Here is a 144,179-nt window from a genome sequence, read left to right as displayed (position 1 = left end):
AGATAGCCTAGAAGATATTCAGAAAAGATCTGTTTCATCTGGGCAAAAGGGGAGCACAGCTCAGCACAGAGTGTATCTGAGCAAGCCAGCAAAAGGCTCTTAGTCACAGCACAGATCAGCAGCTGAGGACCCACGGTCCTAGCACAGTAAGCTCGTGGCACAGCAAGCTCGTTGTGAGGCCTCCAACCCCAAAGTAGAAGGCAATCTGCAAGCTGGAGTATCAACTACTCAACAGGCCCAACTAAGCTGGGCCACCCCATTTCAGTGAGAAACTGCAAGCTGCTGACCCCTCAGAACAGAAAGCTGGTGACTTGGCCCCTGGCCTCCAGCAAAAGAAGCTCCAGACAGTGCATACTGTACCCCAGGAGTAGAAATCAACCTTAAAAGGCACAAAAGAGACTAAAATAAAAATATGAATAAGAAGCAAAAAAGAACCCTCATCACTGACAGTTAATAAAATGAAAGGGAGGACCAAAACATAAACTCAGAGGAAGACAACAATGATAAAACTCCTACATATGAAGTCTTAAAGGGGAAGAAGAATTGGTCTTAAGATCAAAAAGCCCTCCTGGAAGAGGTCAGAAAGTATTTTATAAACAAAATAAGAAAGGTAGAAGACAAATTGAGTAAAGAATTAAGAGTTATGCAAGAGAAAGTCAATAGCTTTGAAAAAGAAAATGATGCCTTAAAAATACAATTGGAAAATTGGAAAAGGAGAAAAATTCCCTAAGAATAAGAATTGAGTAGATGGAAGCTAATGACACAATGAGACAACAGAAAGAAGTAAAGCAGAATCAAAAGAATATAAAAGTACAAGAAAACATAAAACACCTCTTCAGAAAAACAACAGACCTGGGAAATAGATCCGGGAGGGACAATATAAGAATAATCTGACTACCTGAAAACCATGATAAAAAATAGCCTACACAGCATATTTCATGATATTATTAAGGAGAACTGCCTCAGTGTCTTAAAACCAGAGGAAAAAGTAGTCATCGAAAGAATCCACCAATCACCTCATGAAAGAGACCCCAAAAAGAAAATGCCAAGGAATATTGTAGCTAAATTCCAGAACAATCAAATAAAGGATAAAAATACTGCAAGCAGACAGAAAGAAACAATTTAAATAACAACAAGAAGAATTACACATGACTTGACAGCTTCAAAATTAAGGGATCATTGGACTAGGAATATTATATCCTGTAAGGCAAAGGAACTGGGATTTCAACCAAAAATGTACTACCCAGGAAAATTAAACATAACCTTTCAGGGGAAAAGATGGACATTCAGGGAAATAGGAGACTTTAAAACTTTCCTGAGGCAGCTAGGTGGCAGAGTGAATAAAGCACCGGCCCAGGATTCAGGAGGACCTGAGTTAAAATACGACCTCAGACACTTGACACTTACAAGCTGTGTGACCCTGGGCATGTCATTTAACTCTCATTGACCTGAAAAAAACAAAACAACAACAACAACAATAAAAAACCCTTTTGTAATGAAAAGCCCAGAACTGAACAGAAAGTTTAATCTACAAATACAAGACTCAAGAGACACATGGAAATGTAAAAATAAGATTAAAATATTTGCATCCCTACATGGAAAGAAGATACTTGGAACTCTTGAGAATTGTATCTTTATTAAGGCAGATAGGAGTATATACAGATAGAAGGTGTGGGTAAAGGTGATTCTGATGTAATAATATTAAAAAAAAAAACACTTAAAGGGAAACAAAGGGAGGATCAGTGGAATAGGTTAGGCACGCAAAATGCAGCAATAAATGATTACGGGAAAAGAAGAATGGGAAGGCAGAATGGGATAAATCACATCACATGAAGAGGCATGGGGTAAACATACTTTTGACCTTACTCTCACCTGATTTGGCTCAGAGGGAATAACATAAAGAGTCAATTGGGTATAGAATTCTATCTTATCCTATAGGGAAGTTAAAGAGGAAAGGGGAAAAATGGTGGGGTGCTGATAGAAGGGAGGGGAAAACTAGGAGGGGAAAGGGGAAAGGACAAAAGGGAAGTAGGATTGATAGAAGGGAGGGAAAAATTAGGAATTGAAAGGGAAAAGGACAAAAGGGAGGGGTAGCCTGAGGTCATCGGAAACAAAGCACTACTGAGAAGGGACAGGGAAAAGAAAAGAGAAAAATACAAATAAGGGAAAAATAGGATGCAGGGAAATATAAAGTTAGTAATCATAACTGTGAATGGGAATGGGATGAACTCTCCACCAGAGTGGATTAAAATGCAGAATCCTACAATATGTTGTTTACAAGAAACACATTTGAAGCAGAGAGATGCACACAGAGTAAAGGTAAAGTCTGGGGTAGGGATCCTTATCTCAGACAAAGCAAAAGCAAAAATTGACCTAATTAAAAGAGATAAGGAAGGATACTACATCTTTTTTTATTTTATTTTATTTTGCGGGGCAATGGGGGTTAAGTGACTTGCCCAGGGTCACACAGCTAGTAAGTGTCAAGGGTCTGAGGCCGGATTTGAACTCAGGTACTCCTGAATCCAGGGCTGGTGCTTTATCCACTGCGCCACCTAGCCGCCCCAGGATACTACATCTTGCTAAAAGGTACTATAGACAATAAAGTATACACCAAGTGGAATAGCATCCAAATTCTTAGTGCAGAAGTTAAGTGAGTTATAGGAAGAAAGAGATAGCAAAACTATATTAGTTTGGGACCTCAACCTCCCCCTCTCAAAACTGGATAAGTCTAACCACAAAATTAATAAGAAAGAAGTTAAGGAGGTGAATAGAATTTTAGAAAAATTAAATATGATAGACCTCTGGAGAAAACTGAATGTGGATAGAAAAGAATGTATATTTTTCTCAGCAGTACATGGCACACAAAAATTGACCATATTTTAGGGCATAAAAACCTCACAGTCAGATTCAAAAAGGCAGAAATAGTAAATGCATCCTTTTCAGATCATGATGCAATAAAAATTATGTGTAATAAAGGGCCCTGGAAAGATTGACCAAAAATGAATTGGAAACTAAATAATCACATCCTAAAGAATGAAAGGGTCCAACAACAAATCATAGAAAGTATCAATAACTTCATCCAAGAGAATGACAATAATGAGACAACATACCAAAACTTATGGGATGCAGTGAAAGAAGTTCTTAGGGGAAATTTTATATCTCTCAATGCCTACATGAAAAAAAAAACTAGAGAAAGAGGAGATCAATGAATTGGGCATGCAATTTAAAAAGCTAGAGAAAGAACAAATTAAAAATCACCAATTAAACAACAAATAGGAAATTCTGATAATTCTCAGATTAATAAATAATTATTAATAATTATTTATTATATATAATATATTATATATATAATATAATAAATTAATTATTAATAAATTAATAAAGAGAGATTAATAAAATTGAAAGTAAGAAAACTATAGAATTAAGAAATAAAACTAAGAACTTTTTCTAAAAAAACATTAAAATAGATAAACCTTTGGTTAATTTGATTAAAAAAAAGAAGAAAACCAAATTATCAGCATCAAAAATGAAAAGGGTGAACACACCACCAATGAAAAGGAAATTAAAGCAATAATTAGAAGCTATTTTGCCCAACTGTATGCCAATAAATTTGAAATCCAAATTAAATGGCTGAATATTTACAAAAACATAAACTGCCCAGATTAACAGAAGAGGAAATGAAATCCTTAAATAAGCCCATTTTAGAAAAAGAAGTTGAACAAGCCATCAATGAAGTCTTTAAGAAAAAATCTCCAAGGCCAGATGGGCTTACAAGTGAATTCTATGAAACATTTCCAAAACAATTAATTCCAATACTACACAAACTATTTGGAAAAATAGGTGAAGGAGAAATCCTACCAAATTCCTTCTATGAGACAAATATGGTGTGGATATCCAAACCAGGAAGAATAAAACAGAGAAAGAAAATTATTGAGCAATCTCTGAAATGAATATTGATGCAAAAATTCTAAATAGAATAACTAAAAATCTACTGAAAACAATGAACAACTTTAGCAAAGTTGCAGGATATAAAATAAAGCCTCATAAATCATCAAAATTTCTATATATGTTTTGCCCTGAGGTAGGGGAGGGAGATAAGGGGGGGGGAAGAGGGGAAGGAGGGAAGGGCAGATTCTGGGAGAGAGTAGTAAAAAGCAAAATACTTTCAAGGAAGGTGAAGATGTTCTGCATAATGGCACAAGTATGAAATATTGAATTGCTTGATTTCATAGGGAGGGTTGAGGAGAGAGGGAGGAAGAAAATTTGGAACATAGAATTAGCTCAAAGACCTTAAACTCATCAGAGTTGGTTCATGGAGGGAATAACATTCACACCCAGTTGGGAGGAGTAATCTATTTAACCTTATAGGAAAGTATGAGGGGAAGAGGATAAGGAAGGAAGGGTGAAAAAAAAAGGGAGTGCAGAGTAGGGGAGGGGACAGTCAGAAGTAAAATACTTTTGAGGAGGAATAGTTTAAAAGAAGATAGAAAATAGAGTAAATATCATGGGAAGGGAATAGGATGGAGGGAAATAGTTATGATGACTTTGCTGGGCTAAAATGAAGAAAATTCTTTGTCAAGTTTAAGGTACATTATTTAGGTTATGATGAACAGGATACTATTAGAAAAACCTGGAAAGACCTACATGAACTGAAGCAGAGTGAAATGCACTGTATACAAAATAACAGCAATAGTGTAAAATGATCTGCTGGGAAGCATGTGGTTATTTTCAGCAAGGCAATGGTCCAATATAACCCTGAAGGACTTATGAAAATAGCAACCCATCTACAGAGAAAGAAGTGATAGTATCTGAAAATAGATGGAAACACATTTTTTTTCTTTTCTTTTTTTCTTCTTTTTTGGTGAGGCAATTGGGGTTGGGTGGCTTGCCCGGGGTCATGCGGCTGGTGGGTGTTGGGTGTCTGGGGCCGGATTTGGGCTCGGGTGCTCCTGGTTCCAGGGCCGGTGCTCTGTCCGCTGCGCTACCTAGCTGCCCCTGGAAACACATTTTTTTAAAAAATGTTTTTTCTCTTTGACAATTCCTCAGTCTAAAGTTTGGGGAGTTTTTTGACTGTTTTTTTCTCACAACCTAGCTAATATGGGAATGTTTTCCATGACTACTCATGTATAATTTATTTTGAAATGCTTGAGTTCTAGTGGGTGGGGGGTGGGAATAGAGGAGGAAGAGAAGTTGGAACAATTGTTTTTTAAAAATTGATGTTAAAATTTGTTTTTACATATATTTTGGAAAATAAAATTCTATTAAAAAAATAAATAAAATAGAATTGAGAAAGAAAAAAAATTTCTATATATGACCAACAAAGTCCAGCAGCAAGAGATAGAAAGAGAAATCCCATTTAAAATAAGTGCAAGCAATATAAAATACTTCAGAGTCTACCTTCCAAGGTAAACCTAGAAACTATATGAACAAAATTACAAAACAATTTTCACACAAATAAAACCACATCTAAACAAATGGAAAAAATATAAATTGCTCATGGATAGGCCATGCTAATATAATAAAAATGACAATTCTACCCAAATTAATTTACTTATTCAGTCCCATACCAATCAAACTTTCAAAAAATATTTCATAGACCTTTAAAAACCCAACAAAATTTATATGGAAGAAGAAAAGTTGAACAATATCAAGGGAATTAATGAAAAAAGAATGCAAAGGAAGGTGGCCTAGCTGTACCAGATCTAAAAGATATTATAAAGAAGCAATCATCAAAACTATTTGGTACTGGCTAAAAATGGAGTGGTGGGTCAGTGGAATAGATTAGGCACACAAAACACAACAGTAAATGAATATAGCAATCTCTTGTTTGATAAACCAAAGACTCTATCCTCCAAGATAAGAACTCACTATTTGACAAAAACTGCTTGGAAAACTGGAAAACAGTATGGCAGAAACTAGGTGTAGATCAACATTTTACACCATACAAACTAAATTTAAAATGGGTACAATATTTAGAAAGAAAGGGTGATCCCATAGGCAAATTAGAAAAGGGAGGAATAGTTTACTTGTCAGAATTATGGACAGGGTAAGAACTTATGACAAAAGATGAGATGGAGGACACTATGAAATGCACAGTGGATCATTTTGACTACATGAAATTGAAAAGATTTTGCACAAACAAAACCAATGCAAACAAGATTAGAATGAAAGCAGAAAGCTGGGAAACAATTTTTATAGCCAGTTGTTCTGATAAAGGCCTCATTTCTAAAATATATAGGGAATATATTTGTATTCATAAGAATACAAATCATTCCCCAATTGAGAAGTGGTCAAAGGATATGAACAGGCAATTTTCAGATTATGAAATTAAACCTATCTACAGCCACATGAAAAATTGTTCTCGGTCACTAATGATTAAAGAAATACAGATTAAAACTACTCTGAGGTACCACCTCACATCTATCAGATTGGATAAAATGACAAAAAAAGAAAATGATAAATGGTAGAGAAAATGTGGGAAAATTGAAACACTAATGAAGTGTTGGTGGAGCTGTAAACTTATCCAACCATTTTGGAAAGCAATTTGGAATCATGCCCCAAAGACTTTAAAACTGTGCGTACCCTTTGACATAACAATACCACTACTAGGTCTATATCCCAAAGATATAAAAAAGTGAAAAGGACCAAAAACCTGATAAGACTTACATGAATTGATTCTGAGTGAAATGAGCAGAACCAAGAAAACATTGTACACAGTATCAACAGCATTGTGTGATGATCAACTGTGATAGACTTAACTCATTTCAGCAATACAATGATCAAAGACACTGCCAATGTGGCATGTGAAAAATTCTCTCCACATATAGAAAAAGAACTATGGAGTCTGAATACAGACTTAAGCATACCACTTTCACTTTTGTTGTTCTTTTTTTGTTATTTTTCTTTATTCTTTTTTGCTTCCCCCCTTTTGTTAACATGGAAATATGTTTAACATGGCAGTTATATATAGCCTATAGCAAACTGCTTAGTAATGAGACAGATGAGAGGGTGGGAGAAAAAATGGAACTCAGGAAATATCTTTACATGTAATTGAGAAAAATTAAAAATAAAAAGTTTTGTGGCAGAGGAGTCAATCAGCAGGACCTGCTCAGCCCCTTTCCACTTGGGCTGCAGATGTGCTAGATGTGCTTTCCAATAGACATAATCTCTGGGTTCCAGCTTCAGGGTAGACTGATTCAGGATGAGTTCCTAGAAAATTACTGAGATACAAGGTAGTTAAGGTCTGAAAAGTTTCAAGTGAGTCCCAGCAGTAGGAAGAATAGAAGGGAAATCTTGGTGGTGAGGCATTGCTGGAAGGAGAAAGAGGGGCATAGGACAATTGGTGATGATTCCAAAGGGTGAAAGAATTTTTACTAAAAGTGAGTGCTCTAAGGTTCAGAAGGGCTTTTGGTCATGACAGACCCAAATCATACATAAATTTAGCAACCTGAATTTTAATGTATCCACTGATACATTATGCCAGAGGATTGTGGGTGCTAGGCTAGGTGTGTTACAGTGGTTGGCTTGTAAGGGAAAGCTTCAACCCAATGGGGAAATATGCAAATTGTTACTAACTTTTAAGTAGAAGAAAGTGTGAGTTGAATAAAAATCAATCTTCCCAACTTGAAAGGGGTCATCCGCTGGGCAGGAAGTAGGGTGGGGTTCGAGGCAGGGGGAGGTCTTAGGGGCTTGTTACATTATATTTGGGACAGATTTCACATTGTAGATAAATGTCATATGCAGCTCATATCCTTTTTCTCCACCAATATTTGCAGCCCAAACTAAGCAACCTGTCAGGGCTCCAGTGACTTAAAGAGTTCAGGGATTACATCATAGGTCAATACAGAGAGTCAAGGAGGACTGGACATCCCCATAGTTTTTATCTTCTTTATATCTTTCCCATCTTAGTCTGTATGGGACAAGACACAGTCTCTTGGGCAGCTTAGGGTCAGTGTTAATTTGAGGACAGGCCCAGCAGATGTAATGGAAGACCGCCTAATAGGGATGGAGAGGGGGTTTGAGCAGCCTGGTTAATATGCAGATTATTGAGGGCATTACCTCCAACAAGGAGAGAGACTTCATGGGAGTGTCTTGGACCACTTGACCTGTGCCTCATTCTTAATGGGAGAGACAGAGGATGTGAGGAACCTTCAATATTTCTATAACATCCAGAAATTGTGTGCTACCCCAAAAACATACCTGCTATCATCACTAGTTTTCCTTTTGGTAACTCACAAACTTGAATCACGGCTTTAGGAACTCAAGAGTAAAGGACAGGAGTTCTGAATTTGAGAGACTCCTACCCAGGCTGAGCCTTTGAGTTAAAGTCCAGAGTGGAACACAAAAAATGCCTGTAAAGTTGTAGTTTTTCGGTTAATGGTTCCCTTTTAATCTCACCTATAATCTTATACAATTAAGATTATCCATTGTAAAAAAAAAGATTATCCATTGTATGCCTTGTCATCCTATTTATTGTTTGATTAGACATGAACTCTTGCCCTCTTCATAGATCCGAAAAGCAATTTATTCCCAATTCCTGGGTGGGGAGGGGGTGTTCATTATGATGTTGTTGTGGTTGGAGCTCCATTTCGTGGGCAGAGAATGGGATCTGGATGGGGGGGAATTGGCAGGCTCACAGCAAATGTTCAATAGAGGGATTTATTAGGAGAGAGAATTACTTGGGTAGGAGACAGCAGAGTCATTTTGGTGCTACATGCCTGCGAGACAGTAACATAGAGACTGTTTCCCTGGGTGGAAGGAGAGTTGACCTTTTATACATTTCAGATGAAGAAGGTTCTGTGCCAAGTAAGGAGATCACAAAATAACTGGGAAGGGGATGTTTTGGGGGTTGATAGATGAGCTATCAGTCACACATCTTGTTGATATACCAAAATTCTATATCTAGAATGTATGGAACTTGCATATTTTTGTCCTTGAAGAAACTTGATATGCTTATTGGTGTTTACAACATAAATAGAAATGTCTCTAAATATCCAAGGGTCTTCATGACCCCTGGTCCATGTTTCCTGGCAACATCACATTCCTAAGGTGGGAAACAGGGATTGTTTTTTTTTTTCTTAAATCTATCGTTTCAGTGTCTAAAGTTTAAGGAATGTTTTTCACTTCTGCCAAAGTTTAGGGTTTCAGTTTCTTTTTTTTTAATAATTTATTCTTTTTTTTGGACATATACCATATAGTTTGTTTTTTTTGTTTTTGTTTTTGTTTTTTAGTGAGGCAATTGGGGTTAAGTGACTTGCCCAGGGTCACACAGCTACTAAGTGTCAAGTGTCTGAGGCCGGATTTGAACTCAGGTACTCCTGACTCCAGAGCTGGTGCTCTATCCATTGCACCACCTAGCTGCCCCGTGGGTTTCAGTTTCTTAGGGTCTTTGTCCCACCACAAAGTGACCTTTTATATCAGGGTCATTTATCCATTTGGAGCTTATGTTGGTACATCATATGAGGAGTTCAGTTAAGTCTAATTTCTAACAAATTTTTGTCTACTTTTCTTAGCACTTTTTGGATAATTGTCTTTACCCTGTAACTGCAGTCAAATATTATAGCATTGTGATTGTTTTCTGCTGCATTTTATATCTACTTTGTTTGATGGACTGACCTTTCAATTTCTTCACCAGCACTAAGTTATTTTAGTTATTACTGCTTCGAAGTATAGTTTGAGAACTGGTGCTGGTGCTGATAGAGTCCCTTCTTGGCTATTTTATTTTCATTATTAAACTTGAGATTCTTGACTTTTGTTCTTCCATATGAAACATTACCATTTTTCCATTGGTAGTATGAATGTTGCAGCACTAAATCAGTAAATTAATTTAGGTAGTCTTGTCATTTTTGTTATAATGGCTGAACCTACTCATGAGCAATTATTGTTTCAACCATTATATGGTAGTATTTTAAATATAATTTAAATATTTTATATGGGTTGTCTCCCATAGAGAGGGAAAAAGAAGACATATTGGGAGATATTTTGGTCATTTAAAAAGATATCCATATATTTATATTTTTAAAAAATGTTAGTGTCTTTTCAGAGATTGGATTGATGGAGTTCATTGCAGTTCAGAAGCCTTGAACCTAAGTGATCCACTAGCCTCAACTTCCTCTACAGCAAGGATCACAGGGGTGGTGGACCACCAAGCCTGAGCAACTTTATAAAATTACTGTGACAGTTCAATATAACAAAATGGATGATATTTTAAAAAAAAAACACCTTTTTAAGGGAAAGGAAAGAAATAGTATGTTATAGTTGAAAGAGTGATAGATATGTATATGAAGTCTGAAGAAACATGGGTTCAAATCCCATCTCAGATACTTATCAGCTCAGATACTTAACCAGCTAAAACTTTCTGGACCTGATTTTCCTCATCTTAAAACTAGAGATCATAATCCATCCCAGGGAGGTTGTGAGGGCCAAGTGACTTATCCTTGAGTAATCCAGACTTGAAGCTGTTAACCCAACCCTCACTCACACTGGGGCACGGAAGGTCCTTTTATCTCCCCTTCAGTGTACTACACACAATCCTGAGGGCTTGTAGCACTGTCATGACTCATGACCTTCCACTAATGCCTTTCACCATGAACATCAGCACACATCATTTAGCCTTTAGCCATTTAGTCTTAATGTTTAGGAATGTGTTTTCAATATAGTATCAGAGTTGGCACAAAATGAGCTCCTATCCCCAGAGTCACCCTGTAGTGACAGGAGAAAGGGGGCTCAAGAGTAGAGAACACAGGTGGCTTGGCAAAGGGTTAACTCCCAGTTCCTTGAAGTCTTTTTGCTGGAATCCTGAAGATATTGTCATTACTTAGTGTGTAGCTTTCCCACTGGGTTCCTTGTAGGGCCTTACCTCTGTCCTCCTTGTGTGGAATCTGCCCTCTTCTCCTGATGCAGACACTCACTGCTGCCTTCTGGGACACTGTAGGGAAATTGATGAATGTAAGTTGGGGCAAGGAACACAGGATTCTCAAGCCAAGTCCAGTGTCCTGGGAAAGTGGTCTAACCCTGCGGTCATCTGCTTCTTTTTCTGGGTTACTTGGAGATCAATTTGTTGCTCCTGTCTTCAGGTGAGAGACGTATGCAGTTTGTTGGGGGGACTTGTGACCTGGATTGGCAGGCTAGCTCACCCAAAGAATTGGATTCTCATTGTGAATCTTGTAAAATAAAAAGAGATTTATTAGGAGAGAGGAATATATTTCAGGGCAACAGAATCACTACGGAGACTGTCCCACTGGACTATGAAAGGACCTGGTCTTTTGTATGTTTCCAAACAAAAAAAGAAGAGAAAATTACAAAGGAAGCTGAAATGCAAAAACTGGGAATGGAAAGAAAACTGGGATGGGATCTTTGAATAATGGGATGTCAGTAGGATATGCAGCATCCATCTGTTATGGAGTTAGGAGTATTAAAGTTTAACCTGGCCAGCTGACTAGAGTCTTCTCCTTGAAACAGAGACATAAGCCCATTAAGCATGGCTGCTGTCTAGTGATGCCAGGTGGGTAGAGATAGCTTGAGAGATCAGAGCTCCCTCTATCCCAACTTCCTAGCCACCACCAGTGGGGGATGGTTCTCCCTCAGATGATCACCTCCAATAAGGAAACTTTCCACAGTCATATAATCACCCCATCAGTCCCTCCACCCTCAGTCCCCTATCAAAGTATTTGCTTTTCTCATGTCCGAGGAGATAGGTATCTCAGAGAACCAACTCTCTGGAACTATCTCCCCTTGAGACTTGTCTCAAGGTTTTCCCTTCTCTAGCACCCAAATAAAATATTATTTGATTCTAATTGTATTTGTGTGTGAGAGGTTGTAATTCTTTAAAGAATTCCTAAGGACCCCAACACTCCCAGACCGACCATTTCCCCCATAACACATCCATATACTGCATATCATCTTTAAGACCTTGGTATTGTTTATCAGTGTACCATGGTTGAGCTCCACAACACTCATTCCTGAGGTCAGGGGAAGAGCCCTTGGAAAAGTTGAAGGATTCCCACAATAGAGCTGTCAACTTCACTTAAATTTTGAGGCAGTGTTATGGGAATGAAGTGGGACCCCAAGAAACCTAAAGATCCCAACCCCCCAAGACTGAGGGCAAAGCAGCTCTCTTTCCCACCTCAGGTATGAGGTGTGGCAGGACATGATCCCAGTATGCTGATAAATAATACTAAGGTCTACAAGAGGATATGCTGCTGCATATCCTACTGATACCCTGTTACCCTCTTAGTTATCTGGCCCCAGTCTTTGCATTTCCCCTAACTTTGTAATTCCCTTCCCTATCTTTGTTTTGTAAAAATACAAAAGACAGTTCTTCTCTTACTCTAGAAGGACAGTCACTACAGTGATCTGTTCTTTGGCCATATTTCTGTCTCCTAATAAATCTCTTTTTATATTACAAGATTCGTGATGAGCCTCCAATTCTTTGGGTGAGCTAGCCTGCCAATCCAGGTTGCAAGTCCCCCCAAATATTTCTGGTGCTGAAACTCAGGAAAAGTCATCAGACAGGTAAAAAAGGGGGCTGCTCATTTGATTCTTGGATTCACTGGGTGGAGTGTACACTGTGCTATCTGGAGCCTCATTTGAGTTGGTTGAGCCCCCAAGATCTGAGGTCAGAATTGCCAGGCTTCTTCTGGATTCTTGTTTCTCTTAGTTGGGAGGCATCCTGACTTAGAAAAATGCTCCTCTGGTTTTTGTCATGTAAAAATATTTTAACGAGTTGGGCCCTAATCTGTTGAGTTTTGACTGGCTGGCTATCTGCTATTAATTGTCTAAGCCAGTCTGTTAGGGCCATTTAAAAAATTTCCACACTGCTGCTCCTCCCAAATTGATAAGCAAATGCCTCTGTAAATAACAGCACAAGGATTTATTTAGATGAATAAACTTAGGGTTAGATGTAGAAACAAAGTGAACAAAATTAAAATACGACCTGTCAGTTTTTTAAACTTTCTGCCACCTCTCCCCTAGGGGTGTGCTGGCCACTGCCATTGTGGCCTGCAGCCATGCCTTGCTTGGACAGGTTCACCTTCAGTCCTCTCCAACCTTCTCAGTCTTCTCCCTTTCACTCTTTAACTTCTCTCTACCTTCAAATTGAAAAGCCCCCTGCTTCACTGCTCTGCTCCTTTCTTCTAACTCCAAGCCCCTTTCACTTTGTGGACCCCACTGAAAAACCCCTTAGCATCCTCATTCCTCTGACGTCTCTCTACCTTCTCGCTAGCTCTTTCTTCATCCTCTCTCTGTCTGTACCATAGTCTCAGTCTCCTTAGTGAACCCCCTTTCTGTACTGTCGCGACGACCCCCTCAAGCACTTCTTCTCTCCCCAACCTCCCAGTGTCTCTTTTTATTAACCTTCTCTCTCAGGTGAAACTCAGACAAGCCCCATGTTGCCCTTGCCAAGAACTGGGGGCTGGGCGAAGCAAACCCTGGTGTCTCTCCAGTTTTTCGTGTGCCTCTCTGCTGTGCGCATGGGCCATGCCATGCCTTGCCCGAGGCTTTTTGTCAGAGCAGCTTAGCCCGGCTCAAAGGAAACCCCCCCACCACAGCTGAAGCAGAGGAGGAGGGGCAGCTCTGCTCAGGGAGCCTGAGCCTAATTTTAACTATGGAATTAATTTTTAAAACTGAGAGCTGGTTTTATGAAAAGAAAAATAAAATAGACAAACTATTGGTTAATTTGATTTAAAAAAAAAAGAAAGAAGAAAACCAAATTACCAGTATCAAAAATGAAAGGGGTGATTTTACCACCAAAGAAGTAGAAATTAAAGCAATAATTAGGAACTATTTTGCCCAAACGTATGCCAATAAATTTGACAATCTAAATGTAATGGACAAATATTTACAAAAATACAAGCTTCCCAGGTTAACTTAAGAGGAAATAAAATCCTTAAATAAGCCCATATTAGAAAAAGAAATTGAGCAAGCCATTAATGAACTTCCTAAGAAAAAATCCCCAGGGCGAGATGGGTTTACAGGTGAATTCTACTAAACATTTAAAGAAGAATTAATTCCAATATTATACAAATTATTTGGAAAAATAGGTGAGGAAGGAGTTCTATCAAATTCATTTTATGATACAAATATGGTGGTGATACCAAAACCAGGCAAAGCAAAAACAGAGAAAGAAAATTATAGACCAATTTCCTTAATGAATATTGATGCAAAAATCTTAAATAAGACATTAGCAAGGAGATTACAGCAAGTGATCACCAGGATAATACACTATGACCAGGTGGGATTTATACCAGGAATGCAGGGCTGGTTCAACATTAGGAAAACTATTAACATAATTAACCACATCAATAAGAAAACCAACCAAAATCATATGATTATCTCAGTAGATGCAGAGAAAGCTTTTGACAAAATACAGCACCCATTCCTAATAAAAACACTAGAGAGTTTAGGAATAGGGGGAGCTTTCCTTAAAATAATAAGCAGTATCTATCTAAAACCATCAGCAAGCATTATATGTAATGGAGATCAGGGATGAAACAGGGATGTCCATTATCACCTCTATTATTTAGAATTGTACTAGAAATGTTAGCTTTAGCAATCAGAGAAGGAAAAGGAATTAAAAGCAAGGAGGAAAGAAAACTATCACTCTTTGCAGATGATATGATGGTATACTTAGAGAATCCTAGAGAATCAACTCAAAAATTGTTTGAAGCAATTAAGAAGTTTAGTAAAGTAGCAGGATATAAAATACATTCACATAAATCCTCAGAATTTCTATACATGACCAAGAAAGTCCAGCAGCAAGAGATAGAAAGAGAAATTCCATTTAAAGTAATGGTAGATAATATAAAATACTTGGGAGTCTACTTACCAAGACAAACCCAGGAACTCTATGAACTCAATTACAAAACACTTTTCACACAAATCAAATCAGATCTAAATAATTGGAAAGATATCAATTGCTCATGGATAGGCCAAGCTAATATAATAAAAATGACAGTTCTACCTAAATTAATTTACTTATTCAGTGCCATACCAATCAGATTACCTAAAAATTATTTTATAGAGCTAGAAAAAAATAATAACAAAATTCATCTGGAAAAACAAAAAGTCAAGAATATCGAGGGAAATAATGAAAAAAATGCACAGTAAGTTGGGTTAGCTGTACTGAATCTGGAGCTCTACTAGAAAGCGGTAGTCATCTGTAATATTGGAATGATGCCACCAGCTGGAGACTTACTGTGGAAAAGCTCCGCGATGAAGTGAAGGTCTTTGAGGGCAAGACCAGGAGTCTTTTCTTTGGCGTCAGGAAGTGACATCTGCTTGTGGGAGAAAGAAGGGAGGAACCTCGCACTCTGACTGGGGCTCTTTCATTTGGACTCTGGTGGAGAGCAGAGCAAGAAATGTGCTCTCCCTTTAATAGATGAATCTAGGCCTTTCTCTCTCTCTCTTTACCAAATTCTTATTCTCCTTAATAAATGCTTAAAAGTCTAACTCTTGCTAAAGCTTATAATTTATTGGCAACCCCTTATTAGATATTTTAGCTAGAATTTTAGCCCTTAATACATCAAAACTATCTGGTACTGGCTAAGAAATAGAGTGGAGGATCAATGTGTCATGGGGTGCAGAGCACCCCAGAAGTTCTCTGGGGCACACCGAGGAATCTTCTCCTTGAGAAACTAAACCAGAGGACAGATAATGCCTAGAGAGATAAGATGAACCAAATTGGACTGAGCTAGGTTGGGATTCCTACCCTTCATTCTGGTCTCCCTTACCCTGGGGAGATAAATTTGGGTGTGGCTGCGGCCTTTGTGTTCTGAAGAGGGATTTGTAGCCACCCCTCACCCAATTCCTTTAGTCACTACCAGTGGGGGATGGTCCTCCACTCCTCACCCAATTCCCCGAGCTACCACCAGTGGGGGATGGTCCACCTTCACTAAAGGAACTTTCCACAGGCGGATGGTCCATCCCCATCAGTCCTCTATAAAAGTACTTTCCAGTCTCCTGTTCGAGGAGATTTGGTACCTCTGAGCCATGTGCTTTATGCCAAATCTCCCCATGAGAAGTCCAAGGATTTCTTTCATGGTTTCCCTCCCCTCACCCTTCTCTTCCCTTACTCCTAAATAAACTATCACCTTATTCTAACTACGTTTTGTGTGCAAGAGGGTGTAATTCTTTAAAGAGGAATTCCCAAGAACCCCAACTCCCAACAAACCCCGTACCCCATTTCCCACCATTACATTTGGCACTCGAACGTTGTAGGGACGCGGGATTTTCCTCTTCCCTCTTAGCACACAAAACTGGGGGGTGGGAACCTCCCTTCTGGGTTTCCTTTCTCCCTCTCCCGCCTGACTCAACCTCCCGTTTGAGTCACAGAGAGGTAGAGAGAGGGTCAGCTTTCCCACGCAACAGTGGAGGGCAGCCTGAGTCTCCCTCCCTCGCGGAAAGCTCAAACAGACGTCTGGACCACGCTTGGCACACAACCTGGAGGTAAGACTCTACCTTCTGGGTTTCCTTTCTCCCTCTCCCACTTGACTCAACCTCCGGTTTGAGTCACAGAGAGATAGAGATGGGTTGGCGTCTGCACGACAGCAGAGAGCAGCCTGGGACTCCTAGATGTCCGAACCACGCTAGGACCCTCAGACTACACGTTTCTGGGTAAGAACATTTATACTTAATGTGTCTATCCCTTACCAGCTCTCTGCTCTTGGTTCAGACTATTCTCCTTAGACAGTAGTTATGGGACAGAAAGGGAGTGTTCCAAAAAATTCACCTCTGAGGTGCATCCTAAGAGGTTGGACTAAATTGGAACTTAAAAACCTGAGAAAGAGGTGTATGATATATTTTTGTAACAATTTATGGCCACATTATCCTCTAGGAAGTGAAGGAAATTGGCCTGTACACGGCACCCTTAATTATAATACCATTTTGCAATTGGGCAAGTTTTGCAAGCATGAAGGGAGATGGACAGAGATTCCATACATATCGGCTTTTATGAGTTTAAGCCAGAAGTCAAAGGGAAAGGATGAGGTCCCCTTTCAGGTGCAAGTCCAAGCAATTAGCTAAACCTTCAGGCACCTACTCTGAGACCTCAGCCTCCCCTCCTCCTCAAACTCATTCCCTACCTGTTTCTCGTTCCACTCCTTCTCCGCCTGCTTCCGTACCTATGGGTCATCCACAGTCATATCACTTTATGACTGAGACCTCTCCTTGCCCACCGGCTGATCTCAGAACCAATTCCCTGTGCCACATGGGGAGTGGATATCAGTCTCCTTCTATCCTGCTCTACCCCATTTACAATCTGGGGGAACTCCAATATGTTCCCATTTCTCCTGTTTTTTCCATTCAGCCTACCCCATCTGCTTTACCTAATCTGCAGTCACCTACAGCTATCTCCCTTTCCCCATCTCCACCCATGCTGCAGCCAAAGACTGTTTCCCCTCCCCCACCTACTCCACAGCCAAAGGCTGTCACCCCTCCCCCACTGGCCCCTGCGCCCAATCCTCTGTTTCCACCTGAGCTATCTCCCCAACCCAGGTCCTTACCAGTGTATCCCACTGCTTCCCTGCTTCCATTAAGGGAATTTCCCATTGGGAAGGGCACAACATTAAGGCATGCCCCTTTTTCTATAAGCAGGCTATCTCAGATTAAAGAGAAATTGGGGAACTCAGAGAACCCCACAAAGTTCATAGATGGCTTTAAGTCTGTGACACTGGAGTTTGACCTTTCCTGGACCGATTTGCAAATTATTCTTGCCAGCTGTTGTACCCCTGATGAGAAAAAGCAGATTTGGGACCTGGCGGTTCAAGTTGGGGATGAACACTCGCAGGTTGGAAGTTGGGTTGGGGTCCCTGGATTTATAGCTGTCCTAGTTGTAGAACCGAGATGGAACTATGATAACAGGGAAGACAGAGCTCGTAGAAATCACATGGTCACCTGCCTGGTTGAGGGAATGAGAAGGGGGGTTAAGAAACAAGTCAATTATGGAAAGGTGAGGGAGGTAACACAGGGGTCTGATGAAAATCCTGCTGTCTTCATGAGCCGCTTAGCACACTCTCTGAAGAAATATACTAACCTAGACCCCCAAAGAGATGTAGGAATAACTGTCCTCAATATTCATTTTATCAGCCAGTCTGCTCCTGACATTAGGAGAGAGCTCCAGAAGTTAGATTGGGGTCCCCAGATCCCATCCTCACAACTCCTTGACATTGCTTTTAAGATTTTTAATAACAGGGACCTTGCCGTAGCCAAAGAGAGAGAAAAGATGGCTCATGCCCACTCCATAGACCAAGCAGCAGCCATCACCCCATCTGCTACCAGCAGAACTCCCACTGGCTGAGATTCTGGCAGCTGCAGTAAACCAGGACACAGAAGTGGGGGACGCCGCACGAAGGTGAGGTCAACTCTCCTACCTCTTTGTCCTCAGGGCAGCACCCAAGAGATCGGCTCTGCAGCTTGCTCTCCCGACCAGCATCGTGTCAGGCCTATGGCCAAGCTGGACATAGGAGGCAAGCCTAGGAATGGTTTGGGGGCGACATCTGTCTTACTCTCTGGTTCAGGTCCTAGCATGCAATCAAGGCACAAAGTGGGGATGGGATAAAGGGACCATAAATGTAGACAGACACTGCCTATCACAGAATTAGGCTTGAACTCCCTCCTGTAAAGCAGGCCACACCCTGTCCTGCAAAAAAAGGTCCCACTTGACTCCTGATCTGATGAAGTCCCTTTTCGTTTTTTTGCTCTGGTAAGTTTTAATTTTTTTGTTTAAGTCTGTTCCATCTAGGCTCAAGGATTCATTTTGTGTGCAAGAGGGTGTAATTCTTTAAGGAGGAATTCCTAAGAACCCCAACCCCTAACCCAAACTTTACCCCATTTCCCACCATTACATTATCTTTTGCTGCTGAACTTTGTTGGTCATGTATAGAAATGCTGATGATTTATGTGGATTTATTTCATATCCTGCTACTTTGCTAAAGTTGTTAATTGTTTCAAGTAATTTTTGAGTTGATTCTCTAGGATTCTCTAAGTATACCATCATATCATCTGCAAAGAGTGATAGTTTTGTTTCCTTCTTGCCTATTCTAATTCCTTTAATTCCTTTTTCTTCTCTGATTGCTAAAGCTAACATTTCTAGTACAATATTAAATGAAAGAGGTGATAATGGACATCCCTGTTTCACCCCCGATCTTATTGTGAAGGCCTCTAACTTATCTCCATTGCATATAATGCTTACTGATGGCTTTAGGTAGATACTGCTTATTATTTTAAGCAATGCTCCAAGTACTCCTAAGCTCTCTAGTGTTTTTATTAGGAATGGGTGCTGTATTTTGTCAAAAGCTTTCTCTACATCTATTGAGATAATCATATGATTTTGGTTAGTTTTCTTATTGATGTGGTTGATTATGTTAATAGTTTTTCTAATGTTGAACCAGCCCTGCAATCCTGGTATAAATCCCACCTGTTCATAGTGTATTATCCTGGTGATCACTTGCTGTAATCTCCTTGCTAATATCTTTTTTGTTTTTTATTTTTTTAGTGAGGCAATTGGGGTTAAGTGACTTGCCCAGGGTCACACAGCTTGTAAGTGTTAAGTGTATGAGGCCAGATTTGAACCCAGGTACTCCTGACTCCAGGGCCGGTGCTCTATCCACTGCGCTACCTAGCTGCCCCGCTAATATCTTATTTAAGATTTTTGCATCAAAATTCATTAAGGAAATTGGTCTATAATTTTCTTTCTCTGTTTTTGCTTTGCCTGGTTTTGGTATCACCACCATATTTGTATCATAAAACGAATTTGGTAGAATTCCTCCTTTACCTATTTTTCCAAATAATATTGGAATTAATTGTTCTTTAAATGTTTGGTAAAATTCAGCTGTAAACTCATCTGACCCTGGGTATTTTTTCTTAGGGAGTTCATTAATGGCTTGTTCAATTTCTTTTTCTAATATGGGTTTATTTAAGGATTTTATTTCCTCTTCAGTTAACCTGGGAAATTTGTATTTTTGTACACATTCATCCATTTCATTTAGATTGGCAAATTTATGGGCATACATTTGGGCAAAATAATTCCTAATTATTGATTTAATTTCTACTTCATTGGTGGTAACATCACCCTTTTCATTTTTGATACTGGTAATTTGGTTTTCTTTCTTTTTTTAAATCAAATTAACCAATATTTCATCTATTTTATTGGTTTTTTCATAAAACTAGCTCTTAGTTTTATTGATTAATTCTATAATTTTCTTGCTTTCAATCTTATTAATTTCTCCTTTAATTTTCAGGATCTCTAGTTTAGTATCTAATTGGGGATTTCTAATTTGTTCTTTTTCTAGCTTTTTAAGTTGCATGCCCAATTCACTAATCTCCTTTTTCTCTTTTTTATTCATGTAAGCAGTTAGAGCTATAAATTTTCCCCTAAGCACTGCTTTGGCTGCATCCTATAGATTTTGGTATGTCATCTCATTATTGTCATTCTCTTAGATATAGTTATTGATTGTTTCTATGATTTCTTGTTTGGCCCATTCATTCTTTAGAATGATATTATTTAGTTTCCAATTGATTTTCATTCTACTTTTCCCTGGCTCTTTTTTACATGTAATTTTTGTTGCATCATGATCTGAGAAGGATGCATTTACTATTTCTGCCTTTCTACATTTGACTATGATGTTTTTGTGCCCTAATACATAGTCAATTTTTGAAAATGTGCCATGTACTGCTGAGAAAAAGGTTTTTCCTTTCTATCCCCATTCAATTTTCTCCAGATGTCTATCATGTCTAACTTTTCTAGTAATCTATTTATCTCTTTCACTTTTTTCTTATTTATTTTTTGGCTAGATTTATCTAATTCTGAGAGGAGGAGATTCACATCCCCCACTAGTATAGTATTACTGTCTAATTCCTCTTGTAACTCATTTAACTTCTCCTCTAAGAACTTGGATGCTATACCACTTGGCGCATACATATTTAATATTGATATTGCTTCAATATCTATAGTACCTTTTAGCAAGATGTAGTTTCCTTCCTTATCTCTTTTAATGAGATCTATTTTTGCCTGTGCTTTGTCTGAGATAAGGATTGCTACCCCTACTTTTTTTACTTTAGCTGAAACATGATATATTCTGCTCCAGCCTTTTACCTTTACTCTGTGTGTATCTCTCTGCTTCAAATGTGTTTCTTGTAAACAGCATATTGTAGGATTCTGGTTTTTAATCCACTCTCCAAATCACTTCCGTTTTATAGCAGAGTTCATCCCATTCACGTTCACAATTATTATTACTGTCTATTCCCCTCCATTCTATTTACCCCCTTTGTACTTTTTCCCCTTCTTTCACCCTATTCCTTCTCACCAACGTTTTGCTTCTTTCCCCTGCCTCCCCCAATCTGCCCTCCCTTTTTATCACCCCCTCCCTTTTCTTTATCCTTTTCTCCCTTGCTTTTGTCCTCCCTTCTATCTGTACCCCCCCTTTCCCCTCCCCTTTTACTTCCCTAAAGAATGAGCTAAATGAGCGTATACGGTATTCCCTCTTTGAATAAAATCTGATGAGGGTAGGGTTGAAACAATGTTCACCCCTCCTTTCTTTCCCTCTATTATAATAGGTTTTTTTCACCTCTTCATATGATGTAATTCACCCCTTCCACCTCCCCTTTCCTCTCCTCCCCATAGACTCCCTTTTTAACCCCTTAATTTTCTTTGTATCATCACATCAGAGACAATTTATATTTATACCCTCTGTGTATAAATCCTGTATAAGTCCTTCTCTCTGCCCAAATACATTTACAGTTCTTAAGCGTTATGAGTATTATCTTCCCTTGTAGGGATGTAAACAGTTTAACCTAATTTAGTAACTTTTTTCCCTCTGTTTACCTTTTTAAACTTCTCTTGAGTCTTGTATGTTAAGATTGAATTTTCTATTCAGTTTTGGTCTTTTCATTAGGAAACATCGAAAGTCCCCAATGTCATTAAATGTCCATCTTTTCCCCTGAAAGAGAATGATCAGTTTTGCTGGGTTATAGATTCTTGGCTGCAATCCAAGCTCCTTTGCCTTCCGGAATATCATATTCCAAGCCTTGTGATCCTTTAATGTTGAAGCTGCCAGGTCCTGAGCAATCCTGACTGTGGCTCTATGATATTTAAATTGCTTCTTTCTGGCTGCTTAGAGTATTTTTCTCCTTTACCTGATAATTCTGGAATTTGGCTACAATATTCCTTGGAGTTTTCCTTTTGGGGTCTCTTTCAGGAGGTGATGGGTGGATTCTTTCAATGATGATTTTATCCTCTGATTCTATGATATCAGGGCAGTTCTCCTTAATAATTTCCTGGAATATGGTGTCTAGATTATTTTTCTGATCATGGCTTTCAGGCAGTCCAATGATTCTCAAATTGTCTCTCCTGAATCTGTTTTCCAGATCCAATGAGTTATTTCACATTTTCTCCTATTTTTTCATTCTTTTGATTCTGCTTGACTGATTCCTGGTGTCTCATGGATTCCTTATCTTCCAACTGTCCAATTTTAATTTTTAAGGCATTGTTTTCTTCAATGAGATTATGCACCTTTTTTTGCATTTGACCAAATGAATTTTTTAAGGCATTGTTTTCTTCAGTGAGATTATGCCCCTTTTTTCCATTTGGCCAGATGAATTTTTTAAGGCATTGTTTTCTTCCCCTCCGAGCTGAGCTGCTGCCCTGCGCTGTGCTTCCCTTTTGCCCAAGTCTGACTGACCTTTCCTGAAATCTTCTAAATTATCTCTGGTTGGAAGACTTTGTCTCTCTGTCTCTTTACAAGTTCTGTCATTTCAGAATCTGTCCAGAGGTTTGGTTTAATGTTCTTTTTGAGGGAACTGAAGGAGAGCTCAGGCAGCTTGCTGATTCCTCTCCACCATCTTGGCTCCCTCATATGATTTTTAAAAGCCAGGTGAAAGCAAGTTGTGCCCTGTTTGTATTGACAGTGAAAACAGTTTGGAAACTTTTGAGGGAGAAAAAATCATACTGTCACTTTAAGTGCTTTCCTGCAATTACAAGATCTGTGAATCTGGTGTATGGGACAATTGCCTCAGTTTACCTAAATAATTTAAGGAGACTGCCGAGTCAAGCAAAGACAGATTTATTTCATTCTCATGAGAATGTGCAACCCCATGCAAATTATGAGGAGTGCCCTGATGAGCTCAGGAGTTGGGTTTTTGTAGAAGTTGGAGGGGGAAGTCCCCTAGTGCACCAGACAGGCTCACAATCTAATGTCATATCCTGTCCCAACTAGGTATGCATGTTGAGCTCATGATCAGGGTATGGAGGTATGTTCAGTTAGGTCTGAGAGCTGGGTGAATGGGGAGGGGGAAAGGGTGCAAGTGGTTGCAAAACCACTCCACCTGTGTGAGGAGGGGGCAGGTGGTTTTGAAACCAGGAATGGGGAAAGAAGGGAGGGATGGTACCAGGAGCTTTGGAATGCAAGAAGGGAGGGGTGGTACCAGTGTGGGGTTGTGCTAACAGGAGACAGCAAGGAGAAGGGGAGTGGAGTACACCATGTTCAGTAAGGCAAAATATACTTCTCTCCTGCTTGGCCACAGCAATGGCCGGGGGGGGGGGGGGGGGTTTGTTTTGGTGAGATAATGAGGGTTAAGTGACTTTCCCAGAGTCACACAGCTAGTAAGTGTCAAGTGTCTGAGGCCAAATTTGTATTTGGGTACTCCTGACCCCAGGGCCAGTGCTCTATCCACTGGGCCACCTAGCTGCCCACAGGGGTTGTGCTTTAGCAATGGGATAGATTAAGGACAGGGTGGTCTAGCAATAACAGGGACTGGGGGCTGTGTACTTTCCAGACCTCAGACTCAGAGTCTGAGCTGACTCAAGTCCATTATATCCCACTCACTGGGAAGAACCAAAAAGCAATTGAGTTTGATTGAAACATCTAGTTGGGTAATCTTGAAAACTAAAGTACTGGTCACTTTTAAAGTCACTTTAAAATTGGTGTATATGTGTGTTAAAATTAGGAATAACTGTAAATTATGAGACTCTTACCTGTTTTTGTTAAGACTGTTAATTGTTTTGTTTACTCTAAGACAAAGAGGAAAGCACTGGAAGAATTTTGAAACTAAGGGTAAATTATTGTTATTAAGTTGGTAAATTATTGAATGGGAAAAGACACAGAAAAAAGACCTTCTATACGCTCCCTTAATTTGTAAATTTCCCTGAAAAGAGCTTGTTATGTGTAATGGGGGGGAATGGGGTACGGGTTTGTGTTAGGGGTTGGGGTTCTTAGGAATTCCTCTTTAAAGAATTACACCCTCGGGAGCAGCTAGGTGGTGCAGTGGATAGAGCACTGGCCCTGGATTCAGAAGGACCTGAGTTCAAATCCGACCTCAGACACTTAACAATTACTAGCTGTGTGACTCTGGGCAAGTCACTTAACCCCAGTTGCCTCACAACCCTCCCCCCCCCCCCCAAAAAAAAGAATTACACCCTCTTGCACAAAAAAGTAGTTAGAATAAGATGGTAGTTTATTTAGGGGCAAGGGAAGGGAAGGGGTGGGGAGGGAAACCATGAAAGAAATCCTTGGACTTCTCATGGGGAAATATGCACAAAGCACGTGGCTCAGAGGTACCAATCTCCCAGAGCAGGAGACTGGCAGGTACTTTTATAGAGGACTGATGGGGGTGGACCATCTGCCTGTGGAAAGTTCCTTTAGTGAGAGAGGACCATCCCCCACTGGCAGTGACTGGAAGAATTGGGTGAGGGGTGTCCTCTTCAGGACACAAAGTCCACAGTCACACCCAAATTTATCTCCCCAGGGTAAGGGAGACCAGAATGAAGCGTGGATGTCGAAGCTAGCTCAGTCTGAATTTGGTTCCTTATCTCTCTAGGAGTATCTGTTCTCTGGTTTAGTTTCTCAAGGAGAAGATTCCGTGATGTGCCCCAGAGAACTTCTGGGGTGTTCTGCACCCCATGACATATGGGTTGTGAAATTCCTAGACAAGGAGGAGTCTTACTGATTGACCCTTATTAAACTCTGTGAAGAAGCAAAGATTGATTGGGTCCTTAAGCTCCTCTTTGCAATGACCAGAATTAGAATGGCTCCCTAGGGGCTTATGCAAATCAAACCCTTCATAAACTTTTTTTTTTTTAGTGAGGTAATTGGGGTTAAGTGACTTGCCCAGGGTCACACAGCTAGTAAGTGTTAAGTGTCTGAGGCTGGATTTGAACTCAGGTCCTCCTGAATCCAGGGCCAGTGCTTTATCCACTGCGCCACCTAGCTGCCCCCGACAATTTACTTTCTGCTGAAGGCAGATTAATATACTTTGTGCTGAATGTATATCATGGCAGACACTGACAGTCAGTTGTTCTCCAGCTCTCTATCCTGGACTTCATGTTTGTTTTCATACCTATAATTTTGATAACTTAATGCATCTTGCTGTATGGACCTTGTATTTGTAACACTGTCACTTCTTTATTTGCTTGTAGAATTAAGGCTTTCACTGAAGCCACAGCAATGCCCCTGTGACCCTTGGGTCATGCTCTCTATGCCCCATTTTTCAGCCTTGAAGAAGCTACAGAAGATGGACCTTCACCCATTTATCCCCAGAAATAAGGATAGGGGACAATATTATGGGAATGCAGTGGGACCCCAAGAAACCTAAAGATCCCAACCCCCCAAAATGAGGGAAAAGCAGCTCTCTTTCCCCCCCCCCCCTTATGTATGAGGTGTGGCAGGACATGACCCCAGTATACTAAAAAATAATACTAAGGTCTACAAGAGGATATGCAGGATATGGTTGGATGTTACATATCCTACTGATACCCTGTTACCAAAGATCCCCTCTTAGTTATCTGGCCCCAATCTTTGCATTTTCTCTTACCTTCTCTTCCCTTTCTTTGTTTTGTAAAGATACAAAAGACAGGTCTTCTCAACAGTCACCAAGGTGATCTGTTCCCTGGCCATATTTCTCTCTCCTAATAAATCACTTTTTATTTTACAAGATTCTTGATGAGCCTCCAATTCTTTGAGTGAGCTAGCCTACTGATCCAGGTCACAAGTCCCCCCAAATAAGAAGGGTTGATCAGCAGGACTTGGTCAGCCCCTTTCCACCTGAGCTGCAGGGAATCCTTGCTAGGTGTGTTTTTTAATAGACCCAATCTCGGGGTTCCAACTTCAGGGTAGACTGATTCAGGATGAGTTCCTAGAAAATGACTGAGAAACAAAGGTCTCGAAAATTTTGAGTGAGTACCAGCAATAGGAAGGATAGAAGGGAAGTCGTGGTGGAAAGGAGTTGCTGGAAGGAGAAAGAGGGGCGTGGGACAACTGAGGATGATTTCAAAGGGTGAAAGAGAATATTGACCAAAAGTGGGTGCCCTAAGGTTCAGAGGAACTGGGGGAAGGGCTTTTGGTCTTGACAGACACAAATCATCCATAAATTTTGCAAGCTGAATCTTAATTCCACTGATATATTCTAACAAAAAATTGGGTGTGCTTGGCTAGGTATGTTGCAGTGGTTTGCCTGTAAGGAAAAGCCTCAACAAGATCTGTGAATCTGGTGTATGGGACAATTGCCTCAGTTTACCTAAATAATTTAAGGAGACTGCCGAGTCAAGCAAAGACAGATTTATTTCATTCTCATGAGAATGTGCAACCCCATGCAAATTATGAGGAGTGCCCTGATGAGCTCAGGAGTTGGGTTTTTGTAGAAGTTGGAGGGGGAAGTCCCCTAGTGCACCAGACAGCCTCAACCCACTGTGGACACATGTAAATCCTGATTAATAACTAACTTTTTTTTAATCATAAAAGTATTTATTTTCCAGTTACATGTAAAGATAGTTTTCAATATTTCTTTTCCTAAGATTTTTATTTCCAAATTTTTTCCCTCCCTCCCTTCCCTCCCTTCCCCCCTCCCCAAGACAGAAAGCAATCTTATATAGGTTATATATGTACAATCACATTAAACACATTTCTGCATTAGTCATATTGTGAAAGAAGAATCAGAACACAAGGGAAAAATCTCAAAAAAGAAAAAAAGTCCAAAAGTAGAAACAGTATGGTTCAATCTGCATTCAGAATCCACAGTTCTTTCTTTATGGATGTGTAGAATATTTTCTTTCCTGAATTCTTTGGAATTGTCTTGGAACATTGCACTGCTGAGAAGAGCCAAGTCTATTACAGTTGATCATTACACAATGTTGCTGTTACTGTGCACAATGTTTTCCTGGTTCTCTTCACTTCACTCAGCATCAGTCCACTTAAGTCTTTCCAGGTTTTTCTGAAATCTGCCTGCCCATCATTCCTTTTTTTTTTAGTGAGGCAATTGGGGTTAAGTGACTTGCCCAGGCTCACACAGCTAGTAAGTGTCAAGGGTCTGAGGCTGGATTTGAACTCAGGTACTCCTGACTCCAAGGCCAGTGCTCTATCCACTGCGCCACCTAGCTGCCCCTATTCCTTTTTTTTTTTTAATTTTTAAAAGTTTTATTATTTTTTTCTGCCCATCATTTCTTACAGAATGTATTCCATTACATTCATATATCAAAACTTGTTCAGCCATTCCCCATTCAATTTCCAATTCATTGCCACTACAAAGAGAGCTACTATAAATATTTTTGTACATATGGGTCCTTTTCCCTTTTCTATGATCTCTTGGGACACAGATCTAGTAGTGGTATTACTGGGTCAAAGGGCATGCACAGTCCAATAGCATTTTAGGCATACTTCCAAATTGCTCTCCAGAATGGTTGGATCAGTTGACAACTCCACCAACAATGCATTAATGTCCAATTATTCCACAGTTTCTCCAACATTTATTGTTTCCCTTTTTTGTCATATTTGCCAACCTGTTAGGTATGAGGTAGCACCTCAGAGTTATTTTAATTTGCACTTCCCTAATCAATAGTGATTTAGAGCATTTTATATGGCACTAGATAGCTTTGATTTCTTCATCTGAAGACTGAATGTTCATATCCTTTGACCATTTCTCAATTGGTGAATAACTAGTAATACCCCGACTTTTAAGCAGAGAAAAGTGTGAGCTGAATAAAAATCAATTTGCCAGACTTGAAAGGGATTGTCAGGGAGAGGGAATTTCTCTGGTGGTTGGGGGCTGGGGAGGCCTTAAGGGTTTGCTAGCATTATATTTGGTACAGATTTCACATTATAGATAAACATCATGTGCAGCTCATCTCTTTTTTCCCCAGCAAAATTTCAGCCCAAAATAAGCAAACTGTCAGGGCTCCAGTGACTTAAAGAGTACAGGGAATCTATTATAGGCCAACACAGAGAGTCAAGGAGGATTGGGCATCCTTTTGGCCCATACCAGAGCTCTGAGTTTTATCCATTTTGTACCCTTCCCATCTTAGTCTGTCTTGGATAGGACAGGAAACAGTCTCTTGGACAGCTTTAAGCTCTCCTGGGGTCAATGTTAATTTAAGAGCAGCCCCAGCAGGTGTAAAAGAAGAAAGACTAATAGGGATAGGGTGTGGTGAGCAGCTTGCTCGGTATGCAGGTCATTGAGGGCATTACATCCAACATGGGGAGAGATTTCATGGGAGTGTCTTGGACCTCAGGACCTGTGCCTCATTTTTGTGTGTGTGTGTGTGTGGCAATGAGGGTTAAGTGACTTGCCAGGGTCACACAGCTACTAAGTGTCAGGTGTCTGAGGCCCGATTTGAAGTCAGGTCCTCCTGAATCCAGGGCTGATACTGTATCTACTGCACCACCTAGCTGCCCCACCCCTGCCTCATTCTTAATGGGAAATCCAGAAGATGTGCGGAACCTTCAAGATTTCCATAACATCCAGAAATTGTGTGCTACCCCAAAAGGATACCTGCTGTCCTCACTAGTTTTCCTTTTGCTAACTCACAAGAACAGGAGTTCTGAATTTGAGAGACTCCTACCCAGACTGAGCCTCTCTCTGAGTCCAGCCTAGAACACAGAAGATACCTGTAAAGTTGTAATTTTTCTGTTAATTCCCTTTTAATTTCACCTATAGTCTTATATAATCACAATTATCCATTTTATGTCTTGTCATCCTATTTATTATTTGATTATACATGGACTCTTTCCTTCTTCATAGATCTGAAAAGTAATTCATTACCAATTTCAGAGGGGGGGGGTTCAGTTACGACATTGTGGTCAGAGCTCCATGTTGTGAGAAGAGCTTGGGACCTGGATGATGGGGGGGGGCATAACACACCCAAAGAATTGGTAGGCTTACAGCAAATGTTGTAAAATAGAGAGATTTATTAGGAGAGATAAATACTTGGCCTGTAGACAATAAGATAGGTAAAATAGAAAACAGAATAAATATCATGGGAAGGAATAGGATGGAGGGAAATAGCTATGATGATTGACTATAATGGCAAAACGTATGGTACCTACTCTGCTGGGCTATTGTGAAGAAAATTCTTTGTCAAGTTTAAGGTACTATATAAAGATTATTATGAAAAGGATGTTATTAAAAAAAAACTGGAAAGACCTACATGAACTGAAGCAGAGTGAAATGAAATGATCTTCTGGGAAGCACATGGTTATTCTCAGCAAGGCAATGATCTGAAAAACTCTGAAGGACTCATGAAAATTGCAATCAATCTACAGAGAAATCTGAAAACAGATTGAAACACATTTTTTGACAATTTCTTAATCTGAAGTTTAGTTTTTATCTGTTTTCTCTCACAACCTAGCTAACGTGGAGATGTTTTCCATGACTACTCATGTATGACTTACATTGAATTTCTTGAGTTCTTGGGGTGGGTGATGGGAAGGGTAGGAGGAAAATAAGTTGGAACACAAAATTTTTAAAAATTGATGTCAAAATTTGTTTTTATATGCAATTTGGAAAATAAAATTCTAAACAGAAAAAAAAAACATAGATAGAAATGTCTCTAAATATCCAAGGGTCTGCATGTCTGCAACATCATATTCCTAAGGTGGGAAACAAGGATTTTTTTTGTTTCTTAAATATTTGGTTTCAGTGTCTAAAGTTTAAGAATTGTTTTTATTTCTGCAAAAGTTTAAGGTCTCAGTTTCTTAGGGTCTTTTTCCCACCACAAAGTGACCTTTTATATCAGGGTCATTTATCCATTTAGAGCTTATGTTGGAATATCATGTGAGGTGTCCAGCTGAGTCTAATTTCTGACAGATTTTTGTCTACATTTCTCAGCACTTTTTGGATAATAATATTTTCCCTGTAACTGTGATCAAATATTATGGCATTGTGATTGTTTTCTGCTGCATATCTACTTTGTTTGACTGACTGAACTTTCAATCTCTTCACCAACACCAAGTCATTCTAATTATTACTACTTCAAAGTATAGTTTGAGATCTGGTGCTGATAGAGTCCCTTCTTGGCTATTTTGTTTTTAATATTAAACTTGAGATTCTTGACTTTTGTTCTTCCATATGAAACTTATTATCATTTTTACTAGGCCTATAAAATATTACATTGGTAGTATGATTGTTACAGCATTGAAAATGTAAATTGATTTAGGTAGTATTATCATTTTTGTTATAATGGCTAAACCTACTCATAGGCAATTATGGTTTCTCCCAAAAAGTGCAGTAATATTTTAAATGTATTTTAAATATTTAAAAATATTGTTATATGGGTTGTCTCCTATAGAATGGGAAGGAGAAGAGATATTGGGAGATATTTTGGTCATTTAAAAAAGATATCCATGTAATTACATTTTCAAAAATGTTAGTCTGGGTGGAGCCAAGGTGGTGGAGGAAAGGCAGTGACTTGCCTGAGCTTTCCCCAAGAACCCTCCAAATACCTTCAAATAATGCTGTAAGATAATTCCTGGAACAGCAGAACCCACAAAATGACAGGGTGAAATCATTTTCTGGCCAAAGAGAAGGTCAACAGGAAAGGTCTGTTGTATGGGGGGGAGAGTGGAGCACAGCCCAGCACAGGCTGCCCCAGCCCAGATCCATCTCCAGCTCGGGCCCATCCCCAACAAACTGGGAGCAGGCCTCAGGAGCCTCTGATTCAGCAGAGGCAGCAACTGCTTATGTAACTCAGCCCACCAATGGTAAGGGGGTCGAACAATTGCCCAGAAGAAGATTCCATGGGTCTCTTTGCTAGCACTGAGGCAGGAATCTGTTGCTTTGCCCATACTTGGATCTAGGTCACAATCTTGGGTGGCATGATGGCCCCAAGCAGGGAAGGAGTATAGGCACACCAGATCTTGCAGCCACAATGGAATCAGACTCTGTTCATAGCTCCAGGGCAGAGAAGCAGGCCTGTAGTTTCTTGAAGACCAGAGCACAGGCAAGGTGAGTACCTCTCCTTAAAGCTTGGAAGAACTAAGGACTTACAAATTCCTAAAAGTATCTTGGAGAACAGCTGCTCAAACCCCACAAAGGTTGGGACACCACCCTAGAAGCAGTACCCCACTTTAACAAAGAGTTAAAATACAAGGAATAGACTGGGGAAATGAGCAAACAGAAAAAATGCTGACCATAGAGAGTTTCTATGGTGACAAGGGAGATCAAATTACTCTTCAAAAGAAGATAACAAAGTCAAAGCTCCTACATCCAAAGCTTCCAAGAAAAATATTAATTGGTCTCAGGCCATAGAAGCCCTCAAAAAGGACTTTGAAAATGAAGAGAAATGTAATTTCCTGGAGTAGTTGATGAAGGCACTAAATGTAATTTTTTTGATGAGTCCTCAATTTGAAGTCAGCAAATCCATGTATGTTATAATCCTTTTATCAACACAGCATGAAGCATGTCTGGGTAAGTCAGCAGGAGGCTCTTGACCACAGCACAGTTCAGCAGCTGAGGCCCCTTTGTCCTAGTGCAGCAGGCTGGTGGTACAGCAGGCCAGTTGTGAGACCCTCCAGTCCTGGCTGACAGGTCAACCTGCCTGCCAGATAACCACCCACAGGACAGGTGGGACAAGGCCAAGCTATCCCAGCACAGGGAAAAAGTCTAGAGTGGTGAGTGATCCACACATCATGGAGGCCTCAAAGTAGAAAGCCAGTGACCAGGCCCCTACCCCCAGAACAAGAAACTTTAAACAGTGGCACCTGTGCCCCAGGAGCAGACCTCAACTTTAAATGTCAAAAATAGTTTAAAATATGACTAAGAGGGGCAGCTAGGTGGCGCAGTGGATAAAGCATCGGCCTTGGATTCAGGAGTACCTGAGTTCAAATCCAGCCTCAGACACTTGACACTTACTAGCTGTGTGACCCTGGGCAAGTCACTTAACCCCCATTGCCCCGCAAAAAAAAAATATATATATATGACTAAGAAACAGAAAAGGGCATAGCTTTCTATGGTGACAGGGAAGATCAAAACACAAAGTTAAATGAGGACAATTCAAAATGCCTTCATGTGAATCCTCAAGGGGGAAGATGAATTTGTCTCAAGACCAAAAAGTCTTCTTGGAAGAGCTCAAAAAGCATTTAAAATTCAAATAAGAGTGGTAGAAGAAAATGTGAGAAAAGAAATGAGAAATGAGAGTTACACGAGAAAATTATGGAAAAAAAGGTGTCAACAGCTTGGAAAAGGAAGCCTAAAAATTGACTCAAGAAAACAATTCCTTAAAAAAATACAATTGGCCAAATCAGGGGAAAATTATCCAAATGGAAAAGGAAGTACAAAAGCTTAATGAAGAAAATAATGCCTTAAAAACTAGAATTGGGCAGATGGAAGCTAATGACTCTATGAGACACCAGGAAATAGTCAAACAGAATCTAAAGAAGGAAAAAATAGAAGAAAATGTTAAATACCTTATTGGAAAGACAACAGACCTGAAAAATAGATCCAGGAGAGATAATTTAAGAATTATTGGACTACCTGAAAGCCATAATTAAAAAAAAATAGTCTAGATGCTATATCCCAGGAAATTATCAAGAGAACCACCCTGATATTGTAGAATCAAAGGATAAAATATTCATTGGAAGGATCTACTGATCACCTCCTGAAAGAGACCCCAAAAGGAAAACACCAAGGTATATTGTAGCCAGAAAGAGACAATTTCAATATCATGGAGCCAAAGTGTGGAGCCTAAAATTCTAACTGATATCTAAAGAATCTAATATGTGGTTGCCTTAAATTAGAAGCTTTAGCACCAGTCTTTGGGCATTAAGCATGTATTAAAGTATATGAGGGGTTAGCAAAGAGAGAGAGAGAGGAAAAATAGCTTTCATCTAGCTATCTGAAAGAGTGTGTCTCTACAGCCAACAGCCGGTTCAAACAGGAAGCAGGGCCATCCTCACACACAGCTCCAAGCTAATTGGCTGATAGCATTGATAGACAAGACCCACAGGCATTAGACATAACTTCTGGATGCCAATCCAACTTTTGAAACCCCAGAAAAGTCACCTCATGCTTTTTCCTCAGGGTGGCGCTCTGATTCTCACACTGTGCTTTATGTGAAGAAACATCATTTCCTCACATGAAGCAATAACATTACAGATACTTATGACTAACAAAGTAAAGGGAATGAAAAGAGAGAAAAAGAGATTGAGTGATGCATTAACAAAAGCTAAAGGGGGCACTCCCCTTTTAGCAGGTGGACATTACAAACAGAGAAAAACTAAAGGGGGCACTCTCCTTTAGTAAGTGAACATTATAAACAGTGTATACAATGTGGAAAAGGAAAATAGGAAAATGTCTATTTAAGTTTTTGGAAGTCTTTTCTCAGATGATTCTTGGGATGTCCTCTGGATATAATTGTGGAATGGAAGTCTTTCAAGTGTTTCAGATGCTGGTGATCAGCTGGGAAATTTTCCTACAAAATTGAGCTTAACACAACTTTAAATAGCTTTGCCAATAATCAAATCAAACAATGAGAGTTCTCAAAAACATGACTAAGGAAATTCAGAATCTTAGTTGTTACACATGAAACATATAATAAAAACAAAAAATTGAAACATTAATATTACTACACTCCCCCCTGTGGGGAGAATAAATTGAGAAGACAATTGTGATATTAATTTAGAAAATAATTTCATATTTGTTTCATTACTTTTTGCATCATCTGCCTAATTATCTTCATGTCGTTATGAGAAATTAAAGAATCTAATATAATTGGTAGCAGATGTCAAGGCCAAATACAACATTGTATTTATCATGACACCTGAGATAATTATGAGGGTTACCATAAAAAAACAGATAAATGACTGAGTCAGACTTAATAAGATGCATAGGACTGAGATGTCCATGACATCAGGCATATAGAAGGGGGAATTGAAGCCAGGTGTTAAATGAGATGGCCACCCAGTGCCATGTGGGGGGAAAATTAGACCAAGAAAATCCAACCTCAAATCTTGCCAATAGCCGTTTTCTCGGCCTTTCCCAAAGCAGTGTAGTACCTGGACTTCATGCATATCTCCCCTTTTGGGACAGTTCAGTGTCTGCTCTTTCATGTATTTCTCTTTTGATTGGATGGCATCTTGGTCAACTGGCATCTGGTAACTCAGAATGAAGGTAATTAATGTCTTAAATGATAAGTTCCCATAAACCAAGTCATATATGGATTTAAAAATTGAGGATAATAATGATTGCAAAAAATGTGAATGTGCCTAGACTCAGAATATAATATATAATTATGCAATAATTCCAAGTAATAACTTTTTTTACTAAGTATACAACTATTCTTGTGAAAAATCAGAACATATTTTAATATAAGTTAAAACACAATCTTAAAAGAATAAGAATCTCTACAAAAATAAGCCCATACTATTGAGTTCAAAATGTAGTTGCAATAGCATAAAAAAGAAACCCTTATGTAACACTTAAACTGACTTTTTAAAAATTAATTTTAGTAAGTCTAGAACATATTTTATTTCAATATCTAAAATCCCCAAATCACATATTATTTTGCAAAATATGCTCCAATTTAAGGCAATAATAAATTTGATTACATGAATATGAAAAAAACTTTTGCAATTGTTCCCCTCTTTTTCTATGCTTATCAAAAATAATACTTTAGAATTAATATATACTTGCCATGGCAAGCAATTTGCCAGGGAAATGCTTTATAGAATTTGATCAAATAATCAGTTGGACAAAACAAACAATTTAGAATATGGGAGCACAATACTCCCAGAATTAATATTGTATTATGAAATCAAAATCATCTTGCATTGGTTCAAAATTGGAGAGAGAGATGAATAGAACAAAATACACATGGAAGAATAAGAGTGTAAAGCCTAAAATTCTAGCTGTGATGTTTAAAATCTAATGTGTGGTCGCCTGACCTGACCCCAGTGCAGGGGAGAAAACTAGCTAATATTTACTGATAAATTCAGCAAGAGTTTAGGTTTTTAAGTATTTATTAAAGTGTATTATAAGTTAGCGAAGAGAGAGAGAGAGATTGAGATGCTATCCTTGTAGCATGGAAAATACTAGGTTAGATCTATACAGTATAGCCAGAGAGAAAAACCTTCCTTTCCTAGCAGCCCACATGAAGTCTTGCCACCACGCCGAAGTCTGGGTGAAAAGACTCAGATCCTTAGCTGCTTCTCCCAGAAGCTCCCTGTGAAACAGGAAGCAGAGCTGTCCTCACACACAGCTCCAAGTTAATTGGCTAGTAGCACTGATTGACAAGACCCAGAGGCATTAGATGCAACTTCTGGACACTAATCTGACCTTTGAAACCCCAGAAAGGTCACTGATGCTGAAGTCACATGTTTTTTTTTCAGGCCTGATTTTCACAATGTCCCTCTCAGCAGGGGGGTATGGTTCCAATTCTCACAAGAGACAAAAAAATTCAATGGTCTACATGTGCTGGTACCAGTTTTACATGGGAGCAATGTATCCATGAGTCCTTCTCTCTTATTTTGATGGCAGTCAGAGTTGTTAGCAAAACTTGGAAAAGACCTTCCCAAGCTGGCTGGGTCCCACTAGTCTGCTGAAATTTTTTGGTATATACAGTCTCCTGGAATCAAATCATGTAAGGAGAAGTCCAAGGGGCCAGCCTGTACTGCTGCTCCTGCTTCGTGGAGTTCACATGGCCCGGCTTGTAATTCCCGTATATAGGAAGCAACAGAGGTATCTCCCCCCACCAATGATGTATATACTAGGGAAAAAGGTTTTTCTTGGATAGGAGGATGGCCAAAAAGCATCTCATAAGGTGATATATGTAGTTCTCCTCTTGGCCTGCTGCACAGATAGCACAGTGCCAAGGGTAGAATATCAGGCTACTTCAAATGAGTTTCAATGCACAATTTGCCAATCATGCTCTTAAGGTCTTTATTCATACGTTCCACCTGGCCTGAGCTTTGTGGGTGGTAGCGTGTATGGAACTCTGGAGTAACTCCCAATAAAGAGTAAATTTCGGATAAAACAGAATCAGTAAAATGTGTGCCTTTTTCAGAATCAATGAGGGCTGGTGGGCCAAAGTGAGGGACTATTTCTTTAAGGAGGGTTTTGGCAACAAAGGCAGCTGTAGCTCGGGAACATGGGAAAGCTTCTACCCACTGAATGAGTTGATCAACTATAAAAAAACAAAACTTATAATGCCCTGCCTTAGGGATTGTGATATAATCAATTTGTAGATGCTCAAAAGGTGTATATGCTAAAGGATGTCCTCCATAAACTTTAGCCCGGAAAGCATGTTGATTATAAGTCTGACAGACTGAACAAGAGGCACAAACCCTAGAGGCCACATTATTAACTCCAGGGGCAATCCAAACCCACAATATCTTGTGTGCCAAAATGGCCTTTTCTGTGAATAGATAGGCATATGTTATGACAGAAGCTCCGGGGGAGAAGCGGCTTCCCCTCCAAAGTCACCCAGACCCCACTGACTTCTTTAGCCTTGAATTTCTTTTGCCCAAATAAAGATACAGTTCTCAAGAGTTACAAGTATTATTGTCCTGTGTAGGGATGTAAATAGTTTAACCTTATTGAATAACTTTTTTCCTGTTTACTTTGTTATACTTCTCTTGAATCATATATTTGAAGATCAAATTTCCTGTTCAGTTCTGGTCTTTTCATTAGGAAAGTGAGAAAGTTCCCTATTTTATTGAAGGTCCATATTTCCCCCTGAAAGATAATGATCAGTTTTGCTGGGTAGCTGATTCTTGTTTGCAAACCAAGCTCCTTTGCTCTCAAGAATATCATATTCCAAGCCCTCTGATCCTTTAATGTTGAAACTACAAGGTTCTGTGTAATCCTGACTTTTAGAGGAAAAAGTGCTACTATTTATACTGATTTTAAATATGCATTTAGTGTCTGAAAGAAGGAAAAAACATACAAACAAAGGGGAAAATAGGATGGATGGAAGTACACAGTTAGTAATCATAACTGTGAATGTGAATGGGATGAACTCTCCCATAAAATGGAAGTGAATAGGGGTAGCTAGGTGGCACAGTGGATAGAGCACCAGCCCTGAATTCAGGAGGACCTGAGTTCAAATACAATGTCAGACACTTAACAATTACTAGCTGTGTGACCCTGGGCAAGTCACTTAACTCCAATTGCCTCACCAAAAAAAAAAAAAATGGAAGCGAATAGCAGAGTGGATTAAAAACCAGAATCCTACAATACAATTTACAAAAACCACATTTGAAGCAGAGATACAGAGTAAAGGTAAAAGGTTGGAGCAGAATATATTATACTTCAGCTGAAGTAAAAAACAAAAAAGAAAAAAACAGGGGTAGCAATCCTTATCTTGGACAAAACAAAAGCAAAAAAAAAATGGATCTAATTAAAAGAGATAAGGAAGGTACCACAGGAATATAAGGTCATATAAATACTAAACATATACTCATCAAGTGATATAGCATCCAAATTTTTAGGGAAGAAGGTGAGTTACAAGAGGAAATAGACAGCAAAACTATAATAGTGTGAAATCATAACCTCCCCTTCTCAGAACTAGATAAATCTCATCACAGAATAAATAAGAAAGAAGATAAAGAGGTGAATTGAATTTTAGAAAAAGTAGATATGATAGCCCTCTAGAGAAAATTGAATGGGGATAGAAAGAAATATAACTTTTTCTCAACATTTCACAGCACATTCACAAAAACTGACCATATATTAGGGCACAAAAATATGAGTCAAATGTAGAAAGGCAGAAATAGCAAATGCATTTTTTCATACCATGATGCTATAAAAATTACATGTAATAAAGAGCCATGGAAAGATAGACTGAAAATTAATTAGAAATTAAATAATCTCAAACTAAAGAATGAGAGGGTCAAACAACAAATTATAAAAACAATCAATAACTTCATCAAAGAGAATGACAGCAATGAGACCACATACTAAAACGTATGTTATCCAGCCAAAGCAGTTCTGAGTGGAAATTTTAAATCTTTAAATGCTAAAATACATAAAATAGAGAAAGAGGAGATCACAGAATTGGGCATGCAACTAAGAAGGAACAAAACTAAATACTAAATGAGAAATTCTGAAAATCAAAGGAGAGATTGATGAAATTGAAAGTGAGAAAACTATAGAATTGAAAAATAAAACTAAGCTATTTTTGTGAAAAAAAAATCAATGAAATAGATAAACTTTTGGTTAATTTGATTTAAAAAAGAAAGAAGAAAACCAAGTTAACAATGTTAAAAAATTAAAGGGGTGAATTCTCCACCAATGAAGTGGAAATTAATGCAATACTTAGAAACCATTTTGCCCAACTGTATGCCAATAAATTTGACAATATAAAGGAATTGGATGAATATTTACAAAAATATTAGCAGATTACCAGAAGAGGAAATAAAAGACTTGAATAGTCACATTTTAGAAAAAAGAAATTGAACAAGCTATCAATGAACTCCCTAAGAAAAAATCTATAGGGCCAGATGGATTTAAAAGTGAATTCTACCAAACATTTAAAGAACAATTGATTTGTATACTATATGAATTATTTGAGAAAAATAGATGAAGGATTTCTACCAAATTCCTTTTATGAGACAAATATGGTGTTGATATCTAAAACAGACAAAGCCAAAACAGAAAATAAAGACCAATTTCCCTAATGAATATTGATGCAAAAATTTTAAATAAAATATTAGCAAGGATATTACAGAAATCACCATGATATTACATTATGATCACGTGGGATTCATACCAGCAATGTAGCCCTGGTTCAACATTAGGAAAATTATCAACATAATCAACCACATCAATAACAAAACTAACCAAATTCATATGATTATCTCAATAGATGCAGAAAAACCTTTTGACAAAATGCAGCACTCATTCCTATTACAAACACTAGGGATATGAGCCAAGATAGTAGAAGAAAGTCTGTGACTCTCCCAGCTCTGGAAAAACCTGTCCACATGCCTCCAAAAATAATGCCATAAGACACTCTTGGAACAGCATAACCCACATAAGAACAGAGTGAGACCCTTTTCCAGCCAAAGACAGCTTAATTAGATGACTGGGATCACCTGCTGTTCAGGCTGAAAGAGGAACCCAGCTCATGGAGCAGGACTAGCCTCAAGCAGGCAGCCCCTCCAACCAAAGCCTCGGAATCTTCAGCTGCTTCTTCTGAAGCTTGGCTCGCAGATTGGTGAGGGGGTCTAGCAGTTGGGGGGAAGAGCTGGGGTCTCCGCTGGAACTGGGGCAGGGCACCCACATTCTGAACCAGCAAGCAAACTCTAGGGACAGCCACCCAGTTGGGGAGGGGTACAGACATGCCAAGCTTCCAACCACAGAGAATCAGATTTCAATCAGACTTCTGTTTCTGGGTCAAAGAGAAAGCAGGTTATGGTTACTCACAGGCCAGGAAGGGTGAAAAAAAGCCTGATCACCCCCTGGGCCAAGCTGTACCTGTGTGTCCTGGAAGCATCGCTACACTTTAAGAAGGAGTTAAAAGCCAAAAAATAGGGGATCAAGATGAGAAAGCAGAAAAAACAGCAGACCATTGAAAGCTGCTTTGTGGACAAGCTAGACCAGAATACACCCTCAGAAGAAGATAATAACAAAGTTAAAGCTCCTGCATCCAAAGCTTCCAAAAAAAATATGAATTGGTCTCAGGCCTTGAAAGCATGCAAAATGGACTTTGAAGAGAAAGTAGGAGAGATAGAAGGAAGATTTTAGAGAGGTGGAGGAAAGAATGGAAAGAGAAATGAGAGTGATGCAGGAAAGTCATGAGAAAAAAATGAACAGTTTGAAAAGCCAAATGGAAAAGGAGATACAAAAGCTCTTTATGACATATTGAATTGCTTGATTTCATAGAGACGGTTGAGGAGGGAAGGGAGGAAGAAAAATTTAGAACACAAAATTAACTCAAAGACCTTAATCTCATCAGAGTGGGCTCAAGGAGGGAATAACATTCACACCCAATTGGAAGGAGTAACCTATTTAACCCTACAGGAAAGTAGGAGGAAAAGAGGATAAGGAGGGAAGGGTGAAAAAAGAGAGGGCAGAGTGGGGGAGGGGACAATCAGAAGTAAAACACTTTTGAGGAGGAATAGGTTAAAGGAAGATAGAAAATAGAGTAAATACCATGGGAAGGGAATAGGATGGAGGGAAATAATTGTGATGATTGATTATAATGGCAAAGCCTACTACTTTGCTGGGCTATTATGAAGAAAATTCTTTGTCAAGTTTAAGGTACAATATACAGGTTATGATGAACAGGATACTATCAGAAAAACTTGGAAAGACCTACATGAACTGAAGCAGAGTGAAATATATGGTATACAAAATAACTGCAGTAGTATAAGATGATCTGCTGGGAAGCATGTGGTTATTTTCAGCAAGGCAATGATCCAATATAACTCTGAAGAACCTAGGAAAATTGTAGTACATCTACAGAAAAAGAACTGATGGTATCTGAAAACAGATGGAAACATACATTTTTAATTTTTTTTCTCTTTGACAATTCCTTAATCTGAAGGTTTGGGTTTTTACTGTTTTCTCTCACAACCTAGCTAATGTGAGAATTTTTCCTTGACTACTCACGAAATCTTATTTTGAATTGCTTGAGTTCTTGTGGGTGGGAGGTGGGAAGGGAGAGAGAAAGAGAAATTGGAACACAAAGTTTTTAAAAATTGATGTCAAAATTTGTTTTTACATATATTTTGGAAAATAAAATTCTATTCAAAGGCAAAAAAAGAAGAAGCAGCATGCACTGCTCTAGTCATGAAATGCTAAGCCACCTTGGTAGGTGTGCCAAAACTCTGATGCCAAGGTATAGTGGGATCAAGACTTGGAGTAGCCTTTGCACTGCTAGCCTAAGCAAAATAGAAACATTCAGTCTTAAAACAAAACAAATAAAATGATGGGTTGGACTATGTCAGTATTATACAATCTGTGGTCCACAGGTACCTGAACAACAGTGATTCTCTCATTTCCTAGCAGGGTTACTTCATATCTAGTGAGCCTTTGATCTGAAAAAGCCTGTATCCTATGATACAGTAAGAGAGCCTCAACTTCATGAGGACATTGCATGATTAGAGTGTTACCTAAGACTAAATCAGAGGCTTTTTCTACCAAAAGGGCAGTAGCTGCCACTGCCCTAAAGCAAAGAGGTACACCAGCAGCTACAGAATCAAGTTGAGTGGAATAATAAGTTATTGGGCATTACACAGGTCCTAATTTTTGAGTCAGGACCCCAGAAGCCACTCCCCTCTGTTCATGTACAAAAAGAGTAAAATACTTACTGTAGTCTGGGAATCCTAGTGCAGGTGCTGATAACAAGGCCCATTTTAATTCTGTTGTAGCTGAAAGATGCTGGGAATCCAGCTGTAAAGGTTCTGGGACAAAAAGAGTAAAAGACTTACTGTAGTCACGAGTCCTAGTGCAGGTGTTGATAACAAGGTTCTGGGACAGAATTTTGGTTAGAGATGTAAAAGGCTTAGTAATTTCACCAAAAGATGGTATCCATTGTGTGCAATATCCAGCTGCTCCCAGAATATCCCTTATCTGCTTCTTAGGAGAGGGAGTAGAGAGTTGTTGAATAGTCTGGACACGCTTAGGAGAGATGGGTTCCATGCCAGTGGCCAAAACAAAACCCAAATATTCCACCTGAGGTAGATGCCATTGTACTTTAGGCTTAGAGACCTTATGGCCTCTTTTGTACAACTCTAATAACAGGTATCCATTGTCTTCCTGGCAAATCTTAGCATTAGGTGCAGCCAGGAGTAAGTCATCTATATATTGGACTAAAGTGGAAACTTTAAATATAATGGAGGCTAAATCCTGTTGCAAAATTTCAGAGAATAGTGTGGGACTGTCAACAAACCCCTGTGGGAGTCTATTCCAAGTCCACTGTCTATTCTTCCAGGTAAAGGCAAACAAGTATTGGGAATCTTGTTGTACTGGAATTGAAAAGAAAGCAGAGCAGAGATCTACCACTATGAAGCATGTTACTTCACATGGGATTGAGGAAATAATAGCAGCAGGGTTAGGTACTATTGGATGTCTAGGTATAACATAGGAATTAATTGCTCACAGATCTTGTACAAAAAGGTAAACAGGCTTGCCATCTGGCCCAGGCTTGGGCTTCTTAACTGGCAAAATAGGGCTATTGCATGGGGAATAAGGGCATGGGATAATTATGCCTTGGTTTGTCAAAGCCTCAATTATAGAAGAAATTCCCTAAATGGCTTCTCTAGATAAGGGACATGGTGGAATGGATGGTGATGGGCTATCTTTGGTCTTAATGATAACAGGCACAGCAGATTTAAGGAGACCTGTGTCAGTAGAGGATGAAGTCCATAGGGACTCAGGAATACCAGAAGGGATTTCAAATGTATTCTGCACTGTTTCTTGAGTATCTGAGATCAAAATTGTCAGCAAGTGGATAGTATCCTCTGGCACTTCCAGGAAAATGCCACCATCTGGAGAACAATATATGGTTGCTCTAAGTTTACAAAGGAGGTCACAGCCTAATAGGTTTGCAAGAGAGTAGGGCATAAGTAGGAATGAATGTTCTACTGTTAATGGGCCCAGATTCACTATGTGAGGGGTTAATTTTGCAACTAATTGGGCTTTTCCTGAAAGGCCAATTACATTTAGAGATACAATAGGTGTACATTCTGGGTCAGGTTTGCTCCCTGGGACTGATCTTGAAGCTCCTGTAAGTAATAAACAATCATAATAAGTATCTCCAACCGTAAGGGTTACATGGGGTCCATTACTTTGGGGAGGTGAATGGACTGGCACAAGAGGGCTAAAAATTTCAGGGTCTGGAAAGGTAAAGTCTTCAGATTCAAACATCCTTTCCCCTCCCCTACACCATCAAACCTCTATATCTCTCTGATCTGTACCCCTTTGAGAGAGCCTGTAAATGTTTTCCTTCAGCTCACCTATATCTCTCTGAAAGGGTCTGTTTTTTCCTCTTTCTGTCTGTACCCCCCTGAAAAGATCTATCTCTATTTTGGTTCTGCCTCTCTGTACTCCTCTGAGAGAAACCATATCTCTTTTGGTTCTGTTCCCTTTGCATAGTCCTACAGTACCACATTAAGTGCCCTTATGTATTGCAGTAATAGCAAAATCTAGAGGGTTGATAGTGATACTAGGGTTGATAGTGATTCTCAACTGCCCAGCCTCACTGCTTCATTGTTTCCTGTACTAGAGCTAAAACGCCCCCTCTGTTCCTTTCTTCCCTCTCATTTTCCTCATAAATATATGTTGCTATTTTAAAAAATCTGTCAGGACTCCAGGTATTCCAACCTGGACACTGCCTTTTAAAATATTTCCATATTTCTGGTAGGGACTGGTGTATAAAATGAGAACAGATAACAATGGCCATCTCTAGCATCTAATAGGTATAGTCTAGGATATTGCCTGTCATGCTTACACAGTCTGTTCATTAGGTTCCTGAACTGTATCTATAATTTTTTGCCAGTTATCAGTCTTTCTAGCACAGATTCCTTCAATGTTTCTCTTGCTTCCTTCAACATATCAAAATGCTCAGGGATATTGGGGTCCCAGTCAGGGTTTTCTAAAGGCCATCCAATAGCAAATTTTCCTCTTGTTTCTAAGGAGTTCACTGTGGTTATTATATCAGCTCTTTCCACTAGGGATAATATCATTTCCATGAGATCAGTAACATCATTCCAAGTGGGCTGATATCCTCTGAAAATTGCCTAAACTGGCTGATAACTGCCGTGGTATCCTCACCAAATTTAGGAATTTCTTCTTTCTATAAACTTAAGTCTTTGGGGCCAAAAGGTATATAGCTCCTGAGCTTTACTACAATACCCTTTTTATCTTGGGTGGGGATCCCTTTAAGAGGAAGGATTTTTATCTTCTCTGTCTCCTCTACAGGTGAATTTCCTCTTTTTTTATTTCCACGGTTGGCATTTCAGCCTGAGAGACAGGCTTGCATTCAAGCTCCAGCTTGGATTCCCCCTCTTTTTCCCCCTTTTTGGTCAATTCCCTATTTGCTAAATTCCAGAGGTTCCAATAAGTTAAATCTTTGGGGGAATCAAAGTGCAGGATCATTTGTAGAGTTTTCAGTGTTAAGTAGTCAAAAGATCCATTCTCTAACCATTTGTTTTTCAGTAAGCTAAAATATTTTTTATGCCACATAAAACACAGTTTGATAAGCCTTGCTTTTTTCATGCCTGGCTGAATTGGTAGCTTATGGGAGTCCCATGCTGTGATTATTTTCTTTAGGTGAGACCCTTGTATTATATGGTATGTCCTGGTATTTATAGTTTTCTTAGTGTTCTTCATATCTATAATATCATCAGTCCCCTTTTTGTAATTCAAAAATTTCCTCACCATAAAACAAAGAAAAGTAAGAATTAAAATAGGAATAGAATATTCAAATTCATAAGGACCAAATGTAAACAGGAGTTCAATCCTGGCCTGGGTGAATAACCAGGAAAAAAAAAAACAAGTAAAGGGAGAGACATGTGGAAATAGGAGGCTAAAATTAGAAAAAGGGTACTTAGGAGGTATTTAGATACTTATTGGCTAACTTGGAATTTAAAGGTACAGGCACATAGAAAATAGGGGAAAATCAGAAGATAGAGGGGTTCAGCATTCTCTTTTGTGGTTGTCAAACTGTGAAGCTTAAAAATCTAACTTCGATGTCTAAAAATCTAAGGAGTGGTTGCCTTAAATTAGAAATGTATAGCACCAATCTTTTGGCATTAAGTATTTATTAAAGTATATTGGGGGTTAGTAAAGAGAACAGGTGGAGAAAGAAAGAAAAGTCTCTCACTCCCTGCACCTTCAGCTGCTCCTCTCTCAACCTCCAATGGAAAGGGAGATATCTCCCCATTCTCTTGAGGGGAAGCTCCCTATACACACAGCTCCAAGCTAATTGACTGGTAGCAGTGATTGACATGACTTACAGGCATTTCTATGAAGAGACCTAACTTTTCAGATGCTAATCACATGCTTTTCTCTCAGTGTGGCGCTGCCCTGGTTCTCACAATGTCTTTCTCAACAGGGTGATGGTGCTCTGATTCTCACAAAATCATGGATTAATTGGAGCAAAATGCTCTTTGACTGAATTTCAAAATTAATCCAGATAGCTAGCAGATAAGTCCCTATCTGCTGACTTCTATCCCTAGGAGAGTAAGTCCCTATCTTGTAAAAATATCTGTGCGTCCTCAACCTTGCCAAACCCTTTTTGGGAATCATATAATGTTATCATAGTGTTTCTGTTAAGTGGAACTATCAAATTGATTGTTATTTCCTACATTCTTGTTATGATTGAATTTGTTAAACTTATTTGCATTATGGCCATTCTTGTCATAGTATTTGCTTTTAAGTTGATTTGTATCCTGCTAATGAAAGTGATACCCTCTAACCAGTGAACAAAGAAACCTTATATACCCCTCAGAAAGAGGGAGTCTTTGAGCTCCTTCTTTGGAAGGGGTCTCTGCATGAGTCATGCTTGCTTGCTTGTTATTGGGACAAATAAACTGGTACTGTTTTTCCTGTCTGGCTCTGATCTGATTTTTCCTGTAGGAGACATTATGAAAATAATTTCTCTGACCTTTTTTTCTGTGGGAGACAGGTATAAAAACAAAAATGGACAGAAATTATGCCATGACTCAGATTTGATTGGAAATTGGAAATGGACTTCACCCTGGAACACAGATTTTGGCAGTCTCCTGGAGGAGGTTTTCCCCCAAATAAGCTACGGGCTCTGATTTGCAAGGTGAAAATTCCTTTTTACATTTCAACTCAAATCTCGGGGGCAGCTAGGTGGTGCAGTGGATAAAGCACCGGCCCTGGATTCAGGAGGACCTGAGTTCAAATCTGGCCCCAGACACTTGACCCTTACTAGCTGTGTGACCCTGGGCAAGTCACTTAATCCCCATTGCCCCACCAAAAAAAAAAATAAACAAAAACAATCAACTCAAATCTCGAACACCCACCATTAGTTTGAGTTCTTGTCCTATGAAGAAGCTCACTGAACCCCAATTGCCTCAAAAAAAAGAAAAGAAAAAGAAAATGTAATTTTGTGCATGGAACTTAGAAGGAAAGTTTTGTTTAATTGTTTGATAAAGCTAGCCCCAATCTGTGGCTAGGTTAAGGAAGTGAGGGAAGGGCAGAGAGAAACTCATTGCTCTAACAGTATCTTGCAAACTAATTAGAAAACTGAATGAGGCATTAAAATATTAATTTAATTTTTTTTCCAACTAGAAAAAAACAGGTCATTTCGGTGACTATAGAAAGGTAATTTTGCTAGAAAAGGTTCCTGTCAGGGTCGCAGGCCAATGCCCCAACAACAGGGGTTGAGGATCAGAGATGATTAATCATTGACACATCAGCACCACATTATGTGTGTAACTATGTGCATTTTATTATCGGGACAGCTCAGTATTTATAGCAAAAAGTCACAAAGTAATCAAATAAAGTTTCTGCAAGAATAATTCTAGAGAATAAGAGTAATTTTTCAACCTTTCAGCCTTGACCTGTCAGAACTTGTTCTAGGCTTTAACAGAGCAAGGTTTATACAGCTGATTCTTCGGACCCCTGGGAGGCCAGCCAAGCATTGCCTCTGGAATTCAGGCCTTGACCACAAAGTTTCCTAGGAGATTTGCTGCCTCAGTGACCACAGCCCAAGCATGGGGAAGGGGAATTCAGTCAGAGGGGCAACAGAGAGACTCCTGGGTTCCCCAACAAGTTCCCTGGCTTGTGTTTTAAAGCTGGACAGGCCTCACCAACAAAAGAAAAGTTTTGTGTCATGAGGAAATCATCAAAAAGGTAATTGAATTTGATTTCCAGGTAAGAAATTTTGGGAATTATACAAACTAAAGTATAATCTGTTATATACTGCCACTAAAAAAAACAAAAACAAAAAACAAAACCAAACAACAACAACAAACTTTTGTAGTGGAATAGCTGGGGAAAAAACCAGGAAAATATGAAATGCTTGAAATAAATGGTTTTTGGGTGAAATGATGTTAAGATGAAATTATCAATTGAGGTTCTATATGATATCATTTGGAAAATAGATCCAGGTGTAATTGAATTAATTCTGGTCTCATTTTAAGTCAAATTTATTATGATGATGATATATCAGGAAATTTGTATAGTTTTAAGCTGTTATTTTGGTTATATGATTTGTAATATGTATAAGAAAAGTACCCAACAGGGGGCAGCTAGGTGGCACAGTGGATAAAACACCAGCCCTGGATTCAGGAGGACCTGAGTTTAAATCCAGACTTAGACACTTGACACTTACTAGTTGTGTGACCCTGGCAAGTCACTTAACCCCCATTGCCCTGCAAAAAATATATACTCAACAGTTGAATAGTTCATTGTTTTAGAGATATTGTCAGAATGTTGATTGGTAAAATTATTTTGGGTTATGGGTTTAATTTTGAAAGACTGTTAGGGGCAGCTAGGTGGCACAGTGGATAAAGCACTGGCCCTGGATTCAGGAGTTCCTGAGTTCAAATCCAGCCTCAGACACTTAACACTTACTAGCTGTGTGACCCTGGGCAAGTCACTTAATCCTCATTGCCCTGCAAAAAAAAAAATCTTAAAAGACTCTTGTAATAGTAATAATGGTTTTCTGTGAAGTAGGCATAGTAAGAACATTTTAGAATATATTCAGCTATATTTTAAGGCTTTAAGATCTAACCACATGCTCAGTAAAACACAATGATTTGATTTTAGTTAAGAGCTAGAAATTAGGAAGAAAAAATTTTTATTAAAAAAAAAATCAGTCTCTTACCATTGAGCCATACTGTCCTAAGAATGACTTTCAGCCCTTGTCTTCAGTTTCCAACTAGTAAGGTTAGATAATTATCTACTTAATTGCATCTAACTACCTTTTAGAATAAATTTCTAGAAAGACATCTAATGTTACATAAGGATTAGTTATGGTAAAAAATATTGGTTATTGGGTAATGTGCTTATTATATGGAATGTTAAATATCACCTTGTGCTATCCAAATTGAGAATTATTTAACTCCTGTGAAATGGGCCATTCCCTGTCAAAGTTATGTCCCTTTACCTGCAGACTACAAAAGCCTTTGGACAGAAAAGCCACTGTAAAAGAAGAAAAAAAAAGCCAGCATAGTTTAACTTCAATTTTTTTATTTGATAAGTTTTAGAGGTCATAGTATTAGAGAAAAGGAAGAAACAAAATTTTACATAGCAGGGAAATTGTCACTATATGCCTTTAACAAAGGTATTATATGAATTTATGAATGATAATATTTTTCTTTTACAAATACAGAGTATTAGGCCATAGAAATTAAAATGTTACCATTAGCTATTATAAATCCACAGTGGATTTGATTTAAGCCAACATCTGCCCTAAAGGAAATAAAATGGTCTGAATGTGTGCTCTTCTATCAGGATTATTATGGTAAATTAGGACTTAACATTAAAAAGATTTGTTATTTGACATTAAGAAATCTACCACCAAAATAAAGAAAGAAAGAAATCTACCAGCTCTGTGACCACAAGGAAAGTTCTATCTGTTTCAGGTTACTTTTCTATAAGGAGGATGACAACAGAACTTACCTCCCAGGGTTTTTGTGAGGATCACATGATTTTAAAGTGCTTGGCAAATATTATATAAATGATTCTATTTTTTTTAAAGGAAAATTGGTAATTTTAAAAAGAAAGTAGGGGAGGTGGAGCCAAGATGGCAGAGAGAAGCCAGCAAGGTGCCTGAGTTCTCTCAAGTTTCCCTCAAAAACATTAAATCAAGCCTATAAATGGATTCTGAAACTATAGAACCTACAAAAAGAGAGAAAGACACAATCTTCCAACTTGAGATAATTTAGAAGACTTCAGGAAAGGTCAGTCCCACTTGTGTGAAAGGGGAGCACAATACAGCTCAGTCAGTGCAGCACAGCACAGAGGGAGTCTGGGCAAGTCAGCAGGAAGCTCTTGGCCACAAAGGAGCAACTTAGGCCCCTTAACCCTAGCTCAGCAAGCTGGTGGTGCAGTGGACCAGTCGTGTGATCCACCAGAACCAGAGGAAAGGGCAGGCTGCCAGCTGGAGGGCCATCCATGGGACAGTCATGACTGAGCCTGGCAATCCCAGTGCCTGGAGAAAGTGCAGGGAGCGAGCCCAGGGCAGGGAGGAATCCTCAAGCCATAGAGGCCTCAGAGTGTAAAACCAGTGACACAGCCCCTATCCCCCAGCAAAAGAAGCTTGAAACAGTAACCCTTGTGACCCAGAAGCAGACCTCAATTAAAAAAAAAATAAGCTGCAATATGAGTAAGAAACAAAAAAAGGGCCCTTACCATTAAGAGCCTCTGTGTCGATACAAAAGTGCTAAATACAAACTCAGATGAGGATGATACTCTCAAATTGCCTACATATGAAGCCTCAAGAGGGAAGATGACTAGGTATCAAAACCAAAAAGCCTTCTTGGAAGAGCTCAAAAAGGATTTTAAAAATGAATTAAGAGAGGTAGAAGAAAAAATGGGGAGAGAAATGAAAGTAACACAAGAAACTTATGAAAAAAAGAATCAGAAGCTTGGAAAGGGAAGCACAAAGATGAATGAAGAAAACAATTCCTTAAAAAATTCATTTGGACAAATGGAAAAGGGGGTACAAAAGCTTACTGAAGAAAACAATGCCTTAAAAATTCAAATTGGACAGATGGAAGTTAAGGACTCCAGGAGACACCAGAAATCAGTCAAAGAGAACCAAAAGAATGAAAAAATTGAAGAAAATGTGAAATGCCTCATTGGAAAGACAACTAACCTGGAAAACAGATCCAGGAGAGACAATTTGAGAATTATTGGACTGCCTGAAAGCCATGATCAGAAAAAGAGTCTAGACACCATATTCCAGGATATTACCAAGAACTGCCCTAATATTATAGAAACAGAGGATAAAATCATCACTGAAAGAATCCACTGATTACCTCCTGAAAGAGACCCCAAAAGGAAAACTCCAAGGAATATTGTAGCCACATTCTAGAATTATCTGGTGAAGGAGAAAATACTCTAAGCAGCCAGAAAGAAGCAATTTAAATATCATAGAGCCACAGTCAGGATTGCTCAGGACCTGGCAGCTTCAACATTAAAGGATCACAAGGCTTGGAATATGATATTCCAGAAGACAAAGGAACTTGGATTGCAACCAAGAATCTATTACCCAGCAAAACTGAACATTATTTTTCAGGTGAAAAGATGGACATTCAATGAAATAGGGGACTTTCAAGGTTTCCTGATGAAAAGACCAGAACTGAATAGAAAATTTGATCTTAACATACAATACTCAAGAGAAGTTTAAAAAAGTAAACAGGGGAAAAAAAGTTACTCAATAAGGTTAAACTGTTTACATAGCTACATGGGAAGATAATATGTATAATTTTGAGAACTGTATTTCTTTTTGAGCAGACAGAAGTAATATACACAGAGGGTTTAAATAGAAATTGTCTTTAATGTGATGATATAAAGAAAATTAAGGGGGTGAAAAGGGGAGTTTTGGGGGAGAAAAGGAAAGGGGATGTGGAGTGCGGTTAATTACATTATATGAAGAGGTGCAAAAACCCTTTTTACAATAGAGGGAAAGAAGGGTGGGGTGAGCATTGTTTCAACCTTACTCTCATCAGATTTGGTTCATTTGGATAAAGAAATTTAGATTATTCTTTAGGGAAGTAAAAGGATAAGGGGGAAAAGGGTGCACTGATAGAAGGGAGGGCAGGGGCAGGGGAGAAAAGGGTAAAGAAAAGGGAGGGGGACCAATAAAAGGGAGGGCAGATGGGAGAGGGAGGAGTAAGAAGCAAAACATTGGTATGGAGTAATAGGGTGAAAAAAGGGGGAAAAAGTACAAAGAGGGTAAATAGAATGGAGGGAAATAGACAGTAATAATAACTGTGAATGTGAATGGAATGAACTCTGCCATAAAATGGAAGCAAATAGAAGAGTGGATTAAAAACCAGAATCCTACAATATGCTGTTTACAAGAAACACATTCGAAGCAGGGAGATACACAAAAACTAAAGGTAATAGGTTGGAGCAGAATATATTATGCTTCAACTGAAGTAAAAAAAAAGCAGGGATAGCAATCCTTATCTCAAAGAAAGCAAAGGCAAAAATAAATCTAATTAAAAGAGATAAAGAAGGAAATTACATCTTGCTAAAAGGTATGATAGATAATGAAGTAATATCAATACTAAACATGTATGCACCAAGTGGTATAGCATCCAAATTCTTAGAGGAGAAGTTAAATGAGTTATAAGAGGAAATAGAATGCAAAACTATACTAGTGGGGAATCTGAGCCTTCCCCTCTCAGAATTAGATAAATCTAGCCACAAAATAAATAAGAAAGAAGTTAAAGAGGTGAACAGAATGTTAAGTGACTTGCCCAGGGTCACACAGCTAGTAAGTGTTAAGTGTCTGAGGCCAGATTTGAACTCAGGTCCTCGTGACTTCAGGGCCGGTGCTCTATCCACTGTGCCACCTAGCTGCCCCTTATTTGGTTTTTAAAAGCCTTTTTGAGCACTTCAAAGAAGGCTTTTTGATCTTGAGACAAGATCTTCTTCCCACTTGAGACTTCACTTGTAGGCGTTTTGACCAACTCATCTGAGTTTGAATTTTGGTCTTCCCTTTCACCATAGAAGTTGTCAATGGTAAAGGTCCTTTTTTGTTTCTTGCTCGTGTTGTAGCCTATTTTTAAACTTATAAAGTTGAAGTTTGCTCCTGGGGCAGAGAGTTCACTGTTGCAAGCTTCTTACTGCTCTCAGTTGCCCCACTCTCAACTGTGTCGAGTTGCAGCAGTGTTGAGCTGCCCACTGAGCTGAGCTTTGCTGAGCTGAGCTGCCAGCTGAGACAAGTAGTGCAGAGACACCCTCCCCTTTCACCCAGGTGCAACAGACCTTTCCTGAAGTCTTCTAAATTATCTCAAGTAGCAGGACTGTGTCTCTCTTTTTGTAGGTTCTGTAGTTCCAGAATCTGTTTAGAGGCTTGATTTAATGTTTTGGTTTTGGGGTTTTGTTTTGTTTTTTTGTGTGTGTGAGGCAATTGGGGTTAAGTGACTCACCCAGGGTCACACAGCTAGTAAGTGTCAAGTGTCTGAGAACGAATTTGAACTCAGGTCCTCCTGAATCCAGGGCTGGTGCTTTATCCACTGTGCCACCTAGCTGTCCCTTTAATGTTGTTTTTAAGGGAAATATGGGAACGCTCAGGCAAGTTTCTAGCTACTCTCTGCCATCTTGGCTCTGCTCCCAGAACTCAACTCCATCACTCTTAAAATATTAATTTTGATTGAAAGGGTGAATTCGAAATTCCTTTAGGGAGGGATGTATGTATATATGTCAATCTTTTTCTATGGGTTTAAGTAAACTTAAACTGTCTTATAGTCACTATCAATGTGGGATTCTGTAATGCAGTCAATCATCTTGATTCCTAGTGATCAGCAGGAGCGACATTAATTGAACTAGATGATGGGGTCTTAGGCAAAGACATGTCCATAAAGACTGTCTTAAGCCCAGGTGGACAAGACTTTATCAAGTGGTGCTGATGACAATCTTTGCTCCTGAGAAATGCATCGGTGGGCAGCTAGGTGGCGCAGTGGATAAAGCACTGGCCCTGGATTCAGGAGTTCCTGAGTTCAAATCCAGCCTCAGACACTTGACACTACTAGCTGTGTGACCCTGGGCAAGTCACTTAAGCCCCACTGCCCCACAAAAAAAAAAGAGAAATGCATCCTAGATACATATCTCACACTTTGAAAAGGGCTGCTGACCTGTTTTGGACTGCCTAGCCCAGTGAAAATCTTTGGCTCTGGCTTACCCAAGGCTCTAAGTGGAGGACAGCTATTGCAGACAGCTTACCCAGAGACCCCTGAGGATGAGAAGTAGGCAACATCTAGAAGAGACTGCATTCCCAAGACTCTGGATGAAGACTGTGAAGACTGCCTCCCAAGGACTCTGTCACTTGACCCTCACTCTGTCTTCTATCGGCCTTGTGAGGTCACTCTGTGGTTTTTATCCTTAGTGTTGATTTCTCCTACAGGTGAGATTGTTTTTGGTATAGGGTGTTTTATTTGTGAGGGCTTTCTTCACAGTCAGATCTGCCCTCCATTTGACAATGCTCAGTTCCTCTCATGTCACTCCACACCCTAGTTCAATAGGCTGTAATCCTCCTGAACCTATCCTCCTGCTGGCTCTGTATACCTACTGACTCAGACAGAAGCCTGACCATCCCACTCTGATTTATAGATTTATAGATCAGTACCCCTGTGATAGGGATCCCTCATGTGTCATTACAATGAACCTCCATTGGGGCAGCTAGGTGGCACAGTGGATAGAGCACCGGCCCTGGAGTCAGGAGGACCTGAGTTCAAATCTGACCTCAGACTCTTAACACTTACTAGCTGTGTGACTCTGGGCAAGTCACTTAACCCCAATTGCCTCACTAAAAATAACAACAACAACAACAACAACAACAAAAAACAATGAACCTCCATTCCTTTGCTAGAGTTTCCAGGATTTACAGGCTTTCCTATCATTCTATGATTTCTCTGACTCTTCACCTTTCCCAATACTCTTATTTTGTCTCTACCTATGTCTCTGTTTGCCTTCTGAAGAAGAGCTGGGTGCAGAGTAATTTCTACTGCTGCCTTGGTTCAATACTCACAGCTCTTTGGGAATCTTTCCCTTGAGTTCTCATACAGCATGACTCCCTTTCCAGGTTAGTGTTCCAGAACAGAAGGGCCCTGGGTGCTATGTTCAAAGTGCAAGGTGGAGTCTGTGCTTCTCAAAGTGTGGAGTGTTGTTATGTAAACCCATCCCAACAAATTGTTGATAAAGTCCACTGCCTGGGTAAGCAGGCCTTCAGGCTAAAGACACTGGGCGGAGAGGCCTATGATTTCCTCTCTCTTTTTTTTTTTGGTGAGGCAACTGGGGTCAAGTGACTCGCCCAGGGTCACACAGCTAATAAGTGTCAAGTGTCTGAGGCCAGACCTGAACCCAGGTACTCCTGAATCCAGGGCCAGTGCTCTAACTACTGCGCCATCTAGCTGCCCCATTTCCTCTCTTTTTTCCCTGGAAGACTTGAAGGTATCATTCACTCTCTCCTGTTTGGTGCCACAATCCTAGTGTTCTTCATTCTCCTTTTCTTTTCTTTCTTTCTGTCCATAGAGGTATCCTATGGGCATTGGAATTATCAAATGATGTTACTATAAAAGTTATATTCAAAACAGAAGCTCCTTGTTCTGCAGGGGTAAGTGAGACTGACCCCTTGATCAACAGGTGGGATTGTTATGATGGATTTTATGGAGCTGCTTTATTATCCAAAGGATTTTATGAAACCCTGGATGAATAGAAGCAAAATGCCCTTTGTTTTGTTGTTATTGTTTGTTTGTTTTTGTTTATTTGCAGGGCAATAGTGTCTGAGGCCAGATTTGAACTCAGGTCCTCCTGAATCCAGGGCTGGTGCTCTATCCACTGCGCCACCTCGCTGCCCCTCAAAATGCCCTTTGTCTGAACTTCAAACTGAACCCAGATAAGTCCCTATCTGCTGACTTCTTTACCCAGGATAGTAAGTTGCTATCTTGTAAAAACTTCTGGGCATCCTCTTCCTTGCCAAACCCTTTTTTAGGAATCATATAATGTTATCATAGTGTTTCTGTTAAGTCGAACTATCAGACTGATTGGTATTTCCTACAATCTCGTTATAACTGAAATTGTTAAACTGATTTGCATTATGTTAGTTCTTTTCATGGTATTTGCTTTTTTTTTTTTTTGGTGAGGCAACTGGGGTCAAGTGACTCGCCCAGGGTCACACAGCTAATAAGTGTCAAGTGTCTGAGGCCAGACCTGAACCCAGGTACTCCTGAATCCAGGGCCAGTGCTCTAACTACTGCGCCATCTAGCTGCCCCATTTCCTCTCTTTTTTCCCTGGAAGACTTGAAGGTATCATTCACTCTCTCCTGTTTGGTGCCACAATCCTAGTGTTCTTCATTCTCCTTTTCTTTCTTTCTGTCCATAAAGGTATCCTATGGGCATTGGAATTATCAAATGATGTTACTATAAAAGTTATATTCAAAACAGAAGCTCCTTGTTCTGCAGGGGTAAGTGAGACTGACCCCTTGATCAACAGGTGGGATTGTTATGATGGATTTTATGGAGCTGCTTTATTATCCAAAGGATTTTATGAAACCCTGGATGAATAGAAGCAAAATGCCCTTTGTTTTGTTGTTATTGTTTGTTTGTTTTTGTTTATTTGCAGGGCAATAGTGTCTGAGGCCAGATTTGAACTCAGGTCCTCCTGAATCCAGGGCTGGTGCTCTATCCACTGCGCCACCTCGCTGCCCCTCAAAATGCCCTTTGTCTGAACTTCAAACTGAACCCAGATAAGTCCCTATCTGCTGACTTCTTTACCCAGGATAGTAAGTTGCTATCTTGTAAAAACTTCTGGGCATCCTCTTCCTTGCCAAACCCTTTTTTAGGAATCATATAATGTTATCATAGTGTTTCTGTTAAGTCGAACTATCAGACTGATTGGTATTTCCTACAATCTCGTTATAACTGAAATTGTTAAACTGATTTGCATTATGTTAGTTCTTTTCATGGTATTTGCTTTTTTTTTTTTTTAGTGAGGCAATTGGGGTTAAGTGACCTGCCCAGGGTCACACAGCTAGTAAGTGTTAAGTGTCTGAGGCCGGATTTGAACTCAGGTACTCCTGACTCCAAGGCCAGTGCTCTATCCACTGCACCACCTAGCTGCCCCCATGGTATTTGCTTTTAAGTTTATTTGCATCATGCTAATGATAGCACCCTGCAACCAGTGAAAAAAGAAACCTTATATACCCTCAGAAAGAGGGAGTCTTTGAGCTCCTTCTTTGGAAGGGGTCTCTGCATGATTCATGCTTGCTTGTTCTTTTTTATAAATCATAAAATTATTTTTATTATTTTCCAGTTACATGTAGAGATAGTTTTTAACATTTGTTTTTATAAGATTTCTAGTTCCAAATTTTTCTCCCTCCCACCCTTCTCTCCTCCCTCCACAAGATAGCAGGCAATCTTATGTAGGTTATATATGTTTAATCACATTAAACATATTTCTGCATCACTCATGTTGTGAAAGAAGAATCAGAACAAAAGGGAAAAACCTCAAAAAACAAAAAAGTAGAAACAGTATTGTTCAATCTGCACCCAAATTCCACAGTTCTTTTTTCTGGATGTGGAGAGCATTTTCCATCATGAGTCCTTTGTAATTATCTTTGATTATTGTATTGCTAAGAAGAGTTAAGTCTATCACAGTTGATCATCACAAAATGTTGTTGATATTGTGTATAATGTTCTCCAGGTTCTGCTCATTTCACTCAGCATCAATTCATATAAGTCTTTCCATGTTTTTTCTGAAATTTACCTGCTTATCTTTTCTAAAAGCTTTTCTTTCATTCCATTACATTCATATACCACAATTTGTTTATCTATTCCCTCATTGATGGCCATCCCCTCAATTTGCAATTTTTTTCAGCCACAAAAAGAGCAACTATACATATTTTTGTACATGTGGGTCCCTTCTCTTTTTTATGATCTCTTTGGGATATAGATGTGATGGTGGTATTGATGTAGGAGGCAAAAAGGGGTTAATGGAAAACCTAAGACCCAAACTTTAATTCAGATATTAGCTCCAAAAGGGAGTTAGACCCCAGTTAATGGATAACTTATGCTAGGTTATCATACCTACAGTGATCAGTACCCATAATGGGACCGTAAAGGGTCAGGTCATAGAACAATAGAGGAAATGAAAAGGGTATAGAAATTCCAATGAAAAATGGAGATATTTTGAAATTAGCCATGGAAATCAGAAAGAGACATGTGCAGAAAAGGCCAAATTTGTCCCCAGATTCACCTTGTTACGTGTAAACCCCCAAAACACACCTCCACAGAAAAAGGTACCCGCCTTGAGGGTTGGCTTAGGACCCCAGGAACTCCATATTAGGATAGGCCTTCCTCTGTACCTCCCAAAGGTGGAGATTATTATAATGAGACTGATAATCAATTTATCTATACTATAAATATAACTGTCTTTTCTTTCACTATTCTGGTTCTCTCTCTGTGGTCACCCACAGTATTGCAATAAAACTTGGGAAACTGAGTCACTGAGTCTTGTAATTCTTTTGGGACAACTCACAATCAATTTGAACCCAAATTCCACCCACATCAGTATCATGCTTGCTTGTTCTTGGGACAAATAAACTGGTACTATGTTTTTCCTGTCTGTATCTGATCTGCTTTTTCTTGTAGGAGACATTATGAAAATAATTTCTCTGACCTTTTTTTTCTGTAGGAGACAGGCATAAAAACAAAAGTTGGCAGAATAAAGGGCTTGAAAGAAAAGGGTTGTGGAAATTTGGAAAGAGAAGTGAGGAAGGGTTTGATCTCAGTAAGAAGAAGGACATGAGAAACTTTATTTGGTTATTCTTTATGATACGGAAAATATAGAAATATATTTGCAGCATTGAATTACTTTGGGGTAGCATAGCTTTGAAACAGTTTATTTTAGTCTACATGTGAGGGATAAGCCTTGGTGATTTCATTACTGCATAACAGAGGTTATGTTTTCAAATTCTCTGTTTCAGAAAATTTTCCTGGATTCTAATAGAGGGGCAAAAATACAAGACTGTCACTTTAAATCTTTGGCAGTAGACCAACTGAAAATAGCTGGCCCTATAATTTGAAGGGCTACCAGTAAATGGTCCTTGGATAAATTGAGATTTACACATTAACATTAGTGAATATTAGTATGAATTTGATTTGGTCCCAAAACTAAATCATCACGTCAGATGACATTTATATTGAAATGTGTTTTCCTATCAGGATAATTGTGGTAAATCATGTGAATATATAGACCACCTGGATTTAATGGAAATGCCTTATTATCCAAAAGAATTTTATGAAACCTTGGATTAACCATATCAAAGTACCCTCTATCTAAAGTTCAAGCTGAAGCCAGACAATATGCTAGTGGGTGTCAAGAAAACCCCAAAGTCATTTTGGTGCTACATGTCAATTGTCTCTCCAAATGTCTGGGGAAGCAAAAAAAAGTCCCTATGTGCTCATCTCCTTCCCTAGAATAATAAGTAGACTTTATGGCAGCCTGAGGAATGCCTTCATCTGTTAGAGCCATCCTTGTAAAAATATTGTAGTACCATTGTCCCCCCTTTTAGAAATATATAATCTTATCTTCATGTCTTTTCTTCTACTGGAGTAGAAGGAGTAGCAGTGGCTGCTGGGAAATGTTTATCAACTCTGAGGGAAAATTCTCTGGAGGAAAAATCTACTAAACATGTTTAAGTTTAATCTTCTTTATGATCATTTCTACACCAATTACTTAAGTCTAGACAATCAACAAAACAATAAAAGTAGCCAAGAATTTTATCATTTCCTCTGAGTACTTAGGTGGCAGAGAAGTGTGTAAGAATGTTAGAGGAAAGCTCCTAAGCTTACTCTGATTTTTTTTTTCCCAGGGAAGAGGATGAGGTGATGGCTTAGTTGTCTGGAGAGGAAGGGAAACATGGCTTGGTATGAGGCTGGCTAAATGTAGTGGGCTAGGTGAATTTTTGCTTCCTCATTAGGGAGGCTGGACAGTGAGAAGAATTCCAAAACAGTAAGGATAAAGTCCCAAAAGGTATTTCCTCTGGAGGTTAGGGGAGTGAATGCTGAGATGGGTGAAGTGAAACATTGATTCATTGTGTGACCCAACCCTACCCCCATGGCCATTCCCATAGCAACTCCCTTTTAGGCAGGTCATTGCCCTTCTCTGGGCCTCTTTTCCTTCATCTAAACAATGAGCATCATAATACTTGCACTTTCCAGTTTGGAACTAGGGTGAGAGTTCTGATGGGGGTCTTGTGAACATCTGAAGGATCATGTGAAAGGTTCTTTGTAATCCTTAAAGCACATGTCATCTGCAGAACATTTTTTAACATCCAGAGATTCTCTTGGGAAATTCAAAACCTCAAGTATGTATTTGGCCTAGGAAGAGACTTATGGGTGCCTGGCTAGGAGGTGATCATTGAGTCCTTAAATGAAATGATGGACTCCATGTTTGTTACTTCTCTTGACTCAATTCTTGTAGCAACAACTAGATGGCATAACTTGTTTTACATCCTGTTATGCAGTCAGCTTCTCTCTCTCTCTCTCTCTGTGTCTCAGTCTCTCTCTCTCTCTCTCTCTCTCTCTCTCTCTCTCTCTCTCTATCTATCTATATATATATATATGTATGTGTGTATATATACATATACATATGATACATGCATACATGCACATATGGATGCATGGATTGGTCCATGTATGAGATTTGAGATATGTTTGCTATCTCCCATTAGACTGCAGTACTTAGAGATTTAGGTCTGTGCCCAGTTGGCTGCTCAGAGCAAAGAGGGAAAGAAGCCCACTCCTCTTCTTGGCTGAGGAACTGTTATAATGCCAGCCTAATAAAGGAGCTATTATCAGGGCCAGCAACTCCGGTTAAGATTTCCTTGGTAACAGATGAGTCACTATGACAACAAGACATAGGGCCCCACTGATTAAGATTTCAACAACACAATTCTTCCTCAGCAATGCCTCACAGATAAAGGGTGGGGCTGCAGTCTAGATCCCATATTGGGATCCTATATTCCTCCAAAGACTTTGCCTGCATTCCCCATCCCCCATTTCCACAGGACAAAGAAAAAAGAATAAGGATGTGGTGAAATACCACAAGAAGAGAACATTAATCCTTAAAGCACTCCTTTACCATTGCTCTCCAACCAGCTTTCACATTTCCAGGAGGGAGGAAGGGAGGTACCACTAATGCTCATGTTGGCTTTCCTATGCTGTAGAGATTTTGTCACATCTCCCTTCAATTAGCAGTAGACATAGCTTCTGCACAGCCACTTCAGAACAAAGAGGGTGGGAGGTGGGTATTGAAAATATGCTACTTTCTTTGTTGGGCCAGTCCTAGTTCAGAGAGCCCCAGGATTGTAGAGATTCTGCTCAGGTACTACACTAGATCTTCCCCATTCTGAGCCTTCAATAACCATAAAATATAGTAGATGTTAATTATATCAAGATATAGAAGAAAAACTGAGCTAAGGAAGGACCTGGCTACAAGGCTAGGCTTGTTGCCTTCCCATTCCAGTGATTAGGACAATGTCTGGTATACAGTAGATATTTAATTTTGATTAATTAATCTTTAATCAAAGTCCAAAACCAGAGGCCTTTTTTCTATGTCACAGTGAATGATTGGAATTTACAGGGTGAGAGGAGAAGTATGGTTCTGTTATGGGGCTGGCTAGATAATAATGGTCTTTTCTTAATCATAAAAGTATTTTATTGGGGCAGCTAGGTGGCACTGGATAAAGCACCGGCCCTGGATTCAGGAGTACCTGAGTTCAAATCCAGCCTCAGACACTTGACACTTACTAGCTCTGTGACCCTGGGCAAGTCACTTAACCCCCATTGCCTCACAAAAAAACAAAGCAATACAAAAAGTATTTTATTGTTTTCCAGTTACATGTAAAGATAGTTTTCAACTTTTGTTTTTCATAAGATTTTTAGTTCCAAATTTTTCTCCCTCCCACCCTTCTCTCCCCCCTCCCCAAGACAGAAAGTAATCTGATATAGGTTATATATGTACAATCACACTAAACATATTTCTGCATTAGTCATACTATGAAAGAAGAATCAGAACACAAAGGAAAACCCTAAAAAAGGAAAAAGCAGCCAAAAAGTAGAAACAGTATGGTTCAATCTGCATTCATAATCCACAGTTCTTTTTTCTGAATGTGAAAAATATTTTCTATCATGAGTTCCTTGAAAGATAATAGTTGTGTAATGGAATTTGTGTTTACTTGCAATAGAGGGCAACTGAGGGTGATGAGTGGGGGGAAGGATTCCCCAACTGCAAGGACTAAGTCCCCAACAACATGGTTTCTGGAGTTCAGGGGGGTGAGGCCTGAGACAGGTGTAGAACGAAGCTTCTATTAGCTGTGTGGCCAAACCTTATCCCCATGGCCATTCTGGAACCAACATTCTTTCCAGACAGGACATTTCCTTTCTCTGGGCCTCTATTTCTTCACCTGGGCAATGAACACTAATAATACCTGCACACTTTATCTAGGAATTAAGGTGAGAACCCACCAAGGAGCTTGTGAAGTTTGAATGTGGCATGTGAGAGGTGAATTATAATCCTCAAAGCATTTGTGATCTGCAGAACATTCCTTAGCATTCAGATATTTTCTTAGAAAATTCAAGATTTCAGGCAAGATTTCAGGACTATGGACAGACTTATGGGCACCTGGTTGGGAGGTCATTACTGAGTCCTGTAGGGGAATGATGGATGGCATGAGTTTTCAGCTTGCCTCAAATCCTGTAGCCACAGCTGGCTCAATAGATCTTCTTACATGTAAGGTTCTGCATCTAGCTACTCTATGAATCTATCTCTGCTCATTTCCTTCCCTCAATCTCTGTCACTCTTGGATCTGTCTCTCTTTCTCTCTGTGTGTCTCTGTCTCTCTCTTTCTCTCTACCTCTCTCTGTCTCTGTCTCTGTCTCTCTCTCTATATATGTATATATGTACATGTGCATATATATGTACATATACATATATGAATAAATGAAAGTATGTATATGTGTATGTATAAGTTTTTTGATATGTTCATTTTTTCTTGTTACAGCATACGCTCTAGGGATTTGTCTGTGCCCAGTTAGCTACTCAGAGCAAAGTGTGGAAAAAATCCCTTTCTCCTCTTGGCTGACAGATCATCATAACACAGGCCTAATGAGGAATTAATATGAGGGCCAGCAATTCAGGATATCAGATTTCCTTGGAAACAGACATGTTACCACGGCAACCAGTGATCAGCTGCACCTAATATTTCTTTCATGGACATTCTTCCTCAGCAGGAAGTCACAGCCTGAAGGGTGGGGCTGCAGCCTAGAATCCATATTTGGATCCTTTCATCTTATAAAAATTTTGCCAGCACCCCTCTTACCCCCATTATTAAAAAGAAGAGAGAATTCAGATATGGGCAAATTGGGATGAATTGACCCAGGGGGAAGATAGTAATTCTTAAAGCACTCCCTCAGCAATTCTGCCCCACCAGCCTCTACATTCCCAGGAGGGAGAGGTGTACCATCTGACCTGTGGGTTGCTGTTGGGGGCCCATGTTGAATACCCCCCTGCTGTAGAGACTTCTGTCACATCTTCCTTCAATTAGCAATAGACAGAGCTTCTGCACAGTCATCTCAGAAGGAAGAAAGTAGGAGATAAGCATTGAAAACATGATAACTAAAAAAACAAAAAAAAACCCATGCTAACTTTTGTCTGGAACCAGCCCCAGGGTTTCAGAGACTGCTCAGGTTACACTCTAGAACCCCATTCCTCTGAGCTGACAATGACCACAAATTATGGTAGATGCTAATTCAGCCAAGACACAGAAAGAAAGCAGGAGAATTGGCTTACTGCTTCCGAATTTCAGCACCTAGGACAGGGTTTGTCACATAGTAGGTGCTTAATAAATTTTTTGTTGTTGTTTGTTTTGTTTTGTTTTTTGTTGGGCAATGAGGGATAAGTGACTTGCCAAGGGCCATACAGCTAGTAAGTGTCAAGTGTCTGAGGTCAGATTTGAACTCAGGTCCTCCTGAATCCAGGGGCAGTGTTTTATCCACTCTACCACCTAGCTGCCCCCATTACTTAACAAATGTTTATTGATTGATTGATTCCACCAGTGAATGAGTGGAATTTGCAGGTAGAGAGATCTGGTGATGGGGATAAGCACAATTTCTGTCCTCCTCAAATCACACTTCCCAGACAGACATCTATTGTGCCAACATCAGAAGTCAATCTTGGGGCAGCTAGGTAGCACAGTGGATAAAGCTCTGGCCTCGGATTCAGGAGGACCTGAGTTCAAATCCAGCCTCAGACACTTGACACTAGCTGTGTGACCCTGGGCAAGTCACTTAACCCTCATTGCCCTGCAAAAAAAAAAAAAAAAACAACCCAAAATAAAAACAAGAGTCAATCCTGTGGGCCAGCTTCATTGTTTCCTAAATCTGGACCCCTCTAATGTTGAGGCATTTAGTTTCTCAGGAAATTCATAGGCCATCATCTAATTCTGATTTCTACCAGTATGTGGGAATGAATATAGGAATCTTCCAGTGTAGGAGGAAACCCTGGGCTCTGCCTGAGCCTGGACCTGTGGGGATGGGCTGCAATGAGCTATCCCCACTTTCTATCCCAGCTCCCTGGCTCAGACCAATGGTGTCCATTTCTCTAAATGTCTTCTCAAGGATAGAATTTCCAGAAGCTCTTAAGAAATATATCTATTGGATCTTTTCGATGAAGAATTGTTTTATCCACTGTATCTATATCCCCAGAGCCTAGAGCAGGCCTGGACAAAAGTAGGTGATAAATAAATGCTTGTTGACTGATTGGTTTAAATTGGAAGTCATTACTCCAGTAGTTAGCATCCTAAGTATCCTAAGGAGGGTTAGCCTTCTAGATGGCCCTGTGGCAAGATCTAACAGAAGCTATCCATGCTCCCTTGTGGAAGCATGCCTAAATCCACTTTGGAAGCTGGAATCTAACATTTATCTAAAACTGTCAGCATGCATTATGTGTAATGGGGATAAGCTAGAAGCCTTCCCAATACAATCAAGGGTGAAGCAAGGATGTCCTCTATTATTTAATATTGTATTTGAAATGTTAGCTAGAGAAATAAAAATAAAAAGAAATGGAAATAATTAGAATAGGCAATGAGGAAAGAAAATTAACACTCCAGATGATATTATGAAATATTTAGAGCATCCTAGAGAATCAACTAACAAACTACTTGAAATAATTAACAACTTTAGCAAAGTTGCAGAATACAAAATAAACCCATATAAACCACCAACATTTCCATATCACCAACAAAGCACAGCAGCAACATATAGAAAGAGAAATTTCATTTAAAATAACTATAGACAATATAAAATATGTAAGACTCTGCCTGCTCTGACAGGCCAGGCAGACACAATTACAAAACACTCTTCCTTCATACAATTAAAGTAATATCTAAAAAAAGTAGAAATATTAATTGCTTATAGGTAGGTCAAGCCAATATGATAATAATGACTAGTCCACCTAAATTAATTTACTTACTCAGTGCCATACTGATCAAACTCTGACAAAATTATTTTATAGAGTTTGAAAATATAATAACAAAATTCATCTAGAAGAAAAAAAGGGTCAAGAATATCATGAAATTAATGAAAAAATAATGCAAAGGAAGGTGGCCTAGCCATTTGAGATTTAAAACTATATTTACATTGGTAATTATAAAAACTATCTGCTACTGGCTAAGAGATAGAGTGGTGGATCAGTGCAATAGATTAGGTACATATGACATAGTAGCAAATGAATAAAATATGTAGTGTTTGATATACCCAAAGAGACCAGTTTCTCACATAAAAATTCAATATTTGACTAAACCTACCGGGTTTAGTCATGTTTCACTTTTTTATGCTTTTTCCCTTTTTTTTTTAGTGAGGCAATTGGGGTTAAGTGACTTGCCCAGGATCACACAGCTAGTAAGTGTCAAATGTCTAAGGCCGGATTTGAACTCAGGTACTCCTGACTCCAGGGTCGGTGCTCTATCCACTGCGCCACCAAGTTGCCCATGCTTTTTTCCTTTTGGTCTGTTTATTTTTTTCCCAACATGCCTAATATGGAAATGTCTTACATGATTGTACATATATAACCTATTTCAAATTGCTTAATGTTTTATAGAGGGAGGTACAGAAGGACGGAGGGAGAGAGAAAATTTGGAACTTACAATTTTATGAAAATGACTGAAAAATCGTCTTTCCATGTAATTAGAAAAAATAAAATACTATTAAAAACAGTACTTAAATGGTATGTCAGAAACTATGTATAGACCAACATCTTACATCATGTACTAAGATAAGGTCAAAATGGGTACATTGTTTAGACATAAAGGGTGATACTATATGCAAATTAATAGAGCAATGAATTGTTTACCTGTCAGATCTATGAAGGGAAGAATTTATGATCAAACAAGAGAAAAAGAACATTATGAGATGTAAAATGGATAATTTTGATTACATTAAATTAAAGAGTTTTGGGTAGAAGGAAAATGCAACCTAGATTAGTAGGAAAGGAGAAAACTGGGAAATAATTTTTACAGCAAATATCTCAGATAAAGGCCTAATTTCTGAATTAGAGAACTGAGTCAAATTTATAAGTATATAAGTCATTATTCAATTGTTAAATGGTCAAAAGGCTGTTTTCAAGGTGATGAAATCAAAGCTATCTCTAGTCATATGAAAAATTGTTCTAAATCACTACTGTTTAGAGAAACACAACTTAAAACAACTCAGGTACCACTCCACAGCTATTGAATGGCTGACATGACAGAAAAGGAAAAGGACAAATGTTGGAGGAGATGCAGGAAGACTGGGACATTAATGAATTGGTGGTGGAGTGAGGTACAGATGCAAACATTCTGGAGAGCAATTTGGAACTATACCCAAAGGGCAATCACACTGTGCATACCCTTTGCTCTGACAGTACATCTGGGACCATCGCCAGTCCTCCTGATATATATCTTGCCACTGGACTCAGGTGGCTCTGAAGGTGAGAGTGAGGTTGGTAACTTTGCACAGCCCTTCTTCACTTAAGTCCAATTCACTGTAAATCATGATATCATCTTGATGTCACGGTCCTCTTCAAGATGGAAGGACAAACAACATCAATATCTAGCCATACCACCATGACACAAAAATATTTATAGCAGCTCTTTTTATGGTAGCAAAGAACTAGGCATTGTTGGGATGCTGAACATGTTGTGAAATATGAATGCAATGGTATACTATTGTGCTATACAGAATGAAGAACAGGTGGACAGAAGAAGCTGGAAAGATATGAATCAATACAAAGTGAAGTGAGCAGAACTAGTAGAATGTTGTACAGAGCAACAGCAACATTTTTAGATGATCAATTATGTTCGACATACCTCTTAGCAAAACAATGATTCAAGACAATTCCAAAAGACTCGTGTTGGAAAATTCTCTTCACCTCCAGAGAAAGAAGTGATGGAGTCTGAATACAGATCAAAGCATAGTATTTTCACTTTTTTGATGCTTTTTTCCTTTTGGTCTATTTCTTTTTTCCCCAATATGCCTAATTTGGAAATGTCTTACATGATTGCACATGTATAACCTATTTCAACTTGCTTAATGTTTTATAGAGGGGGGTGCAGAGGGACGGAGGGAGGGAGAAAATTTGGAACTCACAATTTTACGAAAATGACTGAAAAGTTGTCTTTACATGTAATTGGAAAAAATAAAATACTATTAAAACACTACTGGGGGCAGCTAGGTGGTGCAGTGGATAAAACACTGACCCTGGATTCAGGAGGACCTAAGTTCAAATCTGGCCTCAGACACTTGACACTTACTAGCTGTGTGATCTTGGGCAAGTCACTTAACCCTCATTGCCCTGCAAAAAATTTAAAAATATATTTAAAAAAACCCACTATTTATCTAAAATCAAGATTGATGCAGTATTTATTGATATGATTTTGTATTTTTCTTGTTTTTGTTATTAATGTTGCTTATACATTTGTAATTTTTTCTTAATATTGAACTAGACTGGCATTCTTAGTATAAATGCAATCTGGGCACAGTAACATTTTTGTAATATGTTCTGGTAGCTTCTCTGCCAATATTGTATTCAGTATTTTTGTAATGATATTCTTCAGAAAGAATGGTTTATCATATTCTTTCTTTGACTTTTCTTGCCCTGTTTTTTGGTATTGAAAATTATACTTTTCTCACAGGAGTTTCCCTATTTTAAGAGACAATTTATGTAAAATTGAAACTAGTTTTTCTTTAAAGATTTGTTAGAATTCACTCGTAAATCCATTTGCTCTTTGGGTTCCTACTCTCCTCCCCCGAACTTTTTAAGTTCTTTTATGGTTTATTCAATTTCCTTTTCTTCTGTTAAACTTTATGGTTTTGTAAATATTCATCCATTTATTTGTTTTGTTGGCATCAAATTGAGCAAAAGTTTCTACTAAAATTTTCCTTTATTTCCTCTGCCTCAGGTCTCTACCAATTCCAATCTATCCTCCATTCAGCCACCAAAGTGATTATCCTAAAGCACAGGTCTGACTACACAACCCCACATCTCCCTACACCCTCCCCCACAAACTCTAGTGGCTCCCTATTACCTCTAGGATCAAACACAAAATCCTGTTTCCGCATTCAAAGCCCTTCCTAATATAACCCACTCCCAGCTTCCCAGTTTTCTTACGCCTTACTCCGTTCCATATACTCTTTTTTTTTTTTTTTTTGCGGGCAATGGGGGTTAAATGACTTGCCCAGGGTCACACAGCTAGTATGTGTCAAGTGTCTGAGGCCGGATTTGAACTCAGGTACTCCTGAATCCAGGGCCGGTGCTTTATCCACTGTGCCACCTAGCTGTCCCTGTTCCATATACTCTTGAGTCCAGTGACACCGGCCTCCTGGCTGTTCCATCACCAAGACACTCTCTCTCTGGCTTTGGGCAGTTTCTCTGACTGCCCTCCCTGCCTGGAATGTTGTTCCTCCTCATCTCTGCTCCTTGTCTCCCTTCAGGCCCCAATTAAAATCCCATGTTTTAGGGAGGTTAGATGTCTCAGTGGATAGAGCACTGGTCCTGAAGTTGGGAGGACCTGAGTTCAAATTTAACCTTAGACACTTACTAGCTGTGTAACCCTGGGCAAGTCACTTAACCCCAATTGCCTCAAACATCTGAGGCCATCTCCAGTCCTTATGTATATCTCGCCACTGGACCCAGATGGCTCTGGAGGAGAGAGTGAGGCTGCTGACTTTGTATAGCCCTCCCTCACTTAAATCCAATTCACTGCAAGTCATGAGATCACAGGAAGCTTTCCCCAAACCTTCTGAATTCTAATGCTTTCCCTAAGTTCACTATTTCCTGTTTATCCTGTAGGTAGCTTGTTTGTACATAGTCCTTTATTTATTATCTCCCACATTAGATTGTGAGCTTCCCGAGGGTAGAAACTGTCTTTTGCCTCTTTTTCTATCCCCACAGTACTTGACACATAATAGGAACTTATTAATATAAATATTTTGTTAATTGACCTTCATCCCTTTTTTCTATTTAAAATAAAAGCCTAGCAATTTGGTTGTGTCCTTTAAAAAGCAATTAATTAGCTGTTTGTTTTGCCCAAATTGTATTAATTTCTTCTTTTATTTTCAGAATCTTTCTTCATGTACAGTTTTTTTTCTATTTGTTTCTTTTCCAGGGTTTTTTTTTTTTTTGGTCTTTCTGTTTTCTCTGTTATTCATGAATGTATTTGGAAAGATGAATTGTAAATAAGGATTGCTATGGTTGAATCCTGAAAATTTCCGTATAGTGTGTCATTTTTATCAGTTTATTCCATGAGATGATCGCTTCTTTTTCTCATTTGTCCTTTGTCCTTGCTATTTTCCAGCTCTTGGCCAGTGCCTGAGAGGTTGTAGGAACTGGCCAAATATTGATTGCCTGGCTGATTCATTCGGTGAAGGCGGCACCCCTCCCCTTCTCCCCCTCCCTTCTCCCCCTCCTTCCCTCCCCTCCCTTCCCCCTTTGCCCCCCTTGCTCCCCCCTCCCTTCTCCCCCCTCCCTGTTCCCCCATCCCAGCACCGCGTCATAGCCTGCTCTCCATTGGCTGGATCAAGGGCCGCCCCCAAAGGTGACATCACAGCTCTCCTCCTTTCTGCGGTTTTTCACCTGGGCTAGAACATTCTGCATTCGGTGAAGAGCGGCTGCCCGAGGCTCCAGCTCCGTCCACCTCCCGCCCCACCCCACCCACCCATCCTCCCGGCGCCCGGGCCCGCTTGATCCCCGGTGGGTGTCCGCTGTGTGTGAGAGGTAAGGCCCCGCGAGGCGACCCTTGTACTCCCTCCCTTCCCTCCCAGACCCCCCAGGGGCGGGTAGGTGTATTTCTCCACCGCGCCCCCCCCCCCCGCAGCCACAGACCTTGGTCCAGGGCCTTTTGGACTTCACCCATGGGTAGATCCGCAGGTGACTGTCGGGAGCGATGACTGTCCTGTGGGAACGCATCCGGTGACCCCTCCCCATTTTCTCCGGCCCCCTTCCTCCCCAGCGCCCCTCCACCGTGCCGTCCTCCCCCCCCCCCCCCCGCCCCTTGGTGGAGTCTGGCCCAGAAGGTGGGGCTGGTGGGTGGGTGGTGGAAAAAGAAAAGCCAGTCTGTGAAATACCTCTTATTTTTGTACCTTTTCGTTTTCAATCATTTAATTCATTCATTCATTCATTTATTAGTATTCTGGAACCAACAAACGCCGATCAAATAAACATTTCCATGTACATCACACAACAGAAAAAGGGGATTATTGTCTATGCACCTGTTGATCTCTTTCATCTATAGCTTAGTTTTTTTTTTAAATACATAATAAATTCAATCTGTATTTTTTTTTAAAGCGGTCAGTGTTTCTTTCTGGCTCTCCTTCGGCTCTGGTCTATTCGGTATATTTTTTTTTAAGATGCCTTAGTAAACTGTCTTTTGTTCGTTCGTTCGTTTGTTTTTACCTATTCCCGCATCTCTGTCTTCTCTACCACACCCCATCGCATTAAAAAAGAAAGAAAGAAAGAAAAAGACAGCCTTTGTAAGAAATAAAATCTCCACCTGTGTCTGAAAATGTGTCTTATTCTGCATCTGTGGGTCCTATTCGTCATAATCAGTCTTCTAGGATCTTAATTGGTCTTTGCATTTATCAGAGTACTGAAGCCTTTCACAAGGGCAGACCCCACCTCCTTTAGGCTCACTGAACTGGATGCAGAGCTAATCTAGCGTTATGAAGCCAGCAATTTATGTACAATCCCCCATCTTAAATACTAAAAATGGACAAAAGGATGGTTCCTATATAGGACATCTTAATTGGACTTGGAAGAGTAATTCTTTCATTTTAAAGTTTTTTTAAATTTATTTTTTACAAGCATTTACTGCCTCCCCGTGCCCCCACCACAAAGACAAGGACAAAATCTTCACAATAATTATGTATATTCTAGCAAAACTGATTCCTGTCTTGTCCACGTCCAAATAGACAGGTGTTATTCTGGATTTTCAATCTGGCAGGAGGTGGGTAGCCTGATTCATATGCAGACCTCTGGACAGCATTATTTAGGGTTCTAAAAGGTTTTAAAGATTTGGGGGGAGTTTTTTTGGTATAATGTTGTTGTCATTATGTAAGTTATTGTAGTTCTGCTCACTTGAATCTGTATCAGATCTTAAGAGTTCTTCCCAGGTTGCTCTGAAACTGCCCATTTCTAATGCACAATAAAATATTATCATGCCGTTTCATTCACAGAACAAAATTTATTTAGCTATTTCACCAGAGGTGGACACCCCCTCAGTTTCCAGTTTTGGGGCTACTTCAAAAAGCACTCCTGTAAATATTTTTGTATGGATGGGTCCTTTTCCTTTTTCTTTGCTCCCTTTGTGGTAAAGCCCAGTGGTGGACACCCCCTCAGTTTCCAGTTTTGGGGCTACTTCAAAAAGCACTCCTGTAAATATTTTTGTATGGATGGGTCCTTTTCCTTTTTCTTTGCTCCCTTTGTGGTATAGACCAGTGGTGGACACCCCCTCAGTTTCCAGTTTTGGGGCTACCTCAAAAAGCACTCCTGTAAATATTTTTGTATGGATGGGTCCTTTTCCTTTTTCTTTGCTCCCTTTGTGGTATAGCCCAGTGGTGGACACCCCCTCAGTTTCCAGTTTGGGGGCTACTTCAAAAAGCACTCCTGTAAATATTTTTGTATGGATGGGTCCTTTTCCTTTTTCTTTGCTCCCTTTGTGGTAAAGCCCAGTGGTGGACACCCCCTCAGTTTCCAGTTTTGGGGCTACCTCAAAAAGCACTCCTGTAAATATTTTTGAATGGATGGGTCCTTCCTTTTTCTTTGCTCCCTTTGTGGTATAGCCCAGTGGTGGTGCAGTTGGCCCACAGTTTGAAGGCACAATTATAAATTGCTTCCCAGGATGTCTGGACCAATTTGCATCTCTATTAGCAATGCTTTCAGTGTGCCTATTTTCCTGCAGCCTCTGCAACTTTTATAATTAATAATCGATAAACATTTATTAAGCATCTTCTATGTGCCAGCCACTGTGCTAAGCACTGAGGATACAAGTTCCAAAAAGAAAGTCCTTGTCTCAAGGAATTTACAATATAGTGGAGGAAGATGAAACACAAAAGAAAGCTGGGAAGTGCCTCTGTGTGTGTGTGTGTGTGTGTGTGTGTGTGTGTGTGTGTTGTTTCAGTTTTTCATTTTTGCCAATCAGTCTGAGGGGTCAGAGGTAAAACCTCAAAGTTGCTTTAATTCACATTTCTCTAATTATTAGTAACTTAAAGCATTTTATTGTATTGATTACTGGGATTTCTTCCTTTGAAGTCTATCCCTACATAGCCTTTGACCATTATTCTATTGTTGAATGAATCTTAGTCTGATAAATTTGAATCAATTCCACATAGATATTTATATGTATGTATATATATCCATATATTGTATTAAATTTTTAATAAAGTTGCTGCAAATCTTTCTGCATTAACCTGTTTCCTTCTGATTTTAATTGCATTAAATTTGTTTGTGCAAAAGCTTTTTTCAATTGTAGATAATCAAAATTGTTCATTTTATTTTCTGTAATTCTCTGTATAGCTTGTTTACTCATAACCTTTTCCCTTATCTATAGATGTGAAAGGCAATTTCCCCCCTTGATCCTAATTTTTTAAATAATAAAAGTATTTTATTATTTTCCAGTTACATGTAAAGATAGTTTTCAACATTTGTTTTCATAAGATTTTTAGTTCCAGATGTTTCTCCTTCCTTACCTTCCAAGACAGCAAGAGATCTGATATAGGTTATACACGTACAATCACATTAAGCATATTTCTGCATTTGTCATGTTGTGATAGAAAAATCAGAACAAAAACAAAAAACTTCAAAAAAGAAAAAAGTAGAAACAGTATGGTTCAATCTACATTCAAAATCCACAATTCTTTTTTCTGGATGTGCAGAACATTTTCCATCCTGAGTCCTTTGTAATTGTCTTGTATCATTGTATTGCTGAGGCTCCTCTAATAATGTATACTCTTAGCCATATTGGATGACACCTCAGACTTTTAAAAAATTCTACATAGTGTGAATAATGTTGCCACATGGACAGGACTGTATTTTTTTTTTTGAGGCAATTGGGGTTAAGTGACTTGCCCAGGGTCACACAGCTAGTAAGGACTGTATTTTAATGGGACAAAATGTATAATGATTATTGAAAGCGGGGGGGGGGGGTACTCACCATTTAGTTCTAAGATTAAAAATTTCAAGATTTCTTTAATGACAGAGGACACTCACCTCAACCTCAGAATCCCATAAATTCTTACTATAATGCCATGCTAATTATAGCATCAGATTAGTGGAAAGAGTGAATCCAGTGCCCTGGTAGAAATTAGATGAAGTGAATATCTCTATTTTACCCTAAGTTTTAAGAATGTTTTTGTTTTAAGAGTGATATAGTCCAATGCAGAAATAGGTTTAATGTGATTGTACTTATATAACCTATATCATATTACTTTATGTCTTGGGGAGGGGGTTGGGAGGAGGGAGAAAAATTTGGAATTGGAAATCTTTTTTTTTTTTTTTAGTGAGGCAATTGGGGTTAAGTGACTTGCCCAGGGTCACACAGCTAGTAAGTGTCAAGTGTCTGAGGCCAGATTTGAACTCAGGTCCTTCTGAATCCAGGGCTGGTGCTTTACCCACTACGCCACCTAGCTGCCCCTGGAATTGGAAATTTTATAAAAACAAATGTTCAAAACTGTCTCTCTATGTAACTAGAAAATAATAAAATACTTTTTATGATTAAAAAAAGAAAGAACTTTCCTAAAAAGCATAGAAGACAGAAACAAGTTGTTACAGAGGAACTAATTAAAAAATACATCCAAACCAAATAAAAAAGGGGGAAAAAGAATGATATGCTTCCCCAAGAATATGAAAAGAATGGGGAAAAGATAGTTGTACCTCCCTCAAAGAGCCAATCTGCCTGATGGATAATTGGTATTATACAGAAATGCTGAATGTTTATCTGGGTTTATTTCATTTATATCATGCTACACTACTGAAGTTGTTCATTGTTTTTTATTAGTTTTTAGCTGATTTCTTAAAAACAATATCCACATAAAGTGTTTTATTCTTTGCCAATATTTATTTCTTCAAAATGTTTTAATGTCTTATTTCTGTGCCTTGAAATTGTAGTAAAATATTGAATAGCAGTGGTAATAATGGAGACCCTTGTTTAACCCCTGATTTTATCAGAAAGGCTTCTAGCTAATTCCCATTAAATATATTTCTTACTCTTAGTTTTCGATATACTTCTTATCATTTTAAGGAAATCTCCAATTATTTCTATGCTTTTAAATTCTTTGAAAACCAGGAATTGGAATTTTATTTTATCAAAATCTTTTTCTACATCTATTGAAATAATAGGTGATTGTTGATGAGTTTTGTTAGTAATATGATCAATTATGTTTATAGTTTTGAACTAGACCTGCATTCCTGGCATAAATGTAGCCTGATCCTAGTATAATATGACTATAGCCTCCTTGCTGGAAAATTTTCTTATAAATAATCTTTATTGAAATTGGTCTATAGTTTTCTTTCTCCTTTTGACTCACTTTATTTCATTACCAAATTTATGTCATAGAAGGGATTTTGTAGAATCCCATCTTTGCCATTTTTTTCCCAAACAGTTTATGCAGTATTGAAATTAATTGTTTAAATGTTTGGAAGAATTTTTTTTGATAAATTAAAAACAATTTTAACATACATTTTTTTTCTTTTTCGGGGGGGGGGGGTAGGGCAATGAGGATTAAGTGACTTGTCCAGGGTCACACAACTAGTAAGCATCAAGTGTCTGAGGCCAAATTTGAAATCAGGTCCTCTTGAATCCAGACCGGTGCTTTATCCACTGTGTCACCTAGCTGCCTCCTTTAACATACATTTTAAATTTTGTGTTCCAAGTACTCCCTCTCCTTCCATCCTTTCCCCTAATTATTGAGAAGTTAAGTGATATGATATCCATTATACATACTTCCATGTTAGTCATATTTAATTTAAAAATTAAATTTAAAAAGCAAAAAAAAAAAGAAAATTTAAAAATGTGTTTCAGTCTGAAATTAGAATTGATCACTTATCTCTCTAGAAATGATTGAGTGATTTCAGGCATTTTTTTATGCTTATTTCTTGATTTGATTTCTTCTGAGTTCTACTTGTTCCTATCACTTGCTGAATGGTTTGTATTTTAATCAGTTTGACTCAGTTTCCTTATCCATAGTTTTAACAGGTAAATTTTTCCTTTCTCCCCTAATTTGTCTAGATCCTTTACCTATTTTGATATTATCTTGGTGTGAAATGTGAGTCTCTGCCTAGTTTTTGCCAAATTGCTTTCCACTTTTCCCAGCATCTTTTTTCATCAGATACTGAGTTTTTGCCTAAAGAGTTTAGATTTTGGGGGTTTCTCAAACACCAGATTATTGTGGTCATTTTCTACTATGCATTTTATACAGCTGATCTAACCCTCTATTTCTTAGCCACTCCTAGATTGTTTTGATGATTACTGTGTTGTAACATAGTGTGAAATCTGGTAATGCTAGGTAACCTTCTTTCACATTGTAAAAAATTGTTTTCTTTGATACTCTTGACTTCTTGCTCTTCCAGATGAATTTTGTTATTATTTTTTTCTACTTCTATAAAATAATTCTTTGGTAGTTTTATTGGTATGGTACTGAATAACTAAATGTAGATAAAATTGCCATTTTTATTATATTGGCTTAGCCTATCCATGAGCAATTAATATTTCTCCAGTTATTAAGAGCTATCTTTACTTATGTGACAGGTGCTTTTTAATTGTGTTCATATAGTACCTGGGTTTGTCTTGCAGATAAACTCCCAAGCATTTTCTTTTTTTTTCTTTTTTTTTTTTTTTTTTGTGGGGCAATGGGGTTAAGTGACTTGCCCAGGGTCACACAGTCAAGTGTCTAAGGCCGGATTTGAACTCAGGCCCTCCTGAATCCAGGGCCGGTGCTTTATCCACTGCACCACCTACCTGCCCCAAGCATTTTCTATTGAATTGTTATTTTAAATGGAAGTTCTCTTTCTAGCTCTTCCTGCCAATTTGGGGGGTATAAAATATTGAAATGCTGATGATTTAAGTGGATTTGTTTTATATTCTAAAATCTTGTTAGAAATGTTCATAGTAGGGGCAGCTAGATGGCGCAGTGGTTAAAGTGCTGGCCCTGGATTCAGGAGTACCTGAGTTCAAATCCAGCCTCAGACACTTGACACTTACTAGCTGTGTGACCCTGGGCAAGTCACTTAACCCCCATTGCCCCACAAAAAAAAAAAAAGAAAAAGAAAAAAGAAATGTTCATAGTTTCAACTAGTTTTTGAGTTGAATCTCTAGGGTTCTGTAAGTATACCATCATGTCTTGTACAGAGAATGATGGTTTTGTTTTCTCATTGCCTACTTCTTGTCTTATTGAATTTCTAGTACAATACTGAATAATATTGATGATAATTGATATCCTTGCTTGACCCTTGAACTTATTGGGAAAGGTTCCACTTCTTCCCTATTAGAGATAATCCTTGTTCTAAGTTTTGGATAAATAATTCATTTTAAGAAAGACTCCAGGGGGTAGCTAGGTGGCGTAGTGGATAAAGCACTGGCCCTGGATTCAGGAGGACCTGAGTTCAAATCCAATCAGGCACTTGACACTAGCTGCGTGACCCTGGGCAAGTCACTTAACCCTCATTTAAAAAAAAAAGACTCCATTTATTTCTATACTTTCTAGTGTTTTAAAATAAGAATGCATGTTGTATTTTATGAAAAGCCTTTTCTGTACCTATTGATATAATCATATGATTTTTTTTTGTTATTGATAAGGTCAATTATGCTTATAGTTTTCAATATTGAATGAGCTATACATTCCATGTATAAATAATACCTCATCTTAATGTAAGATCTTTGTGATATATTATTGTAATCTCCTTGCTAACATTTTGTTTAAAAGTTTTTACATCAGTATTCATTAGGTAAAATAGTCTATAGTTTTCTTTCTCTACTTTTGTTCTCCCAGGTTTAGGTATCAATATAACTGTTATAAAAGGAATTTGGTAGGACTCCTTTATCTATTTGGTCAAAAGACACTTGCAAATTCACTTGTAAATCCATCTGATCCTAGAGATTTTTTTAGGGAGCTAATTTGTTCCTTGTTCAATTTCTTTTTTTATGATATAGTTATTCAATGATTCAATTTACTCTTCTGTTAATCTGAGAAATTTATATTTTTGTAAATTTTCTTCCATTTCACATAGATTGTCAGTTTTATTGGCACATAATTGGACAAAATAACTCCTTATATTTGCTTTAATTTTATCTTCATTGGTGGTGCATTCACCTTTATCATTTTTGATACTAGTAATTTGGTTTTCTTTTCTTTTTAACCAAATTAATCTCTCCTTTGATTTTTTTTTTTTTGCTTTTTTGGGGTGTTTATTTGGACATGGTTTTGTTTTTGTTTGTTTTTTAGTTGCATGCACAATTCATTGATCTCTTTCTTGTTCACTGATGTAAGTGGTTAGAGATATAAAATTTCCCCCAGCACTGCTTTGGTTGTATCTTACAGATTTTGGTATGTTGTCTGATTATTGTCATTATCTCCCCCCTCCCCAATCCCACACCACCACTTTGCAAGGTATTTATTGGGCCAGAGAAAGCATCTCTTCAGAAATGGTGATATTGATGTAAAGGAAAGGAAAAAAAGAAGAAAATAATGAGCACAACGGATCAATATATTGAAAAAGTTTGAAAATATGTACTGTTTGCCACACCAGTGGACCTCTCCACTCTGCTAAGGGTTTTGCTATAAGCCAAGTCTAATACCTCTTCTTTCAACACATTTGTTGTTTTTAATTTGGTAATGTATGTAGATATTTTATATATGTATATATATGCAATATATTTTTAATTTTGTAGTATATATTATACATTTATATGTATGTGTGTATATCTGTATATACAAACTCACATATGTATTAAATATGTAATTTTTGTATGTGTAGTTGCTCTTTTCATTTACATTGTTGAAATCTTTGTATGTATTGCCTTCTTGGCTCTCCTTGCTGAACTGCATCAGTTCATATAGATATTTTCATAATTCTTTTTATCCATGTTCATCCTTTCTTATATTACAGTAGTATTCCACTATATTCATGCACCACAATTTATTTAGCCATTCTCTAGGTGTCTAAAAATGACTCATGTACGGTATATTTTTCAGAACTTATTTCAATAAAACTAATTTTCAGAATTTTCATCCAGGTATTTTTTCACTGGCATGTTTATCATGATCTATGTGCCTCAATAATGTTGGCATAACATTGGCTGAACAATCAGTTTAAGTCTGGTTCCATTATGTGCACCTGGTCTTGGCAGGAGGTAAGACATTTTGTAAGACTACTTACTAAAACTATGCTATGTTACAATTAAACCTAGGACAGTGCTCTGTTAGAATTTAACCCTCATTTACTCTTGCAATCTTTATTTTGATGCCATTTTATATTATCACCCACTTAGATAATTAAGTTCTTTTAAAGAACCATCCTGAGTTATGATTGTATATGATGTATTCTCCTATGTAATCAATATGTGCAGAGCAGCACAATAACTAACAAAACTAATAATATTATGATAGGATGAATTAGAAACTTCAGAACAATATTAGCTTTCAGGAAATATCTCAAAATAAACCTTTCATTAACTTCCCAGTGTATTTCAGATGCTGAATAATATTAAGGCTTTAGGTAAGCGTTTGTGTGCAACATTCAGTTAATGTCTATTTAAAGCACAGGTTTCTCAATCTGCTGTCTTCTGTTTATCTTTTTCCTTCATAATAGCTAACATTATAATAATAGGTAACAGCTATATTGCACTATTATATGCCAAATATGAGGGAGGCAGGGAGGGAGAAAAGGAATGAGGGACAGGGAGAGAGATGGAGAGATTGGGAAAAGGAAAGAAGGAGAAAGAAAAAGAGACAGATTGGGAGGAAAGACAGAGAGAAAAAACAGGCAGTGAGAGGGAAATGCAGAAGGATGTAGAGGAAGGGGATGTTGATAGAAAGGGGAGACAAGAAGGGAAGAGTGAGAAAGATGGAGCTGGAGGGAGAACGATAGAGACTTAAAGATGAAGAGCAAAAGGTAGAGGAGAGAGAAACAGAGAAAAGTGGGGGGAAATGATTGAGAGAGGAGAGAGAGAAAAAAGATAGATGGGTAGAAAAGGATAGAGAGTATTTAGAGGAAGGAGGAAGAAGAAGAGAGAGACTGGGGAGAAAGTGATTGATAAAATGGTAAAGAGTAAGAGAGAAACAGAAAGATTAAAATGGAGGGATAAAGAAAGAAGAAGAGAAACAGTGAAGTATGGACAGGGAATAAGATACAAAGGGGGGAGAGAGAGAAGAAGAAGAAGAAGAAGATAGGAAAACAGAAAGAAGAGGAGATGTCAGGGGAGGAGAGAACCAGAGAAATAGAAGAGAAAAACAGATGTGGAATGAGAGAGAGCTAGAGACAGATATTAAAAAGGATGGAGGGAAAGAGAGTGACAAAGAATGAGTGATACAGAGAAAATGAGAGAAAGGAGGTAGAGAGGGATGTAATGAGGGAGAGATAAAGAAGGTAAGAAAGAGAAAATTATGGAGAGAAATAGATATGGAAAGAGAATGAGACAGGGAGAGGAGGAGAGAAATGAAAGAGAAGAATGGTGAAGAAGAGATAGGAGTAATTAGAAATAGAGCAAGGATGGAGAGGGAATGGAAAGAAGGAGTGGAGAAGGAGGGAGAGAGGGTCAGAGGGAAAGAGTGGGGGAGAGATAGGGAAAAAAAAGAGATAAGAGAACAAGATGGATATGGAGAAAGGACAAAAGAGAGACAGAAAAAGATTGATGGAGAGACAGAGAATGATAGATAAATTACACAAAAAGATGGGACTGAAGGAGAGAATGAGACAGAATGTGAAAGAGAGAAGGATGGAGAGGGGGAAAGAGACAAAGAAAAAGGCAGAGAGATAATTGAGAAGGATAGAGGGTGACAGCATAAAAGAGATAGAAAGAAAAATATAGAGAGAAGAAGAGAGAGTGAGAGATCCAAAGGCAGAGAGAATAAGCTAGAGAAAATAGGAAAATAGAATAGAGAGAAAAGGTGGAGAGAGGGAGATAAAATGAGAGAGAGGGGAGATAGGAGAAAAAATGATGGAGAAATAATGATGGAGGAGGAAGGGAGGAAGAGACAGAAAGAAAAGAGAGATGAAAATAATGATCCAGCGAGAGCAGCAGGGAGGGAAACTGATAGGGAATGAGAAAGGGAAAGGGGAGAGAGAGAGAGACAGTGACAGAGACATTGATCCAGAGATAGAGAAAACATGAGATTGGGGGCAGGGGGACAGACAGAGAAAGATAGAGAGAGAGGGAATTGGAAAGATTGGGATTAAGCAAAAGAGAAAGTGATGAAGAGACTGGGCAAGAAACACAGGAGCGAGAGAAGGTTGGAGAAGGAGACAGGAAGAGAGGAGACAATAAACATGGAGGAGGGAAAGACATAAAGAGAGGGAGATGGAGAGATAGGAAGAAAAGGATACTGGGAAAGATCTAGGAGGAGAGAGAAAAAACAAATTTTTCAATTATGAAAAGCTCACTAAAGATTTTTTTTTAATGCAAGTAGACAGATTCATTTTTCTTTTTTTATCTTAATAATATTTTTTCATTTACATGCAAATGTAGTTTTCAACATTCATTTTTGCAAGATTTTTGAGTTCCAAATTTTTCTCCTGCCCTCCTTTCCCTACCCCCTCCCCAAGATAGCAAGCAATCCAATATAGGTCATGTCAAACACATTTCCACATTATTCATGTTGTGAAAGAAGAATCAGACAAATGGGAAAAACCATGAGAAAGAAAAAACAAAAACTAAAAAAAGTGAACATATTATGCTTTGATCTGCATTTAGACTCCATAGTTCTTTTTTTTTAGTATTTTATTTAACATTTTGTTTTTTCCCAATTATATGTAAAAACAATTTAACTTCCATTTTTAAAACCTTGTGTTCCAAATTCACTCCCTTCTTCCCCACCTCCACTTTGAGAAGGCAAGCAATTCAATATTTTATATATGTGTAGTCAGGCAAAACATTTCATATTAGTCATGTGAAAGAAAGACAAAAAGAAAACCCAAGAAAAATAAAGTTAAAAAAATTATGCTTCAATCTGTAGTCAAATATTATCAACTCTTTTTCTGGGGATAGATAGCATTTTTCATCACAAGGCCATCAGAGTTGTCTTGGATCATTGTATTACTGAGAATGTCTAAGTCATTCACAACTGATTCTCTTACAAAATTGCTGTTACTTTATACACAATACATTTCACTTTGTATCAGCTCATATAAGTCTTTCCAGGTTTTTTGAGAGCATTTTGCTCATCATTTCTTATAGCACAATAATATTCCATCATAATCACATACTACAATTTGTTCAGCCATCCTCAGTTGATGGGCATCCCCTAAATTTTGAATTCTTTGCCACCAGAAAAGAGTTGCTATAAATATTTTTTTACATATAGAGCCTTTCCCCTTTTTTATCTCTTTTTGGACACAGACCTAGTAGTTGTATTACTAAGTCAAAGAGTATGTATGGTTTTATAGCCCTAGAGACATAGTTCCAAATTGCTCTACAGAATGGTTGATGAGGTACTACCCTAGAATTATTTTAACTTGCATCTTTCCAATCAATAGTGAGTTAAAGCATTTTTTTAATATGGCTATAGATATGTTTGATTATTTCATCTGAAAACTTTATGTTTTTAGTTCATTTATCAGTTGGGGAATGGCTCTTGTTTTAATAACTTTGATTCAGTTCTCTATATATTTGAGAAATGAGACCTTTGTCAGACAAACTTGCTTCAAATTTTTTTCAGTTACTATTGCTAACTGTATTTCTCTCCATCCCATTCCCTCCCAATACTGCTTATTCTATTCTCTATTTCCTTTCACCATGTCCCTCCTCCAAAGTGTTTTCCTTCTGACTACCCTATCTTCCCTCATTTTTATCACACACACCCCATCCCCTTCCCCTCCTACTTTCCTGCAGGGTAAGATAGATTTCTATATGCAATTGAGTGTAATGCTATTCCTTCTTTGAGCAACTTCTGATGAGAGTAAGGTTCACTCACTCCCCCTCACCTCTCCCATCTCCTCCACTATATAAGCTTTTTCTTGCTTCTTTTTTTGTTTGTTTTGTGGGGCAGTGAGGGTTAAGTGACTTGGCCAGGGTCACACAGCTAGTAAGTTTCAAGTGTCTGAGGCTGGATTTGAACTCAAGTCCTCCTGAATCCAGGGCCAGTGCTTAATCTACCATTCCACCTAGATGCCCCCTCTTGCTTCTTTCATGTGAAATAATTTACCCCATTCTACTCCTCTCTTCTCCTTTCTCTGAGTGCATTCTTCTCTCACCCCTTAATTTTATTTTTTAAGGATATCGTTTCATCATATTCAACTCAAAGTTGTTTACTGTGTGTGTGTGTGTGTGTGTGTGTGTGTGTGTGTGTGTGTTCCTTCTAACTTCCCTAATGATAAAGTTCTTCCTATATAGGAATGCAAACAGTTTAACCTTTTTAAACTTCCTCATGATTTCTCTTTCCTGTTTATATTTTTATGCTTCTCTTGAGTCTTGTATTTCAAAGTCAAATTTTCTATTCAACTCAGGTTTTTTCATCAAGAATGCTTAAAATCCCTCTCTTTCATTGAATGCCCATATTTTTCCCCTGAAGGATTATACTGTTTTTCTGGGTAGTTGATTTTTTTGTTGTAATCCCTGTTCCTTTACCCTCTGGAATATCATGTTCCAAGCCCCCTGATCCTTTAATGTAGAAGCTGCTAAATCTTGTGTTATCCTGACTGTGACTCCGCAATATTTGAATTGTTTCTTTCTGGCTACTTATAATATTTTCTTCTTGACCTGGGAGCTTAGGAATTTGTCTATAATATTTCTGGGAGATTTCATTTTGGGGTCTCTTTCAGGATGTGATCAGTGGATTCTTTCAATTTCTATTTTACTTTCTGTTTCTAGAATAAAAGGGCAATTTTCCTTGACAGTTTCTTGGAAGAGAATATCTAGGTTCTTTTTCTAATAATGGCTTTCAGATATTCCAATAATTTTCAAATTATCTCTCCTAGATCTAACTTCCAGGTCAATTGTTTTTTTCCAATGAGATATTTCACATGGTCTTCTATTTTTTCATTTTTTTTATTTTGTTTTATTGTTTCTTGATTTCTAATATGAATATAGATAGTTTTGATTTCTTCATCTGGAAACTGCCTGTCCATATCCTTTGATTATAAATCATTTGGGGAATGACATGTATTCTTGTAAATTTCAGTTTGAGAAATGAGGCCTTTATCAGAAACACAGGCTCTAAAAATTGTTTACCAGCTTTCTTCTTTCCTTCTAATCTTGGTTTCATTGGTTTTGTTTGTGCAAAAACTTCTTAATGTAATAAAAATTATCCATTTTGCATTTCATAATGTCCTCTATCTCTTCTTTGGTCATAAATTCTCCCCTTCTTTATAGATCTGGCAGGTAAACTATTCCTTGCTCTCCTAATTTGCTTATGGTATCACCCTTTATGTTTAAATCATGTACCCATTTTGACCTTATCTTGGTATACTGTGTGAGATGTTCATCTCTGCTTAGTTTTACCATACTATTTTCCAATTTTCCCAGCAGTTTTTGTCACATGGTAAATTCTTTTCCCAGAAGCTGGAGTCTTTGGGTTTATTTAACAGTAGGTTACCGTAGTCATTTACTAGTGTGTCTTATGTGCCTAACCTATTCCACTTATCTATGACTTTTTTAAGCCAATACCAAATAGTTTTGATGGTTGCCACTTCAGTTTTAGATCTGGTATGGCTGGTCCACCTTCATTTCCTTTTTTCTTTTTTCATTAATCCCCTTAATATTCTTGACCTTTTATTTTCCAGATGAATTTTATTATTGTTTCTAGCTCTATAAAATAATTTTTGGTAGTTTGATTGGTATGGCACTGAATAAGTAAATTAATTTTGGTAGAATTGTCATTTATATTATATTAGCTTGGCCCACCCATCAGCAATTGATATTTTTCCAATTGTTTAAATCTGATTTTATTCATTAGAAAAGTGCTTTTTAATTGTGTTCATATTATTCCTGGGTTTTCTCGGCAGGTAGACTCCCAAGTATTTTATATTATTTCTAGTTATTTTAAATGGAATTTCTTTTTCAATCTTTTGCTGCTGGGATTTGTTGGTTTAATTTAGATATACTGATTATTTTATTTTATATCCTGCAAGTTTTCTAAAGTTGTTAATTGTTTCAAGTAGTTTTTTTAGTTGATTCCCTAGGATTCTCTAAGTATACCATCATATCACCTGCAGAGTGATAGTTTTGTTTTCCTCATTGCCTATTGTAATTCTTTCAATTTCTTTTTCTGCTCTTATTCCTAATGCTAACTTTTCTAGTACAATATTGAATAATCCTGGTATTAATGGGCATCCTTCTTTCCACCCTCATCTTATTTGGAATGCTTCTAACATCCCCATTACATATAATATTGCTGATGGATTTAGATAGACACTGCTTATCATTTTAAGAAAAACTCCACTTATTCTTCTGCTCTCTAGTGTTTTTAATAGGAATTGTGGCTGTATTTTCAAAAAAGCTTTCTTTGCATCTATTGAAATAATTTGGTCAATTATGTTGACCAAATTATTTTCCTAATATTGAGCCAGCCCTGTATTCCTAGTATAAGTCCCCATCTGGTCATAGTGTTTTCTTGTGGCAATAAATTGATCTAATCTCTTTGCCAATATTTTATTCAAAATGTTTACATCAATATTCAATAGGGAAATTGGTCTATAATTTTCTTTGTTTTGGCTCTTCCTGGCTTAGATATCAATACCATATATGTGTCATAAAAGGAATTTGGTAGAACTTCTTTTTTGCCTATGTTTCCAGATAGTTTATATAGTATTGAAATTAATAGTTCTTTAAATTATTGGTAGAATTGACCTCTAAACCAATCTGGCCCTGGAGATTTTTTTTACTTAGGGAATTCGTTGATGGCTTATTTAATTTCTTTTTCTTAAATGGGTGTTTTTATATATTTTGTTTCCTTTTCTGCTAATCTGGGCAATTTATATTTTTGTAAGTATTCATCCATTTCATTTAGATTGTTGCATTTATTTGCATATAGTTGGGCAAAATAGCTACTCATTATTGCTCTAATTTCCTCTTCACTAGTAGTTCATTCATCAATTTCATTTTTCATACTAGTAATTTGGTTTTCTTCTTTCTTTTTTAAAATCAAATTAACCAAAGCTTTATCTATTTTTCATAAAAAATAGCTTTTGGTTTTATTTATTAATCCAATAGTTTTTTTTTTACTTTTAATTACATTAATCTCTCCTTTGATTTTCAGAATTTCTAATTAGATATTTAATTGAGGATTTAAATTTTTTTCCTAGCTTTTTTTACTTGCATGCCCAAGTCATTGATCTTCTCTTTCTGTATTGTATTCATGTAGGCATTTAGAGATATAAAATTTCCCCTAAGAACTGCTTTGGCTACAACCCATAAGTTTTGGTATGTTGTTTCTTGTCATTCTTTCAATGAAATTGTTGATTGTTTTTATGATTTGTTGTTTGACCCACTCATTTTAGGATGAGATTATTTATTTTCCAATTAATTTTTGCTCTATCTCTTCATGGCTCCTTATTACACATAATTTGTATTGCATCATGATCTGAAAAGGATGCACTTACTATTTCTCCCTTTCTGCATTTGCCTGTGAGGTTTTTATGCCCTAATACATGGTCCATTTTTGCATAGGTACCATGTATCACTGAGAAAAAGGTATATACATTTCTTCATTCAATTTTCTCTGGAGGTCTATCATATCTAACTTTTCTAAAAATTCTATTCACCTCCAAAAATTCTTTCTTATTTTTTGGTTAGTTTTATCTAGTTTTGAGAGGGGGAGATTGAGGTCCCCTACTAGTATAGTTTTGCTATCTATTTCTTCCCATAACTCACTTAACTTGTTCACTAAGAATTTGGATGCTATACCACTTGGTGCATATATGTTTAGTATTGATATTACTTCATTGTCTGTGGTACCTTTTAGGAAAATGTTTCCTTCCTTATCAAAAAGATAATATTTTGCTTTTGCTTTGTCTGAAATAAGAATTGCTACTCCTGTGTCTGTTTTTGTTTTTGTTTTTTTTACTATAGCTGAAGTATCATATGTTCTGCTCCAGGCTCTTTCCTTTATTCTGCATATATCAATCTGCTTCATATGTGTTCCTTGTAAACAACATGTTGTAGGATTCTGGTTTTTAATCCACCACTTCTGTTTTGTGGGACAGTTCATCCCATTCACATTCACAGTTATGATTACTATGTATTTCCCTCCATCCTATTTTCCTCCTTATTTATTCTTTTCTCCTTTCACCCTGTTTTCACCAGTGTCTTGCGCCTTACCATTTCTTTCAATCTATCCTCTGTTCTATAAGCTTCCCTTCCTTTTCTTCTTTCCCCTCCTACTTCTGCACTCCTTTCTATCAGTGCCCCCCTTTTTTGTCCCCTTTCCTCTTCTACTTCCCTATGGAATAAGATAAATTTCTATACCCAGGTGAGTATACCCTCTTTGATTTATATCCAATGAGAGTAAGGTTCAAACAAGGCTCACTGCCTTCCTTCTTTCCTGGTAGTGTAATAGGGTTTTTTGTGCCACTTCATGTCATGTAATTTAACCCCTTCTGCCTCCCCTTTCATGTTTTCCTAGTACAATCCTTTTTTATTCACCCCTTAATTACTTTTATGTCATCACATCAAAGTCAACTTATACCCACAGACTCTGGTTATGTATACTCTTCTATCTGCCCCAATAGAGATATAATTCTCAAGAATTACAAGTATCTTCTCATTTATGGATGTAAACAGTTTAATCTTATTAAATAAAATGCTTTTTTTCCTGTTTAGCTTTTGATGCTTCTCTTGAGTCATGTATTTGAAAGTCAAATTTTCTGTTCAGCTCTGTTCTTTCCATCAGGAAAGTTTGAAAGTCCCCTATTTCATGAAATGTCCATCTTTACCTCAAAAAAGTATGCTCAGTTTTGTTGGGTGGTTGATTATTGGTTGCAATACAAACTTCTTTACCTTCCAGATATCATATTCAAAGCCTTTTAATGTTGAAGCTGCCAGGTCTTGTGTAATCCTTACTATAAGTCCTTAATATTTAAATTCTTTCTGGCTGCTTGCAATATTTTCTCCTTCACCTAATAATTGGCTACAATATTCCTTAGAGTTTTCATTTGGGGATCTCTTTCAGGAGGTCACTATTTCAGTGATTATTTTCTTGTCAGGTTCTAGTATATCTGGGCAGTTCTTGATAATTTCTTCAAATATATTGTTCAGACTTTTTTTTTTCCAGATCATGGCTTTCAGGTAGTCTATTAATTCTTAAATTATCTCTCCTAGATCTATTTTCCCGGTCAGTTGCTTTTCCAATGAGGTTTTTTTTTCATATTTCTCCTATTTTTATTCATTCATTTATTTATTTATTTTTATTTCTTCTATTTTTCATTCTTTTGATTGTTCCACTGAATCCTCATGTCGCATAGAATCATTAGCTTCCACCTGCTCAATTATTATTTTTAAGGAATTATTTTCATCACTTAGCTTTTGCATCTTTTCCATTTGGCCAATTCTGTTTTTTAAGGAGTTGTATTCTTCATTGTATTTTTTTTTTAAGAAATTAATTTCTTCAGTCAATTTTTATTCTTCCTTAAGCTGTTGACTCTCTCTTGTATAACTCTCAATTCTTTCCCCAATTATTCCTCTACCTCTTTGATTTTTTAAATCCTTCTTCAGCTCTTCTAAGGAGTCTTTTTGATATTGAGACCAGTCCATCTTCCCCTTTGAGACTTTACATGTAGGCATTTTGACAATGTTGTCTTCTTCTGAGTTTGTATTTTGGTGTTCCCCGTCATCATAGTAGCTTCCTATGATCTGCATTCTTTTCTGTTTCTTACTTACTATTCAGCCTATTTTGTGGCTTTTAAAGTTGAGCTTTGCTCCTGGGGCATGGGGGGTGGGGGTGGGGGGGTGGGGGGGTATCGTCCTAAGTTTCTTGTACTGGGAGCAGGGACCTGATTACTGGATTTCTGCTCTTGGGCCTCAGGGGTTCCCAGCTTGTTCACTGCTCTAGGGTGGCCTGGCCTAGTCATGCCTGTTGTGTGTGTGTGTTGGGAGGGTGTTCCCTGGCTGGCATCTGTCTCTTGCATTGGGGGTAGGGGCCTCACAGTTGGACTACTGTGGCACTAGGCTGCTGACCTAGAACCAATGGGCCTTGGCTGCTGATCTGTGCTGTGGACAAGAGTTTTATGCTGGCTTGCCTGGACATACTATCTGCACTTGATGTAGGAGGTAAAAAAAAGGGGTTAATAGAAAAATCTAAGACCCAAGCTTTAATTCAGATATTAGCTCCAAAATGGAGTTAGACCCCAGTTAATGGATAACTTACAAGTCAGGATTCTAGGTTCTCTTATCTACAGAAATCAGTACCCATAAAGGACCATAAAGGGTCAGGTCATATAACAATAAGACACAAGATGAGGGTATAGAAATTCTAATGAAAAATGTGAAACTAGTCATGGGAAACAGAAAGTGACATATGCAGAAAAGGCCAAATTTATCCCCAGATTCACCTTATGACGTGTAAACCCCCAAAACACACCTCCACTGAAAAAAGTACCCACCTTGGGGGTTGGCTTAGGACCCCAGGAACTCCAAATAAGGATAAGCCCTCCCTTGTACCTCCCTACAGTGAAGATTATTATAATGAGATTGATAATCAATTTATCCATACCATAAATATAACTGTCTTTCCTTTCCTTGTTGGAGAGATACCTTTCCATTATTCTGGTTCTCTCCCTGTGGTCACTCACAGTATTGCAACAAAACTTGGGAAACTGAGTCACTGAGTCTTGTAATTCTTTTGGGATGACTCACAATCAGTTTGACCCTAAATTCCATGTCACATCACCATGAGCTGTGATCCCCTTTTACTCAAGTGAGATAGACCTTTCCTGAAGTCCTTTAAAGTTATTTTAAGCTGGAAGATTGTTACACTTCATCTTTTTATAGGTGCTGTCATGGGGCACATCAAAGAATCTTTTCCTTGAGAAACTAAACCAGAGGACAGATAGGCCTAGAGAGATAAGCAGAACCAGATGGGACTGAGCTAGCTTTGGAACCTCCACCCTTCATTCTGGTCTCCCTTACCCCTGGGAAGATATTTGGGTGTGGCTGCTGCCTGTGTGTCCTGAAGAGAGATGGCTTGAGAGATCCATAGCCATCCCTCACTCAATTCCTCCAGTCACCACCAGTGGGGTGGTCACCATCAGTCCTCTATAAAAGTACCTGCCATCCTCCTGCTCGAGGAGATTGGTACCTCAGAGCCACATGCTTTGTTCCATTACCTCTCTCCCCATGAGAAGTCCAAGGATTTCTTTCGTGGTTTCCCTTCCCTTCCCTTCCTCAGCCCCAAAATAAACTATCTTATTCTAACTGCTTTTGTGTGCAAGAGGGTGTAATTCTTTAAAGGGGAATTCCTAAGGACCCCTACCCCTAACCCAAATTCCATACCCCATTTTCCCCACATTGGGCGCCAAAATGTCATGGGGGAGGGGTGGCTGTAGATCTCTCAAGCCATCTCCTCAGGACACAAAGGAAGCAGGCATACCCAAAGTTATCTCCCCAGGGGTAAGGGAGATCAGAATGAAGGGTGGAGGTCCCGAAGCTAGCTCAGTCTGATCTGGTTCTGCTTATCTCTCTAGGCGTATCTGTCCTTTGGTTTAGTTTCTCAAGGAGAAGATTCTTTGATGTGCCCCATGACAGTGCTTTAGTTCCAGAATCCATTTAGAGGTTTGATTTAAAGGTGTTTCTGAGGGAAACTAGGAAGAGCTCAGGTAACCTCCTGGCTTTTCTCAGCCATCTTAGCTCCTCCTCCAGTATTTATTTTAATATGTGGGAAAATTAATTACTATAGCAATCATTTGGGGGTAATCATATATTAATTGATCAATATTATACCAGTAAAGGACTGACCATGTGTCTCCCTAATTTTTTATGATCTCAGACCACATGATGGTGGAGGCAGGGAGAGAGATTCAGCATGCCAATTAATAGAAGTAGCAGAAAATCCCCCAAGAGACCCCAGAAGACCCAGAAGCTCCTGCATGTTGTCTTCCAAGGGTTTTAATCCTTTTTTCATCGAGGCAGGTCATTATACATCAATCAACTCTAACTGGTTAGCATTATTTAAATCTATTGGTTGACATGACTTGGAAGGTGGTCTGTATTATAATGAACTATAGAGATGACATCAGGTCCCTCAAATCTTGCTAGGAAAAGGAATGTTAAGATCACCTTCCCCACCCCACCCCCAGGGCAAAGTCTATTATCTAGGTGTGGTTTAATCCCATCAGTCCTAATCTAGACTAAAGTATCTCTCCATTCTTTTTGTTTCCTTGAGTTTGTCTGGGTTGAAATTTGATGCTGTCTCAAGGAGAACTAGACTTTCTGGAATAGGGGGGAGAAAGGACTGATCCCCTAAGAAACCAATTATAATTATTTTCTCACGATTACAACTATTTATCAAAATAGTCATCCCTTAATTTCTTCATTGGTAAGTTTATGATGGCCTAGGGGATGTGTTATTTAAAATATTGTGGGACTAGGCTGGGGTTTCTAAAATATTGCTACTTTTAAATTAATGTCTATTGTACCAGTTTGGCAATAAGCTTATTATTAATTAATATCACATATTAATAAAGTATTGACTGCATGTCTCCCTGACTTCCCACTAGTCACAGGCTCACAGGCCTAAACAATTACATACCCAGCATGAAGAGTAAAAGAGTCCCAGGAAGAAGAGACAAGAGAGAGAGAGATCCTCATGTGCCCAGGGATTTTATCCTATTTTTGGTAGAGGTGGGTCACTGCACATTGATCTAAGCTAATTGGTTAGCAGAGATCAAATTCCAACTATCTGAGTGTGCTTCTTCCCCTAGATAATCAGAAGGATCAATCTGCATTCCTTTTGTTAAACTGAAGGCTCATCCTGGGCTGGTTTCTGGTGAGGGGGAGAGAGCAGCTAACACTAACATGTCTGGGTTTCTTCTAGAAATTAATTATTAATAGTTCTTTTCTTACCATAGACATAAAATTGGCAGAACAATCTTTTCTTCTGTTTTCTTAGCATGTAACTGTGTATAATAGGTTTTGATTAATCTTTTAATTTCTTCTGATTTTATTGATAAATGTAAAAGGTTTATTAATTTTTTATTAAATTTATTTTATTTTATTAGTCTTTTTAAAGAAGTACTTTCTAGTTTCATTTATCATTTCTAAAGGTCTTTGGTTGCCATTTTATCTATTTCCCTTCTAGTTTTTAATTAATATCTCCTCATTTTTGTTTTTTTTTAGTTCTGTTTATTTGTTGGCTTTTAATTTTTTAAATGCATATTCAGTTCATTAATCATCTTTTTCTGTTTTGTAAATTTATATTTACAGGGATATTTTAACCTGTATTGCTTTAGATACATACTAGAAATTTACATAAGTTTTTTAACATTATCATATGATTTTGCATATTTATTTGTTTCTACAATTTTTTCATCAACCCAATCATTGTTTAGGATTTCATGACCAAATTTCCACTTGGCTCTGCTTTTGTTTCTGCTGCTTTTTTTTAAATTTTTCAATTAGCATTTTATTTTCCCCAGTTACATGTAAAAACAATTTTCAACATTCATCTTTAAAATTGAGTTCCAAATTCTCTCCCTCCCCACCCCCCTCATTGAGAAGGCAAGCAATTTGATATAGTCATGCAGAACATTTCCATATTAGTCATGGGTTTTTTGTTGTTGTTGTTGTTATTTTGCTTTGTTTTGGGTTTTTTGCAGGCAATGAGGGTAAGTGTCAAGTGTCTGAGGTCAGATTTGAACTCAGATCTTCCTGAATCCAGGGCTGGTACTTTATCCACTGTACCACCTAGCTGCCCCCTATATTAGTCATGTTGTAAAAGAAAATAGACCAAAACAAAAACCCACGAAAAATTAAATTTTAAAAATGTATGCTTTGATTTGTATTCAGACTCCATCAGTTCTTTCTCTGAGGATGGATAGCATTTTTCATCATAAGTCTTTCATAGATATCTTGGACTATTTTATTGCTGAGAATAGGTAAGTCATTCACAATTGATCATGTTCAAATGGTTCTCATTTCACTTTTGCATCAGTTCATGTAAGTCTTTCCAGTTTTTCTGACAGCATCTCATTCATCATTTCTTACAGCATATTAGTATTCAATCATAATCATATACCACAAATTGTTTAGCTCTTACCCAATTTCCAATTCTTTGCTACCAGAAAAGAGTTGTTCTAAATATTTCCAAATTGCTGTGTTTAATGGTTGGATCATTAAACAGCTCCATCAGCAGTGTCACAATTTTCCCACACCCCTTCTACCATTTGTCATTATCCTTTTCTGTCCTATTAGCCAATCTAATAGGTGTGAGATAGTACCTCAGAATTATTTTAATTTGCATTTCTCCAATCAATAGTTATTTAGAGGGTTTTTTTTTCCAATATGGCTATAGAGAGCTTTGATTACTTCATCTGAAAACTTGACAATTCATGTTTTTTGATCATTTGTCATTTGGAGAATGGCTCTTATTTTTATAACTTTGACTCTTTTGTCTATATATTTGAGAAAAGAGACATTTATCAGAAACTTGATTCAAAAATTTTTTCACAGTTATGATTGCTAACTATATTTCACTCCATCCTATTTCCCCCATTTATTCTATACTATCTCTCCTCTTACTCTGTCCCTCCCCAAAAGTGTTTTGCTTCTGACTACTGCCTCCCCTAATCCATCCTTCTTTCTATGAGCACCCCCCTTCTCTTATTCCATTCGCCTCCTACTTTCCTGTAGGATAAGAGATTCCTATAATCAATTGTGTTTGTATGTTATTCCCTTTGAGCCAATTTTGATGAGGGTAAGGTTAAAGCATCCCCTTTCACATCCCTCATCTTCCTCTCCACAATAAAAGTTCTTTCTTGCCTCTTTTATGTCAAATTTACCCCATTCCACCTCTCCCTTTCCCTTTCTCCCAATGTATTCTTCTTTCTCCCTCCTTAATTTAATTTTTTTAGATATAATTTCATCATATTCAACTCTAACCTGTGCACTAGCTCTCTCTCTATCTATCTATCTATATATATGTATGTATATATGTATATATAAAATCTTAACTGCCCTAATAATGATAAAGTTCTTGTGAGTTACAAGTATCATATTCCCATGTAGGAATGTAAACAGTTTAATGCTTATGCTTTCCCTTTCCTTTTTTACCTTTTTATGCTTATCTTGAGTCTTGTATTTGAAATTAAATTTTCTATTCATCCCTGGTCTTTTCATCAGGAATGCTCGAAAATCCTCTATTTTATAAATATCCGTTTTTTCCCCTGAAGGATTATATTCATTTTTGCTGGGTAGGAGATTCTTGGTTGTAATCTTAGCTCTTTTGCCCTCTGGAATATCATTCCAAGCCCTGTGAAACAGCTAAATTTTGTGTTATCCTGACTGTGACTCCACAGTACTTGAATTGTTTCTTTCTGGTTGCTTGATACTTTTTTCCCTTGACCTGGGAACTCAGGAATTTAACAATAATATTCCTGGGAATTTTCATTTTGGGATCTCTTTCAGGAGGTCATTGGTAGATTCTTTCACTTTCTATTTTACACTCTGGTTCTAGAATACCAAGGCAGTTTTCCTTAATAATTCTTAAAAGATCCAACCTCAGATATTTGACACTAGCTGTGTGACCATGGTCAAGTCACTTAACCCTCATTGCTCTGCAAAAATATAAATAAACAGCAGCAACAACAACAACAATAATAATAATAATAATTCTTGAAAGATGATATCTATGCTCTTTTTTTGTTTTGATCATGGCTTTTGGGAAGTCCAATAATTTTAAAATTATTGCTCCTGGATCTATTTTCCAAGTCAGTTGTGTTTCCAATGATATTTCACTTTGTCTTCTTTTTTTCATTCTTTTAATTTTGTTTTATTATTTATTGATGTCTCAGAGAGTCAGTTTCCATCTGCTCAAAGAAGTTTTTCAATATCTGGTTTGAAACAGGGAAAAATTTAGCTGGTGAATTAGAAAACATAAAGATTAAAAAACAAACAGTATGCTCCAATCTGCATTGAACCCATCAGTTCTTTTTCTGGAGGTGGATAGCATTTTTCATCATAGGTCCTTCAGAATTGTCTTAGGTTTTTCTATTGCCGGGAACAGCTAAGTCATTCACAAATTATTTATGGCACAATATTGCTCTTAATTGTGTATACTCTTCTGATTCTAGTTATTTCACTTTCCATCAGTCCATATAAGTCTTTCCAGTTTTTTTTCTAAAAGCATCCTGATCATCATTTCCTATAGCACAATAGAATTCCATCAGATTCATATACTGCACTTTGTTCAGCCATTCTCCAATTGATGGGCATACCCTCAGTTTCCAGTTCTTTGCCAACACAAAAAGAGCAGATATAAATATTTTTGTACGTATAAGTCCTTTCATTTATTTATTTTTCTTTTTTTGATGTCTTTGGAACATAGATCTAGTAGTGGTATTCCTTGATCAAAATGTATTTACCTTTTTATAGTTCTTTGGACATAGTTCAAGATTGCTCTCCAGGATGTTTCCATCAATTCTCAATTCCACCAACAGTGCAGTGTCCCACTCCCACATCCCTTTCAACATTGATCATTTTCCTTTTCTGTCATATTAGCCAATCTAATAGGCATGAGGTGGTAGCTGAGGGTTGTTTTACTTTGCGTTTCTTAGTCAGTAATTATTTAGAACATTTTTTCATATGACTAGAGAAAGCTTTGATTTCTTTATCTAAAAACTGCCTATTCATATCCTTTGACAATTTATCAATTGGATAATGACTTCTTTTATTATTAATTTGCCTCAGTTCCTGCTATGTTTGAGAAATGAGGCCTTTATCAGATAAATTTGATATAAAAAATTTTGAGTCATTTTGTTTTGCTTCTAATCTTTGCCGCATTGGGGGTTTTTTGTGCCAAAAGTTTTTAAATTTAATGTAATCAAAATTATCCACTTATATCTCATAATGCTTTCTCTCTATTATTTGGTAATAAATCCTTCTCTTATCTCCCCATGCTCCCCTAATTTGTTTATGGTATCTCCTTTTATGCTAAATGCATGGTCAAATTACTGTAGATGCCATGTATGGCTGAGAACAGAATTTTATTCTTTCCCATTCAATTTTTTCCAGAGGTCCGTTTAACTTTTCTACAATTCTATTCATCTTCTTTATTTCTTTCCTGTTTAGTTTTTGGTTAGATTTTTCTAGATAACTAGAAAGTTATTTAGTGGGTATCAAAGTGGAGGGTGAGTCCTGGTATTTTTGGTTAACCAATTCAAAAGTAATAATAAATAGTATATATAGGTATGAATTAAGAATATAAAATTTTAGCTCTTTTCTTCTTCTTGTTTTTATCTCTGTGTATGTTACACATGGGTAATGAAACGTCCAAAGATGGCTTTATCCCCCTCCCACTGGGACTGCCATGGGCCAGATATGAGAGTGGCACTGAAACCTTCCTGTATTTGACAGGAAAGTTAAGTTATCTGAAATTCTACTCAGATGTACATTTTAAACTTAATTTATAGATTTGTAGCCTAGGCAAAGATGAGAACTTCTGGCTCTGTTAAGATAAACCTCTGAGAAAAATTTTCTTTTTCTCTTTCTCCCCCTCTCTCACTTTTTGACTACAAGCATCAGGGGGACAGGAGAGAGGCAGAGGAGGAAAAACTCAGTGAAACCAAACTTATTTGGGATATTGTTGATAAAGGAAGTATCAGATCAGAATATGCAAGGAGTAAGGTGTAATTTTAAAAGGTTAATAATTTCTTATGCTGTATGTATTTGTGCATGATGTAAAGCATGACCCCTCTGGAGATACCTAGCAAGGCAGACAAGAAATAACATTTTGTAACCAGATGTTTGTGTTCCTGTGTCTGTGTTCATATTTCTTTCAGTGTCTGTAATTGTGCTCATGTAAACTTTGCTGGCAAAGCTCTATGTCTTGTTATCTACTCCTTCCACCCACCTTCTGCCAATGATTGGTTTATTTTTTTACAGTTAGAAAAGAAGACCATTTCACAGATTATACAGAGATAGATTTGGAGGCTGTGTCAGTGAAAGTTTCAAGGCTTGCACTTTGGAATTTGACTGGTACTTAATCTTTTGCTGGTGCATGAAAAAGGAAAAAGAAATTGCGTGTATCAGGATATAACAAGAAGGTTATTGAGTCTGACTGAAACATCTAATCCGATATTTAGGGAATCCTATACACTACAGTGAAGTACTGATCAATTGAAAAGTAACTTTGAATTGGTGTGTGTACCTTGAAATTGGAAATATTGCTATAAATCATGTGAGATTCTTACTCAATTTTATAATAGATTATCCATTTGCTTCTTAAGAATTGTCTCACCCATACAAGAGGAGCTTATGTAAAAAAGCAACTTGAAAATGCTTTCTGTTACTTTTGTGAGTTATATGTCAGAACTTAGTTGTTATTAGTATAGACTAATCTGTTAAAGACTTTATAATTGCTAAGAACCCATTAATGGGTTTTGGGTGCCTCCATTTTTAAAGAAATACCTAAATTATAGAAAATCAAAATTTAGAATTATATGATAGGGGCAGTTAGGTGGCACAGTGGATAAAGCACTGGCCCTAGATTCAGGAGGACTTGAGTTCAAATGCAGCCTCAGACACTTGACACTTACTAGCTGGGCAAGTCACTTAACTCTCATTACCCAGCAAAAAAATAAATAAATAAATTTTAAAAGGATTATATGATAGGTAAAGTAGTAGATCATTGGGTGTGTTTAACAATGTGCTGATATTATTAAAGGGGATATTCAGTGGAGTGAATATAGTCTGGAATATAGTTGAAATATAGGACTTGAGTAAAGAAACGTAGTGTAGTCTGAATAATTGGTTTTGAAGATTTGAAAAGAGAAATAAAAGTTGGAGGGAAAATATGAAAGGTAGATAAGAAAGTTTGGGGACAAATACTATCCATGGAGAGTTGTTCTGAGTGCCCTTGTGCCAGCTTCAGAAAGTTTAAGCATGTTGAGAAAATTTGAATATGTCAACAGAAAAGGGTTTAAAAAGTTTCATCTTTGTTTAAGTGGTAAGGTTGTATCAAACTTCATGTCATAATCTTATTGGGAAATATAGTAATAAAGAATTGCTATATTGATTTGGAGATATATAGAGAAACAGGCTAGGAGTAAATTGATAAGCAATGTGTTCTTTCTGAGATTGTAGAACCCAGATTTTGAACTAAATGTATTCTTTTTTTGTTTGTTTTTGATTTTGATAAGGCAATTGGGGTTAAGTGACTTGCCCAGGGTCACACAGCTAGTAAGTGTCAGGTATATGAGGCCGGATACGAACTCGGGTCATCCTGAATCCAGGGCCAGTGCTTTATCCACTAGAAGGTGATTTTTAAAAAAACTGTTGTATTATTTTTATCAGCCCTGCTAACCTTGTTTTATGTTTTGTAATTACAATTTAGGAAACTGGAAATTTCCATTGTTCCCTTTTTGAAAGATTGTCACCTGAGTAATTTGGGATTATTGTCATAATGTTAAAAACTATCAAGTATTTACATAGGTATTTTAAAAGGGAAAATTAATAATTGGGGGCAGCTGGCTGGCACAGTGGATTCAGGAGGATCTGAGTTCAAATCCGGGCTCAGACACTTGACACTTACTAGCTGTGTGACCCTGGGCAAGTCACTCATTGATCCACAAAAAAAAAGAAGAGAAAAAAAATTGTTAATTGATTATTGTGTGAAAATGATGGAAAGAAAGGATCTTGTAGATTCCACTTATTTTGTAGAGTTCCCAGGTTGCTGGAAACTATCTCTGTGGGCCAGGTCATCAGACCTTGGAATCCCTAAATAATGAAATTGGCTAAATTGAGAATTTATAAGTTTGTGTATAATATTGAAGTCATTTCTAATGATTGATCCTTCCACCAGGATGAGTCTAAGCTCATGGAGAAGAAGAAAAACAAGTGAAGAATTATTAAGTGTAATATTAAGTGTAAATCTTATGTATGTGTGAGTCCTGGTAAACGTTTATTGCTTGTTGAAACTCTATGAGACCAAAAATAGTTGTTTCTAAGGTATGATTAATAAAACTTGCCATTTGAGGTAAAAGCTCTTGGAATTGTAAGTGATATTGTATAGAGCTGTAAATTCAGATAAAATTGTTTGATGGATCATTAAGCTAGTAATCTACCATCTGAGAGACATGCCACAAGCTTCTTTGAGGGAATGGGATCCTGAACTATTACAGGTAGAGGTGTTTATCTAGGAGAAAGCTTGGCATAGCCTAAGGTAGGATCCTACTGGCTCAGGCTCCCCATTTTGTTCCCTTTTTTTTTTTGACAGAAATGTTTCTTACCTAGGATTCTTGAGTTTGGCTAAATTATTGGGGGCCAGAGTGGGGTTTTCTAAGATATTGCTACTTATAAATTAGTGGCTATTGCACCAATTTAGGTAGTAAGCCTTTATTATTAAACTATATTAAATATTAGTAAAGAACTGACCGTGTGTCATTTCCCTAACTTTTTCACTAGTCATAGGCTTATAGGCCTAAACAGAAGCAAGAGAGCAAGCCCCCTATGGTCCAGTGCTTTTCCTCCTTCTGATAGAGGCAGCTATTTACACACTGATCAAAGCTAATTGGTCAGCATCATTCAATTCCATTGATTGACATGACTTGAGGGTGGTCCATATTAAAATGAGCTCTACCTTGATGACATCAAGGTCTAGTGGGAGATGGAACCCTGAGGGCAAAGGCACATTCAGATAGTTGTTTCTGTCTCTATTCTTTGTACAACTTGCACAGGATTAGGCCCTGAGTTTAGTTGAACCTTCCAAAGTAGGGGCAAAGAGAGGAAGGGTCCCCTTAAAAAACCCAATATTAATAATTTTCTCACAGTGGAATTGTTACTGTATCATTGTTTGTCAACTGTGACTCTAACCTGAAGTCAGACCTCTGTAAGGTTCCTGTCATATATGTGTTGAGTTATTAAGGACCAGTTTTGATACCATTAAAATTATGTCCCTGCTTTTTTCCTTTTATAGCAAATGTCTATAATCAGAGCAAGTGGTCAGTAGAAGATAGGAGCACAATGCAAGTATGTAAGATCTTACTCTTTTCAGTCTAAATGTGTAGTCATTCTATATCCAAAATAACTAAGTAACTTAGTACTTGGGCTTGCCATCTGCCTGCTAATACTTACATAGATAGTCATGTGTAAGATTAAGTCCCTGGAATAGCTCCTTCTTTCTGAATGCTGTGGGACTAATTAGACAAAGGTAAAAGAAGCTTGTGAAACAAAGATAAAAACACAATGTTAAATCATTTGCTTGTAACTAGATATATATTTCTGGATAAAATAAGGTCCTTAAATGTTTCCAAATGATGTAAGAATAATTGAGTGTTGATGTAACAGTTAATGAAATGAAGTTGTTATTCTATTAATAATTAAAATGAAATCAGAAATATCTTCAGTTTCATTTGAAGAAATGAATTTTAGTGCAATTTTCTTCGAGGAATGCAACTTATGGAATAATTTGTGTTACACCAATGGAAAAGTCAATTTTATTTAAGATTCTTATTTAATGGGGAAATGACACCTGTTGTTTCCAGTAGTGTAAACATGTTTTACCAACAACTTATTTGATATGCACTGTTTTGAAATTGATTACGTAAGTGTAACTATAGAACTCATTCCAAGTATTTGCTACAATTGAAGTTAACTTGGTAACTTTTATGTAAATTCATGTGTGTATCATAAGTCATATTCTTATAAAATGTATTTTGCAATATATGTTTTTAAAACATATGTTTTAGCCCCCTCCCCTCCTAAGGGGGGGGATTGAATAATAGAATTAAACTGAATTGAATTGGAATTAAATTAAGTGGTATTTAAATTTGGGGTTCTAAAATAATTAATAGTTAATATTAAAAATGAGTAAAAATGTTGAAAAAAGGACAGCACCCATCTTTTCATAAAATATGTAATTTGGAAAATTTTATGAGTTCTGTATTCTGTGGTATTTAAATATTTAGTTTGTATTTTAAAGTCTTACATATATCGATGTAACAGTAACCCTTTAGTTTGTTGTTAACAATGTTCATGTTATGTATAGAGTTTAGATAAAGATAGAAACAACATGACCTATTTATAACCTAAATTAGCTAGTTTTAGTTGAACTACAGGCTCATAATTTGATATTCCCCTTTTAGCTTTGTTATTGCTTAGATCAGAACCACAAAGGTCCAGCTGGTTTCCACCACATATACTAGTTGTTATAGAAGTAAATCCATTGACTATTATGGAAATCTGTTATTGAGATCTGTTTTGCAGAAGATTTTAGCAGAAACATGTAAGGAGTCTTTACAATTAACTTGGAACCAGAAAAGAAGTCCACTGATGTGGTGCACCAGAAGACACATTATTTTCCAGACTGCCCAAAGAAGACCTGTTTCAGGGACTGCCAACTACATGGGACATCTGAGATCCAAGATGAAATGTATTGATTGAATGGATATTGGGAAGGGTTACTAAATTACAGGGAGACTTAATATTGATGTTCATTATTGTACCCCCTTTGGCCTTTATTTTCTGTATCTGTATTCTCTTGGTTTTCTTGATGTTGTAGAATTTCTCCCTCTGGATTAATCCCTGATTTTAAATATTCTTACTATTGCTTGTACTGTGCTTTGTTTATGGTTCTGATCTCACTTTATAATTGGAACTATCCTGTATCAGCCCTGAGATGGAAAAGTCCCCAAGGTTTCTTATGAGCTTTCTGTCTCTTGACCTTTATCTTTGTGAAGTTTCTTTCTCTTGCCTTCAGAGACCCTTCCCAGGTAGTATTCATGGGTATGTTTTACCAACTACACTCTTTATGGTCTTTGGCATACTCAGGGGTCACATTAACAAATGGGAAGGGGATATTAAGGGCTCCTCTGAAGTTGTCTTTTTGAGTTGCCATATTTTCCAAAAACACTGGACCTAGAGTATACAATAAGCCCTGAGTGTGTTAAAGGTGAAGCCCCACCCTCCACCCTGAGATGACTCAATTTCTTGTTTGCATTACAAAGTGTAATGCCTGTATGTCCTTGAGAGTCAAGACAGGTGCCAGTCAGTCAACACAGACTGAGAAACTGTGTCTGTACCTGGGACCCTTGTAGATAAGCAGACCATCATATCTTCATGACCTAGCAGTTCGCAAGAGAAAAGAATGCTGCCATTCTCATTTTACTTATTCATTATTTCTCTTCCCCTGTAGAGGGGATTGTCCCTTTTCACATCCCCTATGACTTCCCTTTTTCCCTGAAACTTAAATACCAAGGCTTTCCTTGTACTGCTGGATACCTTGGTATGGGAGTTCTCACATGCATATGCCTTTCTCTTGTAATAACTCCCATTGTAATACATGTCTCATGGACTTGTGATGTTGCTTTTGGTTAATACTGTATATAATATGCTGCTTTTTAAATTTTTGGTTCATTATTCCTCTTATCTTCTATGTTGCTAATGTATGTTTGGAGGGATATATACTTTTTTTCCTGCTTAGGACTGCTTTATCTGCATCCTGGAAATGTGTATTGTTTCATGATCATCATCTTCATCCTCATCCTCATACCCTCCTCATCATTCTTTCAAATAATTACTTGTTTTTGTTTTTTTTTTAATATTCTTTGAACTTGTCATTATTTAGGATTTCATTGTTGAGTTGCCATATAGTTCTCTGTCTCATGTTTGTTCTGTCTGAACCAATTACTATATTTAAGTTATGGTCTAGGCAGAGAGGTGGGGGTAGGGAGTTGACAGCATCATTTCATCTCCCCTCTCTGCTCCCCAGTTTCCCCCTCCAGCACCCACTGAACAAACATCGCAACCCCAGCTCTTCAACTCAAGAGATCCTACGCTGCCCTGATGGCCACTGGCAACCTTGCCCACAACCCACTCTACCGGGTCCTGATTCGGGTGTCTGAGACCTTCCCCAGAATGGAGAGGAAGCTTCAAAAGTATTTCCAGAACCCATGGAGGTCTGGGGGAGGAAAGTGCAAGGTCAAAGCTGGTCCCCGAGAAGGTACTTTCTGGGTAGAGTTTTATAAAAGACAAGCCAAGGAAGGCGTGATGGCAAAGAGAGAACACTCAGTGGCAATCAATGATACGTCATATGTGAATGTCTTCATAGAAACAAATGAAGACCCAGGAGAGAACAACACTTTTGAGACAAGCCAGCTTTCCTCGCAGACTCTGTCACTCCAAAAGGAATTTCCAAATGAGAAGCACCGAAATCAAGGAGGTGCTCCTAGCTCTTCTCATTCCTTCATTCACAAGATATTTCACCATGTGGAGGCCCAGATGAACTTCAAACTTTCTAAAGATCAAAGAGTGAAAATTATTAACCTCTGCCCAAATCTCAAAATAGAGGGAGGCCATGATATACCAGAGAAAGTGATTGGTCAATATGAAGACATTGAAAAAATTTATCAATTCTTAAGTGAGACGATGCTGGAAAATGAGGAGAAAGAGGATTTTGCCCACTCAGCCTCAGCAAGAGAAATCGAGCACATTATGCCAAATGACTGTGACAGTCCCATTCTTCACTCAAACTCAGAAGAAGGAACAGAAGAAGAGTCAGACCTTATCTCAGTTCCTACACATATGTATGAATACTTCAAATATTTCTTTGCTGAAACTTTGTACAGCATAGAAAGAGATCATCAAGTACATATCAGAAGTTCTTTGCCAGATCCTGCTGGAAATGTGTGTTTACACTTTGAGACAAATAAGTTAAGGGACAGAAAAGCAGCTCAAGAAGCTTTTACCAGAGCATTTCAGAGGGAAATACAGAATGTGACCCGTCAGGATGTTCATTTCACAGATAATAAGCTGGCCCTTGATGTCCAAAAAACACTGACTGACATGTTCCAAAACCTCCATATTAAGGCTGAAGGAAAAGTCTTAATCATCTGGGGAAACCCACAAGATATTTCAGGAGCTCAGCATTTCATTGAAACAAACTTCACCAGGAAAGAACCTGTGGACATGTTGGCCCAAAACACAATGAAGAATGGAATGGAGGTTGATACTGCTCACTTTCGCCTTCTGCGCCAAGAAGTCACACAGATAGAAAAAACATATGGCATTGCAATGGAATTGGTGAACAATCCTCAAACCCGAAAAACCGTCATTATATTTAAACCAAAAAACAAAGGCTTAGACCTCTCTGCACATGCCTATGAAGATTTGATTTATGTTTTTCGGATGCTCTTACCTCAGGTTCTCAAAGAGGTTGTTACCCTGAAACCATTAGAACAAGGAAGAAAGTATTGGCCTGAAAAGACCTTCTTTGAAGACTTTGAAAGAGAGCACCCCTATGTAAACTTGGAGTGGAATGAACAAGAACTGACAGTAACTGGTTTGCCCAATAACCTTGAAGAAGCAATGAAACATATTAAGAGATATTTTAATATTGAAGGTCCTGCTCAGCATAGACAAGGCCCAGCCTTTGGAAGGAATTGGAATAGAATCCCCAAATCCCACTTGAACAAAAATGATGATGATGACGACGACGATGATGACGATGATGACGACGACGATGATTTCAATATGGATTTATCTCCCTTCAAGGGGTTGCCTAGCTGGTGGGACTTAGGAAAAGTGGAGAAGGAGGAAGAGCAGGAGGAGTGTGTCATCTGTATGGAAGTCATTCGCCAGAAAGAAGTCCTCCCAAAGTGCAAGCATGGGTTCTGTGGCCCTTGTATCAGAGAGGCCATGAAACATAAGCCAGTGTGCCCTGTATGCCAGACTTCCTATGGTATCGTGAAAGGGAATCAGCCAGATGGAACAATGACAACCTCTTACAGGTCTTCTTCACTTCCAGGTTATAATTCCTGTGGCACCATTGTGATTCATTATGACATGCGGGGAGGCATACAGACAGAAGAGCATCCCAACCCAGGAAAACGCTATGAAGGAACAAGACGGGTGGCATACTTGCCAAATAATGAAGAAGGACGCCAGGTTTTGCACCTCCTCAGAAGAGCTTTTGACCAAAGGTTGATTTTCACAGTAGGACAGTCCCGGACCTCAGGAGTCAAGGATGTGATCACTTGGAATGATATTCACCACAAAACTCTGCAGTTCGGCGGGCCAGAAAACTTTGGTTACCCTGATCCCAATTATCTGCAACGAGTCAAGATGGAGCTGAAGGCAAAAGGAATTGAGTAAGAGTGCTAACTTCAAGGATGCCTTGAGAGCTGGGCTTGCAAGAGCTGCAGCTGTGGACAGTAATCAAAGCAACCATAAAAATATTTGTGTGTCCTGGCATCTCTTAGAGAATAAGAAAAGAATTTGAGAAGAATTTAGTTTGTTTAGAGGTGAGTGAGATGAACTGCTATCTGCTAACCTGTCTAATTTCTTGGAGTGTTTTACTTTTTATTAGACAAACTGAGAGCCTGGTAGGAATGTAAAAGTTGCTATAGTAAGAACCCGAAGTATATCTCTCAGTGCTTTCCTGCCTGTATCCATTTTGCTGTCACCAGAGATGCTGGAGTTAAGGAATCTTCCATACCACCTGCACAAAGTGATGATTGAGCCTCAGTCCCATTCACATTATTTGTGGCCAGCTGTTGGTGGCCTCTGAACTTACCAGAGCTAGCTAGTTCCCTTCTAACTGGCATGGTATCCAGGAACATTGAAAAGACTGGAAGACATCTCGACGAAGATTATATAGTCTCCAAATACTTAGGAGTCCTTCACTTCAGAAAGAAACTATCCATCCTCGGGGCTCTGGCAAATTTGATATAAATTGAGGCATGGGGAAAGATTTCTGTCTTCAGTCAAGTATAGTGACTTTCATTGACTTTCAGGAACAAATAGAAAAGCCTCTGTTTGGCATTCAAAGGCCTACATAACCTTGCCCCACCCCTCTTTCCTTCCCCACTGTGTACTCTGATTCAGTGATCCTGGCCTCCTTGATGTTCCTTGCACAAGAAACTCCATCTCTCCAGATTGTGCGTTTTCACTGGATATTCCCCATGCCTGGAATTCTTTTCCTCCACATTTCTACCAGTCAACTCCCCTGACTTCTTTCAAGTCCTACCTAAAATCCTACCTTCTACATGAAGCCTTTCCTAACCCCCTTTAATACTAGTGCTTTTCCTGTGTGGATTATCTTGAATTTGTCCTGTATGTAGCTTGTCTGTACATAGTTGTTTACATATTGTCTTCTCCTTTAGATTATGAAGTACTTGAGAATAGAGATTGTCTTTTGCCTTCTTTTGTAACCCCAATACTTAGCACAGTGCCTAGCATAGAGTAGGTACTTAAAAAATACTTGTTGACTAACTGACTATGGGCAGGCTCATCTACATGAGAATCTAAGTTTCCAGATTAATAGGCAGCAACTAGCATTGGCTTGTGTGCTGGCCTGCTTTTCAGCATTCTTAGCTCACCTTTTGGGGTTAACCTTGTGGCAATTGCTCTGTTTGTCTAGTCTTAGTGAGACCATATTCATACCTATTTTGTGACTTTTGACCTCCACAAAATTGCCTGCTCAAGATGCCATTGTTCTAGGTGCCCCCTTAAAAGTGTACTTGTAGGGCTACAGATGAAATGCCCATTCATTTCTGAATAAGTCCACCCCTTTTGTATTTACAAAAAACAAAAAACTAAGCAGAAATATTCATTAGGAGCTTACATACTGGAGTCAGTATCATTGCTTGGAGAATGGAGAACCAGAGAATACAGAGAGGTTACTTTCCCAGTTACAAACAGCTTATTGGTGATAATGTTAATATGGTGATAACCCTATTGCACCAGGACAGAAGGTTAGGTAGCTTAAAAGATCTTTAGTTGGTTCTTCTTTAAATAATCAAATCATCTGGATGTGGCTCTATGCTTATGTTAGGGGAGACATGATTTAATGGCTATGTCAGATGCTTCTAATAAAGTGAAAACTGTGTAATGATTAGAAGAAAAGAATTATGGTCTGTCAAGAATTTATTAACTATTTCTGTGTTTTTACATTTCTTTGCAATATCTCTGTACGCTAAATTGACATGGTCAGTTTTTGTAAAAGTTCTCTGTGTTACTGTGAAATGTGTATATTCTTCTGCAGTGCCATTTAGAAGATGCCAGAAGTCTTTCTGATCTAGTTTCTCTAGTGATTTGTTCAGTTCCTTGTTTTCCTTTGTGTTTATATTTCTATTAAAAGTCATTCTAAACTGAGAGAGAGAGGTGTTGATGATTTTGTATGTAAACAAATTCATCTATACTCTTTATCTTTTTATGAGGTACAAATCAGCAGCTCCCTCATGTGAGCCAGGAGGATGCTTGAGTCTCAAGTATGGAGAATGCAGGAGCCAAAATTATTGGGCACCCAAGCACAGGCTGAAAACTGGGAAGGCATAATGAATTAAGGTGGACCCTTTCGTGGAATAAACTGCTTTTAAAAATTCCCTGAAAATGTATAGAAAAGGTAGTAGGTGAATCACAGGAATGCTTAAATTTGGGTAAGCCCAATACACCGTAGTTAACTTTATCTAATTTTCCTTCTTTTCTTACCAGTAAAATCGGTTACTACATGGGCACTGCCTCTTTTTGGTAAGTCCTTATTTCTCTAAGTCTTTAGTTATTGATCGTATGCCTTCTCTTTGAACAAAGACACAGGGTATTGCTTAATGCATGGCCATGGCTTATCCTTGAAATAGCTGATTATAATGGGTTCAATTCCTTTTATCAAGCCCCAATGATTCCTAGACTGGGCCCATAACACCTACTAAGTTTCCTTCATTTCAGAGTGCTTTTCCAGCCCATGGGTGAAACTGTCACTTTCCCTTGTGTTCTTCCTGAACCTAAAGCCACATAGTATCTAAATCAGCCTTCTACTATGGCAGTGCCAAAAACGCTTCCTCTGGGATACAGAATATTACAAGATATATATCATAATTTACACAGATGGTCTTTTCCCAAGAGATCAACAGGTGAATTAAGTGATAGAAAAAAAACAAACAAAAAAGGCATGATTTTCAATTAAAGGTCCTATTTGGTCATAGGGTTTGGAAAGAGTGAGAGAGCTTTTAACTGTCTTACCTCTTTTCCATTTCTATTTTTTCTTTATAACCATTCAAATCATTTTTGGTGGGGCAATGAGTGCGACTTGCCCAGTGTCACACAGATAGTCATCCAAATAATTTTTAAGTTTGTTGGAGGCATATTACTCCACTTCAAAGGTACCAGAAATCCATTTGCTTTGGATACAGTGTTTCTCAAAATCCCATTGAGTGAACTTACCTACTTCAAATAAACTTTCCTCTAGCTACTGCAATTCTAGCTTTTCATAAATAGAAACATGCCACACATGACAGAAAAAATACTAACTTCTTGAGCTAGAGACCTCCCAGGAATGTAAGAGCTTCCCATATTTCTCCACCATTTTAGCCAGTAGAGATCCAGACAGGATCTCTTCACAACATAATCTACCATTTTCCAGCTTACAATACCTAGTCTGCAATTTCTTCACAACTCTTTATTTCCGAAGTCATAGGTCAGTGGAGTCCTGGGATGAAGACTTATTAGAAGGTCAGGGTCACTTACCTGCTATAAAATGGCCATGAATACCCACTGGGAGTTCACTCACCATTCCTTCAGTGCCTGAGATTCCTGTCCAGTCAGCCAAATTAACGTATGTGGAGACAATTCTTAAAAGAAAACAAAATATCTGAAAAGAGAAAATAGCATCCAAAATATATACATACAAGCAGTCTACTATCCATAAATCAACATTATGCACCTACTCTGTGCCAAGCATTGTGCTAAGCAGTGGGGATACACTAAGAGGCAAAAACCAAGCCTTGCTCTCAAGGAGCTTGCAAATCTAATGGAGAGACAACATGCAAAGCAAATATAAACAAGCTACATACAGAAGAAATACTTAAGACTGAAGGCAGTAGAATTAAGAGGGGCTGGGAAAGTCTTCCTGTGAAAGATGGGATTTTAGTTCAGACCAAAAAGCATCTGGAAAGTCAGTAGGTGGAGCTGAGGAAATCTCAGCATGAGAGATAGCCAGAGAAAATGTCCACAGATGACTTGTCCTATTTGTGGAACATTTAGGAGTCCAATGCCACTGGATCAAAGACTATAAGGTATAAGAAGTCTGGAAAGATAGAATGGTAGCTATAATATGAAGGGCTTTGAATGCCAAACAGAACATTTTTTTTATTTACTACTGGAAGTGAAAAGGATCCACTGGGAGTAACAGGCAATGACAGGATAGTACCTACTCTTTAGGAAAATCACTTTAGTGGATGAATGGAAGGATGGATTGGAGTGAGAAGAGACTTGAAATGGGCAGACCCACCCCCATGCTACTGCAGTAGTCCAGGCATAGGGTGAAGAGAGCCTGTACCAGAGTGGTGGCAGTGTCAGAGAAGGGGGCACATTCAAGAGATATTACAGAGGTGATACTGACAGGCCTTGGCAACAGATTGGAGATGAGGGGTGAGAGATAGTGTGGGGTCAAGGACGTCCCATATTTCAAGAGCCTGAGGGATTGGGAGGTTAGTATTGCCTCATATATATGAGAAAGGGGAGAGATTAAGGGGAAAGATGATGAATTCTATTTTAGACGTGTTAAATACCAGACATCTACAGGCCATCCAGTTCAAGATGTCTGAAAGGCAGTTGGAGATGCAAGATTGGAGGTCAGCAGAGTTTGGGGCAGGAAAGGTAGATTTGAGAATCATCGGCATCCCTGGGAGTTGATGACATAGTATAGAGTATAGAGGGAGAAGAGAAAAGACTCCTGGATAGAACTTTGAGGAACCCGCATGGTTGGAGAGTGTTATCTGGAGGAGGATACTAAGAGGGAGCAGTCAGATAGGCAGGAGGGGAATCAGGAGAGAAGAGAATATGGAGGACAGAGGGAGATGACCAGTGTCAAAGGCTGCAGAAAAGTGAAGGAGATTAGAATTGAGAAAAAGCCATTGAATTTTGCAATTAATATTCATTGGTACCTTTGAAGTAAACAGTTTTAGTGTAATGATAAATTTGGAAGCCAGAATGTAAGGGGTTAAGAGGAGAAAAAGCAGAGGCACTTATTGTAGAAGGCCTTTTTGATGGGTTTAGCTACAAAACCCAGAGGAGATATAGACAACAGTGGAGATGAAAAGGTCAAGTGAGAGTTTTTGAGGATGGGAGAGACATGGGCCTATCTGTAGGCAGGAAACAGGGAGAGATTGAAAATAAGTGGTAGCAAAGGGATGACAGGGTAGTCTATTGGAGGACATGGCATTGCTAGAACAAGTAAAAGGTAGTTAACCTTGATAAGGAGTAAAGCCACCCAATCATGGGAGAAGAATGAAGGAGGAGATAGTGGCAAAAGCAATCTGTGTGATCACAGATGAGGAAAAGGGAAGTCACCTGAGAGGGTGGTGGAAGGGGATGCCATGAGAGGTTTGAGGAGAGGTGAAAAGGTTTGGAAGGCCTGCCAGGGAGGGGGGATAGGGAGTTGATAGGAGCGACAATAGGATTGCCTAGCAGTGGAGGAGGCCCAGTAGAAGTTGTAGAACTTTATGACCATCAGAACAGTTGTATGATTTCTTTAGGTGAGTACTCCAAAGCTAAGACTTGGGTAGGACATAAATGGTGATACAAGAGGTCCAGGAATTCAAGTGTGGAGGACAGTGTAGAGTTGAATTGGTTCAGCAAGGGGACAAGATGGGGGGGGGGGGAAGAGAAGCTAGTTTAGGGGTGATGGCTTGGTAGAGAATTAGTTGAGGGGTCAAAGAATTGGAGATAATGATATGGACAAAGAGCAGGATTCTTAAAGCAAAGGCTTAAAGAGGTGAAATCCAATAGGTTATGGCTGGATAAGGGGATTTTGGAATTCTTAAACTTGGAAGTGGTACCATTGTGAGTGATGGCAAGATCCAGGGTATAAGCATATTGGTATGTAGCTGAGGTAGTGAGTAAATCGAGGAACTGAGTGGTTAGGGTGATAGAGGGAGAGTCAAGATGTGGGTTGAAGTCCCTTAGAATGAGGGAGGAGTTGAAGAGGAAAGAATCATTATGAGCCATGTACCAGACTGATTGAATATGGAAGGGGAGTGACCTGGGAGCTTGTAGACAACACCTACCAGGATTTTAATTGGGTGGTAGCTATGAATAGCATGAACCTCAAGGGAAGAGGTTGTTGACTGTTGGAAGTAGAGGGAGAATATGGAAGTGGAAATGGGGAACAAGGAATATTTTAACTTTTCTGTGACCTGTGAACTGAGGAGAAGGAGAGAAGATTCAGCCATTACTGGAAAAGGTGACCAGTGGAGTGTCATCTAGGTGTAGCCATGTTTTAGTAATACTTCTATATGGAAAGATTGAGAGAGGAAATGAAGGGAAATTTGTTGCCTATGGAACATGAACTCCATAAGGCATAGTAGAAGGGTTGGGTAGTGTGATAGTTACTTAGAGGTAAGAGGATTGAGAGGGATGGGAATAAGCAATTGGCTGGTAGGGGGTGTCGAATATGGTTTGGATGATGATCTGGAGGGGTTCATAATCAATGAAATAAAATGAGTATGACCACGTGTGAGAATATTCATTTTTGAATGGAGGGCACCACTCCTCTTCCCAGGGGGAGCTGGAGAAAGTGCAATATGAGATGGGAGGCATCCACTCAGGTGGTCAGATGGAAAACCCTGCTTCACTAGTCCTCTTCCCTCTGAAGGTTGGAAATTAGGCAGGAAGAGGGTGCAGTAAGAGGTGAAAGTCAAACCTGTGAAATAAGAAACAGAGTCAAAAGTCTCTCCCCACCAACTTTCCTCCTCCCTCAAGAGACAGGCACAGCAGGAGATGGAAGGCCTGACATGAAAAGGTAGGTTACTCTTCTGCACCAGAAATTCTCCAAATCTTAGTTAAGATAGTGAACTGGTAGCAGGAAGTAGAAGTTGCCTTGTGTGAGTACAGAAGGAAGTTCATTTGGGTCAGATCGAAGACCCCTGACCAGGCCTCTTGCCACCTTCCTGCAGGGGACATGCTGAGCCCAGCAGGGAATGGAAGGCACAGGGCATGTGGTTGGTTAGGCTACTCTTCTCAACTGAAGAAGCTGGTAAAGAGTGGGTAGCAGTAAGTAGACTCCCTGGGAAGGGGAAAATCCTTTGGGGCAGATGGAAGATGGCTCATCCCTTCCCAATTTCCCTCAAAGGACACTGAACAAACACTATTTAATTTTTTCCTCTGACTTGTTTTTCTTTCTCTTTGTGCCTTTTCATTTCCCTCATTCCTGCATGTGTTGAATATAAGAAGTAAAAATAGATATAGCAACTGGCAAAGGATGTCCTAAGTCTGGGTTGGAGTCAAGGGTCAACTAGAGAATCCATTTCTCTATCTCTTTTCCTGTGAATCCCTTAAGTTTAACATTATGCCTGCACTTCTTCATCCTTAGGAGTGCTTCCAGGAAGAACTTATCTGTCTCTCGTACAAAATTTCCTATCACAGCGGGCACCATTACCTTTGAAAAGTGAGTTTCCTTCAGGTTCTCCATCTTTTTGCCTGTGAATCCCTTAAAATTAAAATGATTTCTCCATTTATGGGTCCTAGGATTATTCCATTGAAGAACTGAGCAATCTCCTTCTTCCAGACAAATTTCATTTTGAAAAGCTCCCTGTTAGTTTAGAAAGGTGAGTTTCCAGAAATGAATTTGCTTAAGAGATTTATAAAGGCTGGGGAAACCCTGGGCCAGTGCCTCCTGGTGGTCCAATTAAATAGTTCCACTGCACTCCTGACCAGTTTTCCTTTGCAAGTACTCCTATGCATCTGTAACAGTAAAAAGAGTATTTCACTTTTATAAAGCTGTATATTTTGTGTCACTTCTGAGACTGAGCAAAATGTGAGATTAGTAATTTTCTTATCCCAATGTTGCAGGGGAGAGACCAGAGGATAACACAGGTTAAGTAACTTGGTTACCTTGACAGGTCCGGTAAGTGGATTAGTTGGGAGGTAAAGTCCTGGCTTCCTGACCCTACCAGTAAGGTTGTGACCATCAAGTGATTTGGAACTCTGCCTGTCAACCATTGTTTTTGTATTCATTCATACCATCCTTCCCTTCCCTAAAAATTCATGGTCCACATAGTTAGAATTGTGGGCCTTTTCAAAGGCCCTCTATTTGGAAGCCCCTTATCAGACAACTAAGAAAAGCAAGGCCCTTGAGTTTCCCAAGGCCTAATAGAAAACATGTATCTGATGTATGTATTAGGTCGCCTGCTTGGCTGACTCCAGATGCTGGCCACTGACCACTCTACCTTGGGTGTGCCTCTGTCTTGTATTCCCTTTTGTTGTTTCCATTCCAGGTCTTTTCTTTCTGTTAATTTTGGCCTCTGCTGGTCAACCATTCATTGACCATATGTCTTTACTCTTGCCATCTCACACTACCCTAAAAATTCATTGTCCAAATAGTTCTAAATCTAGGGCTTTTCAGGGCCCCTTTGCTTGAAAGCCTCTTATCTGAAAGGTAAGGAAATTGAGGCCAACAGGGTTTTCCAAGGCTTAATTCATAGAATTTGCCTGACATATAAATTAGATCCTCTGCTTGGCTGACTCCAGGTGTAGCTGACTGGATACTTACTATCTATTGTGTGCCTCAACCTGGTCATATTTGCTTCTTTTTTCCTTGTCATTTCCTTTCTCTTGACCCCATCAAATGGAGTCAGCAGGAAAAGCAATTGAAAATAGTTGGGATGTCACAGAGTTAGGACAGTATGCAGGGCCACCCACACACTCATTCTTGCCATCTCTTTTCCTTTCAGCCCTAGAGGCTTCACTTTATTTCTGAACTTCCCATTTCTAGGACTGTGTTAACCTGGAAGATTTCAGAAGTCATCTTTATGTTAACTTTTGCTACCATCCAACTTCCTTTTCAAAGGTAAGTCTCTTCAATTCCTTTTTCTTTTGAGAAAATGGTTAATTATTGCCTTTGGGGGTAGAATGTGGTCCAGTCTCTGAGCTCTGCTTCATGTAATAGACAAATACCATTCTTGCAATCCAGGCATACCCCATCTTTTCCTTTCTGTTCATGAGTAATCATCATAACAAATGCGACAGAAACAACAAAAATAATGTCTCTAAATACTAAGATAGAAACAACCACCAGGAATTTATTTTATGGGATACAGTATATGTATATTATTTCCTTTGTGCCAACAACAGCCCTCTGATTCCCTTGTTCTTGGTAGTGAGACTAACAAGGCTTTCAAAGGCCTAATTACTAGAATGTATCTGATGTACTCATCAGGTCCCTTGCTTGGCTGATTCCAGTTGCTGAACACTGGACACTGCCCTGAGTGTGCCTCCACCTCAGTTGTATTGGATTCTTTCTTGTCATTCCCATTCTCCTGGCTCCATTTAATGGAGTCATCAGTATAGTAAATTAAATAGTTGGGAAGCCAGACAGCTGGGGTAAAGTGTATGGTTATCCATACTGTCAGTCTTGCTATCTCTTTTCCTCTAACTCCCTGAGGCTTCACATCATTTCTGATCTCTCCTTTCTAGGAGGCAGATACCCTGGAAGATTTCAGAAGTGTCTCTCTTGTTCCCAAATGTCCTCAGGCAACCCTCCCTCTTCCCTTCTAAATGTAAGTAATCTTCAGTTCCTCTTTGTTTTGGAAAAGGGCATCTGGCCTTCCATCGAAGATCTACCATAATGTACTGGACAGATTTCATTCTTCCACTGCAGCCGTGCCAGGTCTTTTGCTTTCTGTTTAGGACTAATCACAATAAGAACAGCAACAGAGAGAGCCATAAGTAATAATTTCAACTACCAGTTCAACAACAAATACAGCAAATATCATTGAAGGAGTACAGTGTATATATGTTGTATCCTCTGACTCAGCAGCAAACCTCTGATTCTGATGATCTTTGTACCCCATTTGACAGAGGAATTAAATGATGCTAAGGCATGGGAAGTTACTCCAGCCAGGAGTTCTAAAAGGTTTGGCATCCGCCATCATTTTGTTCCCATAATTATTTCCTTTCACCATGCCATCATCCTCGGTTTGACTGGGTTTTTCACCTTCCCCAAGAATCCAGGTTTTGATCTATTGACACCAAAGTGATAGACATAGGCATATATTTTTTCTGTTTCCCTGATGCCATTTTATTTTTCCTTCATCTTATCAAGGGTGGCAAAAAATTAGTGCATGTTTCCTGGGGAAAAAGTTCTTTCAGACTGGGATCAGAATCTGGGGCCTCCCCACAAAGTCAATTTCTTGTTCTTTTGGCCTCTCTATGCTTTACAGTTAACCTTATTTCTCTGTTAATTGGTTCTAGGATCATTCCCAGGAAGAGCTGAGCAATCTTCCACTTGTGGATAAATTTCATTTTGACAAGCTCTTTGTTTCTTCTCAAAGGTGGGGTTCCAGATTTTCATTTGTTTCAGAAATGTGAATACGTTAGGTTTGGGGGCATAAGTCATCTCCTGATCAACTTTTGAAATAGTTCCCTTATATATCTTCTTGGAAATGCTCATGGACGTCAGCAAAAAGAAAAAGAAGCACTCTCTAGTATGTAGTAAGCTCTACATTTTGTGTGCCTTTTGAACCTCAGAACCAACTTTGAGATTGGTGGTTTTCTTGCTCTGATCTTGCAGGTCAGAGAGCTGAGGAGGAATGAGGTTACCTGACTTGGCCTTCTTGATATGTCTGGTAAGTGGATGAGTTGAGATGGGAAGTGAAGGCTTCCTGACCATGCAGGCCAGGATGGGGACTCTTAGGGATTGGGGCGCTGCTGATGTATTCATTCTTGCCATCGGCTTCCATAAAAATTCCATGCCTGCATAGCTACAACTACAGAATTTTTCAGGGGCCCTTTACTTGACAGCCCCTTAGCAGAGAAGTGAGGAAGAGAGATGCTCTCTGGCTTTGCCAAGGCCTAATTGTATGAATGGGAGTGGCATGTGCATTAGAACCCCTGCTTGGCAGAACCCAGATGGAGGCCACTGGACAGAGCCATTCCTCCACATTGGTCACATTTTCTTCTTCCTTTTTTTTCTTCCTTTCCTCAGCAGAAAAAGAAATTGCAAGGAGTTGGGAGGCCAGACAGCTCTAAGATGTGCAGGGCCACAGATCAGTCAGTCTTTCCCAATTTTTTCCTCTTAGTCCCAGTCAGTTTTGCCATATCTTTTCCTATAACTCCCACTGGCATCACATCCTTCTGCACTTCTTATTCCTAGGATGGTAATATCCTGGAAGATTTGAGAAGTCACCGTCTTGTTGACAGATTTTCTCAGGTAACCTTTTTTTTTTTTTTTTGGTGAGGCAATTAGGGTTAAGTGACTTGCCCACGGTCACACAGCTAGTAAGTGTCAAGTCTAGTCTGAGGCCAGATTTGAACTCAGGTATTCCTGAATCCAGGGCCAGTATTCTATCCACTGTGCTGCCTAGCTGCCTCTCAGGTAACCTTTTGAAAGGTGAGTCTCTTCAATTCCTTTTTCTTTTGGGAGAAATGGATGAAAGTCACCACTGGGGGTGATCTTTGTCTTTGCCTGCCATAATGTAATGATTCCATTCTGGTGCTGCTGGTGTGTTGGGACTTTTCTTTGTGTTCAGGATTAATCACATGAGCTACAGCAACAAAACCCAGTAATCTTTTCAAGTACAAAACAGGAACAAGTAAAACAAATATCACTTATGGAGTACATTGTATGTATGTTATCTCCTTTGACCCAGCAGGAGATGTCTGATTTTGATGCTCTTTGTAGCCCAATTGGCAGAAGAATTAAATGATGCTAGGACATGAAATGGGACTTTGCCAGGATGACACATGTCATAAGTGGCTTACATGGGACTCCTGGTTGGGCTTTCCTGTTTCCATGTCCAAGTCTCTAAGATTTTTGTTGTCCACCATCACTTTTCCTCCTGTGGTTCATTTCATTTTTTTAATATATATTTATTTAATTTAGACTTTAAAAAAAATTAAGTTCTGGATTCTTTCCCACTTTCCCCCCATTCATTTTGATGAAAGGAAACATGATATTAATTATACATGTGAAATAATGCAAAACTTTCTAAATTAGTCATGTTGCAAAAATAAAGTAAGATAATTAAAGTCAAAATATTATCCTTTGATCTACATTTAGACTCCATCAGTTCCTTTCTTTTTAACCCCTTAATTTTATTTTACTTTATTTTTTTCCAATTACATGTAAAGGTAGTTTTAAACATTCAATTTTATAACATTTATGGTTCCAAATTTTTCTCCTTTCTCCCTTTTCTCCCCCTCCACAAGACAGCAACCAATCTGATATAGGTTATATATGTACAATCCACAAGTACTCTTTTTTTTAGTCTGTGTTCAATCAATATCAGTTCTTTCTCTGGAGGTAGATAGCATGCTTCATCATTAGCCCTTTAGGATTGTCTTGTATCATTGCATTGCTGAGAGTAGTTAATTCATTCACAATTGCTCATAGAACAGTACTGCTGTCACTGTGCACTGGTTCTGTTCACTTTACTATACATTAGTTCATATGAGTCTTTTCAGGTTTTTCTGAAATCATCCTGCTTGTCATTTCTGATAGCACAATAATATTCCATAACAATCATATGCCAAAGCTTGTTCAGTCATTCCCGAACTGATGGACATTCCCTTGATTCCCAATTCTTAGCCACCACAAAGAGTTGCTATAACTATTTTTTGTACAAATTTTCCCCTTTTCTCTTTTTCATGATTACTATTGTTAACTGTTTCCCTCCATTCTATTCCCTTCCCCATGATATTTACTCTATTATCTATCTTCTTTCACCCTATCCCTCCTCAAATGGGATTTGCTTCTGACTGCCCCCTCCCCCAATCTGCCCTCCCTTCTTTTTCCCCTCCTTCCTCAACCCCTTCCCTTCCTATTTTCCTGCAGGGTTAGATAGATTACTCCACCCAGTTGGGTGTGTATCTTAATCCCTCCTTGATCCAACTCTGATGAGACTAAGGTCTTTGAGCCTATTCTGATGAGTATAAAGTTCATTTACTACCCTGCTCCTCCCCCATATCCCCCCCCAATAAGCCCTTTCCTGTTTCTTTCATTTGAGATTTCACCTCATTCTACTTCTCCCCTTTCCCCTCCCACAGTGAATTCCCCTCACCCCTCAATTTTACCCTAAAGATGTCATCATGGGGCCTCTAGGTGACACAGTGGACAAAACACCCATCTTGGACCCAGGAGGAGCCCAGCCCCAATCTGGCCTCAGACACAAGACAGTCACCCACTGCACAACCCCAGGCGTTTCACCCAACTCCAGCCATCCAACAGAGATAAACAAAAAAATACTTTGCAGATATCATCCCTTCGTAATCAATTCACACCTGTGCCCTCTGTCTAAATTTATTTCCATTATCTTCCCTAATACTGAGAAAGCATCATCTTCACATGTAGGAATGTAAACAGTTTAACCTTTTTTTGTGAGGCAATTGGGGTTAAGTGACTTGCCCAGGGTCACACAGCTAGTAAGTATTATGTGTCTGAGGCCAGATTTGAACTCAGGTCCTCCTGAATCCAAGGCCGGTGCTCTATCCACTGCACCACCTAGCTGCCCCAGTTTAACCTTTTAACATCCCTCTTAATTTCTTTTTCCTGTTGACCATTTTATGTTTCTCTAGGAAATGGAAATGGAAAATCAAATTTTCCATTCAATTCAGGTTTTTTCATCACAAATACCTGAAAGTCCTCTTTTTCATTGAAGTCCCATTTTTTCCTCTGAAAGTTTTTTTTTTTTAAAGTTTTGCTGGATATGTGATTCTTGGTTGTAATCCCAATTTTCTTGCCTTCTGGAATATCATATTCCATGCCCGTGGATCCTTTAATGTAGAAGCTTCTAGGTTTTGTGTTATACTGACTGTGGTGCCACAGTACTTGAATTCTTTCTTTTGGGCAGCTTGCAATATTTTTTCCTTGACCTGGGAGCTCTGGAATTTGGCTATAATATTCCTGGGAGTTTTCCTTTTGGGATCTCTTTCAGGAGGTGATTGGTGAATTCTTTCAATTTCTATCTTATCTTCTGCTTTTAGAATATCGGGAATTTTCCCTGACAGTTTCCTGGAAGATGATGTCTAAGCTCTTTCCTTGATCATGGTTTTCAGGTATTTTAATAATTTTCAGATTGTCTTTCCTAGATCTATTTTCCAGGTCAGATGTTTTTCCAAGGAGATATTTCACATTGCCCTCTATTTTTTTTATTCATTTGGATTTGTTTTATTGTGTCTTGATTTCTCATAAAGTCATTAGCTTCTATTTGCTCAGTCCTGATTTTTAGGCAATGATTTTTGTCAGAGAGCTTTTGTACCTCCTTTTCCATTTGACCTATTTGGCTTTTCAAGCTGTTGACTTTTTTTTTCATGACCCTCCTGCATCACTCTCATTTCTCTTTCCATTTTTCCTCTACCTCTCTTACTTTATCTTCAAAGTTCTTTTTGAATGCCTTTATGGCCTGAGACCAATTCATATTTTTCTTATAGACTTTGGATGTAGGAGCCCTGACGTTGCTATCCTCTTCTGAGGGTACACCTTTATCTTCCTTGTCACTAAAGAAATTTTCTATGGTCCTCACCTTTCTCTGTGTGCTCATCTTGCCTTTCTTTTACTTGACTTTTAGCTCCTTAAAGTGGGGCACTGTTTCCGGCCTGCACTGTCCCAAGCTTCAGGGGGTCCCAGGTGGTATGATTTAAGGAAGGGCAGGTTCTTCATTCACCTGGCCTGTTCCCTGGTCTGTAAGTAACCAATTTGCTAATTAACCAGACAACAAAACTTTGTGTGCTGTGATTGTTAGCTCTGAAGAGCCTGTGCTTCTTTCCCACCTGGGCCACTGCTACTCAAGCCTACTTCCTGGTTCCCAGCAGGGGTGAAACACCACAGCACCAGCAGAGACCCCTGTAATCTCCCCACCGCCAACCATTCAGCCCTCTCACCAGACCATGAGCTGAGTTCCAGTAGATGTTGGCACTGCAGCTGATTCAGAAGCTCTGGGGGTCTCTTTCCCTGGCTCAGCCTGCCTGGGACTGGATCTGTGTCAGCGTGACTATGGGGTTGGGCTCCAGTCCAGCCTTGGCCAACTTACTAGAGTCTTAAAGGAATCCCTCTGACAAGGATCCTCTTGCATCTTCATCCCTCCTACCTTCTCTTCTCAGTTCCTTTTTGGGTGAGGTCTTCCCATATTAGAATGTCCGTTCCTTAAGGGCACGTGGATAGCATTTTTCAACATGAGTCCTTTGAAATTGTCTTATATTATTGTATTTCTGACAGTAACTAAATCATTCACAATTATCATACAATATTGTTGTTACTGTGTAAAATGTTCTGGTTTTGCTCACTTCCCTTTATATTAGTTCATGTTAAGTCTTTACAGGTTTTTCTGAAACCCTCCTATTTTAGATTTTTTTTATGGCACAGTAGGATTCCTTTATAATCATATCTCAACATGTTCAGCCTTCCCAAGTTGATGGATACCCCCTCAATTTCCAATTCTTTGCCACTACAAAAAGAACTGCTATTAATATTTTTGTACAAATAGTTCCTCTTTCCTTTTTTAAAATTTTTTTGGGGATACAGACCTAGTATTACTATGTCAAAGGATATACAGAATTTCCCTACAGCTTCTCCAACATTTATCATTTTTTCTTTTCTGTTATATTAGCCAATCTTATAGATGTGAGGTGGTACTTCAGAGTTGTCTTAATTTGCATTCCCCAATCGATAGTAATTTAGAACAGTTTTCATATGATTATACTCCTGCTTGTCAATTACTGTTGAGAAGGCTCTTTTAATGAAGGCTCTGTTGGAGGAAACATCACCCAGTCTGCAGGTTTTGTATTTCTTGCTGTCCCTCAAGTAGTAGGTCACCTACCACCAGTTAGCTAGCACTTAATGGCAATTAGGGAAGAGCTGATATGTAATATCCCATCCCCTTTTGGGAATGTGGACATATTGGAATTATCTTTATCTCATTATGAAAGTTATCAATAAAAGCTGGCTCCATCTCTAAGCATCAGCCTGTCAGTGTGTTGCTACCTTGATGTACTTTTTTTTTCCTTTTTTTTTTTTTATTGAGGCAATTGGGGTTAAGTGTCTTGCCCAGGGTCACACAGCTAGTAAGTGTTAAGTGTTTGAGGTCGGATTTGAACTCAGGTACTCCTGACTCCAGGCCCGGTGTTCTATCCACTGCGCCACCTAGCTGCCCCTTGATGTACTTTTAATAAACTAATTATAATCTCTGAGGGAAAGCCCAAACAAAGAATTTTCTTTTCAACAAATGGAACAACAGGAACTTTTGAGGGTCTTCACTACTAACTATCGCTCCTAACTATCCCCTCCCTGGAACCAGCAATCAGAAACTGCCTAGAAATTAGTTAACAGGTTAAAACTCCCCTAAACTCAGGACTGAAAATGGAGAAATAGGGTCCCAAATCCATTTTTTCCCCATTTGTGTAGGAAGAAAGGAAGGCAGAATGAAAGACCAAAAGCTCACCAGGAAGAGGCAGGTAAGTAAATGGCCTTGTCTGTATTTGCATGGGAACACCAGTATTTATATGGAGAGTGGGAGAAGTGAGCCTTCAGGGGACTCCAGGGTAGACCTGTGGTAACTGATTGGGAAACACTCTGCCAGATAAATCCACTAGTGAGCAAAAAGGGACTGGGAAAATTATGGGGAGGAGGGGAGCATATTTTTGACCAGATAAAGGATAGGACCTTAGGTATTGAACTCAGTCAGATGGTAATTCTAAATGTGATTTGAAGATCCCTGGCAAACCAGGCAAACCAAGGATTTTCAGTGCTCCTTGAGACAGGCTTTGAAACAGCAATTGGGGGAAGGGACTAGGTACTAGGAATATCTTTTGGGAAGGCTGAAGGAGAACTTTCAAGGCTTTTAAACAGAAATATAAAAAAGGACAATCTCTCTGTCTCCCTTTCTGTGGCCAAGCTGCAAGGGCAGACAAGAGAAAAAGAAGAAAAAATTCAGTCAAGTGAAGATTTGGCAAAGGAAGTGTCTGGTCAGGATATGAAAGAAACAAGACAGGTGCAGTTGTGAAGGACTATAATCTGAGCTTGAAAGAAAGGAGATAAAGTTTAACCAAATTGGGGATAAGAGGAAATGAGTAGGAACTTAAAAAAAGTTGTAATCTCTTTTGTACTAATAGAATAGAGGGCTTGAAAGTAAAGAGTTGTGAAAATTTGGAAAGAGAAGTGAGGAAGGGTTTGATCTCAAAGAAGAAAGACATGAGAAATGTTATTTGGTTATTATTTATGATATGGAAAATATAGAAATATATTTTCAGCATTGAATTACTTGGGGATAGCAAACAATTAGCAGGGTATAGTTTAGTTCCTACATGAGCAATATGCATTGATAATTTCATTACTGCATAACAGAGTTTATGTTTGTGATTTCTGTGTTTCAGAAAAGTTTCGTGGATGCTAAAAAGAGACATGAAAATACAAGACTATGGCTTTAAATCTTTGGTGGTCGCTTAACTTGAAAATAGCTGGCCCTATAATTTGAAGGGTTAGCAGTAAATGGCCCTTGGAGGAATTGAGATTTACACATTACCATGAGTAAACAAATTGGATTTGCTCTTGAAAGTAAATCATAATGTGGGTTCATTTATAGTGAAATGTGTTCTCCAATTAGGATAATTGTGATCCATCAGAACTTGATGCAAAAATACATTTGTTATTTGGCATTAAGGCAGAAGGAAAAAATGTTAGAAAATGGATGTCTCAGGATAACCTGAGTCAAAAACCCAGTCTCAGCAATTAATCCAGTTGTGGGGACCAATTTTTAATTGGGGAATGCTAGCTAAGCGGCTCGCCGCAGTATTGGGGCAAGGAAGGAAACCGGCAGCCTCCCTCAAAACAGAACAAGATTTATTTTAACAAGAACGAACTTAAAAAAAAAATACAAACAGGATCAGTAGGATCAAGGGAAAGGAAATAAAAATGGGGAAAGGGAAATTATAATACCTGAAAAATACCACTGCCCAGGAATCAGCTGAAAATATGCAGCAGAATGCCTGTCACTTTCCAGCTTCCACCTGGAATGCCTAATTTCTCCTCCCCCAAACCTAGAAAGCCCCATACAGTCCCAGCCAATGGGATGGCCACTTTGACAGTCACATGAATGCCCTCACTAGGCTTCCAATCATTATAATTTTGCCAGGCCCATGTAGGCGTTGGCAAGTGGTGATGACATGAGGTGCCAGAGCCCTGGCAATGGCTACAACCAGTGGGTGGATCACTGTGCGGTTTGCGGAGCCCCAGGCCAGTGCTCACTGAGGCATAAAAACCTTAAATAACAATTAATTCTTTACGCATTCCTAGAAATTTTTTGACTGTGTGACTTGACCTCTGTTTACCTCAGTTTACTGATCTGTAAAGGGGAAAATAAAATAATGACACCCACCTCCCAGGGTTGTTATAGGGATAACATGATTGTAAAGTGTTTAACACAGTGGCTGGCCTATGGCAAGCACTGTAAAAATGTTGACTATTGTTAATATTATTATTTCTTTATTAAGATGCAATTGTGGGGGCAGCCAGGTGGCGCAGTGGATAAAGCACCAGCCCTGGATTCAGGAAGACCTGAGTTCAAATCTGGGCTCAGACACTTGACACTTACTAGCTATGTGACCCTGGGCAAGTCACTTGACCCTCATTCGCACATACACACACACACACAGAGATGCAATTGCTCCATACTTGATAACTTTATACCAGGTTTTAGATATGATCAGTGTAAAATGCTAAAAGCAATTAAATGAAGATATTTCTATGTAAAAGGATTCAGAGATGCATTCAAATAAATTGACATTAGTTGCCATCCAGTTAAATATATCTCCAAATTCTGTTATGTTTTAAAAATCAATAATATGTTGTTATTGTATTTCTAAATTTCCTTGTATTTTGGATGCCAGGAAACCATTGTATGAGACATGCTAAAAATTTCTTTTTATCTGGTTACTGTAAAATTATTGTCATTATCTTTTATTATCATAATGTAAAAAAACCTATTGAGTATTTAATTAGGTACATTTTGAAAGGAAAAATTGATGGTTACTTACTGCGTGGAAAAAGGTAGAAAGAAAAGACCTCCATATTTGAAAACTTCAAAAATTTCTTGAGACCATCTGCTTGATCAAGCTCATAAAATCTTATCAGCCCTGTGAAAAGAGCTTGCTTAGTGTTCTGAAATTCCTAAACAATGAACTGGTTTACTGAGAAAATGGGATCCGCCTTTTTCTACTCCTTGCAAGTATAAGAGGGAAATGTTCAAGCCTGCTTATAATAAAGAGTGAGTTTCATCTAAAGTTATTGGCCTATCACTTGTGAAGATTATGGCATTATACCTGAAATAGTACATATCAAAGTTACATTTTTAGTCAACATAGTCTTTTTTTTTTTTTTTTTTTTTTTTTTAGTGAGGCAATTGGGGTTAAGTGATTTGCCCATGGTCACACAGCTAGTAAGTGTTAAGTGTCTGAGGCCCGATTTGAACTCAGGTACTCCTGACTCCAAGTCCAGTGCTCTATCCACTGCGCCACCTAGCTGCCCCAACATAGTCTTTTTTTTAAATAAAAGTATTTTATTATTTTCCAGTTACATGTAGAGATAGTTTTCAGCATTTGTTTATATTAGATTTCCAATTTCAAATTTTTCTCCCTCCCTCCCCTCCCTTCCCCCCTCCCCTAGACAGCAGGCAATCTGATATAGGTGTTTTATATATATATACATATATATATGTAGATATATATATATATGTAGAGATATATATATGTAGATATATACATATATATATACCTACATATACATAACAACATTAAACATATTTCTGCATCAGAGCAGTAAGGAAAAACCTCAAAATAGAAAAACAACAGCACCAAAAACAAAAGAAATAGCTCAATCAGCATCCATATTCCACAGTTCTTTTTTTTTTCTGGATGTGGAGAGCCTTTTCCATCATGAGTCCCCTGGAACTTTCTTGTACCATTGGATTGGTGAGAAGAATCCAGTCTATCACAGTAGTCAACATAGTCTTATCAAACACCAGTCTTTCAGAGAAGGAAATGGACATTTAACAAAATAGAGGACTGTCAAGCATTTCTGATTTAAAAGACCAGCACTGAATAAAAATTTGATCCTAGAATACAAGACTGAAAGGAAACATAAAAAGATAAAAAAAGAAACAAAAAAGAAAAAAGAACAAGAAATCCAATAAAGTTCAAGTATTTATGTTTCTATAGGGAAAGATAATATTTGTAACACGTATAAGAACAACTAGAAGAAGTCTATGGAGACAGAGGGTGTGGGTATAAGGTGACACTGGTGGGATTCTACCCCCCAAAATAAGGGGGTGACAAAGAAATTGTACTGGAAAAAGGAGGGGGGAGATTGAATGGGGTAAATTATCCCACATAAAAGAGGCATGAAAGCTAAGGATGGGGGGGTGGTAGGCATCCATCAAAATTGGCTCAAATGGGGAATAACATTTACACTCAGTTGAATATAGAAATCTATCTTACCCTATAAGAAAATTTAAAAAGTAATGGGGATAATAGTAGGAAGAGGGGGGACTGATAAAAAGGAGCGGATATTGGGGAAGGTGGTGATCAGAAATAAAACACTTTTGAGGAGGGTAAGGGTGGGGAGTGTGGTGAAAATTTCCACACTGAGGTATTAGATGAATAAAACACCAAAGTCTTCAAGCCAAAGAAAAATAGGTTTATTGAGAGAGGGATCCTGTCTCACAATAAACCCAGTCTCAGGTCTGGGACCCAAAGACCGAGAGCCTCAGGATCCCCAGAAATTTATATATGAATAGTCCCCAACATTAAAGTAATACAGAGGGAATGAGCACATTATTTATGAAATAAGAAAATAGTGTCTTCTCATCAACTAGTCCACATGTTACTAAGTAACATGGCTCAAAACATACAGAATTGCTAAATCTATAGACATCTGTGGATTTAGAAAAGCCAATCTATCTCATATTCATGACACTTTTAGGACATTTGATGGGTTTGGGATGTCCTAATCATGTAGGAATGGCTCAATCTAGTTGCTTTAACATATTTTTTAAACAGCTCTAATTCGTCCATAGCAACTCCAGAGTAGCTATTTTGGGTATCTGGCCTTTATCCTTGTTGATCCATCCTAACCACAAACTTGTATAAGATGATATATGAAATGTATGAGAAGACAATTTAATCCATAAGCATTTGCAATTTATCTTAATTCATTATCATCTACTGAAGCTACCATAGAATACTCTTAAATCATATATATAAGTAAGGAATGGGGAAAATCTCACAGGGGTTAAGAGAGAGGTGGGGATAAACAAGTGAAAAATATGGAAGGAAATATAGTTAGTTATCAGAACTATAAATGTGAATGGGATAAACACCCATTAAACAAGTGGATAGCAGAGTGGATTAAAAACCAAAATCCTACAATATGTTGTTTACAAGAAACACATTTGAAGCAGAGAAATACATGCAGGTTAAAAGTAAGGGGCTGGAACAGAATCTCATGTTTCCGCTGAAGCAAAGAAAGCAGGGGTAGCAATCATAATTTCAGACAAAGCAAAAGCTAAAAATAGATCTAATTAAAAGAGATAAAGAAGGAAACTATATCTTCCTGAAAGAAGGTACCATAGGCAATGAAATCAGAAATATTTAACATATGCACCAAATTATATTGCGTCTAAATTTCTAAAGAAGTTGAATGAGTTACAGAAGGAAATAGATAATAAAACTATACTAGTGGGGGACCTTAACCTCTCAGAATGAGATAAATCATTTTGAGGGGGGCAGGGAGGAGAATGAGGGTTATGTGACTTGCCCAGGGTCACACAGCTAGTAAATGTAAAGGGTCTGAGGCCGGACTTGAACTCAGGTACTCCTGAGTCCAAAGCCAGTGCTTTATGCACTGCACCACCTAGCTGTCCCCAGAACTGGATAAATCTAAACAAGAAAAGTTAAGGAAATGAATAAAATTATGGAATAGTTAGTTATGAAATGTCTGGAGAAAACTAAATGGAAATATACCTTTTTCTGAGCAGTACATGGCACCTGCACAAAAACTGACCATGTATTAAGACATAAAAACCTCACAACCAAATGCAGAAAAGCAGAAATAGTAAACACATGATTTTCAGATCATAATTCAATAAAAATTATATTTGATAATGGACAATGGAGAGATATTAAAATTAATTGGAAATTAAATAATCTAATCCTAAAAAAATCAAGTGGATCAAAGAGCAAATCACAGAAACAATTTCATTGAAGAACATAATAACAATGAGACAACATATCAAAATTTGTGGGATTCAGCCAAAGTGGTACTTAGGAGAAAACTTATTTCTCTAATAAATAATTTCTCAATAAAATAGAGAAAAAGCAGATCAATGAAATAGGCGTGCAACTTGAAAAGAAAACAACTAGAAAATGAACAAATTGAAAATCCCCAATTAAAGAAAAAATTTGAAATCCTGAAAATGAAAGGGGAGATTAATAAAATTGAAAGTAAGAAAAGCATTGAACTAATAAAAAAGATCTAGAAGCTGGTTTTATGAAAAAAAAACAATAAAATAGATAAACCATTGATTAATTTGATTTAAAAAAGGAAAGAAGAAAACCAAATTACTAGTATCACAAATGAAAGGGGTGAACTCAACAACAAGTAAAAGAAAATTAAAGCAATAATTAGGAACTATTTTTTGCCAAGTGTGTGACAATAAATCTGACAATCTAAGTGAAATGGATTAATATCTACAAAATATAAATTACCCAGATTAAAAGAAGAAATAAAATAGTTAAGTAAGCCAATCTTAGAAAACAAAATTGAATAAACTTTCCTAAGGAAAAAATCCCTATGACCATTCTATATAAACAGTAAAGAACAATTTAAATAGTAAAGATACTGTATAAACTATTCGGGAAAATAGGTGGAGTCCCACCAAATTCCTTTTATGAGACAAATATGGTGCTAATACCTAAACCAGGACAAGCCAAAACAGAAAGGAAATTATAGGTCAATTTCCCTAATGAATATCAAAGCAAAAATTTTAAATAAAATATAAGCAAAGTGATTTTAGCAATATATTACAAGAATCATACACTATGACCAGGTGGGGTTTTTAGCATGCAGGGCTGTTTCAAGATAAGGATAATTATCAGCATAATTAACCATATCAATAACAAAAGCAACAGAAATCTTATGATTATCTCAATAGATGCAGAAAAAAAGCCTTTGACAAAAATACAGCACCCATTCCTATGAAAAACACCAGAAAGCATAGGAATAAATGGATCTTACCTTAAAATGATAAATACTGTTTATTTAAAACCATCAGCAATCATTATCTGTAATGGGGATAATCTAAAAGCCTTCCCAATACAATCAGGAGTCTTCACCAATGATGCCCATTATCATTCCTATTATTTAATATTGTACTAGAAATGTTAGCTATAGAAATAAGAAAAGAAAAGGAAATTTAAAGAATTAGAAGAGCAATGAGGAAACAGAACTATCACTCTTTGCAGATGATCTGTTATTCTTAGAAAATCCTAGAGAATTAATAAAACTATCAAAATATTATTTTATGGATCTAGAAAAAGTAATAACAAAATTTATCCAGAAGAACAAAAGCTCAAAGATAGCAAGGGGATCAATAAGAAAAATAAATGTGAAAGAAGGTGGTCTACCTGTACCAAATATCAAACCATTATAAAGCAGTAATTTTTCAAAGCAACCTGGTACTGGCTAAGAAATAGAGTGGTGGATCAGTGGAATATAATAAATGAATAGAATATATGATAAACCCAAAGATCCAAGCTTTTGAAACAAAAACTAATTATTTGAGAACAACTGCTGGGAAAACTGGAAAACAATATGGCAGAAACTAGGTACAAAGGGTTACATGATTTGCACATAAAGGTCATACCAGAAGCAAAATAAGAGAGCATGGAATAGCTTATCTGTCAAATTTATGGACAGGGGAAGAACTTGGGACCAAAGAAGTTATAGAGAGCAATACAAAATGTAAAATAGATCATTTTGTTTATATAAAGTTAAAAAGCTTTTGCACAAACAAAACCAATGCAATCAAAATTATAAGAAAATCAGAAAACTGGGAAAGAATTTTTGTAACAAATATCTCTGGTAAAGGCCTCTTTTATCAAATTTAAAGATTGAGTTAAATTTATAAAAATTCAAGTCACTCCCCAAGTGATCAATGGATACAAACAAGCAGTTTTCAGACAAAGAAATCAAAGCTATCCAGTTATATGAAAAAAGCTCTAAAACACTTTTGACAGAGAAATACAAATTAAAAACTCTGACGTACCACCTCACACCTATCAGAGTGGTTAATATGACAAAAAAGGAAATGTAGGATGTTGGAGGGGATGTGGGAAAATTGGGATGCTAATCACTGTTGGTGGAGTTGTGAAAAGATCCAGCTATTCTGAAGAGCAATTTGGAACTATGCCCAAAGTGCTATAAAACTGTGCATACCCTTTGATCCAACAATATCACCACTAGGTTTATATCCCAAAAGAAGAGAAAAAAAACTGATTTGTAAAAATATATATATTTATAGCAGGTCTTTTTATGGGGGCTAAGAATTGGAAATCAGAGTGAAGACCATCAATTGGGGAATGTCTGTGGTATATTACTGTAATGGAATATTATGGTGGTATAAACATGACAAGCAGGATTTCAGGAAAACCTGGAAAGCCTTACATTAACTGACATTTAGTGAAGTGAACAGAACCAGGAGGCTGTTGTGTATATTAGCAGCAATATTGTTTGATGAAGAACTGTGAATGACAGCTATTCTCAGCAATACAATGATCCAAGACAATACCAAAAGACTAATGATGAATACCAAAAAACTAATGGATCCACCTCCAGAGAAAGAATTGATATTGATTGAACATAGATGAAAGCATGCTATTTTTTACTTTCTTTCTTTCTTTTTTTTCTTTTGTCTCCTCATAAAAAATGACTAATATGGAAATGTTTTACATTTTAAAAAAATGGCTTAACTATGACTTGCCTGGAATCAAACAGACTTAAGTATGCTTTATGCTGGTATGCCTTTTTTGAGTCATTCTCTGACTTTTGGCCTAAAGGACCAATTTTGACATTGGTATTGTTATGTCCCTCCTTCTTCCACTCATAACAAATCTCTTATCAGGGTAGTGGAAGTTTGTCATTTCAATACTAAATAAGCATGTTTAAAGCAAATTTATATGTGATGGATTAAAACCATCTACTTACAATGAATGCTGGTAGCTATGTATTCATGTATAGGATAAGATCCTGAAAGTATCTCCTCCTGCTACAGGGGAATTACCAGGCATGGAAAATTTTGAAAAAGCAACAAGATCAGATAATTAGATAGATAGATGGATGGATGGAGGGAGGGAGGGATGGAGGGATGGAGGGGGAGCCTTGAACATGTTATAATGATAAGTTCTAAAATTGGATACAGGATTTTACATATAAAATTTCATTGATAATTGTGAAGAAGAAAGAAACAGCAAGTGGTATGTAATAACTGAAATTTTCTAACATTCACAAATTTTGTTCTCATGACTATTGTTTTTAATAGTATTTTCTTTTCTTTTTTATTATTTTCTAATTACACATAAAGATAGTTTTCAACATTCATTTTTGTAAGATTTTGAGTTCCAAATTTTTCTCCCTCTCTCCCTTTCCTCCCTCCTTCTGAATCCAGCAAATAATCTGATACAAGTTATACATTACAATCATGTTAAACATATTTCCACATTAGGCATGTTGTTAGAGAAGAATCAGAACAAATGAAAAAAAAAACACAAAAAAGAAGAAACAAAAAACCCAACAACAATAAAAGATTAAATAGTATGCTTCAATCTGCATTCAGACTGCATAGTTATTTTTCTGGATGTAGAGAGCATTTTCCATCATGATTCTTTTGGCATTGTCTTGGATCATTGTATTGCTGAGAAGAGCTAAATTTATCACAGTTAATCATAACGCAATTTTGTTTATAATTTGTACAATGTTCTGGGTCTGCTCACTTCACTCAACATCAATTTATGGAAGCCTTTGCAGGTTTTTCTGAAATCCATCTGCTCATCATTTCTTACAGCACAATACTATTTCATGACATTCATATACCACAACTTGTTTAGCCATTCCCCAATTGACAGGCATCCCCTCAGTTTCCAATTCTTTGTCACTACAGAAAGCAGCTATGAATATTTTTGTACATGTGGGTACTTTTTCCTTTTTTATGATCACTTTGGGATATAGACCTAGTAGTAGTATTGCTGGGTCAAAGGGTATGCACAGTTTTATAGCCCTTTGGACATAGTTCAAAATTGTTCTCCAGAATGTTTGGATCATACATAACTGTATTATTAATAAGACCAGAATCACAAGACTTGAGTGAAATTTTCACCACATGAATTAGTTATTGGAAAAGCACATTTAAGAAGTTATACTAAATTGTATTAAGCCTGGTTACTGACAGATTTGAGTAGAATTACCTAGGAATCTCTGCAAATTCCTTAGAACCAGAGAAACAAATTCATTGGGAAAAGGCCACTTCACAGCTGCTCTGGGAATGAGGCCTATTCCTGAATGTCCAACGGAGACATTGCTAGGGATCCAACAACTACATGAGACATCTGGGACTCAAGGTGAAATGTGCTGATTAATGGAACATTGGGGGTGAGTTACAAGGAGAATTGATGTTATTTCACACTGATGATCATTATTGTATTACTTTGGTCTTTTGTTTCATGGTATTTATGTTTTCTGAATTTTCTAGATGGCCTTGATGATACCTAAATCTCCCCTCTAAAATTAGTACATGGTGAGCACTCTTGAGTATACCCTGCCTTAGTTTACATATAGAGCTTATTTAACAAGGCTTGTCTCCTTGGAGGATACATGACTTTATGATTCTGTAACGATTGGAATGACGCCACCTGCTGGAGACTTACTGTAGAAGAGTTCTGCCCATGAAGCGAAGGTCTTTGAGGGCAAGACCAGGAGTCTTTTCTTTGGCGTCAGGAAGTGACATTGGCTAGTGGGAGGAGGAAGGAAGAGACTGGTGGCTCGGTCTCACTCTCTCTTTCCTGAGGACGCTGGTGGAGAGCGGAGCTAGAAATGCTCTCTCCCTTTAATAGATAGGAATCTAGGCCTTTCTCTCTCTTTACCAAATTCTTATTCTCCTCAATAAATGCTTAAAAGTCTAACTCTTGCTAAAGCTTATAATTTATTGGCGACCACTCATTAGATATTTTAGACAGTTTAGCTAGAATTTTAGCCCTTAACAATTCCATACTTAAATTTATTCGACTTTATGACATCAATGGAAACATGGGATTATGATGTGTGATCCTCATGCCATACTACACTTGTTTCCTGTTGTAAGTTTAAGTCCCCTAGCTTATGGCCACTGATGTTTGCTCAAATTGATATGGCATGAGCAGCAGAGAGTAGGATGATGCAGTTAAAGATAAAGGAATTATATGAAACCACGTGTGGTACTATACCATATATACCCGATCTCTCTAATCTGCAAAAGCCACTCATTCCCCGGGGGAATCAATCAAACAACAAACATTCATTAAGCACCTACTATGTGTGAGACTCTGTCCTATGTGATAAAATTGCAAGGCAGTAGGCATGACTTCCTGCTCAATTCTTCCCTTACTCCTGTTTTTCTTCTGTGTCTTGGCTGAATTAGCATCTACTGTATTTGATGGTCATTGTCAGCTCAGAGGAATGAGGTTCTAGAGTGTAACCTGAGCAGTCTCTGCAATCCTGGAGCTCCCTAACCTAGTACTGATTCCAGACAGATGTTAGCATGTTTTAAATGCCTATCTCCTACTTTCTTCCTTCTGAAGTAACTGTGCAGAAGCTTTGTCTACTGCTAATTGAAGGGAGATGTGACAAAATCTCTACAGCAGGGGGACATTCAATATAGGCCCCCAACAGCAAGCCACGAGTCAGATGGGACATTGCTCCCTCCTGGAAATGTAGAGGCTGGTGAGGGAAGATTGGTGAGAGAGTGATTAAAGAATTACTTCCCTCCCCTTGGGTCAATTCATCTCAATTTGACCATATTTGATTTCTCTCTTCTTTGTCAGAATGGGGGTGAGGGAACACTGGCAAAATCTTTATAAGATGATAGGATGCCAATATGTGCCCTAGGCATCAGTCCCATCCTTCAGACTGACTTCCTGCTAGGGAAGAATGAAGTGCTTATGAGAGCAATACAAGGTGCAGCTCATCACTGGTTGCCATGGTAACTTGTCTGTTACCAAGGAAATCTGATATCCTGAATTGCTGGCCCTTATATTAGCTCCTCACTGGGCTTGTGTTATGATGATCTCTCAGCCATGAGGACAAAGGTGGTTCTTCCCCAATTTACTCTGAGTAGCCAACTGAATATGGAGCTAAATTCCTAGAGAGTACAATGTAACAGGAGATAATGAGCATTTCCAAAAATTCACACAAACTTATGTACAGCTCTAGATATAGGATTTTAGCAACAAAAAATTATTTTATTTTTTCCAGTTACATGTACGGGTAGTTTTCAACATTCATTTTCATAAGATTTAGAGCTACAAATTTTTCTCCCTCCCTCCCTCCCTCCCTTCCTCCACCCTCCACAAGATCACAACCAGGTTATATATGTACAATCCACAAGTGTTCTTTTTATCAGTTCTTTCTATATGGGTGCATAGGAAGCTTCCTCATTAGTTCCTTTGGATTGTCTTGGATCATTGCACTGCTGAGAGTAGTTAAGTCATTCACAATTGCTCCTTGAACAATACTGCTGTCACTATGCACAATGTCCTCCCAACTCTGCTCACTTCACTATACATCAGTTCATTAGTCTTTCCAGGTTTTTTCAGGGATGATCCTGTTTGTCATTTCCTGTAGTACAAGACCATTCCACTACAATCATATAGCACAGCTTTTTCCATCATTCCTCAATTGATGGACATTCCCTTGATTCTCAATTTTTAGCCTCCACCAAGAGTTGCTATAAATATTTTTTGTACAATTTTTCCCCCTTTTCTCTTTTTCATGATTACTATTGTTAACTGTTGCCCTTCCATCCTATTCCCTTCCCCATGATATTTATTCTATTATCCATCTTCTTTCATCCTATCACTCTTCAAAAGGGATTTGCTTCTGTCTGTCCCCTCCCCCAATCTGCCCTTCCTTCTTTTGGCCCTCTCTCTTTATCCCCTTCCCCTCATATTTTCCTGCAGGGTTAGAGAGATCACTCCACCCAATTGAGTGTGTATGTTATTCCCTCCTTGAGCCAATTCTAATGAGATTGAGGTCTTTGAGCCAATTCTGATGAGTGTTAGGCTCATTTACTGCCCAGATTAAATAGATTACTCCATCTAGTTGGGTATATGTGTTAGTCCCTCCTTGAGGCAGCTCTGATGAGTTTGAAGGTCTTTGAGCCTTTTCTGATGAGTGTAAAATTCATTTACTGCCCTGTTCCTCTCCCATCTCTTCCCCAACTCCATAAGCTTTTTCCTGTTTCTTTCATGTAGGATTTCACCTCTGCCCTTCCCCCTCCCCCAGTGCATTCCCTTTACCCCTCAATTTAACACTAAAGATGTCATCATGGGGCAGCTAGGTGACACAGTGGGCAAAGCATGCACTCTGGACCCAGGAGGATGCCAGCCAAAATCCGGCCTCAGACACAAGACAGTCACCCACTGTACGATCCCAAGTAATGTCCCCCAGCTCCAATTTTTTATGGTTCTCTAGGGTCTTGTATTTGAAAGTCAAATTTGCCATTCAGTTCAGGTCTTTTCATCACGAATATCTGAAAGTCTTCTTTTTCATTAAAGTCCCATTTTTTTCTGCTGAAAGCTTATGCTGAGTTTTTCTGGGTAGGTGATTCTTGGTTGTAATCCCATTTCCTTTGCCCTCTGTAATATCATATTCCATGCCCTCCGGTTCTTTAATGTAGAAGCTGCTATATCTTGTGCTATCCTGACTGGGGCTCCACAGTACTTGAATTCTTTCTTTTTGGCAGCTTGCAACATTTTCTCCTTTTTGGACCTCCTTTTCCATTTGTCCAATTTTACTTTTCAAGCTGTTGACTTTTTTCTCATGTCTTTCCTGCATCACCCTCATTTCTCTTTCCATTTTTTCCTCTACCTCTCTAACTTTATCTTCAAAATCCTTTTTGAATACCTCTATGGACTGAGACTAATTCATATTTTTCTTGGAAGCTTTCGATATAGCAGCCCTGATGTTGACATCTTCCTTTGAGGGTACACCTTGGTCTTCCTTGTTACTGAAGAAACTTTCTATAGTCCTCACCTTTCTCTGTCTGCTCATCTTGCCTTTCTTTTAATTGACTTTTAGCTCCTTAAAGTGGGGCACTGTTTCCAAGCTGTAGTATCCCAAGCTTCAGAAGTCCCAGGTGGTATGATTTAAGGAGGATCAGGTTCTTCACTCTCCTGGCCCATTCCCTAGTCAGTAGATGACCCCAGACCAACTTGTTAATCAACCAGCATTGTGTGTTGTGGTTGTAAGCTCCAACGAGCCCGTGCCCCTTCCCCACCCAGGCCACTGCTACTGAAGCCTACCTCCTGCTTCTCAGAAGGAGTGAAAAACCCAAGTTCTGCCTCAGCATCAGCATAGACCCCTGTAGTTTCCCCCCTGCCCAGGGCTCAGCCCTCTCACCAGACTGTGAGCTTAGTACCAGATGACACTGGTGCTTCAGCTGATTCAGAGGCTCTGGGGGTCTCCTTCTCTGGGAAGGGCTTCTTGGGACTGGATCTGTGTCAGTTTGACTGTGGGGTTGGGCTCCACTCCTGTCTCAGCAGAGCAGCTCCCTCTTTCTGACCTTCCAAGCCGTTCTTGGTTAGAAGTTGATTTCAGCACATTCTTCTGTGAGTTTTGCTGCTCTGGGCATTTTCCTATGGAGTTATTTGGATGTTTTTTGGAGTGATTCTGTCATGAGTTCGAGAGCTCACTGCCTTTCCTTCGCCATCTTGGCTCCTCCCCCGTGGACCAAAATGTATTTTTAGATATAGGATTTTAGTAAGAAGGAAGAAGAATCCTGCCATACATCATTCCATTCCCAGATACAGTGATCACCTCCTCAGCAGGTGCCAATGAGTCTCTCCATAGTCCTGAACCTTTGCCTGAAATCTTGAATTTTCCGAGAGAATAGCTGAATGTTAAGGAATATTCTCCAGACCACAAATGCTTTTTGGATTGTAATTCACCATTCACATGCCACATTCATTCTTCATAAGCCTCTATGAGGGTTCTCACCATAATTCTGAGGAAAAGAGTACTACTAAAATGTTCATTGCCCAGATGAAGGAAAACAGAAGGGAAGTGTCCTGCCTGGAAAGAATGCTGGTTTAGGGGGCAGCTAGGTTACACAGTTCATAAAGCACCGGTCCTGGATTCAGGAGGACCTGAGTTCAAATCTGACCTCAGACACTTGACACTTACTAGCTGTGTGACCCAGGGCAAGTCACTTAACCCTCATTGCCCTGCTGTGAAAAAAAAAAAAAAGAATGCTTCATTTTACACTTCTCTCAGGCCTCACCCTCCTGATCTTCAGAAACCATGCTGCTGGGGATTTAATCCTTACAGTTTGGAAATCCTTCCCCCTACCTGTCACCTTATTGGTGAGTAAAGAAACATTCATTTACTTTTTTTGTGGGGCAATGAGGGTTAAGTGAATTGCCCAGGGTCACACAGCTAGTAAGTGTCAAGTGTCTGAACCTAGATTTCAACGCAGGTTTTCCTGAATCCAGGGCCAGTGCTTTATCCACTGCACCACCCAGCTGCCCCAAGAAACATTCATTTACACCACTATATCAAGCCAGGCCCACATCAAGTGGGGTTCTTCTCTCCCTGAAAATTCCACTCATTCATTGTTACAGAGGGGAAAGGCCTCTGATTTGAGATTTTAATCAACCAATCAAGGTTTCTTTATGAACACCTACGATGTTTCAGCCATTGTCATCAACACTAGGATAGGGAGACAACAAGCCTGAGCTTGTACCCAGGTCCTTCTTTAGCACAGTTTTCTTCTATGTCTTGGTTGAATTAACATCTACCATATGTTATTGTAATTGAAGGCTCAGAGTGGGGAAAGGCTAGAGTATGACTTGAGCAGAATCTCTGCAATCCTGGGGCTCTCTAAATTAGGACTGACCCCACAAAGAGAGTAGCATGTTTTCAGTGCCCACCTCCCACCTTCTTCCTTCTGAAGTGACTGTGCAGAAGCTATGTTTATTGCTAACTGAAGGGAGATGTGACAAAATCTCTACATCAGGGAAGAAAACCAACCTAGGCCCCTTTCCTTTACCCACAGGTCAGATTGTGCATTCCTCCTATGTAAGCTGATGGAGAACAATGCTAAGGGACTGCTTTAAGGATTATTATGCTCTTCTTGTGATATTTTATCACATCCTAATTGTATTTTTTCTTTGTCCTGTAGAAATGGGGGATGGGGGATGCTGAAAAAGTCTCTGGAGGAGTATAAGATCTCAATAGGGGCTCTTGTCTGCAGCCAAGCTGTGAGGCTCTGCTGAGGAAGAATTGTGTTGTTGAAAACTGAATCAGTGAGGACCTACTTCTGGTTGGCATGGTGACTTGTCTGTTACCAAGGAAATTTTGTATCCTGATTCACTGGCCTTGGTGCTAGCTCCTTATTAGGCAGGTATTATGAGGATGTCTCAGCCAAGAGAAGGAGGGGGCTTCTTTCCATCATTGCTCTGAGCAAACAACTGGGCACAGACCTAAATCCCTAGTTACTGCAATGTAATGAGAGATAGCAAACATATCCCAAACCTTATACATGCATAAGTATGTATGTATGTATGTATGTATACACATACATATGTATGTAGATATTTGTGTGTATACATTGAGTGACATACAGAGAAAGACAGACAGAGACAAAGACAGAGACACAGACAGAGACACAGAGACAGAGATGGATGCTAACTAATGAATAGGATGTAAAGGAAGATATATAATCCAGTTTTCGCTACAAGAACTGAATCAGGAAAGGGAATAAACTTGGAATACATTATTTCATTCATGGAATCAATGATCACTTCCTGGCTAGGTGCCAATAAGTCTGTCCCTAGGCCAAATACGTGCCTGAAACCTTGAATTTCCCAAGAGAATCTCTGAATGTTAAGAAATGCTCTGCACATCACAGGTGCTTTAAGGATTACAAAGAACCTTTCACATGCCCCTTTACATGCTCACAAGACCCCTGTAAGAGCTCTCACCCTAGTTCCAAACTGGAGAGTGCCAATATTATAATGCCCATTGTTGAGATGAAGGAAAAGAGGCCCAGAGAAGGGCAATGACCTGCCTGGAAAGGGAGTTGCTATGGGGATGGCCATGGGGGTGGGGTTGAGTCACACAATGAATAACTGCTTCACTTCACTCATCTTTGCATTCACTCCCCTAACCTCCAGAGAAAATACTTTTGGGAACTTTATCCTTACTGTTTTGGAATCCTTCTCCCTGACAAGTCTCCTTGGGGAAGAAGAACAAATTCACCTAGAGCGTTACATTTACCTCATACTTCTCTTCCTCTCCAGGCAAACAACTAGGCCATCATCTTACCTTCTTCCCTAGGGAAAAAAATCAGACAAGTTTAGGACCTTTCCCCTGACATCCTTCCACACAAGTACTCAGAGGAAATGATAAAGTTCTGGCCTACTTTTGTCATTTTGTGGATTGCCTAGAATTGAGAAATTGATATAGAAATGTTCATAAATAAGATTAAAGACCTGAGTTCAAATCACATCCAAATCCATCATCCTTTTAAAAATACCATCTTATTTCTTTCCTTTTCCTTCAAAAAAGGGTTTTTAATATCAGTCATTTTGTAATATTCTCCTACCTAATTCAACTGTCACTTATAGTAATATTATAAACTTGCTCAGATGTGGCTTTCCACCACCCCTGTAATACTTGCTGCTGGAGAGGTGGTTGTGCTGTGGAGATTGGTTGGTTACTTGGTTTCAAGACTTCTGAACTACAGTGAGAACTACACTAATCCAGTATCTGAATAGGGTCGAATATATATTTTTTAAATATATTTGAATGGATACCTTTTTATGACAAAAATTTTTCTCAGTATCTCTTCTCTTTCCCACTCCATTGGAGCCATCCCATTGAACATTTTTTTTAAATAAGAAGATGATTCCACAATTTACATAAATACATCCAAAATGTCTGCAATATATGCACTGTTCCACAAAAGTGGTTCTACCAAATCTACAAAAGAAGAGGGAGAGAGTGTCTTCTTGTATCTCTTCTTTGGAACCATGCCAGGACAATATGAATTTACAACATTCACTGTTGATTATTTTGTGGTTATTCTTTCCATGTACATGATTGGAGTCACTTTATGTTATTTCCTTTGTTATGTTTAAGTTACATCTGATATGAAAAATGCCCCTGCTGAAGGTCTGGAGGGTGAAGGAATAGATGCCACTGTAATCACCAGAGTTGACATAGTAAAAAAATAAAAGCTTCATCTGCAAGAAATTAGTTCCACAAAAGAATCCTACAAAAAGGACATCAAAGACTACATGAAATCAATCAAAGGCAGATAGAGGAAAACTTTTTATGGTGGGAGCTGAAGAACAAATCAAACATGTCCTTGTTAATTAAAAGAAAACTATCAGTTCTTCATAGGCAGAAACATGAATCCAGATGGCATGGTGGCTCTGTCTCTCTCTCTGGCATTTTTACTAAGTGTGACAGGAAGTCCATGCAGATTGTTTGAGGAATGTGGTCAAGTCCCTGATGTGGTAAATTGGGTCCCTTCTGACACATTGCCCCAAAAGGGGATGGCTGCAGTTTGTTTCTAAAGACAATATGTGGCTACTGAGAGGTCCTAAAAGGATGGCTATAAGGCCCTGTTTTCAAAATGACATGAGGGTTGGGACATATCAAGGAATTAAGGGACTATTAAAGTTTAAGCTTGCTAACTTGATATCAGAATGGACACACATAAGAAATAGGAAGAGATTGAATTCTACAGCAGGAAAGTCAGTTGGGTGTGGCTACTACCTGAGCTAGGAGACAGAGAAAACTCCAGAGGTTGGGACTATCATTCCAAAACAAAATTCTCCCTGACTCTCAGGAATCTTTTCCCACCCCACCCCCAAAAAGGAACTTAACATTGTCATGTGGTCAACCCATCTGTCCTCCCACCCCCAACTGTCCTCTATAAAAGCTTTGGCCTCTCAAGGCTGTTGTTGATTTCCCTCTTGGGCACTTTCTCTAGCTCCCAAATAAAAAACTTTTATTCTAATTGGATTGTGTGCAAGAGTTATAATTTTGAAAACAGGAATACCTAAGGACCCCCACCACCTATTTCCCCCATGACAAAATCGTGGACTACATGATTGAAAGTAATTGGGGAAATTAGCGGAATTTAACTAAGTCTGACCCACAACACTGATGGCCACAGTGGGAGCTCCTTCTTAATTTTATTCTTGATTCTGCCAGCCCCAAAATTTAAGGCTCTAAGTGGGACTTATTTTTTCCCGGTGGCATTTTGAATCAACTAAGGGGGAATCTGAATCAGAACCCTCCTCCATTCTAGAAAACAGTTACACACACACACACATACACACATACACACACACACATACACACACACACACACATACACACAAAAGAAAAAAACCAGGGGAGCAAAATTTTTGTCCCTAAAAAAAAAGTCTCTTGTATCGGACCATTGCCTCAGTTTACCTAAATAATCCAAGAAGAACACCAAGTCAAGGAGAGACAGATTTACTTCATTCTCATGAGAATGGGTGACTTCATGAAAGGAATGAGGAGCATACTGATGAACTCATGAGTTGGGTTTTTATGGAAGTTTGTGGGGGCAGACCCCTTCATGCACAGGGTTGATGTAGAAGGCAAAAAAGGGGTTAATAGAAAAACCTAAGACCAAAGCTCTAATTCAGATATTAGCTCTAAAAGGGAGTCAGATACCAATTAATGGATAACTTATGTTAGATTCTTGTACCCATAGTGATCAACATCCATAATGGACCAGAACAGGTCAGGTCAAAATAACAATAAAGGAAAAAGACAACCTATAGAGATTCTAATGAAAAATGATTATATTTTGAAACTAACCATGGGAATCAGAAAGAGACATGCGCAGAAAAGGCCAAATTTGTCCCCAGATTCAACTTATGAGGTGTAAACCCCCAAAACACACCTCCACTGAAAAAGGTACCTGCCTCGGGGGTTGGCTTAGGACCCCAGGAACTCCAAATTAGGATAAGCCCTCCCTTGTACCTCCCCAAGGTGGAGATTATTATAATGAGACTGATAATCAATTTATCCATACTATAAATATAACTGTCCTTCCTTGCCTTATTGGAAAGATACCTTTCCACTATTCTGGTTCTCTCCCTGTGGTCACCCACAGTATTGCAATAAAACTTGGGAAACTGAGTCTTGTAATTCTTTTGGGATGACTCACTATCAATTTGACCCCTAAATTCTAGACCACATCATTTGGTGCCCCGTGTGACTTTAGGTCCCAGACTCAGTGGGGTGAGATCTCATTAAGGTAAGTTTGGGATCTGCCATTAACTCCTGCACCCAGGTTTTTGGCTCATTTGGGAGTCTGGCTGGCTCATAAAAGCGAGTGGGGGTATTTCTTGTTGATCCGGGATCAAGCGATTTACCCTGAGGGATTTCTTTATTTTTCCTGAAAAGGGAAGAAAGGAATTGCCCTGTTGGCAAGACCCAGCAGTCTGGGGGACGCTCTGGATTGGGTTCTTTGCTGTTCTTTTTTTTAGTGAGGCAATTGGGGTTAAGTGACTTGCCCAGGGTCACACAGCTAGTCTTTGCTGTTTTAATGGACACCCACGTGGACACAGGTGTGATGTCGGTAACCTCCGGGAGGTTACAGATGGGTCAGGAAATTTTGACAAATTGGGAGAAGGGAGTAAGGAGAAAATTGGATGTAGCCAAAAAGAAACAAATAACTTTAAGAGAAAGGAGAATTAAGGGACAAATTGGAGCAAGTCTGATAGCACTGACCTGAAAAAGAAAATGGGTGGTGTTTTATTTGCAATACTGTCTGACCACAGAAACCCCCTCATTCGGCTCTTGGGTTCCCTGGGACAGAGTATGCATTGTGTTTTTCCCCTCTCTTGCCCCAGAAACCTCAGTCACATTGGGTGGGCCCCCAAGGTGTGAGGTAGGATTTTTCACAGGTACGGGTCTTAGCCCAACCCACCTTAAAGGGAAAGAGAGAGAAAGCATTCTGCATGACCCCTTGGGTGTATCCTTACAAATGTGGAAAAAAGGGGAAAAGTTGGACATGGGTAAAAAGGACTTATTTGCAAGAGAAAGATTTAAAGTAACATACCTCCTGATAGAAGTAATATCTTATGGCTGTTTGTTTGCTTGTCTGTGTGCTGCTGCTAGCCTGCTTGTTGTCTTGTGCATTTATGTCTGTCAAATGTTGTAATTGTGTTGTACAATCTGTGGGGAATTTTTGGTTGTACCCCTGTAGCCTTTCAGAGTGATGGCCAGGCTCTGAAAGTAGGGGGAAGGGAAGTCTCTGACTTCTGGATATCTTTACAGGTGTGTGTCTACTTAAGAGTTTGAATTTGGAATCAGGATGTAACTTCTTTGCTAGGCATTCATAGCCTTAGATGAACACTGTAAAAGCTGGTTTGAAAATGCTGCTACTTTGAAATCTTTTGTAGTGGAATGGTTAAAAAATCAGGAACTATTTGTAATGTGTAAAAGTTGTAATGAAAAATGATCTCTAGTTGAGCGTGACTTGCGTCACTGCCTTCCCCCCTACCCCCCCACACACCTCTCAGGTGCTGGCTAGCTAGCTGGCTGCACAGTGGGTGAGAGAGAGAATGTTTAGAAAATCTTAAGAAACTGTCCAGAATATTTTAAATAATTGGTAAAAAGCAGATAAAAAAGAAAACTGTGCTGTTTTGTACTGACTGTTCAAAGAATTTGGAATCTTGAAAAAAACAGGGGGGGATTATATTTAAGGTGCACTGCCACTTTAAGTGTTCACCTGCCATTTCCAGGTTTGTAAATTCTGGAAGAAACCAAAGAGTACTGTTAAAGTTTTAAAGTTACTTTAAAATTATTGTATATGTGTTAAGATTGTGTTAAATTTGTAATTGTGTTAAAGTTGGAAAAGCAATTGATGGTTTTAACAAAAACAGGTACATTAGTTGTTTCCTCTAAGACAGAGGAAAGCATTGGAAGCTGGTAAATCATTAAACAGAAAAAGGCCTTCTAGACTTTTTTAAAATTTGTAAACTTGTCAGAAAAGAGCTTGTTACAAGGAATGGTTTTGCTGAGGATTTATAAGGCTGCTTATTGTATAGAAGTAATTTCTAATGATTGATCTTTACACCAGGATAAAGTTTAAACCTGAGAAGAAGGAAGGAAAAACCAAGCAACATGTGTGTGTGTGTCCTGGTAAATCTTTTTTGCTCATTGCAATTTCATGAGAGTAGAGGTTTGCTATTTAAGATAAAATATTTTTCGGACTGTAGTTTATATTGTTTTGAGTTTTGAATTCAGGTATAATTGTTTGGATGGTTAAGCCAGTAATCCAAGTACTGGAGAGAATGCCACAAATTAATGCCAGAAGAGGGAATGTGCTGCTTACAGGTGGAGGTATCTGGGAAAAAGCCGAGGACAATTTTCAGACTCAATCCGAGGTAGGCTCCTTCTGGCTCATTGTGTTCCTACTGAATAGGAAAAGTTTCCCCACCTGGCTATCCCTGAATTTGTCTATTACTGTAACTTTTAGCCGAAATCAAACAGAGCTAAGGATGTCTTATCCTGGCCTTATAATCATGTCCCTGATTTTTCTTTTATAGCAGATTTCTATAATCAGAGTAGAAGAAATGAGCACAATGCAAGTATGTGAGATCTTACTGTTTTCAGTTTGAATGTGTGGTCACTTTTATGTCAAACAACAAGGTATATTAATATTCAGGTTTGTCATCTGCCTGCTAATGCTTACAAGGTATAATGATAAGGTTAAATTAACTGGGTATCTTTTTGGTTTAGAAGAAAGTGAAATTCTTCCCCATTCTGATGAGAGGGAGGGTGGAACCTAGGAAACATAGTTATGCATTTTAGGTTTTATTATAAATCTGCCCAGTCAGATTTCTGTTATGTACTGCCAAGGGCACCAAGCTACCAACTCCAATAGTACAAGGGAATCACAGGGCAGACCTTGCTGCTAGATTACTTGCCAGGTACATTCACCGGTCAACCCTAGCCCTGGTCCCCTTGCACCCTATTGTGCCCCAAAGGTATTTCCCCTTCCTATAACAAGGAGGAGATTATAAATCTTTAGGCTTAACTACAAACTGCTTAAACCCATATGTTATCTTGGGCTATTTAGATTATAGAGTAAAAATGCTACTGCCTCTTCTTATATTAGAGTCAGAAGAGGAACATGAGATAATTTTCTTTGGTGGGACTGGAAAACTGCTGCCCTCACTATTCCTTTTGTTGGGTAATTTGAACACGAAGCTATACTTACAAATTTAACTTTGGTAATGGAATAAGTTTCTAATTCTACTGCATTAGGATTATGAGAATTGGAATAGTGCTTTAACTTTCTGACAAATATGGTCCTGGACTGAGGCAGAGTCTATATGGTTCAGAACACCTCCTGAAGTTTGAGCTGCCATGCAGAAATTACCTGGATGACTGAAACTCATTCACAACTGCTTGTTTTGTCCAGTTTTTTTTCATGGAACTCTTAGATTTATTCCGTATTAGGGTCCCTGTTGCCCCTTGGTCTGTTTGTAAATCATTTGTGTTTTGTGTTGTGGTTCTTGCATTTATAACACTAGTTCCTACATCTCCCTCAATTCATAAACCCCCTGTGGGCCCCTACTTCATCCCCACTCAGCAGGAAGCAGTAACAGAAGAGATGACCTTCATCCTTTTTCCTGGGGTATATGAAAAGGGGGGAATGATGTAGGAGGCGAAAAATGGGTTAATAGAAAAACCTAAGACCAAAGCTCTAATTCAGATATTAGCTCTAAAAGGGAGTCAGATCCCAGTTAATGGATAACTTATGTTAGTTTCTTGTACCCATAGTGATCAACATCCATAATGGACCAGAGCAGGTCAGGTCAAAATAACAATAAAGGAAAAAGACAACCTATAGAAATTCTAATGAAAAATGATTATATTTTGAAACTAGCCATGGGAATCAGAAAGAGACATGTGCAGAAAAGGCCAAATTTGTCCCCAGATTCAACTTATGACGTGTAAACCCCCAAAACACACCTCCACTGAAAAAGGTACCTGCCTCGGGGGTTGGCTTAGGACCCCAGGAACTCCAAATTAGGATAAGCCCTCCCTTGTACCTCCCCAAGGTGGAGATTATTATAATGAGACTGATAATCAATTTATCCATACTA

At 38.4% G+C, this 144,179-nt stretch overlaps 1 protein-coding gene across 12 annotated transcripts; it reads left to right on the top strand.

Moving 5' to 3' along the window:
* The first annotated feature begins 69,004 nt into the window (after positions 1 to 69,004).
* On the top strand, positions 69,005 to 121,565 carry LOC122734155 (E3 ubiquitin-protein ligase DTX3L-like). Of its 12 annotated transcripts, none has more exons than XR_006354006.1 (12): positions 69,005 to 69,157; positions 106,221 to 106,256; positions 111,094 to 111,168; positions 111,249 to 111,328; positions 111,573 to 112,569; positions 113,196 to 113,278; positions 113,580 to 113,634; positions 113,973 to 114,052; positions 114,292 to 114,346; positions 114,874 to 114,930; positions 120,118 to 120,167; positions 121,086 to 121,565. XR_006354006.1 is itself a non-coding variant. In XM_043974880.1 (2 exons), the coding sequence occupies exon 2, from the start codon at positions 101,574 to 101,576 to the stop codon at positions 103,878 to 103,880; it is 2,307 nt and encodes a 768-aa protein (XP_043830815.1). In that variant the 5' UTR covers positions 69,028 to 69,157; positions 101,500 to 101,573; the 3' UTR covers positions 103,881 to 105,883. The 12 variants fall into 12 exon arrangements, 1 of the variants encoding a protein (XP_043830815.1); XR_006354004.1 differs by lacking the exon at positions 113,580 to 113,634 and adding an exon at positions 110,678 to 110,774 and having other exon boundaries at positions 69,007 to 69,157; XR_006354005.1 differs by lacking the exon at positions 113,580 to 113,634 and having other exon boundaries at positions 69,012 to 69,157; positions 111,573 to 111,627; positions 112,454 to 112,569.
* Positions 121,566 to 144,179: the final 22,614 nt, after the last annotated feature.

Source organism: Dromiciops gliroides, chromosome X, assembly GCF_019393635.1.
Source record: "Dromiciops gliroides isolate mDroGli1 chromosome X, mDroGli1.pri, whole genome shotgun sequence".
Taxonomy (NCBI): domain Eukaryota; kingdom Metazoa; phylum Chordata; class Mammalia; order Microbiotheria; family Microbiotheriidae; genus Dromiciops; species Dromiciops gliroides.
Note: the sequence above shows the minus strand (reverse complement) of the source record. Positions and strands in the feature narration are given on the sequence as shown.

Bases quoted from the DNA above. Each gene is read 5' to 3' on its own strand.
- LOC122734155 (XM_043974880.1), top strand. From the start codon at position 101,574: ATGGCCACTGGCAACCTTGCCCACAACCCACTCTACCGGGTCCTGATT.